This window comes from Bos indicus, chromosome 16, assembly GCF_029378745.1.
Source record: "Bos indicus isolate NIAB-ARS_2022 breed Sahiwal x Tharparkar chromosome 16, NIAB-ARS_B.indTharparkar_mat_pri_1.0, whole genome shotgun sequence".
Lineage (NCBI taxonomy): Eukaryota > Metazoa > Chordata > Mammalia > Artiodactyla > Bovidae > Bos > Bos indicus.
This window is the reverse complement of record NC_091775.1, coordinates 76,459,563-76,577,284: the sequence shown is the minus strand read 5'-3', so window position 1 is coordinate 76,577,284 and position 117,722 is coordinate 76,459,563. Positions and strand designations below refer to the sequence as shown.

The following is a 117,722-nucleotide window of genomic DNA, read 5'->3' as shown; positions in this document are numbered from 1 at the left end:
GGGAATTATTCATATTAGGATGGTAATTAGAATACCTGTTTATAATTCCTGTAAATCTGGTACTCCGTAACTTCCTCGAGTATCTTGGGGGTGCTGTGAAGTTCTGTGAAGAAAGCAATGTCTATGGATGATACATAAAGATTGCATATGAAATCTACACTCGCTGACTCACTCATGTTTGCTCACATGGCCCTAGTGGGAACGTGCACTGTGGTATGTTATGCTTATTGATGTGCTCTTTTGAGAGTTGACCATAAGCATCTCATAACGATTTTCTAAAACATGTATTCAGTTTTAGAAATAACAGGAAGTAACAGGAGAATTGTGAGGACAAGTTTATACAGGTGATAAACTATAGGGATTTTGTTTTAAATATCATAAATCAAAGTTCCTTGTGAGGTTTTCAGTCATTTTTTGTCAGTAAGCGAGTATCAAGAGCATCATTAGTGACATATACTGCTGATAAGATAGATCTAATTATGTGAATGTGAAAAAATTGGGGCAAATACAAAGTGACAAACTAAGAATACAAATTATGTAATATGACACTGTGTGGGTGGTGTTTTTTTAAGATTTGTGAACTTACTCTGGACACATAACTTCTATGATTTATTATTGATTAATTTCCAGGGTTTCCACTATGTAATACGGAGCCATAGTGCATATTCTTATGCATACATGCTAATGTACTTGTATAAATATATATTTAGGTTAACTCCCCAGAAATAGAATAGCACCATTTGGAAAGTATGTATATTTTCATTCTGAGAAGTAATTCATTGCGAGAAATAATTTTCTTCAAAAATGAAAATAATCAAAGTTAATTCTACAATTTTGTATTGGTAAGACTGGTAAATTGAATCAAAATTAATTTTTCCAGGTCCTCAAACAACTACAGCTCCAGAGTCAAGTCCTACAGATTCAGTGCCTCTTTATCTTGCCAACATTGTTTAGAACTTAATAAGATGATGGGTGAAAAGTAATGTCATGTACTAATTGTATATTGAAATTATCAGTGAAGCTGAAATTTTTTGGTTTGCAGTCATTTATATTGGTCTTTTGTTCACTTTTCTATGTGATTTCTGAAATATTTTTCATGTTGATTTAACAAAGCTCATTATAAGTTAAAATCCTTTTATCAGGAAGCAGAATTTTTCTCTAGTTTGTCATTATTAAAAGTCAGTTTTCTTTGAAGATTTTACACTATTAAAAATTGATTGCTTTCTATACCTTTTAACTATATTAGTATACTAATCTGAGGGGCTTCCCAGGTGGCTCCCAGCAGTGAAGAATCCACCTGCCACTGCAGGAGATGTGAATTCAATGCCTGGATCAGGAAGATCCCCTGGAAGAGGAAATGGCAACCCACGCCAGTATTCTTGCCTGGAAAATCCCATGGACAGAGGAACCTGGCGGGCTACGGTCCATAGGGTAGCAAAGAGCTATATACGACTGAGTGACTGAACATGCACACATACTAATGTGAATTTTTAAAAGTTCAGGTGTTACAAAAGCGTAAATAGTGAAAAGATTGGTTCTCTACTTCTTTCTCTCATCTAATTACTAAAGTTAATATCTTTGTAGTTTAGGGAGTCTTTTTAATCTGCTTCTACACATAAACATCCTTATTTGTGTAGGTTTACATATTTGGCTTTATTCTTATCCAAAAATGTAATCATGCTGTTCATATTTTTCTGAAACTTGCACTTTTTCCACTTAATGTCTTGAATTGGAGCTGCAGTTAGATTTATTCCCATCTTTTTATATGATTTTAATATGTACCATATTTCACCTGATTTTTCTATCACTGGCCATTTAAATGTACAGAATATTTATATTAATAGGAAGTTGGATGTGTTGATGTTTTCCCTAAAGGCCAGGAGTGTTGTGTTTTTCTTATAAAAGCTTCAGGTCTTCTCCGTGCTGAAATCATGTAAACGTTGCCATCATAGTGCTTTTGTGATTGCATCAAATCATTGATTCATCTCATTTCTTTAGGGTATCTGAAATGCGGTTGGGTTTCTCTTTACTCCACTTATTTATGTCCAGTATGAAGTAGCTCCATTTGTTGAGTAAGTCCTTCTCTTTCCAGCTTTTTTGAACTGTCAGTTTTTATCACACATTAAATTCATACATGATCTGATCTTTCTGTTCCCTTGAATTCTGCCCATTCCTGCCCCAACACCAAATCAACGCTTTGATTACAGAATGATGATATGTTTTAATATCTGGCAGAACACTTCCTTTTCAGATGCTCAGGCTACTCTCTGTGCTAATTCTTCTAGACCAACTTCTATTTTATTTAACTGACAATTTTAGCTAATTTAATTGTACATTTCAGTGGCATTAAGTATATTCACATTTTTGTGCAGCCATTACTACTATCTATCTCTAAAACCTTTAATCACCTCAAAATGAACATTATACCTGTGAAACAATAACTCTCCATTCTCCCTCCTCCCAGCCATGCTAACCACTACCTATTTTCTATGTTGATTAATTTGACTGTTCTACATACTGCATAGACTTGGATCACTTCTGGATTATTTCACTTAGCATACTGTTTTCAAGGTTCATCCACCTTGTAACATGTATAAGAACTTTATTTCACTTATGACTTGGTAATATTTCTTCATATATACCACAATTCCTTAATTCATTCATTTGTTGGAAGACCCTTTGACTATGCCAAAGCCTTTGACTGTGTGAATCACAACAAACTGTGGAAAATTCTTAAAGAGATGGGAATACCAGACCACCTGACCTGCCTCCTGAGAAATCTGTATGCAGGTCAAGAAGCAACATTTAGAACTGGACATGGAACAATAGACTGATTCCAAATCGGGAAAGGAGCACATCAAGACTGTATATTGTCACCCTGCTTATTTAACTTATATGCAGAGTACATCATGAGAAACGCTGGACTGGAAGAAGCACAAGCTAGAATCAAGATTGCCGGGAGACATATCAATAACCTCAGATATGCAGATGACACCACCCTTATGGCAGAAAGCAAAGAAGAACTAAAGAGCCTCTTGATGAAAGCGAAAGAGGAGAGTGAAAAAGTTGGCTTAAAATTCATCATTCAGAAAACTAAGATCATGGTACCTGGTCCCATCACTTCATGGCAAATAGATGGGGAGACAGTGGAAACAGTGACAGGCTTTATTTTTAGGGGGGTCCAAAATCGCTGCAGACAGTGACTGCAGCCATGAAATTAAAAGACGCTTGCTCCTTGGAAGAAAAGTCATGGCCAACCTAGATAGCATATTAAAAAGCAGAGACATTATTTTGCCAACAAAGGTCCATCTAGTCAAAGCTATGGTTTTTCCAGTAGTCATGTATGGATGTGAGAGTTGGATTATAAAGAAAGCGGAGTGCCGAAGAATTGATACTTTTGAACTGTGGTGTTGGGGAAGACTCTCGAGGGTCCCTTGGACAGCAAGGAGATCCAACCAGTCCCTCCTAAAGGAAATCAGTCCTGAATATTCATTGGAAGGACTGATGCTGAAGCAGAAACGCCAGTACATTGGCCACTTGATGTGAAGAACTGACTCATTGGAAAAGACCCTGATGCTGGGAAAGATTGAAAGTGGGAGAAGGGGACGACAGAGGATGAGCTGGTTGGATGGCATCACCAACTCAATGGATATAAGTTTGTGTAAGCTCTGGGAGTTGATGATGGACAGGGAGGCCTGGCGTGCTGCAGTCCATGGGGTTGCAAAGAGTTGGACACAACTGAGCGACTGAACTGAACTGAACTGAATATCTTCATATAAACCACAATTCCTTAATTCACTCATTTGTTTGAAAGACCCTTGGTTTGTTTCCACCTTTTGGCTATTCTGAATAACGCTACTCTGAACAGTGGCATTCAGCTATCTGAGTCCCTATTTTTAATTTTGGTGGTTACATGCTTAGGAATAGAATTGCTGTGTTATGTAATAGTATGTTGGGCTTCTCTGATGGCTTAGATGGTAAAGAGTCTGCCTGCAATGTAGGAGACCCAGGTTTGATCCCTGGGTCAGGAAGATCCCCTAAAGCACAGAATGGATACCCACTCCAGTATTCTTGCCTGGAGAATTCCATGGACAGAGGAGTCTTGTGGGCTACCATCCAGGGATGGCAAAAAGTCTGACATGACTGAGTAAATAACACTTTCACTTTTTCCTCATAGTATTACTATGTTTATTTTTTTGAGGAACAACCAGGGAATCTTCCAGAGAATCTTCCCCAGTGGCTACACAATGTTACCTTCCCTCCAGCGATGCACAAAAGTTTCAATTTCTCCACCTTTTTGCCAGCACTTGTCTTTATTTATTTCTTTTTTTTGGATAAAAGCCATACCAGTATATGTGAAGTACTAACTCATCATGGTTTTTCTTTGCGTTTCTACAATTATTAGTGATTGATCATCTTTTCATGTGCATATTATTGGTCTTTTGTATATGTTCTTTGGAGAAATATCTGTTCAAGTCCTCTGCCCATTTTTTAATGTAATTTTTTTCCATTTTTAAACGCTCAAAATATATGTTGAAGGTTAATCCCTGATCAGATATATAATGCAGTTCCCTCCCATTCCGTGGACTGCTCTCTCTCTGATGACAGTGTCCCTTCTTAAACATCAGTGTTTGGTTTTGATGAAACCCGGCATGTCTGTGCTTTTGGTGTCACATCCGCGAAATCCCTGCAGACCCCACACCCTGAAGCTGTCCTCCGTGTTCTCTTTAAGAGTTTCGTAATTTTAGCTCTTACGTTTATGGTTCATTTTTGTTCCTTTCTTTTTTTCCTCTCTTCACTTGTGGTGTAATGACTATCTTTAATGTTATGTTGGATTCCTTACTCTTTCTTGTGGGATATCTATTTTAGAGTTTTGTCCTTCTCATGAGGTCTATATGTAGCTATATATATATATACACATGATTATTTTAGGTTGCTCATCTCTATTTTGTACACATTCTAACAGCTCAGCACTTTTTCTCCATACCCCCACATTTAACGTTCATAGCATCATATTTTACCACTTGCTGTGTTTTCATCCTTTAGCTACTTCCTGTGGTTATAGATGTGCGCTACTAGGGTGGCCCGTGCTGACCACCTGGCTGCTGGAGCTGGGTCCTGGGGCAGCCGCTGTGGTCTCAGCAAGTGTCGGCCTACTGGTACGTGGGGCTATGGCCTGAGGGATCCGAAGGCTGGTGTCACCCTGCTGGCAGGCAAGGTCATTTTCTGACTTGGCTGATCGTAGTGTCCAGGGGGTCCTGGAGGTGGTGTTGGCCCACGGGTGGATGGGTCTGCCTTGGGGAGGCTGGTTGAGGGGCCCAGTGTTCCTGGAGCTGAAATCTGACTGCTGGGCTTGGGCCCGTGGGCTTCTCGGGCTGATGTTGGCCCACTGGTGAGCAGAGCTGGGTGCTGGGGGGTCTGGTTGTGGTGTATTGGGCCTTCTAGTGGACAGGGATAGGTCCAGGCACCTGGAGGATGAGGGGATTTAAGGCAGTCAGCCTGCTTGTGGGTCAGGCTCTGTCCCTGCTCCAATAACTGCTGGGCCTGGGGTGTCCCAGAACTTGTGCCCACCTGCTGGGGGGCAAGGTCATATCGTGGTGCTAATAAGCTAGAGGGAGGATTCCAAATTGCCACTCGCCAGCCCCAGACTCCTTTTGGGTATGCACTCCCACCAGTGGCTACTGCCAGAATCTCTGTCCGCAGAGTGAGTCCACGTTGTCCTCCGCCTCTCCAAGATGAGCAAGTCAGTCTGACCAAAACTCCTTTCAAACGACTGCTTCTGCACTGGGTCTCAAGAGTGTGTGACATTTTGTCCGTCCCCCTTAAGAGCAGATTTTTTCCTACAGCCCCTTGGATCTCCCAAAAATATGCCATGTTGGCTTTCAAAGCCCAGCATTCTAGGAGCTTGTCTCCTGCGGGGCCCCTGCGCTGGGGAATCTGATGTGAATCTCAGACCCTGCCTTCCTTGGGGAGGACTTGTGCGATTGTCATGATCCCCCTAGTTTGTGGGTCACCTGCCTGGTGTTATGGGTCTTGTGTGTGCCATGTCTCTGGTCTTCTTTCCTGTCTCATGTTGGTTCCTTCTTCATATCTCTGGTTGTAGAAGATCATTTATGCTAGTTTTCAGGTCATTCTCATCCACTGTTCTGCAAATAGTGGAGATGTTCATGTGCCCAAGGAAGGATGCAAACTCAGAGTCTTTCTACTCTACTGACTTAACAACTTCCCTAGGCCTTAAGTTTAGCTCCTGATCTTTTAAATTAATTTTTCTGTATGGTGTCAGGTAGGTGTCAAAATTCATTCTTTTGCATATGGATATCCAATTTTCCAAAAATCATTTGTTGAAAAGATTGTCCATTCCCCATTAAATGTTCTTAGAACCCTTATGAACAATCATTTGACCATATTAGTGAAAGTTTATTTCTGGTCTCTCTGCTCTTTTATTTTTTTTTAATAGAAATACAGTTGTTTTACAATATTCTATTATTTCCAAACATAGAGATTCAATATTTTTAAAGTTTAACTCCAGGTAAAGCTATTACAAAATAATAACTATATTTCCCTGTGGTGTACAGTATATCCTTATTGTAGCTTTTTAGTAAGTTTCAGAATTGGGAAGTGTGAGTCCTCTCAACTTTCCATTTCTTTATTAAGATTACTCCCTTCAGATTCCATATTAGGTTTAATTTGTCTATTTTGCAAAACACATTTTCAATATAGTCAAAGGGCTGCATTTAATCTGTGGATTGCTTTATGCGGTATTGACGTCTTAACAGCATTATCTTTCAATCCGTGAATGCAGGATGTCCTTTCATTTTCTTATGTCTTCTTCAATTTCTTTATGCAGTGCTTTGTGGTTTTCAGGGAGTAAGTCTTTCGCTTCGTTAGTTAATGTTTATTCCTAAGTACTTTATCCTCTTTGCTGCTACTGTGTGTGGAGTTGGTTTTTTAAATTTTCTCTTTAGACTGTTCATAGGTAGTGTATAGAAATGCAGCTGATCTTTGTTGATTTTGTAACCTCTGACTTTGTTGAATTAATTTATTAGTTCTATTTAATAGGTTCCTGTGTGTGTATGTGTGTGTGTGTGTGTGTGTTTTGGTGTGTGAACATGCATAATCTTTAGAGTTTTCCATTTAAAAGATTATATAATCTGGGACAGAGAGAGTTTTATTTCTTCTTTCTCAGTTTGGATGATTTTTAATTTTTTTCTCTTACCACTGCTCTCACTAGCCAAGTTATAAGTTAAAATATTTTGTTGTATTGATTGAAGTGACAAATGTGAACATCCAGTATGGCTCCTGACTTAAGGAAAATAAATTCAGTCCTTCACTATTGAGTATGATGTTATCTATGCTTTTTTTTAAAATAAGTGGCCTTTATTATGTTGAATTTTGTTCTATTGCAGATAAGCTCTTAAATGGTTTTAGGCCATTGTATGTCTTTTGTTTTTCAATCTTCTTGTGTGTTTTGATTGGAAGGAAAATTGCTTTATAATATTGTATTGGTTTCTGCCATAGTGAAGTTGCTCAGTTGTGTCCGACCCTTTGAGACCCCGTGGACTGTAGCCCACCAGGCTCCTCCGTTCATGGGATTTTCTAGGCAAGAAGACTAGAGTGGGTTGCTGTTTCCTTCTCCAGGGTATCTTCCAGACCCAGGGATTGAAGCCAGGTCTCCCTCTTTGCAGACAGATGCTTTACTGTCTGAACCACCAGGGAAGCCGTATAACAACATATATCAGCCATAATTATGCATGTATCACCTCCCTCCCCTCTCCCCATCCCACCCTCTAGGTGGGTGATCTAGGTGGGTGATCTAGGTGACTCTAGGTGATCACAGAGCAGCAGGCTGGGCTCCCTGTGCTATACGGCAGCTTCTCACCAGCTAGCTATTTTACACATGGTGGTGTTCTTACGGCTGTGCAATAGTATTTCCCCCTTCCTTCCACTCTCTCATTCCTTCCCCTACTGTGTCCACAAATCCATTCTCTATATATGCATCTCCATTCCTTCCCTGAAAATAGGCTCATCAATAACATTTTTATAGATTCCATAGATATGCATTAATATATGATATTTGCCTTTCTCTTGCTGACTTTCTTCACTCTGTGTAACAGGCTCTAGGTTCATCCACCTCACTGGAATCCATTCTTTTATGGCTGAGTAATATTCCATTGTATATATGTAATTTAAAAAAAAAACTAAACTGTATGTAATTTTTAAAAGACATTAAAAATATGTAATTTAAAACAAATGAAAACTAAAGGAATAATAAAGAACCACATTAGAACAATACAAAAAATATATATAGAGAGAGAGACCAGTAGTATGAAGAATGTCCTCCTGAGTCCTCCATTGTCCAATCTGCACAGTGAGCACCAGCCAATCTACCTATCCAGAAATTCCTCCAATATTTCTAGGAAGGTCTCTGGACCTGCTGTGGGCTCTGTGGGGTCAGCTCTGACTCAGATCTGGCCTCACTCCAGCTTGTACTTGCTCTCAAAGCCCACAATTGCCCCCAGAGTCCACAGCCTCGCTAATTACGGGGATCTTGTCAGCTGCACCTGCGGCTGCCGGGGTGAGTTCCCTTCCTTGCGCTTGCGCAGCCCCTGGCGCTCTGCTCTGCTTTGGCGCCTGCCTCTGTTTGTAGGCCTCCCTCCGGCGCCTGTTCCCCACCCAGACCAGAGCAGACTTATTAAGGTCCACTTGCTCAGTCGGCCTGGGGAGAGGAAGGGGTGTGGAGGCTACAGCTGGGGTGTGGAGGCTACAGCTGAGGGTGCCTGCTGCAGCCGAGGCCCGCGGGAAGTTGCTACAGTCTGAGGCGGGCCGTGTGGTCTCCCAGGAGGATTGGGCACGGGTCTGGTGTCCCTTGGCAAAGCCAAGCTGCACAGGCTCCAGGAAACTGTGCGTCATAACCTGGGCCTGTTCCTGGCTTGCTGACAGCTGCAACCTCTGAGACTGCCATTTTGTTCCCTGCCTCAGGCGCTCAGCCTTGGCTTTTTATGATACTACTTTTAAAGAGATGCATTGAGATAATGCATGTAGGGAAAGGGAAATTATCAGGGGTTTTGTACAAAGGCAACAAAAAAAATATCAAAACCCATAAATGTATAGGTCTTTAAGCTTTATTATTTTCTTTTTCTACCTTTTATTCTTATTTCCATTTTTTTTTTTCTTTTTCCAGCATATCCCAATCCAAGTGATGATTTACAGCCTGAAGGTTTTGAAGATTTAGGTATTATTTTGGTTATAAGTAGCCCTGCATTATGAAACTCCAGAGTTCTACATGGAACTATTGCAATAACTAGAGAAGAAATAACATATCACAAATTGGTGTTAATTGGCAATCATGTTATTTTAATAGTGTAGATCCCATGATAAATTTAAGTGGTGGTATGTAAAGTGGAAAGTGTTAGTTGCTCAGTTGTGTTTGAGTCTTTGCGACCTCAAGGACTGCAGCCCACGAGGCTCCTCTGTCCATGGGATTCTCCTGGCAAGAATACTGGAGTGGGTTGCCATTTCCTTCTCCTGTGTAGACTTGTAACTAACACGATTTTCAAGAAGTGCCCCTACTGAGGATTCCCAGTGGAGTGAGATAACTTTCTTAAATGCTTTGGTCACGTGCAGGTTAAAATATATAAAATGTAACTGGTTTATCATGTGATAGTGTTCTTTTATCCTGGAGATTTGTAGATAAATTTTCTTTCTGTTGGTATGTTGTATTCACAAGCCTTATGTACCATATTTTGGGATAGTTTTTCTATAACAGGCAGGGGTAGCACACTTCAGATTGTCTCCTGTAGTTCACACAATATGTGTTAAAGAACATGGTGAAGTATAGTGGTGAAGTTAGTTGGAATATAAAGATTTCTTGATAAGAAAAGATCTATTACTTTCCTTTGTATCAGAGTGAGGTAGTCAAGTTTATCTTTTCATCAAATGCACTTCAGGCTTGATACGTTTCCTTCTGAAAACTGTGGTCCAGTTGCCAGTCTGCCAGGTGAACCCAGGGCCTTTTTTTTTTTTTTTTTTTTTTTTTGGTGGCGGGGTAAAGCTGCTTGAGCTTTTCTTCTCTCAGATGTATTTGTGTATTTTTATTTTTGGTTGCACTGGGTCTTCACTGCTGCATGTAGACTTTCTTTAGTTGCAGCGAGCGGGCACTCCTCCGTTGCGGCATACAGGCTTCTCGTGGCGGTGGCCTCTCTCATTGCAGGGTGCAGGCTCTGGGCACACGGGCTTGGTAGCTGTGGCTCGCAGGTTGAGTAGTTGAGGTTCGTAGGCTCTAGAGCTCAGTAGGTGGCACCCGGGCTTAGCTGCCCTACAACATGTGGAATCTTCCCAGAGCAGGGGTCAAACCTGTGTCCCCTGCATTGGCAGGCGGATTCTTAGCCACTACACCACCAGGGGAGTCCTGGTGTCATCATAAGATGGTTACAGTTAACATTTATGAAATAAAAAGAGCAGAACTACGATGACATTTTATACTCTGAGTTAAAGGTAGAAGCAGAGGTCCTACTGACGAACATTTATAAAAACATGTTAGTATTATTTCTTGCCCTCTGGATCGTCAAAAATGCATGTTTACATTTTGGCACAAAATTTTCATCCACATGCCCTGATGTTTCATTAGCATTATTACACAAAATCTTCTTGTAATTAGGACTGTGTCTTAATCTGGGGACAGGGAAATAAGAAGGGTTGATGCTAAGTTAAAACATTGTTTGTGAAGACTGCAAATAGCATTTGTGTGATAAGAGTTATAGAGCTTTATTGTCATTTATTAAAAAATCACACTATTGGAATAGTGTGTTAAATTCTTAATAAAATCATAAGGACTAGATTGAATACCAAACTATAATAATAACATAAGCAGAAGATATTAAGAGGTGGCAAGAATACACAGAAGAACTGTACAAAAAAGATCTTCATGACCCAGATAATCATGATGGTGTGATCACTGACCTAGAGCCAGACATCCTGGAATGTGAAGTCAAGTGGGCCTTAGGAAGCATCACTACGAACAAAGCTAGTGGACGTGATGGGATTCCAGTTGAGCGACTTCAAATCCTGAAAGATTATGCTGTGAAAGTGCTGCACTCAATATGCCAGCAAATATGGAAAACTCAGCAGTGGCCACAGGACTGGAAAAGGTCAGTCTTCATTCCAATCCCAAAGAAAGGCAATGCCAAAGAATGCTCAAACTACCTCACAACTGCACTCATCTCACATGTTAGTAAAGTAACACTCAAAATTTTCCAAGCCAGGCTTCAGCAATGCATGAACCGTGAACTTCCAGATGTTCAAGCTGGTTTTAGAAAAGGCAGAAGAACCAGAGATCAAATTGCCAACATCCGCTGGATCATCGAAAAAGCAAGAGAGTTTCCAGAAAAATATCTATTTGTGCTTTATTGACTATGCCAAAGCCTTTGACTGTGTGGATCACAATAAACTATGGAAAATTCTTAAAGAGATGGGCATACCAGACGACCTGACCCGCCTCTTGAGAAACCTGTATGCAGGTCAGGAAGCAACAGTTAGAATTGGACATGGAACAACAGACTGGTTCCAAATAGCAAAAGGAGTACGTTAAGGCTGTATATTGTCGCCCTGCTTATGTAACTTATATGCAGAGTACATCATGAGAAATGCTGGGCTGGAAGAAGCACAAGCTGGAATCAAGATTGCTGGGAGAAATATCAATAACCTCAGATATGCAGATGACACCACCCTTATGGCAGAAAGTGAAGACGAGCTAAAAAGCCTCTTGATGAAAGTGAAAGAGGAGAGTGAAAAAGTTGGCTTAAAGCTCAACATTCAGAAAACTAAGATCATGGCATCTGGTCCCATCATTTCATGGGAAATAGATGGGGAAACAATGGAAACAGTGGCTGACTTTATTTTTCTGGCCTTTAAAATCACTGCAGATGGTGATTGCAGCCATGAAATTAAAAGACTTTTACTCCTTGGAAGGAAAGTTATGACCAACCTAGATAGCATATTCAAAAGCAAATACATTACTTTGCCAACAAAGGTCCATCTAGTCAAGGCTATGGTTTTTCCAGTGGTCATGTATGGATGTGAGAGTTGGACTACAAAGAAAGCTGAGCACCTAAGAATTGATGCTTTTAAACTGTGGTGTTGGAGAAGACTCTTGAGAGTCCCTTGGACTGCAAGGAGATCCAACCAGTCCATCCTAAAGGAGATTAGTCCTGGGTGTTCATTGGAGGGACTGATGTTGAAGCTGAAACTCCAATACTTTGGCCACCTGATTCGAAGAGCTGACGCATTTGAAAAGACCCTGATGCTGGGAAAGATTGAGGGTAATAGGAGAAGGGGACGACAGAGCATGAGATGGTTGGATAGCATCACCGACTCGATGGACATGGGTTTGGGTGGACTCCAGGAGTTGGTGATGGACAGGGAGGTCTGGCATGCTGCAGTTCATGGGGTCACAAAGAGTTGGACATGACTGAGCAACTGAACTGAAAATAGGATAATATATTTTAAAACAATTTTCTTCTAGTGAATTCTAATTGTTTCAGCTACCTTACTAAATAACCTGGTGTGGTCGCTACTGCACACTGTAAAAAGTAAGGTTCCTGTTAAGAATTTCATGAGATAGATCCTAACCCCGGAATATATTTTGAAGTGTTCTGTGGTCAAAATGACCTGGATGCACTAGCAGTCATGCTAAAACTAGATTGGTAATGTTTTTATTTGCTGTAATTATAGCTGATCTATGATCAGATCATTAAAATGCAGCAGCTGTTTGAAGACACGTGTGTGTTTAATTATCATCAATTTTTTTTATTTTCCCCAGATGTAGCACTCATTACAACAATTGTTCTTTCTATATGTAAGTATTCCAAACTTTGATACAACTTAAATCGAGATGTTACTGTGAAGTGCATTATCTTATTTAGTGTTTTTTCAGTTTCTTTAATTTTAATAGTGTGAAATTAAGTAAAGCAGTTTATGAAAAATAGCCTTTTATATAATATACTACTTTTTGTTGGTGATCGTATATTCTTTTATATTCTATATGTCCACCTACAAACAATCATACATGTTGTCTCAAGATGCATAGCCATATGAGTTTGCATCCCAAATATGCTTTGGGTAATTTTCTAAATTAACCAAGGACTGCTCTGACTTACTGTGAACTGTTTAAGTGATTCCAGGGAACTGGATTCAAATAGTAAAGAGACCAGACAGAATAAAAATGTATATGTTGTTAAATAAAATATCATTTTCTGACCATGGAAATCTAACCAACATTTTTTCCTTATGTTAGATTTTGAATGTTAAGCAATGATTTTTCAGTTATATGCTATGTGTTTCCTGGTTTCTTGTAGTTGGTGCTGTTGCAATAGTTACTGCCTGTCTGCACAGATTTTCCACACGGCCAGAGAGGGTACATTAAAGCATTTTTCTTTAATTTATTGGTCTTTCTCACTCTTGACATAATTTTATGCAGTTTTATTTATACTCTGTTTTATATGCCAACTTAAAAAAAAAAAAAAGTGCCTGCATGTGTATGCTGTTTGGGTTGCATTTCTTTACTAAAAATATTTTTAGCTGCTTTTAATGTCAATTCAAGAAAATAATCCGTGCTGGTCACTTTCGCTATTGTGATGTAAGAAAATTTTCTGTGGGACTAGAGGTTTAAGTGCTACAGCAAGTCATGAACTGTCATGGGGCCTTCCCTCCCCTAGATACACCCTACTGCTCTGATTGGACTAATATCCAAGATGAAATCTGAAACAGTTCACTGTGGACTTAAAAACTCTAGTCCCTGATATTTTTATGGTAAAAGTTTCATTTGCCTGTGTAACTTAGGTGGTTGTAAGAAGGTACGTAGCTGTCAAATTCAAATACCTTGTTTTATTTTTTTTCATTTAGAGTTGTAATTTATACAAGTTAAACTAAGGAATTAAAAGCAACACTATTTGATTCCCCTCGTATGTTCTTTTAATTTGCTGGGTTGTAAAGCTGATGGGGTTAAACTAAGTTGCTGAGTGGGATAAGATTTACACATCACATCATTAATATTATCTACTTATCTAAAAAAGTGAAGAAAAAGGAAGGGAACTTAGATTTTTTTCCAAGTACAAATGCATATATTCTAAGCAGAATAGGGTTTTTTAATTAAGCTTAGATTATAATGAAGTAATTTACAACTCAATGAAAGACCTAGAATAAATCATGAAGCATAGACTAAGATTATGATTTATGATTTTTAATGATTTCTTTCCCCCTTTAATGCTTTGGAAATAGTCTTTAAATCAAACTAATACTTTTAAGACTTTTGCAACTCATGGTTTATTTGTGATTTTAATATATAATTTTTATATTAATGGGTTTACTTGTGGTTTTAATATTGTATAATTTTTATATTGATGACTGGGCTTGGACTAAGTATAAAAATATCTTCTTCACTCATACAGAGCTCAAATTTTTTCAGTGTTGCCTGGTTATCTTTTTAAAATACCCACAGTGCCTTGATTTGGATCTTAAACCTTATATTTATCGAATACATGATGGGCATATTTGATTTCTCTGTCCGTGTATATTTTTAAAAATACACGAGCACAGCAGTCTGGATGCAAACTTCTGTGGATGATCTTTTTCCTTTTCTTGACTGTGCTATGCCCTCGTTGCAGCCCGAGGGCTTTCACTGCGCCCTGTGGGCTTTCTCTTGCTATTTGCAGGCCTGTCCTGTCGCAGAGCATGAGCCCTAGAGTGTTCAGGCTCAGCAGCTGTGGCCCACAGCTGCCCTGAGGCCTGTGGGATCGTAGTTCTCTAACCGGAGATCGACCCTTTATCCCCTGCAGTGGAAGTTGGATCCTCCATCACTGGGCCACCGGGGAAGTCCTAGGTGAAATATTTCTAAAGGTCCAAAAGCCTTGTGTAGAAATAACCTCTAAAGAAACAAAACAGAGTAGCTTTCTGCTCCTCGCTCTCTGTCTTTTTTTAAAACATCACTGCGCCAAAATACTTAAACGTTCTCCAACAAGTGTTAACCAAGCGCTCTCTCTCTGATGAGAGAGCTCTCTGTAACTCACTGTAACGCGTCTTTTAAGCCAAACCGTTATCTGAGCATCTTACCCCCAGGATGCAGTGCCAGTGACACTAGCTTTCTGAGACCCCGTTTCTAATGAGCCCCAGTGAGGCTGCTGCCGGGCCTGACGACGCCGAGAGAAACCAGCGTGCAGGCTGCTACTGACGTGCCCACGCTCTTTAGCTTTGAAAAATCACCAAGCTTACTGAGAAATGGCTCACCTGTTCAAGATGACAGGATTTTTGAAAGACTGCTCAGCTATGTGTGTGCTTTCCAAAAGAATGTGGGGGTAATAACGTAGCTTTAGTTTGCTTTCCTTTTAAAAAGATGAATATTTTTATTATGCTATTTGCACTGTTGAATGCCCACTTTCTCCCCAAAATTGCATTTGTTGTCCATTTAAATTATGACGAAAAATGGCCACAAGATTCAAGCGTTCTGCTGTAGCTTTCTGTTTCTTAGCTCTCATCTAAGAATAGAACAGGATCCCAGTTGGTCTGATGGGCTCCGTCTACACCCTTTTCCCTCCCGGGCTGCTTTCTTAACTAACGCTTCTAACACACTTTTCAGACTTAGGAATCACAACCTTTGCCATCTCTTTTGCCACTGCCTGAGTCCCATCATGCAAGTCCGGACTGTGGTTCCAAAAACAAGATACCCTTTGTTTATATAATGTTTTCACTTATTTGTAGTGATTTTTCTTTCATAAATGAATGATTTCGCTTACTCCAATTAAATCACCACAGGATAAATAAGAGTTTGCTGAGTTCATTAGAATTATTCCGAAATGTATGTATTTTATAAACTAGGACAAATTTTTTTTCCATTAAGGAGATTTATTATTTGTTTTAAATTAATTTATTTTATTGAAGTGTAGCTGGTTTGCAATGTTGTATTAATTTCTGCTGCCCAGAAAAGTGATTTGGTTATACATATAAATACATTCTTTTCATATTCTTTTCTGTTATGGTTTATTACAGGATATTGAATACAGTTCCCTGTGCTGTACAGTAGGATCCTACATATGATAGTTTGCATGTGCTAATACCAAACTCACAAGCTACCCCACCTCCATCCCCTTGCCCTTGGCAGCTACAAGTTTGTTCTCAGTGTCTTCCAATACACTGATCTTTGCTTTGTTTTCAGTCCCTTACTGAAAACAATGAAAAAAATGTATTGCATTTTTCAATACAATAAGTCATGTCCGACTCTTTGCGACCCCATGGACTACAGCATGTGAGGCTTCCCTGTCCATCACCAACTCCCGGAGCTTGCTCAAACTCATGTCCATCGAGTCGGTGATGCCATCCAACCATCTCATCCTCTGTCATCCCCTTCTCCTCCCGCCTTCAATCTTTGCCAGCATCAGGGGCTTTTCCAATGAGTCAGTTCTTTGCATGAGGTGGCCAAAGTATTGGAGCTTCAGTTTCAGCTTCAGTCCTTCCAATGAATATTTAGGACTGGTTGCCTTTAGGATGGACTGCTTGGATCTCCTTGTAGTCCAAGGGACTCTCAAGAGTCTTCTCCAACACCACAGTTCAAAAACATCAGCTCTTTGGCACTCAGCTTTCCTTATAGTCCAACTCTCACATCCATACATGACTACTGGAAAAACCATAGCTTTGACTAGATGGACCTTTGTTGGCAAAGTAATGTCTCTGCTTTTTAATATGCTGTCTATGTTGGTCATGACTTTTCTTCTAAGGAGCAAGTGTCTTTTAATTTTATGGCTGCAGTCACCATCTGCAGTGATTTTAGAGCCCCCCAAAATAAAGTCTCTCACTGTTTCCACTGTTTCTCCACCTAGTTGCCGTGAAGTGATGGGACCAGATGCCATGATCTTAGTTTTCTGAATGTTGAGTTTTAAGCCAACTTTTTCACTCTCCTCTTTCACTTTCATCATGAGGCTCTTTAGTTCTTCTTTGCTTTTTGCCATAAGGGTGCTGTCATCTACATATCTGAGGTTATTGATATTTCTCCCAGCAATCTTGATTCCAGCTTGCGCTTCATCCAGCCCAGCATTTCTCATGATGTACTCTGCATAGAGGTTAAATAAGCAGAGTGACAATAAACAGCCTAAACATACTCCTTTCCCAATTTAGAGCCAATCTGTTGTTCCATGTCCAGTTCTAACTGTTGCTTCTTGACCTGCATACAGATTTCTCAGGAGGCAGGTCAGGTGGTCTGGTATTCCCAGCTCTTGAAGAATTTTTCAGTTTGTTGTGATCCACACAGTCAAAGGCTTTGGCATAGTCAATAAAGCAGAAGTGAATGTTTTTCTGGAACTCTCTTGCTTTTTCGATGATTCAGTGGGTGTTGGCAATTTGAACTCTGGTTCCTCTGCCTTTTCTAAAACCAGCTTGAACATCTGGAAGTTCACAGTTCACGTACTGTTGAAGCCTGGCTTGGAGAATTTTGAGTGTTATTTTGCTAGCGTGTGAGATGAGTGCAATTGTGCGGTAGTTTGAACATTCTTTGGCATTTCCATTCTATGGGATTGGAATAAAAACTGACATTTTCTAGTCCTGTGGCCACTGCTGAGTTTTCCAAATTTTCTGCCATATTGAGTGCAGCACTTTCACAGCATTATCTTTTAGGATTTGAAATAGCTCAACTGGAATTGCATCACCTCCACTAGCTTTGTTTGTAGTGATACTACCTAAAGCCCACTTGACTCTGCATTCCAGAATGTCTGGCTCTAGGTGAGTGATCACCTCATCTTGGCTATCTGGGTCATGAAGATCTTTTTTGTATAGTTCTTCTGTGTATTCTTGCCACCTCTTCTTATTATCTGCTGCCTCTGTTAGGTCTATACCATTTCTGTCCTTTATCGAGCCCATCTTTGCATGAAATATTTCCTTGGTATCTCTAATTTTCTTGAAGAGATCTCTAGTCTTTCCCATTCTTCTGTTTTTCTCTACTTCTTTGCATTGATTGCTGAGGAAGGCTTTCTTATCTCTCCTTGCTATTCTTTGGAACTCTGCATTCAAAAGGGTATATCTTTCCTTTTCTCCTTTGCCTTTCATGTCTTTTCTCAACTATTTATAAGGCCTCTGCAGACAATCATTTTGCCTTTTTGCATTTCTTTTTCTTGGGGATGGTCTTGATCACTGCCTCCTGTACAAAGTCATGAACCTCCATCCATAGTTATTCAGGCACTCTGTCTGTTAGATCTGATGCCTTAAATCTATTTCTCACTTCCACTGTATAATTGTAAGGGATTTGATTTAGGTCATACCTGAATGGTCTTCTGGTTTTCCCTACTTTCTTCAATTTAGGTCTGAATTTGTCAATAAGGAGTTCGTGATCTGAGCCACAGTCAGCTCCCAGTCTTCTTTTTGCTGACTATACAGAGCTTCTCCATCTTTGGCTGTGACCAATATAATCAATCAGATTTCAGTATTGACCATCTGGTGATGCCCGTGTGTAGAGTCTTCTCTTGTGTTGTTGGAAGAGGGTGCTTGCTATAATCAGTGCATTCTCTTGGCAAAACTCTGTTTTTTTTTTTCCTTTGTCTTTATAGTAGATGAAACGACCACCTCTCTCAGTATTGAGGGAGTAGTTTCATGTAGGAAACAAACTATGTTCAACTCTTTCTTTCTCAGCTCCTCATTTTCTTTCAAATCTCTGTGCTTGGCCAAGCTACCCACTGTATTTTTAATAACTCCCAACAGTTAAGGATGTGCCAAGCCATGTCAGTGACCCAAAAGGCAGGATCTCAGCACCTAGATTCAGGCTGACTGGAAGACAGACTGTCAGGCATCAGCTTTTAACAGTGTGAAATACATGCAGTTTTTTGGGACCACAGGCATAACCTCCACTGATCACCAGAGCCAGCCAATCTGGAGGTGCCCCCTGAGTAACCATCACAGACGTTAGGGCTTCAGACAAATGTATAAACTCTTTTCTGGTCCATGGGGTCACAAAGGCTCAGACACTGAACTCAGACTGAGCGACTGAACAACAACATGATCCTGCCTAGTCAGATTCCCACCCCTTGAGCAGAACTCAGGATGACCAGTTTAAAAACCTTCACAGAAAAACCAAGCTCCTGAGCCTGTTGCCTCTTGCTGTGGCCAGGAGATGGTGTTTAAAAACTCTGTCTCCATGGATTACAGGCCTGTGACACTCACTAGGGTAGGTCCCACTGGCCTCCAGAACCAAGTGTTGAAGCGTCCCCTGGCAGCAGTCTGAAAAATCGGGGCACCAGATAGAGATATGAGATCCTTTCTGGGTGACACCAAATATTAAAGAAACAAACGTTAAAGAATAGGAACACAAGCTCCCCCCAGAGAAATGAGCCATGGATGAAGAGATGTTCCCAAGAAAGAAGCCACAAAAAGTAGTAGCACTAGACACATGGAAAAGTTCCCCTCCCGGAGACAGCAGTGATCTGGAGCACAGCAACAGGATGAGGATGCCACGCAGCAGTCTGTTCTCGGGGTGCTTGAGGCTCCAAACATCTGCTTAATTAGATGCCTCCCCCTTAGGCCTCGGCTGCAGTGTAAGAAGATGACCCTTTTCACTTTAAGTCTGGACACTATTGGCTGACTATGAGCTGGGCTCTGGGGTGGGGAGCTCTGAGTGGGAGCCCTTTAAGTGTGGCCTGTCATATCGCTGCCGTCTTGTGGGTCTTGGGAAGTGATCCTATTGGTTTTCAAAACCAGATAATTGGAGGCTCCTCTCTCAACTGTATGTCCACAAAGTGGGAATGCCCGATGTGGGGTCTGAAATCCCTGCTCTTCAGGGAGAAACTCAAGGTTCAAAGGTCCTCCTGGTTTTGGAACACCATACTGAGGTAGGGTTTATGGTAAGATGGTTTCCTGGGGTCTCCTACCCACTTCAATGTCCCCAGGTGACTTTGGGCAATGTGTCACTCAGCCAGGTCTTCACATGATTTAAGAGGAAATTGTTCATACGTAGCTATAGATTCAAGTGTGTCCGTGGGAGGATGTGAGTGCAAGACTTTCTATGCTTTCATTCTGAAATAGGACCTATTTTTAATTCATTTGTAATACCTTGCATATGGTTAAGATAGAGACTCAAATGTGTTCTGATGCCATGAGCACACACCAATTGGGCTGTGAATGGAGGCAGCTACAATTTGAGTCAAAATTTGCTCTACACAGGTGGTGCTAATGGTAAAAAACCCACCTGCCAATGCTGGAGATATAAGAGAGGCAGGTTTGATCCTGGGTCAGGAAGATTCCTTGGAGGAGGGGATGGCAACCCATTCCAGTATTCTTGCCTGGAGAATCCCATGCACAGTGGAACCTGGTGGGCTATGGTCCATAGGTTCACAAAGAGTCAGACACGACTGAAGTGACTTAGCACACATGCATGCTCTATACAATATATTCTCAAAGTGGATAGCTTTTTTTCTTTTATGGAGATTTTGTTCCTGATGGCTTCTCTTGCCTTCTTATGCTGAAATGACTGATTTAGCTGTGGAATGGGAAGGAAACAGGCTGAGATATACAGACCAAGCAGAGGCTTACAGTCTTGGAGGAGAAGCCAGGAGTAAAGATGAAGGGGGATGCAAGGCTGACATACAATAAGCTAGGTGAGGGGCCTGTTCAATGACACTTGGGCAAAGGTGTCCCCTGTTGAGGCCAGAAAGGGGAGCTTTCTAGAAAGTGTAAGAGTGGAACAACCCACCAGCACTCAGTTCTGTCCTGCATAGCCAGTCCTAGAGAACAAAGGACAATTCTGCTTGTAGTCTTTAGAATATTTTAGTAGAAAGCAACACAGACAAGGTGTTGGAAAATCGTTCATACTCACAGCTCTGCCCCATGGCGTTAGTTTGCTTATCAGTAAAACATGGGTATTCTCAAAGCAGATCTTTGAGATCCACATTCTGTAAGTCAGATCTTTAAGCTCCCTAGTAAGCACAGGGCTTCCCTGATAGCTCAGTTGGTAAAGAATCCACCCACAATGCGGGAGGCCTGGGTTCGATCCCTGGGTTGGGAAGATCCCCTGGAGAAGGGAAAGGGTACCCACTCCAGTATTCTGGCCTGGAGAATTCCATGGGCTGTTTAGTCCATGGTGTCGCAAAGAGTCGGACATGACTGAGCGCCTTTCACTTTGACTTTCAGTGCAGGATGCAGCAGAAACTATTCCGCATGGTTGACAGGCACTTTGCTGCTCTTTCCTCACTATGCCAACCACCTCCAGAAATCCTGTCTGGTCAGCACATCCCAAGACACAAGGCTGAATTTAGTCCTGGGCAGGAAGTATTTCACAGCTGTGAGCCTGGCTGTGGTGTCAGGGAGGATGCTTCTCTGCACTGTTCCTCCCAGTGAGAGTGGAACCGGGCAGCCCCCAGAGTACTGGTGCCCATATTCTCATCTGGTTTAAGGATCAGCCTGTCTCTCCCCCGTGTGGATGTCTCACTCCTGTGTTATTTTTCCCTAGTGAAAGCATGTGCTGACTTCCTGGACCCACTCCTTAATGGACACATGCTCTTTCCACTTCATTTCCAACTTAGCATAAAAGTATCCTTCTTTTGCGATGAGGGAATCTTAGAATGGAGGCCAGACCCTGTGATGAATAGTGACTCTCTTGGGTTCTGGGGTTAATCCACAAAGGGATGCTGACCTATGGAATAGAAGTACCCAGACTGACTGACTGACTACCCAGCAGTTTTGAAAGAAAGGGGGCACCACTATTAAGGACATAAAGAAAATGCCACATGTGATTCAACGTTGAATACAACCATAAATATAGACACTGAGTTTGAATTCATGGTTAGAACTTGAAGGAAATGGGGAGATAGTAGTTTGAAGGCAGGAGCATGTAATTTTCTGGGAAATCTGCTATATATATAGGACATATATTGGCCATATAGGACAAAAATTGTTTGAAATGTGATAAATCAGGCAAAGGTTGTTTCGGGAAAATAAAAACCAATCAAAAGTGGAATTTGTAATAGTGTATGGATAAGAACTAATTCAGTCACGTGTTGCATCAGCCACGTGTTGGATTGGGGGATTATAATGGCCAATGTCACTGTTTCAGGGAGTAGTATTAGTTTCTGGATCTAGTCCTCTTGGTAAAATTCAGTCTGTGGGAGCTAATGCCATTGGCCACTATGGTAGTTAAACAATTTCCAATGAATCTTTGATGTTTACAAAGTCTGCCACCCAATAATAATGAGCAGATTTCATAAGAACAACAGGATACAATAATAATCTGGGCATTTCAGCATGGCAGAGACCTCTGTGAGCCTCTTTCGGCCATTACAGCCATAGTGGTAAGAACAACGTTGGTTCATTTCTGGATGTTCTCTGCTTTGCTTCCCCAATCAGGAGCCATTCTTGCTCAGGACCCAGTAATAAAGATGACATGGATGTCAGAGGTCTGTCACTGACACACAGGTGAGGGTCTCGGGCACAGTGGAGAATCCAGTTGGAGTTCAGAAACTCCTGAAGTGACACTGGGATATGATGTCTGTTTGACTATTAAGTGTGCACATTCCGATTCTTTGTCTGTCACAGGACACCATGACACTTCAGCATAATTTGGCTTCTGAACTTCTGGCAGCTACTAAATTCAGGTCCCTAATGAACCGAGACTTCCAACTTGTTCTGAGCCTAAGAACCAAATGGTGTTTAGGCTGAAGTGAGAAAGCTGAGCATGTATCAGTGGAGAGATGGAGAGACGGGAATTTCTCCCCTGCTTGCTACCCTTTTTTCCTTAGGTTCCAATTAAAAGGCAGCTCTGCTAGTCATTGTGTTTTGGTTGGAATGAAAAGCCCTTGGAACAGCAGCATTCCTGTGTGTGAACAGCAGTGTTCCTATGAGTATAAAGAATAACCCTGCAGCCTGGGTATCTCGTTTTGGTTTTTTTCCACTTCGTGAAATCACCTGTTGCCCGGATCTATATTTAACTGAATTACTGGCAAAACACTTCTTTGTTGTAAGAATTTTTTAAAGATCTGGTATGTCTTATACATCATATGCTCATGTTACTAATATGGTAAGTCATTTGTTTCCTGCCAGTGTTGAATTTTGTAGAGAATATGTGGGGAGAAAGAAAACATAACTGTACATCAAACTTTAGTTACTTGCTTTTTTTAGTTTCACTGCGAAGGAGTAATCTCTCTTAAAATTTTTGTGTCCTTTTATCCCCTCACATATTTGAACTATTTATCCAGCCTCTCATTTAGTCCATAGTATTTATCAAGGAGGGCTTCCCTGGTGGCTCAGTTGGTAAAGAATCCGCCTACAATGCAGGACACTTGGGTTCAACCTCTGGGTTGGGAAGATCCCCTGGAGGAGGGCATGGCAACCCACTCCAGTATTCTTACCTGGAGAATCCCCATGGACGGAGGAGCCTGGCGGGCTGCAGTGCATGGGGTCACAGGGTCAGGCAGGACTAAGCGACTGAGCACATTGATCAAGGAAGGCTCTCCATGTGCCAGAACTGTCCATGTTGGGAGAGTGCTAAATAGGAGAGTCTTATCCCTCCTTTCATGGAGCTCATTTCTATCTGGGGAGAAAGAAAATAAATCAGTAAACAAGCTTAAAAATGAATATATAAAATGCCATGTTATGATAAAATATGATATGTTATAGGGAAAAGAAAACAGTTTATCATAAAATTAGTATGGTATAAGGAGTTGAGTCCCTTGGACTGCAAGGAGATCAAATCAGTCAATCATATGGAAAATCAGCCCTGGAAGGACTGATTCATTGGAAGGACTGATGCTGAAGCTGAAGCTCCAATACTTTGGCCATCTATATAAGAGGTGGCCAATAAGAGCCAACCCATTAGAAAAGGTCATGCTGCTGGGAAAGATTGAAGGCAAAAGGAGAAGAGAACAGCAGAGGATGCGATGGTTGGATGGCATCACCTACTCAATGGACATGAGTTTAAGCAAACTCCAGGATATAGTGAGGGACAGGGAAGCCTGGAGCGCTGCAGTCCATGAGGTTGCAAAGAGTCAGATACAACTTAGCAACTCAACAACAACAACAACAAGGAGGTGAGACAAATTGAAATGAAATAAGGTGCCCTCAATCCCCAAACCATACACTACAACAAAATATTCCAAAAATTCAGTCATTGAAAACAGGTAAAAGTGTTTTATATATCAATACATTACTGATTTATCCTGCGCTATTTACTAGAGCAAGGCAAGATTTAAAAAAAATTTTTTTTTCTTGATGATTTAAAAATGTTCATTTCATTTTGGTACTTGTTAAAATAGCTTGCTAGAAATCTATTTGGACATCTTATAGGATTATGGTGGAACTTTACAAGAACATTCAATGTGTATAAAACTCAGATATACAACAAACTCAACCTTCTAGAGACATAAAGCTGAATATAAATAAGTAATATAAATATATAAATATACAAGGGGGTATGTAGCCAAGATGATAGAGCAGGAAAAGCCTGAGCTCATCTCCTGCCACAGGAGAACAAACTTTACAACTATATCTAGAACAGCTGTGAATGAGAGACTGGAAAGCTAGTAGAAAATATCTTCTCCAACTGAAGTTCTAATGGAGTCAAAATAAGCTAGGAGGGGCAGAAACATGGGTATAGTGGGGTTAGTATACGGGTATAGTAAAAACCCATACACCCCCAGGGGGGCAACCCACATACAAGAGGATAATTGCAATTGCAGGGTTCTCTCCAAGGAGCAGGGGTTCTGAGCCCCCATCAGGTTCCACGGCCCAGGCATCCTACACCAGGAAGATGTGCCCCCAGAATGTTCGGCTTTAGAATTCAGAGAACTTCCATTTGGGAGACCCAAAGGGCTGTGAGAAATAGAAACTCCACTCTTCAAGGGCACACACAAAATCTTACACACTCTGGTAAGAAGCAATCGTTTAAAATGATCCTGCGTCGACCTGCCTGCTGAGTTTAGAGAGTCTCAGAGAGGCAGGATGCAACTGTAGCTCACCTTGGGAACACAGACCCTGGCGGCAGTCATTTGGGGGAGCTCATTCTATCATGAGGATGCTGGCAATGGAGCTCCTCCCTCTAGCTTATTAGCTTCTGGACCCAACCCCCCTCCCCAGCCTGTCAGCGCCAGTGATGGGATGCCTCAGGCCAAGCAGCAAGCAAAGCAGGGACACAGCCCCAACCGCCAGCAGGCTGGCTGCCTTAAGACCCCTTGAGCACTGAATCGCTCAGGTCATGGCCCTGTCCATCAGAGTGTCCACTCCCCACACGTCTGTGCACCAGAACAAGCCCTAACGCACCAGACACCCTGCAACCAGAGACTCTGAGAAGCAGCCTCACTCACCAGTGGGCCAGTACTGGCCCCAATACCAGCCTCACCCACCCGCGGAGCTGTGTGGGAGCTGTTGTTGTTTTTTAATCATTCGGTCATTTCCGACTGTGATCCCGTGAACTGAAGCACACCAGTCTTCTGTGTCCTTCACCACCTCCCGGAGTTTGAAATCACATGAGCAAGTCACAGACAGCAGTAACAATCACAGCTCAGTTTTTGTTCCGGCAAAATGTAAGTAATTACTAACGTGGTTAATGCAGTTATTTTATGATTTTGGTGATCAAACACAAAGAATTTGTAACTGACGTAATTACCATTTAGATAGTAAAAGCTCTTTAATAAATATAATTAAACCTATCCTGGAATTGCTCAAACTCATGTCCATTGAGTCACTGATACCAGCCAGCTGTCTCATCCTCTGTTGCCTCCTTCTCCACCTGCCCTCAATCTTTCCCAGCATCAAGGTCTTTTCCAATGAGTCAGTTCTTCGATCAGGTGGCCAAAGTATTGAAGCTTCATTTTCAGCATCAGTCCTTCCAGTGAATATTCAGGGTTGATTTCCTTTAGGAACACTAACAGTAAAGATAGTCATCCAATCACAGGGGAAGAGGATAAAAGAATAAAAAATATAAAATAGAACTTAAAAAAAAACCAAAATAATAAAATAGCAACAATTACATACCTATCAATGGTTACTTTATATGTAAATGGACTAAATAATTGAAACACATACACTGACTGAATAGACATAAAATAAGACCCATATATATATTCTGCCTACAGGAGATTCAGTTCTGGTCCAAAGACACACACACAGAGAGAAAGCAAGAGGGTAGAAAATGGTATTCCATGCAAATGAAAATCAAAATAAAGCCAGGGTAGCAATACTTGTATCAGTCAAAAGAGACTTTAACACAAGACTGTAAGAAGAAACAAAGAAAGCCATAAGATTAAGGGATCAATCCAAGTTGGAAATATAGCAATTGTAAATAAATATGTATATCAAATTGGCCACCTAAACACATAAAGCAAATATTAACAGATAAAAGAAGACATGGACAGCGATTAAATAATAATAGGGACTTAATACCCCACTTACATCAATGGACAGATCATCCACATCCACACATACGTGTGTACATATTCTATATATTATACATATAGAGAGAGAGACGGAGAGAGAATACTACTTAGCCAGGAAAAAATATGATATCGTGACGATTGCAATGACATGGGTGAGCCTCGGGGGTATTATACTAAGTGAAATAAGTCGGATGGAGAAAGATAAATACATATGATTTAGTCACACGTGGAATATTAAAAATAGCAAAATAAATAAACCAAGCAAAAAGAACAGGTAGACACAGAGACTGAGGAGCCGTTAGCAGAGGGGAAGAGTAGAGGGGAGAGTGAAATATGCAAAGGGATTAACTGTGTGATGAGAGATGGAAACTAAATTTTTGATGGTGGACATGCTTTAGGTGTGCAGAGCTAGGAATAAAATGTACACATGAAATTTATATAATGTTATATGTTACCTAAATTTACATTTTTTTCTTTAAAAAAATTGAGAAATCAAAAATGTACAAATAAAGTAATGACATAATGTCAGTGATTATTTTAAAAATAAATCCGATAGGGAAAAATGGAGTGTCTGGATAAAATATGATTATCCATATGTTGACACTTGTTGAATGGAGTGATGGGGACACTGGGTTCATTACCTTCTCTCTCTGCTTTGTATATGTTTGGAATTGAATTGGGAGCTAAAAAATAGAAAGCTACAGCCGAATGCTTTAACCTTGTGGCCATTTTTCATCATAATTTAAATGAACAACAAAGGCAGTTTTGGAGAGAAAGTGGGCATTCAACAGTGCAAATAACATAATAAAAACATTTACCTTTTTAAAAGGGAAGCAAACTAAAGCTAAGTTATTACCCCCACATTGTTTTTGGAAAGCCCACACACAGCTGAGCAGTCTTTCAAAAATCCAGTTATCTTGAACAGGTGAACCATTTCTCAATAAGCTTGGTGATTTTTCAAAGCTAAAGAGCATGGGCACGTCAGTAACAGTCTACACCCTGGTTTCTCTCAGTGTCGCCCAGGCCCAGCAGCAGCCTCTTTGGGGGACTCATTAGAAATGGGGTCTCAGAACGCTAATGCCACTGGCACAAGGAGTCACAGTGTGTGATATTCGTGACCTGTGTGTATTCTGAAAAGAGGCTCTTTTTATTTAGTTGCTCAACTCTAATGAACACTTTTTTGCTGATGAAAGGAGCTATGCAGAAAAGTCAGGTTACTCTTTCTCTTTTATACTCAGTGTCTCAGTTTATGCCACACTTTCTTGCACTCAACATAGAGACCACAGGGCATGTGTGTCGGTCAGTTCAGTCGCTCAGTGGTATCCGATCTTTGCGACCCCATGAATTGCAGCACACCAAGCCTCCCTGTCCATCACCAACTCCCGGAATTCACTCAAACTCATGTCCATTGAGTCGGTGATGCCATTCAGCCATCTCATCCTCTGTCGTCCCCTTCTCCTCCTGCCCCCAATCCCTCCCAGCATCAGAGTCTTTTCCAATGAGTCAACGCTTCGCATGAGGTGGCCAAAGTATTGGAGTTTCAGCTTTAGCATCAGTCCTTCCAATGAACACCCAGGACAGATCTCCTTTAGGATGGACTGGTTGGATCTCCTTGCAGTCCAAGGGACTCTCAAGAGTCTTCTCCAACACCACAGTTTAAAAGCATCAATTCTTAGGCACTCAGCTTTCTTCACAGTCCAACTCTCTCATCCATACATGGCCACTGGAAAAACCATAGCCTTCACTAGACGGACCTTTGTTGGCAAGGTAATGTCTCTGCTTTTTAATATGCTATCTAGGTTGGTCATAACTTTCCTTCCAAGGAGTAACTGTCTTTTAATTTCATGGCTGCAATCACCATCTGCAGTGACTTGGAGCCCCCCAAAAATAAAGTCAGCCACTGTTTCCACTGTTTCCCCATCTATTTCCCATGAAGTGATGGGACTTCACTTCATCTTCAAATAAGATGCCATGATCTTAGTTTTCTGAATGTTGAACTTTAATCCAACTTTTTCACTCTCCTCTTTCACTTTCCTCAACAGGCTTTTTAGTTCCTCTTCACTTTCTGCCATAAGGGTGGTGTCATCTGCATATCTGAGGTTATTGATATTTCTCCTGGCAATCTTGATTCCAGCTTGTGCTTCTTCCAGTCCAGCATTTCTCATGATGTACTCTGCATATAAGTTAAATAAGCAGGGTGACAATATACAGCCTTGATGCACTCCTTTTCCTATTTGGAACCAGTCTGTTGTTCCATGTCCAGTTCGAACTGTTGCTTCCTGACCTGCATATAGGTTTCTCAAGAGGAAGATCGGGTGGTCTGGTATTCCCATCTCTTGAAGAATTTTCCACAGTTTATTGTGATCCACACAGTCAAAGGCTTTGGCATAGTCAATAAAGCAGAAATAGATGTTTTTCTGGAACTCTCTTGCTTTTTTGATGATCCAGCGGATGTTGGCAATTTGACCTCTGGTTCCTCTGCCTTTTCTAAAACCAGCTTGAACATCTGGAAGTTCACAGTTCACGTACTGCTGAAGCCTGGCTTGGAGAATTTTGAGCATTACTTTACTAGCGTGTGACACGGGTGCAATTGTGCGGTAGTTTGAGCATTCTTTGGCATTGCCTTTCTTTGGGATTGGAATGAAAACTGACCTTTTCCAGTCCTGTGGCCACTGCTGAGTTTTCCAAATTTGCTGGCATATTGAGTGCAGCACTTCCACAGCATCATCTTTCAGGATTTGAAATAGCTCAACTGGAATTCTATCACCTCCACTAGCTTTGTTCATAGTGATGCTTTCTAAGGCCCACTTGACTTCACATTCCAGGATGTCTGGCTCTAATTATTAGCCTATTAATTCTAGATAATTCAGTTGTTGACCATGCTTTAATCTGAATAAAAATCTGTTATTTCAGTGTCCTTCCTTAACAAAGTACTACAAAGCTGAAAAACACCTCAAATTAAAATATTGATTGGGAAGGAGCCAATTCATGTCACCAGAGTGAAAGCTGAGACTCATAAAACGTTTTAAGTGACTTCACAGAAATGCGAACATGTACCCTCAAAGATGTTGAAGCTCTCCCAGCATGCAACGAAGCTCCCTCCTCTTACTCTGGATTCTGGTCACCCCTTCACCCTGTTCTCTTGTGCTGAAAGCATAGATTATCTAGTCAGGGAAAACTACTCTTAGGATTTATAAGTAGTTACAAAGACCAACCTAGACAGCATATTAAAAAGCAGAAACATTACTTTGCCAACAAAAGTCTATCTAGTCAAAGCTGTGGTTTTTCCAAGAGTCATGTATGGATGTGAGAGTTGGACTATAAAGAAAGCTGAGTGCCGAAGAATTGATGTTTTTGAACTGCTGTGTTGAAGAAGACTTGAGAGTCCCTTAGACTGCAAGGAGATCCAACCAGTCCATCCTAAAGGAAATCAGTCCTGAATATTCATTGGAAGGACTGATGCTGAAGCTGAAACTCCAATACTTTGGCCACCTGATGCAAAGAACTGACTCATTGTAAAAGACCCTGATGCTGGGAAAGATTGGGGGCAGAAGGAGAAGGGGATGACAGAGGAAGAGATGGTTGGGTGGCATTACTGATTCAATGGACATGAGTTTGAGCAAGCTCTGGGAGTTGGTGATGGACAGGGAGGCCTGGCGTGCTGCAGTTCATGGGGTAGCAAAGAGTCGGACACGACTGAGCGACTGAACTGAACTGAACTGAACAACGACTTAAAGAAAGATGTTACCCAGGATTTCTGTTTATATGTTTGTCATTTTTCTTGTGAAAGTGAAGTGAAAGTCAAAGTTGGTCAGTCACGTCTGACTCTTTGCGACCCCATGGACTATACAGCCCATGGAGTTCTCCAGGCCAGAATACTGGAGTGGGTAGCCTTTCCCTTCTCCAGGGGAATCTTCCCAACCCAGGGATTGAACCCAGGTATCCCACATTGTGGGCAGATTCTTTCCCAGCTGAGCCACAAGGGAGGCCCAGTCATTTTTCTTACTTATTGTCAAATATTTTAATTAATATTTTTAATATAGAAGGGTAATTGAGGAGAATTTGGAAAATGCATGAGGTGGGTGCCATGCCTTCTCCAAACTCATGAGGAAGACATGTAAAACTAGTCAGTTGTGTGTAATTATAGTACCTAGTGATAACCAGTTAATAAATATTTTAATTCTTTTTCTGATAATCTTTCTTCATATATTTCCTAATACACATACTTTTGTTAGTTATTTTTAAATAGGTATTATTCTTTTAAGATCAGAATATATTTCTCCAGATAGAGTAATGCATGCTGTGTCAATAATATGCTGTCACAATAATATGCTGTATCAATTCACACTTTCTCAAGGGGAAAAATGTAATTTCTAGAGACACATAATTTTTTTTAACTTCAGTTATCTATAGGGAATATTTTATATACTGCTGCTGCTGCTAAGTCGCTTCAGTCGTGTCCAACTCTGTGCAACCCCATAGATGGCAGCCCTATACTAACTATGGGTAAAATACTATTTTGCCTGACTTTGCTTGTATTATTGAGAGGTTCTGCTCTAGCCTTACATTTTCATCTGAAAAGCAGGGATTGGAACAATGGGTCTTGAAGTTATTCCTAGTGATAGCATTCTAATTTTTCTGTTTCATTTGCCTTTTTGTACAGTTATGTGTGAGTTGTAAGTTAAAGTCTATGATATTTAAATGTACTGTCTCCACCATTATAAGAAAGGAATTAAAGATTTTATCTTTGCAAGCCTACTTCTGGAATACGGTTTGTAACTTATTTACTGTGTGAAGCTTCCGAAAGCCAAGAGGAAACAAAGCAAGCGCGTGGTCCTTCTGAGCAAGGCCCTCCTCCCTGCGCCTGGCGGTTCCGGATCCGTGTAGGGTGTGGCTCCACAGTGACTCTCTTGAGGTCTGGCAGGCGCCTACCAGGTGCAAGCAGTGGTGGCGGGGCTCCCAGGACCGACATCAGAAAGGCGGCTTAACTATGCTTCGTTAAGCCATTCTCTTTCAGGTTTCTGCAAACGCCCAACGTGTAGAGAGGGGCAAGCCCCTTCTGAGAGCATTCACAGGTCCCTTCATGCTGCTGTGCCCACTTCTGAAAAGCAGAATGCAAATATACCCATTGAGGAGGCAAAGGATCATCTAACATCATTTAATTTAGTGAACATCCCCAGATACCTCCCTCTACTTACCACCATTCCTAAAGCCTGCAGGAGAGCTACTGCATCGTTCAAAACCTGGTCTACAAACAATCATGTTCTCCATTCTCTCCTCAGTTTTCTGTTGGCAGTTTGTTGGAGAGACCACTAGTGTGGTCTCTCCCCTACTTCACTCAAAGCCTAGACTCCTGAGTTCTGTTCCTCTCAGGACCTTAGGAAGTTCACAGTCAATACCCTCCCTTTGAACTCTGTCACTAAAATGATCTCAAGGCTAAGTGTTAAACAGTGAACAGATTCACGTCATAGGTCAGCTTGTCTTCCTGATTTAGAAACGTTTTCTGTGCAGACAGTTGTAGGTCATTCCTTTCAGAGACAAATGCTGCTTTGTTTTCAGTGCCTCGCCTTATTAAAATCAAAATTTCTCAGAATTCCCCAGAATTTGGTAAATGCAGGCAAGGGGAGGATCAACAGACACATGATAAATGCATTTGATGGCAACACTCATGTATTTCCTTAGTATCTAGTGGGCACTTTTATGCACTTAGTATAGATCTAGAACTGTCTCAGCACTGGGGCTAGAGCACGAAAACTACATCTTTGCCTCATGGAGCTTGTTCGAAAAATAAGGAACAAGGCCCAAAACCTTTCAAATGGAACCTCCGTTGGGTCAAAAATAATTTCAGAAATCAGTGTGAAGTCTTCAATTATACTTAGAATGAATTGATGGATCCTGGGTGCAGAAATTTCACTGTCATAAAGTTTCAGTAAACACAACCTTTGAATCTAATCTATCACCTGTAAATAGAAAACCATGCTAAATTAAAAAGAAACTTACTTTCAAGCCTAAAAATAAAAGAGAAGTTATTTCAGCTTTATGAGATACACTTTAGATGGAATATTGTGTACACATGGTTGCAGAGAACAATAAAAGGATTCCCTCTTCTCACAAAGTATTGCCAACACTGAGCCACAAAACATTTCCTTTATATCACTCTTTCACAACAGTAAGAATTAAAAGAAATGACAATGCCCCCTCATTATATTTTCTTTCATAAGTCTCCTTATATCTCATTTAGTTGTGTTATCATAGAAAGTCTCGATTTTTTAACCCAAGATACTAAGGTATGGTCTTCCTGGTGGTCCGTGGTTAAGAATCCACCTTCCAATGCAGGAGAGACAGGTTTGATCCCTGGTCTCGGGATCTAGATTCCCACGTGCCCATGGGGTAACTAAGCCCGTGCTTCACAACTACACCCCAGATTCTGCGTGCCACAATTAGAGAAACCCACAGGCCATAAAAACAAGACACCAAGATGTTTTTTTATCACACCCACACTCTGAGTTTTATATTCTCTTCCAAGAATTAAACAAACTGTGTTGTTCTGGGAGGAAGAAGAAATCCCATGGTTTGTGTATCCCAGAATATCTCTAGCATATTTCAGATATAAAATTGCTTAAATGTATATAAATGTATTGTAATTCCATCTGGTGCATTTGACTTTTACAGGGAGAATTTCCATTTCCTCACCATCTTCTCATTGCTTTATTCTGTGGGATGCAGGCTCTGTCCCCACCATTCTATGAACATTTGAAACGCCAATCACATGTAAATATTCTTTTTTCTTTACCTGATTAGAAATGGTAACATAGGGTCAATACAGAAAGCTGAAAAGCACAAAGAAAATGAAATACCCATAATCCTATCAACTACTAGTTAATTATGGAATATTTCCTGCTAATCCCTTTATGTGTATCAAGTAGTCCTTTTGTTTTAATAGAAGAAATGACAAAAGTTATGTAGTGATTTGGAGCCTTCTTTTTCCACCTAAAATATATCATAGTTTCTCACATTCATATTTTTTTACACGGCTGCACAGACTCCCATGCTGTAAACTACCTATCATAAAATCCTTAAGACTTCTGCTAGACACATAGGGTTAAAATTTTCCCAAAACTATAATCTTTGCTCATGGCTCTGATGATTTCTTTGGAATGAATTCTCAATGGGACTGCTGATTTAAAAGTCATGTCCATATTAAGACTTTTAACATACAAAAGTGTTATGTTAAAAACTAAAAGTTTGGGGGTACAGGTCCCCTCAACACATTTACTCACACTGGTTGACCTTTTTATTCTTTGCCAAGTAATGAGAAAATGGCAGCTCCTTTTGTTTGCTCCTTAATGCCAGCCATGTTACTTTCGTTTTTCTTCTACTAACCATACAGGTTTACTTACAACTTTACACATAAATCGTGTTCACTCTTAATTTTCCAGCATTGTTTGCAAGAGTGTTTCAACAGAAAAGTTTTCCCCTTTATCCATTCCACCTAACCAACTCCTACTCCTCCCAACTATAAGACATTCATTGCTTCCAAGAATTTGGCCCTTAATGCAGCTTTCTTTTTACCTTTTTCATGTATGTGTATTTCATCTTCCATAAAACATTTAGTCCCTCAATAGCAAAGCTTCCAACCCAACCCATTATGCTAAGAATCCGCCTGCAATGCGGGAGACCTGGATTTGATCCCTGGGTTGGGAAGATCCCCTGGAGAAGGGAAAGGCTACCCACTCCAGAATTCTGGCCTGGAGAATTCCATGGACTGTATAGTCTGCTGCTGCTGCTGCTAAGTCGCTTCAGTCGTGTCCGACTCTGTGCTACCCCATAGACGGCAGCCCACTAGGCTCCCCCGTCCCTGGGATTCTCCAGGCAAGAACACTGGAGTGGGTTGCCATTTCCTTTTCCAATGCAGGAAAGTGAAAAGTGAAAGGCAAGTCGCTCAGTCGTGTCCGACTCTTAGCGACCCCATGGACTGCAGCCTACCAGGCTCCTCCGTCCATGGGATTTTCCAGGCAAGAGTACTGGAGTGGGGTGCCATCGCCTTCTCCGACTGTATAGTCTACCGGGTCGCAAAGAGTCGGACACGACTGAGCGACTTTCACTCACTCACTCATGCTAACGACCAGGGGTTGTTTAACCATTTACTTTCCCAGAGATGCTCTCCTTGGAACACAGGGTAGAACAAATTGATTTTAGCAGGTGGGAAAGCGATGGACAAACCTTTCGTGATTTTGAAATCTATCCGGCCACGAGAGGCTTCAGTAGCAGAGGCTCAGCCACGGAAATCTCAAATATTGTCGTGAATGATGCCTGACTAATGGCAAAGGCCGAGCAAGGGCCCAGGTGTCCCGACAATATGGAGGGCCTCAGGTCCAAAAGGAGTCATGACGGTTGTCTGTCCCACATTTACCACTGCCTAAACTCTAGATTTCTATTTTCAGGTCGTTACGCTTGATTTTTCCGGAAAAGGGACAATGATGACCACGCCAGCCCTTGATTCCTTTCCACCCTTCTGCGTAGGGTGATTAACAGTCTTTTCAGCAAGAGGGTCCCGCCGAGTCGCTGCGGTTCTTCTTCAGGTCTGCAGGCAGAGGAACCAGAGACACGCCGTGTGCCGGCGGAGGCGCTCCGACGTCTCCGCGCCCATGGGGAACCGTCTTCCGCGCCGCGCATACAGGTAACCCTCTGCAGCGCCGCGCCCCGCCCCACCGGCGCAGGAACGGCTCCCCCAGGCGCGGGGACCGCCCCTCTAGGAGCAGGGACCGCCCCCCGCTCCAAGGCCCCGCCTTGCAGCCCGCCCATTGGACCCGCTAGACCCTCAGCCCGCCCCCGACACGGCCCAGCCACGCCCCTCCGCGTTACCGCTCTGGACACCTTGTGAGTCTGGGGATTGTTGCGTCTGACAACCGAGCTGATCTCCGCCCGGCTGGGCTCAGCTTTCCCGCTGGTCTCCCCGAAAGTGACAGAGGCTTTCGTATCGCGCAAGCCCCCTCCTGGTCGCCCCGAGAGTCCCCTTTTGCTGGTGCCTCGTAGGAATGCTTTTGGTGGTCCTCGTGCTCCTGCTGCCCTCCGTCTCCGGTAGGAGCCTGCAGAGTGTGCGCGAGGGTGGGGAACCGGAGCGGCTCGCGAGGCCGGCCGACTGGAACCGAGGGTGGGAGGAGACTTGCTTTTAGTCTCTCGGGAGAGTCGTGGGGCTGCGTCCACTCCGGGGCTATAAGGAATTGGAGTAAAAAGCGTGACCAGAGCGTCCGCGGGTCGTGCTGCGTCGAGATCTAGGGGAGTAGGGACCACATAGCGCTGGAAGAGAAGTCTTGCTTGCGGTGGGCACCCAGCGGTGCGGGGTGATGGGCAAAACTGAGGCCAGGCTGGTGTTCAGTCGCTAGTCGTATCTGACTCTTTGCAAACCCATGGACTGCAGCAAACCAGGCTTCCCTGTCCTTTACCATCTCCTGGAGTTCGCTCAGACTCACGTCCATTGAATCGGTGATGCCATTCAACCATCTCGTCCTCTGCCGTCCCCCTCTTCCTGCCTTCGATCTTTCCCATCACTGCCGTCCCCCTCTTCCTGCCTTCGATCTTTCCCATCATCGGGGTCTTTTCCAACGAGTCAGTTCTCATAAAGTGACCAAATGAACCACAGAACTGCTGATCTGGTGCTGGTGGTGCAGTTTGCTCGTGAGTCCCAGGCGCCGGGGGATGTAGTTAGGCTGCTGTTGTGCCTGTGGGGAGGGTTTGCCCTATATTCTCTGGCCAGCTTGATAACTTGGGAATAGGGGTGTTTGTGCCCCTGGGGCTTGGCTGGGCTAGGGGAGCCCACACAGTGTTCCCTAGTGTGTACTTTGTAGAAGTGGCCACCCAGATGTGCCAAGTATGGGCCCAGGAAGCTACTGCTTGCTTTGTGGGGGCTGGGAAGTTCATTTGGAGGTCAGGTAAGAACAGCCCCACCCCCCTCCCACCCACCCTCCCAGTCCCTCTTTGGTGGTGGAGGCTGTAACTCAGGATCCTGGAGGCAGCAGAAGTCACCATCCCTGTGCCCCACGTGGTGATGCCATTGACGCTGGCAGCAGCAAGGCACCAACATCCAAGAGGTATAAAAAGTAATAAGGTGGCCACTGGGCAAGACCTGTGAAAGAGGCAGTGGAGGGTGAAAAGTGCCCACTTGCAGATATTGCCAGAGGCAGCACAGAAGAGAGAAACCAAAGACTTGTGTTGTAGTGCCACCTGCTGGGAAAAAAATCTTTTAATTTCTGACAGGTTGAATCATTCTCTTCCTGCCTTATTGCACCTACTTACCCTCATACTTTTTATGCATGTTAAAGTTCCAAAGAAGTAAGTTAACCATGTATAGAGGTGAATTCTAACTAATCAAAATACTGTATGTGGTGTTTTATAAAAACATTAAGCCTTTTATACCCCAGACTACCTGCTGGGGGCCTACCTGCAAAGGAAGGCAAACAGACAGAAAGTAAGAAATAGTCATGAATTGTTTATGAAGACTTGGATTCAGTATCTTTTCTTTACAACTGATAATGCATCTTCCATCCAGTTTCATCTTCCCCACCGACCAGAACATGATTTTGTAGCACATTTTCCAAGTTTGATTAAAAAAAAGGTGTGCAGTGTTATAGAATGTAGATGTTCTTGCTTACAAGCATTGTACCAGCCTTCTAAAAAGTTCATTAAAGGAGCATGGACATTAATTTCAATAAACGTTTGTCTTTCATATTCATTTTAAAAGGTAGTCTATGTAGACAGTGAGAGAAGGGCAGGATGGTCAGGTTTCAATGAGATTTCACTTGATCAGAGACCAGTATTTTACTGAAGGTACTGCCTGGGGGAGGATCTGGTTTTGTGCACGAGTACCAGAGTAATGTTTAAATTTAGCAAGCAGGTAGAGAGTCTCTGCACAACTTTTGTAAGTGTACAGAAGGTGAACAGTTCTCTTGATACGTAGTAGAGACTGTTTCATCTTCCTGAAACTCATCTGGAAAACTAGGGAATTTTATGAATGCAGCCTGTCATATTATACAATGGCAAACATACAGCATTGCAACCCAATAATTATTATATTGTAAACTATCTAGAAAAAAACTTAGTCATAATACTATTTTTCTGAAACTAGAAATGTTTAGTTTGAAAATCCTCACAGGAGTACAGAATTCAGTATTCTGAGTGAGAGAAGAAATTTGGTAATTAAAAAGCGTGATATTGGACTCAATCATTACAGTGTTTAAACCTTGTATTCAACTGCTTGCTGAAGCATACATTCCAAACTTTATATTGTTGAAAGTGTGCCTTTCATGATGCTTGTTAATGGGAAGAAGTACTCGCTAGCTGAATGGATTAAACCATCCCATTGGCATTTCTTTTCTTTTCATATTAGAAATTCTTTCTTCATGATCTGGTTTTGAGATAGGTAGTGAAGTCAAGTACATAAACAAATGACACTTATATAATTAATTATGGACGTGCTATCAACTTGATTTCTCTCTTGGTTCCAGGAAACTCTGAATGATGTTATATATTTGTATCTATTAATAGGAATTATATTGCATTTCTAATCCAGTTTTTTCCTATTGCAAAATGACAATGTATGGCTCAGAATATTCAGTATATTTAATGTTATTAATAAAATTCAACGCTATACTGATCTTTTTGTTGTTCTTGTTCAGTCGCTAAGTCGTGTTCGACTCTTTGCAATCCCATGATCTGCAGCAAACCAAGCTTCCCTGTCCTTCACTCTCTCCCAGAGCTTGCTCAAATTTATGTCCATTGAGTCAGTAATGTTATCTAACCATCTCATTCTCTGCCCCCCTGTTCTCCTTTTGCCTTCAATCCTTCCCAGCGTCAGGGTCTTTTCCAATGAATTGGCTCTTCGCATCAGGTGGCCAAAGTTTTGGAGTTTCAGCTTCAGCACCAGTCCTTCCAGTGAATATTAGGATTGACTGGTTTGATCTCCTTTCTGTCCAAGGGACTTGCAAGAGTCTTCTCCAGCACCACAATTCCAAAGCATTAATTTTTTGGCACTCAGCCTTCTTTATGGTCCAATTCACATATCAGTACATGACTACTGGAAAAATCACAGCTTTGACTATACAGACCTTTATCAGCAAAGTGATGTCTTTACTTCTTAACATGTTGTCTAGGTTTGTCATAGCTTTCCTTCCAAGGAGCAAGCGTCTTTTGATTTCATGGCTGCAGTCACTGTCTGCAGTTATTTTGGAAATCACTGCAGAAAATAAAAGAAAATAAAAATAAAAGAAAATAAAAAATCTGTCACTGCTTCTACTTTTTCCACATCTGTTTGCCATGAAGTGATGGGACCTGATGTCATGATCTTGGCTTTTTGAATGCTGAGTTTCAAGCCAGCTTTTGCACTCTCCTCTTTCACCTTCAAGAGGCTCTTTAGTACTGATCTTTAAACACTGTTTTTAATAACTACATCCTTTTTTGTTTGTTTATTTGTTGCTTTTGTTTTGGGCAGTTGATTGAGGAGAATTCATATATTAAGACCAGAATACTGGAAATGTTGAAAACATTTTGCCAAAAGTGGATTTCAGCACGTGGTGTAGTGAAATGTTGGACAGAATGTCAAGAGAGGAACTTAGAATTTAGAAAATGATGAAAAAGGAGGATAACATTCACTTGTCTTGACTAGTCTTTCAATCTAAAGACCTAGACCCAAAGAATAAGAAAGAAAATTTCCCTCAGGGATCAAAATAGTCTATCTCCCACCTCCTTAGGTCCTATAACCTTATAGGAGAGGCCTCTGCATCCTTTTAGGACTTTAACCAATGTGTCTCCACCATATTTTACATTATTTTCTAACAGATTTATAAGATTTTCAAGAGCACAGATAATTAAAAGGAAGAGGACTTGCTGAAGTAGGAACAACACTGTTCTAGGGAAGAACCCCCCACAAAAAAAGGACAGAGGTAAAAAAAAAAAATTCTAAAAGCATAACAATATAACAGCCTTACTGTCCGGATGCATTGGATAAACAGCCCAAAGAGCCCCTGCAGGGGGCTTCTAAGGGAATGCACAATTCATTAATCAGTGAAAGAAGATTAAATTATTACTACTGGAACATCCAAGAAACCAATTCTTATTAAGGCTATTCAAAGTAATAAAATTTGATATTTCAAGGGTTTCCATTTATTTGCAAAATGCTCAATTCACTAATACAAAACACATAAAAGGAAGTCATAATTTTAAATATTTTAGCCAATATTTATTTTGATCTCTGATATCCACAAGGCTTATTTGATATTTACCTCTTGCCATAGCATGTCTCAAGCACCCAGTGTGTACAGAGTGTAACAAAAAGAAGGTATATGCTCTCTGCCCTCTAGGACCTTGCCTTCCGAGAGGAAACTGAGCCCAAAGGGATAGGTGATCATATGTTTGTCTTTCAAACTATGGAAGCAGAATCTGAGCAGAGTGCTATAGACTATGGAAGACCTCTTAGAGGAGAGGTGAATGTCAAAATAATGAGTTTAGAAAGAAGTGGGGAAGGACACATACCTATAAACATATTTTAAAACCAAAAACATTGATGCTATCTCTTCAATTTAGTGTTGAATGAAACTTTACCTTAATCCTCAACAAACCGAAAGCTCATAGATTATCATTTAAAATAAGAAGACACATCCTTTGTGACAATTATCACTTGGGTAAAAGCAATAATAGTCATTTAAAACCTTGCCAAGAATCTTTCTATTTATTCTGTACTACCTACCTGATCTGATGCCAGGCCACAGTCCCTGCCTGATGAAATAAACTACTTTATTTTCATGTTCTTATTCTCTTTATTCCTAGATGCCTGTGGTGATCCACCAAGGTTTGAAACTATGCGGCTCCGGGGTGCGCCTAAACCCAGGTATGGTCCTGGGGAACGTGTACAATATGACTGTCGCCTAGGTTTCAAGCCCATAATTCCTCTTCGTCCCAGATCTGCTGTTTGTGAGGATGACAATACATGGTCAGCTCTTGAGGAGGCCTGTACAAGTGAGTAAACTTTTTTTTATTATTGCTCTGCAGAGTTTCACACATTTTAGTGCACATATTCATCTACTGCAATAATGGTTTTCTCATGTGAATATAAGTTTTAGATGGCAATGCATTTTTTCAGGCTTAAAAAATCCCAAAAGAATAATCTTCTTGGCAATTGGTTACCTGGGTAGATACGAATCATGTTTCACCATATAATATGGAAAGAAAATAATAATTAAATAAAATAATAAGATCCCCATGGATTCAAACAAGAATTGTAGAATTTTGAATTTGATTTAAATCTATTTTTGAAATTGCTGTAAACCAACAAATTTGAATATTTTCTCTTAGGAAAATCATGTCCTAATCTGGGTGATCCAGTGAATGGTCAAGTTTACTTCGTCAATGGAAGTGTTCTGTTTGGTTCACAGGCTCACTTTGTTTGTAATCAGGGGTAAGTAAGATGCTACTTAAAGAAAATAAGGTTCAGTTCAGTTCAGTTCAGTCATTCAGTTGTGTCCGACTCTTTGCAACCCCATGAACTGCACTCGCCAGGCCTCCCTGTCCATCACCAACTCCTGGAGTTCACCCAAACCCATGTCCATCGAGTGGATGATGCCATCCAACCATTTCATCCTCTGTCGTCCCCTTCTCCTCCTGCCCTCAATCTTTCCCATCATCAGGGTCTTTTCAAATGAGTCAACTCTTCGCATCAGGTGGTGAAAGTACTGGAGTTTCAGCTTCAACATCAGTCCTTCCAATGAACACCCAGGACTGATCTCCTTTAGGATGGACTGGTTGGATCTCCTCACAGTCCAAGGAACTCTCAAGAGTCTTCTCCAACATCACAGTTCAAAAGCATCAATTCTTCTATGCTCAGCTTTCTTTATAGTCCAACTCTCACATCCATACATTTCTACTGGAAAAACCATAGCCTTGACTAGACAGACCTTTGTTGGCAAAGTAGTGTCTCTGCTTTTTAATATGCTGTCTAGGTTGGTCATAACTTTCCTTCCAAGGAGTAAGTGTCTTTTAATTTCATGGCTGCAATCACCATCTGCAGTGATTTTGGAGCCCAGAAAAATAAAGTCAGCCACTGTTTCCACTGTTTCCCCATCTATTTGCCATGAAGTGATGGGACCAGATGCCATGATCTTAGTTTTCTGAATGTTGAGCTTTAAGCCAACTTTTTCACTCTTCTCTTTCACTTTCATCAAGAGGCTTTTTAGTTCTTCTTCACTTTCTGCCATAAGGGTGGTATCATCTGCATACCTGAGGTTATTGATACTTCTCCCAGCAATTTTGATTCCAGCTTGTGGTTCTTCCAGCCCAGTGTTTCTCATGATGTACTCTGCATATAAGTTAAATAAGCAGGGTGACAATATACAGCCTTGACGTACTCCTTTTCCTATTTGGAACTAGTCTGTTGTTCCATGTCCGGTTCTAACTGTTGCTTCCTGACCTGCATACAGGTTTCTCAAGAGGCAGGTCAGGTAGGTTTTAATTGTGATCTCCTCAAATATTTTCTCATAATTTTCTTTTTCTCACTCTCTCCTGGGACCTCTGTAATTTGAATGTTGGTTTGCATAATGTTTTCCCAGAGGACTCTGAGACCGTCCTGTCTTATTTTCATTCTTCTTTATTCTCTGCTTCAGTTATTTCTCCATTCTATCTTCCTGCTCACTTACCGTCCTTTTGCCTCAGTTATTTTGCTCTTGGCTCCCTCTAGTGTACTCTGTTTCAGTTATTGCCTTGCTCATTGCTGATTGACAGTTCTTCATTTCTTCCAAGTCCGTATTGAACATTTCTTGTATCTTCTCTATCCATGCCTCCATCATATCTATCTATGCCTCCATTTTATTTCTGAGATTTGGGGTCATCTTTACTATCATTACTCTAAATGTTTTCAGGTAGACTGTGTGTTTTCTCTTCATTTGTTTGGTCTTGTGAGTTCTTACCAGACTCTTCCATGCGCTACATGTTTCTTTGTCTTTTTAGTTTGTTTCATTTACTGGGCTTGGGTCTACTTTTCACAGGCTGCAAGGATGTAGTTCCTCCTACTTGTGGTGTCTGTCTCCCACGGGTGGGGTTGCTTTCCTGGTAGGCAGTGCCAGTGCCTGTTCTGGTGGTTGGAGGTGGATCTTGTCTCTAAAGGGCAGTGCTATACTTCCAGTAGTGTATTTTGAGATGTCTGTGAACTTGGTATGGCTTTGAGCAGACTGTCTGCTAATAGGTAGGGTTCTATTCCTGTTTTGCTAATTGTTTGGCATGAAGTGTCCAGCACTGGAACTTGCTGGCCTTTGTGTCAGTCCAGGTCTTATGGTTGAGATGGAGGCCTTTTGGAGAGTTCTTGCCAATTAATATTCCATGAGGTTGTAAGTTCTCTGGTGGTCTAACATCATGGATCAGGTCTCCTATCTCAGAGTTTCAGGCCTAACCCCATTGCTGGAGCACCAAGATTCCACAAGCCATACAGCACAGAAGAGAAAGAGGAAAAAAAAAGACAGAAAAAAAGAAAAATTCAAACAAACAAATAATGGACAAAGGCCCAAGACAAATATTAAAAGCAGCACTTAACGTGTAATAACATACTATCAAACAAACTAAAAAAAAATTTTTAAAGAATGAAAATGTGAATAAAAACATGAAAAGAGCAATTAAACCATAAACAAACCCATAAATGAAAACAAAGAGTAGAAACTAGACTAGCAAAAATACAACATCAAAAACATGGGGAAAACGGTAAGATAATGAGAAAGTACTGTGAAAATGGGAAAAACATTTTAAAACATTTATTTAAAAGCAAAAAGCATTAAGTAAAGGAAAAATAAAAGCAGTAGTAAAGAACAATAAAACAATAGAAAAAAGAAGAAAGAGAAGATATTTAGAGAAAGATTGGTAGTAAGAATATTTTCCTGTCTGTGTCCATGTCACACAGAGAGCTCCAGCATGTCTTCCTACTCAGGAAGTTCTCCAAAAATTCTAGGAAGGCCTCTGGCACCTGCTGTGGGCCCTGTGGGGTCAACTCAGGTTCAGATCTGGTTTTACTCCAGCTTTTACTTGCTTACAAAGTCTACAGTTGCCCTCAAAGCCCACAGCCTTAAGCTAATTGTGGGGATTTAGTAGGCTGCTGCTGGGGCTACACAAGCGAATTCCCTTCCTCTGAGCCCCTGGTGCTCAGTTTTGGTTTTGGCCCTCTCTTTTTATAGACCGTCGTCTGGTGTGTGTTCCCCGCCCAGGCAATGGAGGCAAAAGCTGCGGCTTATTGGGGCTCACTTGCTAAGTCAGTCTGGGCAGAGGGAGCGATATGGCAGACACAGTTGGGATGTGCAAGGAAAACCTGTGGCAGCAGAGACCTGTAGGAAGTTCCTACAGCCTCAGGCAGGTCGTCTGCTCCCCCAGGGGAACTGGCCCCAGGTCGAGGGTCCCTTGGCAGCGCCAAGCCGCACAGGTACGGGCAGTGACTTTTGCCTGCTGACAGCTTGGTGGAGGCTGCAGTGGACGTCATGCCAACCTCTGGGGCAGGGGTCTGCCGTGGCACTCTGCCCCCCATCTCTGGCACATGCTTTGGTGGCAGCCAGCCTCCTTGTCCACCTCTGGGACAACAGACCGCAGCCCATCTCACCTCTGGCATTCACGGAGGCAGTGTCCTGCTGTCTGCAAGCGCACAGAGTTGGAAGGTCCCCACAGCAGTGATCTCTTAACCCTCTGGCTGGCACAGACTTTTCCCTGGAATCCCTCGTCTGTGCTGCACAGACTTTCATCACGGCCCTCAACCCCAGTCCTCTCCCTATGGCCCGATCTCCAAAGCCCAAGCCTCAACACCCAGCCACCATCTCACCACAGCAGGCACGCAAACAAATGTCTCAGACTGGGAAGTGCTGTCAGCACTGAGGTCTGTGGTGAATTCTTTCCACTTCTTTTTCCAAGCACTTGTTTGCAGGTGCTCCCTCTGAGGTTCTGAAGCTCACCCCTATCCCCGCCCATTAGGGGATTTCCTAGTGTGTGGAAACGTTCCCTCCTTCATGGCTCCTTCCCAGAGGCACAGGTCATGTCCTCATACCCTTGTCTCCTTTTTAAATTTCTTTTGCCCTACCCCGTTACATGAAAATTAGCTTGCCTTTTTGGAAGTCTGGGGTCTCTTCCAGCATTTCAGTATTCTATAGGAGTTGCTCCACATGCAGATTTATTTTGGTGTATTTGTGGGGAGGAAGATGGTCTCTATGTTTTACTTCTCAGCCATCGTGAAATCCCCCTCTTGTAGAACGATTGGTATAACTTCTCTTTTAAACATTTGGCAGAATTAAAGAGTTGAAAAGCATCAGATCCAGGACTTTTTTTTTTAATGGAAGATTTTTGGTTACTGATTCAATCTACTCACTTGTCATATTTAATTCAAATTTTGTAATTTTTTAATGAAGTCATGGTAGATACTGTGTTTACCTGGATTTGTTCATTGTGTCTAGGCTATCATTTGTTGGCATAAAATTATTCATAGAGGTCTCATATTTTTAATTCTGTAGAACTAAGTGATAATATCCCCATTTAATTTCTGATTTGGGTAATTTAGATTTTTCTTTTTTTCTTAGTCCATCTAGCTAAGGGTTTGTCAGTGTTTTTGCTCTTTTGGAAAACCAACTTTTGATTTCACTGACGTTCTCTTCTCTATTTTACTGCTTTAATCTTTATTATTTACTTCCTTCTGGTAGTTTTGGGTTATCTTCTTTCACTAATTCCTTAAGTTGTAACATTAGGTTTCTTACTTTAATTGAAGAATAATTTACCTACAAACTAAATTACTTCAGGTACATCACATGCTGCTGCTGCTAAGTCACTTTAGTCGTATCTGACTCTGTGAGACCCCATAGATGGCAGCCCACCAGGCTTCCCCGTCCCTGGGATTCTCCAGGCAAGAACACTGGAGTGGGTTGCGATTTCCTTCTCCAATGCATGAAAGTGAAAAGTGAAAGTGAAGTCGCTCAGTCGTGTCTGACTCTTTGCGACCCCATGGACTGCAGCCCACCAGGCTCCTCCATCCATGGGGTTTTCCAGGTAAGAGTACTGGAGTGGGGTGCCATCACCTTCTCCAAGTACATCACATAGGGATTGATATTTCTGTATGTTTAAAAGTGATTACCATGATGTCTAGTTATCATCTGTCAGCATACGAGGTTATTGCACAGTTATTACTAGTTTCCTACTTTCATCCTCATAACCTCTTTCTTTCATAACTGGAAATTTGTGCCTCCTAATCTCACTCACCTAATTCATTTCTCCCTCCACCCCCTCCCTCCGGCAACCACTTTTTTGTTCTCTGTGGCTGGAGTATGTTTGTGTTTTGTTGTTTCTCGTTTGCTTTGTGTTTAATTGCACTTATAGATGAAATCATGCAATATTAATGTTTCATTTTTTCACTTGGCATAATATTCTCTAGGCCCATCCCATGTTGTTGCTAATGGCAAGATTTCCCTGTTTTTATGGCTGAGCTATAGTCCATTGTGTTTGTTTATCCCTATGTTCTTAATCCCTTTAGTCTCCTGAAGGGCATATAGTTAGCTACTGTATCATCTCTACTTTACACAGCAATGAATGTAGGGCTGCTGGGAAAAGTTGAAGGCAAGACGAGAAGGGAGCGGCAGGGGATGAGAGGGTTGGATGGCATCACTGACTCAGTGGACATGAATTTGAGCAAACTCCAGGAGAGAGTAAAGAAGAGGGGAGCCTGACATGCTGCAGTCCATGCGGGTCGCAAAGAGTAGGACATGACTTAGCGATGGAACAACTTTTCAACTCCAGAATTTCCTTTTGGCTTCTTTCTAGTTTTTCTGTCTCCTGTTTGAGATTTCCATGTTTTACATGGCTTTTCTTGATTTTCTAGATTTCTTCCTTTAGTTTTTTAAGCATCATTAAGGCAGTCATTTTTTTCCATCAAATTTTATTGGGGGCTCAGGACCTTGGGGTTTTGGCAAGAGACCTCCCTGCTGGCAAAGAGGCACCAAGGTATGGGAATCATTTAATGTTCTTCTGGAGGCACAGGTTGTTGGTGTGGACACATTTCTTCTTGTGGCAGTTGGCAGCATTGAGATGGAAGTGAGCAAATACTTGTGAGAGATGGTTTACTAACAGTGTGTTTGGGGGCAAACTTGTGGAAGGAAGGCTTAGTGATGCCACCCCACAGGCAAAGTGCGAAGTGTGAGTTGACTCCTTTCTTGAATTTGTGGTCTGAGAGTGTGTGGTCAACCTTCAGCTATATGCCCCCAAAATTCAAAACTGTTAGGCAAACAGGACGTCTCCCTTTTCTTGGGTTTTAGCTTTGATATTCTCAATGGTGACATTGAACTTGACCCTGAGAGTGATGTTGTTACTTGCAGGGCGTTCATAAAGATCTGCAGCTCTATGTCTTCCACTTAGCCCCCTCATTGAAGAAAAACCAGACAGCAGAACTGGCATTAATTGATTTACCACTGCAAATGCCTTCATAAGACAGTTATTTTAAAGTCTTTGTCTAGTTCATCTGCCACCAGTTCTTTTTTTTTTAATTTTATTTTATTTTTAAACTTTACATAATTGTATTAGTTTTGCCAAATATCAAAATGATTCCACCACAGGTATACATGTGTTCCCCATCCTGAACCCTCCTCCCTCCTTCCTCCCCATACCATCCCTCTGGGTCGTCCCAGTGCACTAGCCCCAAGCATCAGTATCGTGCATCGAACCTGGACTGGCCACTCGTTTCTTACATGATATTTTACATGTTTCAATGCCATTCTCCCAAATCTTCCCACCCTCTCCCTCTCCCACAGAGTCCATAAGACTGTTCTATACATCAGTGTCTCTTTTGCTGTCTCGTACACAGGGTTATTGTTACCATCTTTCTAAATTCCATATATATGCGTTAGTATACTGTATTGGTGTTTTTCCTTCTGGCTTACTTCACTCTGTATAATAGGCTCCAGTTTCACCCACCTCATTAGAACTGATTCAAATGTATTCTTTTTAATGGCTAATACTCCATTGTGTATATGTACCATAGCTTTCTTATCCATTCATCTGCTGATGGACATCTAGGTTGCTTCCATGTCCTGGCTATTATAAACAGTGCTGCGATGAACACTGGGGTACATGTGTCTCTTTCCCTTCTGGTTTCCTCAGTGTGTATGCCCAGCAGTGGGATTGCTGGATCATAAGGCAGTTCTATTTCCAGTTTTTTAAGGAATCTCCACACTGTTCTCCAGAGTGGCTGGACTAGTTTGCATTCCCATCAACAGTATAAGAGGGTTCCCTTTTCTCCACATCCTCTCCAGCATTTATTGCTTGTAGACTTTTGGATCGCAGCCATTCTGACTGGTGTGAAATGGTACCTCATAGTGGTTTTGATTTGCATTTCTCTGATAATGAGTGATGTTGAGCATTTTTTCATGTGTTTGTTAGCCCTCTGTATGTCTTCTTTGGAGAAATGTCTATTTAGTTCTTTGGCCCATTTTTTGATTGGGTCATTTATTTTTCTGGAGTTGAGCTGTAGGAGTTGCTTGTATATTTTTGAGATTAGTTGTTTGTCAGTTGCTTCATTTGCTATTATTTTCTCCCATTCTGAAGGCTGTCTTTTCACCTTACTAATAGTTTCCTTTGATGTGCAGAAGCTTTTAAGGTTAATCAGGTCCCATTTGTTTATTTTTGCTTTTATTTCCAATATTCTGGGAGATGGGTCATAGAGGATCCTGCTGTGATGTATGTCAGAGAGTGTTTTGCCTATGTTCTCCTCTAGGAGTTTTATAGTTTCTGGTCTTACGTTTAGATCTTTAATCCATTTTGAGTTTATTTTTGTGTATGGTGTTAGAAAGTGTTCTAGTTTCATTCTTTTACAAGTGGTTGACCAGATTTCCCAGCACCACTTGTTAAAGAGATTGTCTTTAATCCATTGTATATTCTTGCCTCCTTTGTCAAAGATAAGGTGTCCATATGTGTGTGGATTTATCTCTGGGCTTTCTATTTTGTTCCATTGATCTATATTTTTGTCTTTGTGCCAGTATCATACTGTCTTGATAACTGTGGCTTTGTAGTAGAGCCTGAAGTCAGGTAGGTTGATTCCTCCAGTTCCATTCTTCTTTCTCAAGATCGCTTTGGCTATTTGAGGTTTTTTGTATTTCCATACAAATTGTGAAATTATTTGTTCTAGCTCTGTGAAGAATACTGTTGGTAGCTTGATAGGGATTGCATTGAATCTATAAATTGCTTTGGGTAGTATACTCATTTTCACTATATTGAGTCTTCCAATCCATGAACATGGTATATTTCTCCATCTATTAGTGTCCTCTTTGATTTCTTTCACCAGTGTTTTATAGTTTTCTATATATAGGTCTTTAGTTTCTTTAGGTAGATATATTCCTAAGTATTTTATTCTTTCCGTTGCAATGGTGAATGGAATTGTTTCTTTAATTTCTCTTTCTGTTTTCTCATTATTAGTGTATAGGAATGCAAGGGATTTCTGTGTGTTGATTTTATATCCTGCAACTTTACTATAGTCATTGATTATTTCTAGTAATTTTCTGGTGGAGTCTTTAGGGTTTTCTATGTAGAGGATCATGTCATCTGCAAACAGTGAGAGTTTTACTTCTTCTTTTCCAATTTGGATTCCTTTTATTTCTTTTTCTGCTCTGATTGCTGTGGCCAAGACTTCCAAAACTATGTTGAATAGTAATGGTGAAAGTGGGCACCCTTGTCTTGTTCCTGACTTTAGAGGAAATACTTTCAATTTTTCACCATTGAGGATAATGTTTGCTGTGGGTTTGTCATATATAGCTTTTATTATGTTGAGGTATGTTCCTTCTATTCCTGCTTTCTGGAGAGTTTTTATCATAAATGGATGTTGAATTTTGTCAAAGGCTTTCTCTGCATCTATTGAGATAATCATATGGTTTTTATTTTTCAATTTGTTAATGTGGTGTATTACATTGATTGATTTGCGGATATTGAAGAATCCTTACATCCCTGGGATAAAGCCCACTTGGTCATGGTGTATGATCTTTTTAATGTGTTGTTGGATTCTGATTGCTAGAATTTTGTTAAGGATTTTTGCATCTATGTTCATCAGTGATATTGGCCTGTAGTTTTCTTTTTTTGTGGGGTCTTTGTCAGGTTTTGGTATTAGGGTGATGGTGGCCTCATAGAATGAGTTTGGAAGTTTACCTTCCTCTGCAATTTTTTGGAAGAGTTTGAGCAGGATAGGTGTTAGCTCTTCTCCAAATTTTTGGTAGAATTCAGCTGTGAAGCCATCTGGACCTGGGCTTTTGTTTGCTGGAAGATTTTTGATTACAGTTTCAATTTCCATGCTTGTGATGGGTCTGTTAAGATTTTCTATTTCTTCCTGGTCCAGTTTTGGAAAGTTGTACTTTTCTAAGAATTTGTCCATTTCTTCCACGTTGTCCATTTTATTGGCATGTAATTGTTGATAGTAGTCTCTTATGATCCTTTGTATTTCTGTGTTGTCTGTTGTGATCTCTCCATTTTCGTTTCTAATTTTATTGATTTGATTTTTCTCCCTTTGTTTCTTGATGAGTCTGGCTAATGGTTTGTCAATTTTATTTATCCTTTCAAAGAACCAGCTTTTGGTTTTGTTGATTTTTGCTCTGGTCTCTTTTGTTTCTTTTGCATTTACTTCTGCTTTAATTTTTAAAATTTCTTTCCTTCTACTAACCCTGGGGTTCTTCATTTCTTCCTTTTCTAGTTGCTTTAGGTGTAGAGTTAGGTTATTTATTTGACTTTTTCTTGTTTCTTGAGGTGTGCCTGTATTGCTATGAACTTTCCCCTTAGGACTGCTTTCACCGTGTCCCACGGGTGGGTTGTTGTGTTTTCATTTTCATTTGTTTCTATGCAAATTTTGATTTCTTTTTTGATTTCTTCTGTGATTTGTTGGTTATTCAGCAGTGTGTTGTTCAGCCTCCATATGTTGGAATTTTTAATAGTTTTTCTCCTGTAATTGAGATCTAATCTTACTGCATTGTGGTCAGAAAAGATGCTTGGAATGATTTCTATTTTTTTGAATTTACCAAGGCTAGCTTTATGGCCCAGGATGTGATCTATCCTGGAGAAGGTTCCATGTGTGCTTGAGAAAAAGGTGAAATTCCTTGTTTTGGGATGAAATGTCCTATAGGTATCAATTAGGTCTAACTGGTCTATTGTATCGTTTAAAGTTTGTGTTTCCTTGTTAATTTTCTGTTTAGTTGATCTATCCATAGGTGTGAGTGGGGTATTAAAGTCTCCCACTATTATTGTGTTATTGTTAATTTCTCCTTTCATACTTGTTAGCATTTGTCTTACATACTGCAGTGCTCCCGTGTTGGGTGCATATATATTTATAATTGTTATATCTTCTTCTTGGATTGATCCTTTGATCATTATGTAGTGACCTTCTTTGTCTCTTTTCACAGCCTTTGTTTTAAAGTCTATTTTATCTGATATGAGTATTGCTACTCCTGCTTTCTTTTGGTCCCTATTTGCATGGAAAATCTTTTTCCAGCCCTTCACTTTCAGTCTGTATGTGTCCCCTGTTTTGAGGTGGGTCTCTTGTAGACAACATATGTAGGGGTCTTGTTTTTGTATCCATTCAGCCAGTCTTTGTCTTTTGGTTGGGGCATTCAACCCATTTACATTTAAGGCAATTACTGATAAGTATGTTCCCATTGCCATTTACTTTATTGTTTTGGGTTCGAGTTTATACACCGTTTTTGTGTTTCCTGTCTAGAGAATATCCTTTAGTATTTGTTGGAGAGCTGGTTTGGTGGTGCAGAATTCTCTCAGCTTTTGCTTGTCTGAAAAGCTTTTGATTTCTCCTTCATACTTGAATGAGATCCTTGCTGGGTACAATAATCTGGGCTGTAGGTTATTTTCTTTCATCATTTTAAGTATGTCTTGCCATTCCCTCCTGGCTTGAAGAGTTTCTATTGAAAGATCAGCTATTATCCTTATGGGAATTCCCTTGTGTGTTATTTGTTGTTTTTCCCTTGCTGCTTTTAATATTTGTTCTTTGTGTTTGATCTTTGTTAATTTGATTAATATGTGTCTTGGGGTGTTTCACCTTGGGTTTATCCTGTTTGGGACTCTCTGGGTTTCTTGGACTTGGGTGATTATTTCCTTCCCCATTTTAGGGAAGTTTTCAACTATTATCTCCTCAAGTATTTTCTCATGGTCTTTCTTTTTGTCTTCTTCTTCTGGAACCCCTATGATTCAAATGTTGTAGTGTTTAATATTGTTCTGGAGGTCTCTGAGATTGTCCTCATTTCTTTTAATTCGTTTTTCTTTTATCCTCTCTGATTCATTTATTTCTACCATTCTATCTTCTAATTCACTAATCCTATCTTCTGCCTCTGTTATTCTACTATTTGTTGCCTCCAGAGTGTTTTTAATTTCATTTATTGCATTATTCATTATATATTGATTCTTTTTTATTTCTTCTAGGTCCTTGTTAAACCTTTCTTGCATCTTCTCAATCCTTGTCTCCAGGCTATTTATCTGTGATTCCATTTTGATTTCAAGATTTTGGATCAATTTCACTATCATTATTCGGAATTCTTTATCAGGTAGATTCCCTATCTCTTCCTCTTTTGTTTGGTTTGGTGGGCATTTATCCTGTTCCTTTATCTGCTGGGTATTCCTCTGTCTCTTCATCTTGTTTAAATTGCTGAGTTTAGGGTGTCCTTTCTGTATTCTGGCAGTTTGTGGAGTTCTCTTTATTGTGGCGTTTCCTCGCTGTGTGTGGGTTTGTACAGGTGGCTTGTCAAGGTTTCCTGGTTAGGGAAGCTTGTGTCAGTGTTCTGGTGGGTGGAGCTGTATTTCTTCTCTCTGGAGTGCAATGAAATGTCCAGTAATGAGTTATGAGATGTCTATGGTTTTGGGGTGACTTTGGGCAGCCTGTATCTTGAAGCTCAGGGCTGTGCTCCTTTGTTGCTGGAGAATTTGCTTGGTGTGTCTTGCCCTGGAACTTGTTGGCCCTTGTGTGGTGCTTGGTTTCAGTGTAGGTATGGAGGCGTTTGATGAGCTCCTGTCAATTAATGTTCCTTGGAGTCAGGAGTTCCCTGGAGTCAGGGTTTGGACTTAAGCCTCCTGCTTCCAGTTATCGGTCTTATTTTTACAGTAGTTTCAAAACTTCTCCTTCTATACAGCACCATTGATAAAACATCTACGTTAAAGATGAAAAGTTTTTCTACTGTGAGGGTCACTCAGAGAGGTTCACAGCATTACATGGAGAAGAGAAGAGGGAGGAGGGAGTTAGAGGTGACCCAAATGAGATGAGATGGAATCAATAGTGGAGAGAGTGGGCTAGCCAGTAGTCACTTCCTTATGTGCACTCCACAACTGGACCATTCAGAGATGTTCACGGAGTTATACAGAGAAGAGAAGAAGGAGGAAGGTGACAGAGGTGGCCAGAAGGATAAAAGGAGGGATTGAAAAGGAGGGAGACAGATCCAGCCAGTAATCAGTTCCCTAAGTGTTCTCCACCATCTGGAACACACAGAAATTCACAGAGTTGGGTAGAGTAGAGAGGGGTTAGGGAGGAGACACAGGAGACCTGGTGGAGAAAAAGGAGTCCAAAGGGAGAGAGAGCAGTCAAGCCAGTAATCTTGCTCCCTAGTGAAAAATGGGTCCTGAAGATTGGGTTCTTAAAGGTACAAAATTGGTAACAAATACATAAAAGCAAAAATTAAAGATCTAGAGTAGAGTCTGGAATTCCAAAAATACGATGTTAAAGAAAAGAAGAAGGAAAAGAAAGAGAGAAAAAGCGAACAAACAAAAACAAACAAGGTCGCGAAAATTATAAAGAAAATACAGGTACAAATTTGATAACTAATACCAAAAAGCAAAAATTAAAAATCTAGAGTAGAGTTTGGAATTTCAAAAATACAATGTTAAAAAAAAAGAAGAAGAAAAATAAAGAGAGAAAACAAACAAACAAAAACAAACAATGTCGCAAAAATTATAAAGAAAATACAGGTACAAAATTGATATCAAATACCAAAAAGCATAAATTAAAAATCTAGAGTAGAGTTTGGAATTTCAGATATACAATGTTATATAAAAGGAGAAGAGAAAGAAACAGAGAAAAGAAAAAAAAAAGTCACAGAAATTATAAAAAGAACTATAGGTACAAAATTGATAACATATACCAAAAAGCTACAATTAAAAATCTAGAGTAGACTTTGGAATTTCAAAAATACAATGTTAAAGAAAAGAAGAAAAAAAAAAAAAAAAAAAACAAGGTCAAAAATTATAAAATATATATATATGAAGTTTGCTGAAGAAGAAAAAAATAGGGTCTTTTTTTTTTTTTTTCAAAGTAATATGTTATAAAAGTGAAAATTAAAAGAATAGAGGACTTAAAATTTTTTTTAAAAAAAATTAAAAAAAAAAAAGAAAGAATGATCGTAAAAATAGTAAAAATATATCTAGGACTTTCTTTGGTTTTGTTGTGAGTATTGCATGTTCAGTTCATTTTTGGCTAGTTCCTTGGTCTGACTTATATTTCTCAAGATCTATAGGCCCCTTCCTATGTAGTCTGTAGTAACCACAGGGTTTAATCTATTGCCTGTAGCTTCCAAGGTGTTTCCTTCTGTTATAACTTCTTCTGTTTGCTGGTCTCTTCAGTGTCTGGTTTCCGCCCTGACACAAAGGGCACAGTGGAGGACACTTTTTTTTTTTTTTTTTTAAGGCTTACTTGTTCAGTCGCTCTGTGGGGAGGGAGGGAGGGATGCTGCAAACAAATAACACTGGCGTGGGCTCGCAGTGCCTCAGCCACCCTGGGTCTGCCCCCGCTCACGGTGCGTGTAGCCTCCCTGCCCACACTGCTCGGGCTCTAGGTTGTTCCGCCGGGAACAATCCGAGGCCGGCCCAGGGCTGCATGCACCTCCCAGGTCCAAGCCGCTCAGGTTCAGGCACTCGGGTAGTCCTCAGAGGCGCAGACTCAGTTGGGCCTGCGTTTTGTGCTCTTCCCAGGTCCGAGCAGCTCAGGTGATGAGGTGTTTGGCGAGCGCCAATGCTGCGACTTATCGCCTCCCCGCCACTCGGTTATCTGGGTGTAAAACCGGTGCACCTTCTCAGGCAGATGTTGACCGTCCAGACCCGCAAGAAGTTTTAGTTAGCAAAGAAGCCTGCTTACAGTTTTATAGATAATGTCTGTCTGGGGCTGCGATTGCTCCCTTCCGGCTCTGGCTGCCTGTCACCGGAGGGGGAAGGTCTGCAGCCGGCTATCTCTGTTCAGTCCTTTGTTCCGTGTGCAGGCCTGGCGGTGTCTTAGGTTGGGGCTGGCTTTTCGCGTGGTAGATATCCCACAGTCTGGTTTGCTAGCCCAAATTATTTCGCTGAGATAGCGCTCAGGGTATTCAGGCCAGACTCCTACTCTAAGCGATGCAGCCCGCGCCGCGCCTCCCTGCCCAGCCCCCGCTTGCTAATGGCGTGTGCAGGCGTCTGCACTGCTTCTCCACTGGGGGAGTTACCTTGGGCTCGCAATCTGCGAGTTTTAATTGTTTATTTATTTTTTCTCCCTGTTATGTTGCCCTCTGTGCTTCCAAAGCTCGGCACAGATTCGGCAGTGAGAAGGTTTCCTGGTGTTTGGAAACTTCTCTGTTTTTAAGACTCCCTTTCCGGGACGGAACTCCATCCCTCCCTCTTTTGTCTCTTTTTTTGTCTTTTATATTTTTTCCTACCTCCTTTCGAAGAGTTGGGTTGCTTTTCTGGGTGCCTGATGTCCTCTGCCAGCATTCAGAAGTTGTTTTGTGGAATTTACTCAACGTTTAAATGCTCTTTTGATGAATTTGTGGGGGAGAAAGTGTTCTCCCCGTCCTACTCCTCCGCCATCTTGGCTCCTCTCTCCATCAGTTCTTTTTCAAAGACAATTTCTTTTTATTTATTTCTTCCTTTGAAAGGCTTGTACTCTTGTTTCTTTGTATGCATTGTGATTTTCTTACTGAACAAAAAACACTTGAATCTAATACTTTGGTAATTCTGAAAATTAGATTTCCCCTCTTACCTGGGGGTTGCTCTTTTGTGTTAATGTTTTTTGTATCTCTATGATGAATATCAGCCTGCTATATAAACTGAAGATTATCTAGGTCTTTCCTGAGCCTTTCCCTGGGCGTACACGATCACCTACTTATTTCCCCTACACATGCAGTTGCTTTTGAATGTCCTGATGTTGAATGTCTGGCTCCTGAAAGAGGAAAAAGCAAACAATGAAAGGGGGAACAAAGGCCACTAAATATTTAAGCCCCTTTAAGTTACTTCATCCAGGATAGGAGGGGCTTGCAAGAATGGGGCAAGGGGCGACAAAAATGGAAGTCCATCTCTTTGATTATCTGTGATCAGAAGCAGCAATTGGTGACAAGAACACAGAGCCTCATATTTGGAGGGCAGGGTCCTTTTTGCCCACTTTGGCTCCCACAAGCTACTTGTAAGCTGCTCTGGGAACACATGCAGAGAACCCTGCCACGCTGCTATGGTTGAGGATGGGTCACTCCCACTGTGCTAGACAAGAGTTGAGATTGACCAAAACAAGTCAATTTGCCTGCCTCCATCTTCACGGAAACTGTAAACTATCAACAGAAGGCAGAGTTCCAAAATAGTGACATCAGGCAGATTCTACCGGTGCAATTGTTATCAAGGTGGGGAGGCAGATTCCTGATACTTCTTAAATTGCTGTCCTCCCAGAAATACACATTGCAATCTAAAATCAATGAGTGAGCCTTGTGGAAAAAGTCAGCTGGAAGCAGATAGGGTATTTTTTAATGTGGTCAATTAAAAATAATGGAACATTCAGTGAATATTTATATAGAGAGGCTCTGCTAGATACTTTGAGGGATGCCAAAACTTTACTACATAGATTTTTCCCAAAGAAGTTGTATCCTTCTTGAGAAATACAGCATACACAAAGAGGAGTCAAAGCGTAGTAGTAAATGAGAAGAAGTATCAAATAGATAGAATCACTCACAATCATTACAGTGAACTTCCAGAAGGAAGAGAGTGTGTATTGTGAATTTAAATCATCACAGAAAATTTCATCAAGTAGGAGTATTCCTGAGCTACTCCTAAGAAGTCAAGTGACTGAGTTATGTCCGACTCTTTGCAACCCTATAAACAGTAGCCCGCTGGGATCCTTTGTCCATGGGCTTCTCTAGGCAAGAAAACTGGAGTGGGTTGCCATTTCCTACTCAAAGGGATCGTCCCAACCCAGGAATGGAACCTGGGTCTTCCGCATTGCAGGCAGATTCTTTACCCTTGAGCCACTAGGGAAGCCCATAATCCTAGGAAGGTGAAGACATACCTTGGAGATGTTGCAAGTTCAGTTCCAGACCACCGCAATAGAGCAAGTAAAATGAATTTTTCACATATGTTTACAACAACAGCAACAACATATACCATAGTCTACTGTGATTAGAATTATATCTGAAAAGTGTACATACATTAACTTTAAAATAACATATTGCCAAATCTAAGCCTGCAGTAAGTCATAGTAGTAACATTCAATAGCAGTGATCACAGATGACCACAACAAATATAATAACAGTAATAAAGTTTGAAATATGTGATATTTACCAAACTGTGCCAGGAGAAACAAACGGAGCAAACATTGTTGGGAAAATGGCACAAATGAATTTGCTCAATGCAGGGTTGCCACACACCTTCAGTTTGTTAAAATCTCAAAAAGTTAAGAGAAATAAAATAAGGTGCATGTGTATTCTGATCTAAAAAACTAGCAATAAGAGTTAAAACTTGCCTCGTACTCACTATGTGCCGGAGGCTATCTCATCCAATCCTCAGAACAATCACATGAGTTACGTCAGGGAAGCATTAGGGAAGCATTAAGAGATTTCTCAAGCTCAAGGCAGTCATGGAGCTGGAACTTGAATCCAGGCGGCAAGTTCTAGGGCCCTGATCTCTCTGCTCAGCCCTTACTGAGCAAAATGGTGTGAGCAAAGAGTAGAAGTCAGTGTGTAATACACTTGCCAGAGGGAGCAGAGGGGCTGCACTGACCAGCGTGACAGTAATTTACACATTTTCAGTTCAGCTCAGTTCAGTTGTTCAGTCGTGTCCGACTCTTTGTGACCCCATGAATCGCAGCACGCCAGGCCTCCCTGTTGTTGGGGATTTTCTCCCCAGGACTTGGAAGAAACGAACCTGAAAGAAGGACACTCAGACAGTCTCTTGCTCGGACTGACAAGTTTATTGCTGCAGTCAAGCCTTTTTATAGAAGTAGGAACAAAGAGCTTAGAGTATACAGCCAGCAGAGCGTGTACGGGGTTAACACCTAATCAGTAAAAATATTTCAAGGACGGCGCGCTCTAAGTGACCTGTGTGCTTATCCCATAGCCCGTTCTCTCAAGCAACATCCTTAATATTTATTATTAAATCTTGGCGCCGGGCATAACCAAAGGCAGGAGATGTTTTTCTGCCCGAGCACACCAAGCCGGGATATTTCTGGCCCTTCACCATTTTCCCAAGGACTTCCTCCAACTGGCTATTTTGTACTGGGCTTCCCAACATATCCTTCTTTTGTTTTTAATTTAAGCATGGAAGCTGCTAGTTGGACTCCATTGTGGGAGGCATGGAGTCTCGAGTAGAGACATCTATATCCTATAAGCAATGACAGAAAAAGCAGGGTGATTAATACATATATAAAAATGTTGCTTCCTGAAAACCAAGCTCTAGGATCTAGAGACGATAGGGTTTTGGTTAAAGTATCATAAAATTGAGTGCTGTACAATTCCTTAGGTACCTTAACTTGAAAATTAGCAACTTGTTGTTTCAACAAATTGATGTCTAAACTTGAGTTATCTGTGAGATCCTGCAAATGCGCTCTAACTTTATCCCAAGGATATTCAGTGCTATTATAGGGCATGTTAGTCAGACAAAAAGAAGTAAAATTCCAGTGACAACGTATACGTGTTTGGAAAGCCAGTTGCTGCACTTGATCTCCTGAGTGGATAACCGCAGTTTGTAACTCATTAATTCGTGTTTGTAATTGCTGATCTATTTGAGTTTGTCGAGTCCGAAGATCATGAGAGTCTTTGCGCCAAGCAGTGATAAAATCATGATTTTGTATATAATTATGTAAAGCCATACCGGACAAAGTTCCTACAGTCACAGTGGAGATAAGGCTTAAGATGCCTGTAACAATCCACCCAATGATGCGCTTAGATCACCTAAGTCCAGTTTTCAACAATACAGAAAGAAATACAGAATCAGTCCAAGTCTCAGTTAAGTTTACGGGAAGCCATAACTCAGATCTTTGTTTAACTAGTGCAATGCTAGCATTGTGATATGAAATGGTGTGATTAAGGCAGGTATACAATGCACATGCAGTACAATTGACAATTTTGGTCAATAAGTCAATATCAAAATGCCCTACAATAAACAAATATGGAAGGTGAACACATGATTGAATATGCTGCTGCTACTGCAGCTAAGTCACTTCAGTCGTGTCCAACTCTGTGCGACCCCATAGACGGCAGCCCACCAGGCTCCCCCGTCCCTGGGATTCTCCAGACAAGAACATTGGAGTGGGTTGCCATTTCCTTCTCCAATGCATGAAAGTGAAAAGTGAAAGTGAAGTCGCTCAGTCGTGTCCAACTCTAGCAACCCCATGGACTGCAGCCTACCAGGCTCCTCTGTCCATGGGATTCTCCAGGCAAGAGTACTGGAGTGGGGTGACATTGCCTTCTCCAATGATTGAATATAGCCAGTACTATTGTATAGGAAGGTATAATTAGAAGGACGAAACATACCCATAGTCCCATAAACACTAGCGAAGTGCTTTAAGGCTGCTGGAATTTTCCAAATGTGCCATTGCTTTGGCCCCACAATGGGGACGATAATCCTGGGCCGTGGGGGTGATAAGCCCCCATTATACCAATTCAGCAATATGTCCTTATCAGTCCAGAAACTTGTCTTAGATTTATGAAAGCCTCCAATGCTTGATCTATTAAACCAGGAGCAGTTATGATGTTCTTCTTGATCTTCAGAACAGTTTACAAACAACCCGTGAGGTCCCCAGTCAACAAATTTAAATGTATGATTAGTATGATTTTGCTGAATTATAGAAACTTTCCCAAATTGGCCTCGACAATCAGACCAATGTAACGGTTGTATCTCCTGTTTTCTTCTCCAAGATACAGTGTGACATGAAGGTTACTCTGGTTGAAAAAGCATGTTCGAATAGTTGGCTATCTGGCCTGGATAATGTCACTTGGAGCCATTAAGTAAGAAAGATGCCGTAGCAAACATTCCCAGACACAAAGCAGTCCCATTGTTGGCAGAGTATGCCCACCACTGTGGGAAGATAGTCATGCAAAGTGGGTGAGATCCGAAACAGATAGGCAAGGTTTTGAATTCCACGGAAATGTTGATTGGCTTTCCTGCATCTTCTTCATGGATTGGTCGCTTTATGGACCAGGGACTTGGAAAATGCATGCTATCATTGGTAAAGATCATAGGGGCTTTATCTACCCAATCCACTATGGAGAGAAGTGGTGGGTTGGGTATGTATGCCCAATAAGCATATTCTGCACTTACCCAGAGGAACAGGAAAGAACAGCTAACATTGCCAGAAACAGCTTATCTGGAGTCATAGGAGTTCCAGTACTCTTCAGTGTCTGCTCAGCCTGTCGAGTCATGTTTTTCACTTGAGCCCATGTCGGGTAAGGGTTCAGACGATGGCGTTTCCTCATTGGCTCCTCCAAGGTCATTGATGAGACCCTTCGTGTCACCTTCATCACTTGCCGAGGGAGTCTGGTCTTGGGGTCCTTCTCAGTAACGGACATGGTGAAGGGGAACCCAGATTTCCTCTCCATCTGTAACAACAAGACCATAACCCTTGTCTAGAAGTCGTAAGATTCCTGGCAGCCATTGATTAAACTGCTTATACCATATTGGTGTATTGATTTCTAATTTGCTGTTTTTGTCTTCTGCACGAGTGTCAGAATTATTAAAATTCAGGGAATAAAGAGTTAAAGATAATAGTAATTGAGGGTTCATGGGATAAGAAGTGTATCTCCTCTTCTATATTCCCCCTTACTGTTTTAATAAATGAGTTTTTAGGGTGCGGTGGGCTCTTTCAATAATGGTTTGACTCTGAGGATTATAGGGTATTCCTGTAACGTGTGTTATGTTCCATTCTGATAAAAATGAATGAAACGAATGCGAGGTGAATGTAGGTCCATTGTCTGTTTTCAAGACAGAAGGAATCCCCATAATGGGGAGGTGAGTAAGAGTGTGGAAATGGTGTGTTTACTGGATTCTGAAGAGACAGGTATTGCCCAGATAAAGCCTGAAAATGTATCAACTGAGACAAAAAGCAAAGAAAACTTTCCTAAGGAGCAGTGAGTGAAATCAGATTGCCAAAGGGAGTTAGGCTGTTGCCCCCGGGGATTAACTCCTGAAATCATAGTTCGTAAGCGCAGAGGGGCGCAGACATCACAGGTTTTAATAATATGCCACGCTTCAGTGAGAGGAATATGGTAGAGTGCAATCTGTTAGCATTGGTATGAAGATTAGCGTGTTCATCATTGGCAGACGTAAAAATGGGAGCTATGAGCCTGTCAACAGCATCATTTCCTGCAACCAGAGGGCCAGGTAAACCTGAATGAGCACGTATATGTGCAATAAAGAAAGGTTCCATACGTGAGCGAATTAAAGCTTGAGTCTGTGAAAAGAGAGTATATAGTTCTTCACCTAGGTTGTATAAAAAGGCGGTAACAAAATCAGGAAAAAGGGAAGCAAGGTATTTGGAATCAGTATATACGTTGAAGGATAATGGTTGAAGCGACAAAAGAGCATATAAAGCATACAATTTAATTCTTTGTATTGAAGAATAGGTAGTGGGTAATTTCTCTTTGATATCAGGGCCGACAATCCCTGCAATGCCTTTCTTGTTGCCATCAATGAAATAGGTGGGTGCATTGGAAATAGGTTGGGATGTAATGATATTAATTACAATGAATTTAGTACATTGTAGAAAGTCCCATAATTTTCCTTTCGGCAAATGAAATGAGGTAACATTTTGAAAATCACTTAATGCCATTTGCATGGTCAAGTTATACTGTAAGGTAATTTGCAATTCCTTTTTTGTCAAGGGAACATGTATTGCATATGGATCAAATCCAAAGTTTGTATATGGCTTCTTCCTGACACAATTAAGTGCCCTATTTTCTCAATATACCCATTCTACTGGGCTATGTTGAGCTATAATTGCAGTGGGCGAATGTTCAGTGGGGAATATATATAAAGAAACTGGTTGATCATAATCTAGCCGAGTTGAAAAAGATTGTTGAATGCGTTTCTCCATAAAGGCCAGTTCTTCTTTGGCCTCTTTTGTTAGCTGCCTAGGGCTATTAGGGTCAGGGGATCCCTCTAAAATTTTAAATAGATTTTGTAAGTCATAGGTGGGGATGCCAACAGATGGCCATAGCCAATTAATATTTCCTAGCAATTTTTGAAAATTATTCAGCATGCATAGAGATTGCACAGAAATTTGAGTTTTTTGAGGTTTGATTTTAGATTCTTCCATAACATGTCCTAAATAATTAAAGGGTGCTTTCCATTGAATTTTATCTGGCGCAACAAGCAGGCCATGATTTTGAAGAGTAGTAGTAACTTCATTGTAACTGTTGCAAACAGAGTTCAGATTTCATAGAAAGAAGTATATCATCCATGTAATGAATTATAAACGCAGTAGGACATTTATCTCTAATAGGTTGTAATAAAACAGATATGAGATATTGGCAAATGGTAGGAGAGTTCATCATTCCCTGAGGTAGCACCTTCCATTGAAATCTTTTAACAGGAGCCATGTGATTTATAGAAGGAACTGAAAAGGCAAAATGTTTTCTATATTTAGGGTGCAAAGGTATAGTAAAAAAGCAGTCTTGTAAGTCAATAATAACTATAGACCATCCTTTGGTACCATAGAAGGGGAGGGCAATCCGAGTTGTAAGGGCCCCATAGGTGACATGGTGTTACTAACATTTCTTAAATCTATTAACATTCACCATTTTCCTGACTTCTTTTTTATTATAAAAATAGGGGAGTTCCATGGGGAAAATGAAGATTCTATATGAGCTTTTTGTAATTGTTCATTTACTAATTGTGTAAGAGTTGCCAATTTTTCTTTAGTTAGGGGCCATTGAGGTGTCCATACTGGGGTATTAGATTCCCAATCGAGAGGCAGCGGTGTTAACTCAATGGCCCCCATTAAAAAGGTTCATTTAAAGAAACTGTGGCTTTCGTTTGCTCAAGAAAATCCTATCCCCATAAATTGATAGGGATATTAGTAATATATGGTTTAAGATAAGCTACAATTTGATCAGGGCCATACACTTGTAAATAGGATGCACTGACAAAAGTTTGTGTGGCATCAGCTTCACCCACTCCTAATAGTCTAGAAGGAGCCACAACCTTACCCCAATCAAGGGGCCATTCTGCAGCTCCAATGATTGAAATGTTACCTCCGGTATCTAACATGCCTGTGAAATTTTTTCCCTGTATGCGTAAAGTAAGTATGGGTTTCTGATGTTCCTTTAATAAGGTGGATAGTGCAGCAGTAAGGTTGGTACTGCCAAAGCCTCCCTGCTGAACTTTATCAGATGCCTTCATTGGTTTGACATATGGCAAAAGTAATAATTGTGCAAAACGTTCCCCTTTTTGTAAGTATACATTTCCCATTTTCACAACATTTACCATAACATGTATTTCCCCTTCATAATCTTCATCCATAACACCAGTCAATCCCATTAAACCTCTCATTGTGCAGCTACTATGTCCCAAAATCAGTCTCATTGTCCCGGGTGGAATTGGGCCATAATATCCAGTGGGAATTTTGTGGGGGTCATATAATTCTATTAGTTCCATATCATAAGGACTAGGTATATCAATGCAAGCACTCTTAGATGTAGCTGCTTGTAGCGTCATAACGCTAGGTCCTCCTTTTGTAGCGGGGCTAGAGGATGGCCCCTTTATCAGTTTCCCTGTTGTTTTTGTTGTGAACCGGGGTTCAAAGTGTTTCCATCCTTATCAAATTTAGAATGACATTCATTCAGCCAATGGAACCCCTTTTTACATCTTGGACATATTTTTGGGGGTCTCTTCTTATTAGAAGTAGTATTATTTTTTCCGGCCTGTGTATTGTTTTTAAATATGGCTGGGCTTCCCACAGTTAAAACATTTGGCATTAGCAGCTTTTTGTACATTAAAGGTTTCCAATGCTGCCAATTTTGTTCTATGGGACATAGATCTGATGTCCTTATATGCTTTCAAATATTCCATAAGAGAGCCAGTCTCTCGAATTGGTCTGAGCACGGATTGACATTCCTCATTAGCATTTTCAAAAGCAAGTTGTTTTAAAATAATATTTTATAAAGTCACATCCTTAATATATTTCTCAATTGCATCCTTTAATTTTCCTATAAATTGAGAATATTCCTCCTCATGTCCTTGAATAATCTTAACAAATGAACCATCAGAGTTAGTGCTATCAACCTTTGCTTACGCCCTGCAGGCAGTTTCTTTAATGAAATGTAACATCTGAGGGGTAATATTAGCTAATTGTGCAATCATATCGGCCATGGCTCTTGTTCCAGTGAGTATATCGTAGGTTAAATTTGTAGGGTTACCATGAGATTGCTGGTCAATCAGCATTTGTTGGGCCTCATCATTAACCCATATTTGCCATTGAAGTAATTGTTGAGGATTGAAAACCATCTTTGCTACTTGAAAAAAATCATATGGCATCCAATGGTCAGCCCATCCTCTGAGAAATTCTATACAGTAAGGAGAAGTAGGTCCATACAGAATACATGCTTTCTTAAAGCTAGACAACATGCCAAAATCTAGATTAGCCCAAGTATTTTGGCCTTGGGCAGGTTGATTAAATTGCACTGGGAAAGGGAAAGCGCAAGCAGGCATCTCCTGAGGAGGAGTGAAATGATTAGTATGAGCAAAGGTAGCAATTGCTGTTACAGGCAGAGCAGAAGGGGAAACCTCAGGTTTGGGCTGTCCGTTGAATGAAATGACCTCCGTTCTAAGTGGCTTCAGTTTTGACACATCCTGTATATATGTCTCAGTTGTTTGTCTAAGGATTGTGTCTGATTGAGCATAACATTCTTATATTTCAAAGCACCTTGCATATCTTGTTCCTTATGCTCATATTCATGTAAAGATTGAATAGTTTTTCACTTCCAAATTAACGTTATGCCCTTCAACTTGTTCTATGATAGCCCGTATGAGTGACCATGTAACCCTTGCTGATATGCTCGCAAAACATTATTTTTAACCCTTTTCTATATGTCTAGATTGTGTGTCCCCTCTTCTGGGAACCATGAATTGTTCCAGTAAAATATGATAGCAGTCGTTCAACTGATCTCTTGAAACATTAACACCGTTTTGTTTCAAAAAATGATGCATTATAGAAATGAAAGGAATTTCACTGCTATGTTGTCCCATCCTGCTTGCCTCTTTCTGCAGGGGCTCGTCGCTTTGTTCAGCCTTCCTCTCAAGTCCCTCTTCATGGCACCACTTGTTGGGGATTTTCTCCCTGGGACTTGGAAACGACGAACCTGAAAGGACACTCGGACAGTCTCTTGCACGGACTGACAAGTTTATTTCTGCAGTCAAGCCTTTTTATAAAAGCAGGAACATAGAGCTTAGAGTATACAGCCAGCAGAGCGCGTACGGGGTTAACACCTAATCAGTAAAAATATTTCCAGGACAGCACGCTCTAAGTGACCCATGTGCTTATCCCATAACCCGTTTTCTCAAGCAACATCCTTAATATTTATTATTAAATCTTGGCGCCGGGCATAACCAAAGGCAGGAGATGTTTTTCTGCCCGAGCACACCAAGCCGGGATATTTCTGGCCCTTCGCCATTTTCCCAAGGACTTCCCGCAACCGGCTATTTTGTACCGGGCTTCCCAACACCTGTCCATCACCAACTCCCGGAGTTCACTCAGACTCACGTCCATCGAGTCAGTGATGCCATCCAGCTATCTCATCCTCTGTCGTCCCCTTCTCCTCCTGCCCCCAATCCCTCCCAGCATCAGAGTCTTTTCCAACGAGTCAACTCTTCGCATGAGGTGGCCAAAGTACTGGAGTTTCAGCTTTAGCATTATTCCTTCCAAAGAAATCCCAGGGCTGATCTCCTTCAGAATGGACTGGTTGGATCTCCTTGCAGTCCAAGGGACTCTCAAGAGTCTTCTCCAACACCACAGTTGAAAAGCATCAGTTCTTTGGCGCTCAGCTTTCTTCACAGTTACACATTTTACTGTAGGCCAAAGTGGGTCCACATGCAGAAACTCTCTATTCAATTGAGTTTCAGATTTAGCATATCCATGATATTTTAAGAAATGTCTTCCTCAATTTACTATAGTGTAGAAAGACAACCCTATAAACATTTTTTTCATTTTTATCCACATTTTCTAATTGCTAAAGAACATAGTAACTTTTCTTTTCTCATTTAGTTTTTATCTGATTGGAGCAAGAATTCTATATTGTGAAATTTCTGAAAATAATGTGAACTGGAATGATGATTCCCCAATATGTGAAAGTAAGTACATCCTCTCTTTAGAATATAGAGCAGCATTTCTCCAACTTTTTGATGTGGTGAGTGTGAGTGAGTGAAAGGTGCTCAGTTGTGTCTGACTCTTTGCGACCCCAAGGACTATACAGTCGATGGGATTCTCCAGGCCAGAATACTGGAGTGGGGAGCCTTTTCCTTCTCCAAGGGATCTTCCCAACCCAGGGATTGAACCCAGGTCTACCGCATCGCTGGCAGATTCTTTACCAGTTGAACCTCAAGGGAAGCCCCTTTGATGCAGGGATCCCTTTATTCTTTTAAACTAAAGTAGACATCCAAGAGCTTTTCTTTATATGGGTTATGTCTATTGATATTAATATTATACTGGAATTAATTAAAGCTGAAAAAAATTTAAATAATTATTAATTCATTTTTAAGGAGAGTAATCTTAATACATGTAAATATATGCAACAAATTTTTATGAAAAATCAAAAGATTTTAAACCAAATAGAATTGTGGTACTGTTTTACCTTTTTCCATATTATTTAATTTTTTTCTAGATTCCACGCACACTTTTTAACTTTTTTAAGTTAATTTATTTTTGGTTATGCTGGGTCTTTGTTACTATGCACAGGTGTTCTCTAGTTACTGTGAGCAAGAGGCTACTCTTTTTTATTTTATTTAATTAATTAATTTATTTTTACACAAAAGTCATTTTGTATTGGAGTATAGTTGATTAACAATTTTGTGATAGTTTCAGTGAACAGTGAAGGAATCAGCTGTACATACACATGTATCTATTCTTCCCCAAAGCCCCCTCCCATCCAGGTTGGCACATAACATTGAGCAGAGTTCCATGTGCTATACAGTAGGTTTTTGTTGGTTATCCATTTTAAATATAGCAGTGTGTACATGAGCTTTTCAAAGTCCTCAACTATCCCTTCCCCTCGGCAACCATGAGTTCGTTTTCTAAGTCTGTGAGTCTCTTTCTGTTTTCTAAGTAAGTTCATTTGTATGATTTCTTTCTAGTTTTCACATACAAGGGATGTCATATGACGTTTCTCCTTCTCTGTCTGACTTATTTCACTCAAGATCACATTCTCTAGGTCCGTCTGTATTTTGCTGTGAATGGCCTAATTCATTGGCTGTATATATATACACACCACCTCTCCTTCATCCGTTCCTATGTCGATAAACATTTGGGTTGTCTCCATGTCTTGGCCACTGTAGACAGTGCTGCAATGGACACTGAGGGGCATGTATCTTTTCGAGCCATGTTTTTCTCTAGGTATATGCCCAATAGTGGGATTGCAGGGTCATACGGTAGCTCTATTTTTAGTTTTTTAAGGAGCCTCCATACCGTTCTCCATAGTGGCTGTACCAATTTACATTCCTACCAACAGTGCAGGAGGGTTTCCGTCTCTCCACACCCTCTCCAGCATTTGTTGTTTGTGGATTTTTTGGTGATAGCCATTCTGACCAGTGTGAGGTGGTATCTCATTGTCGTTTTGATTTGAATTTCTGTAGTGACCGGTGGTTTTGCATGTTTCCGTGTGAGGCTGATCTTCGTTTCGGTGCGCAGGCCTCTCCCTGCGGTGTGGAGCACAAGCTCTGGATGCAGGGCTTCAGTGGCTGCAGCGCAGGGCTCGTTAGCTGCGGGTTGCAGGCCCTGGAACCCTCCGGCTTCCATGGCTGTGGCCCACAAGCTTTAGCTTCCCACAGCATGTGGAGTCTTCTCAGACCAGGGATCAAACCTATGTCCTCTGCACTGACACATGGATTCCTATCCTCTGTACACCAAGGGAGTCTGCAAATTACTTTAATATCTGGCTTAAAGGAAGACATCTGGATTCAGCCTATTGCAAAATCACACAGTGTGCAATCACACAGTAACCTCTGAAAAATTTAACCATACTCTCAAAGAGATGAAACTGAAAAACGACAGTAATAGTCTTAATTATAGTAATAGTATTAATGTTAACAATCAATTTGTTAGTGGAGATATTTATAAATCATAAAGGATTTTCTTAGCACAGAGTTTTATTTTTAATCACAAGTACATTTTTGCATTAAATTGTCAGCCTCTTTTATGATGGTGAAAACAAAACTTAGAATGGCCTTGCAGATAAATATATGTATGTCATATTTCAGGAATAAGCTTCATTCTAAAAGTTAATTTCTAAATTAATCGTTTGAATTTGAAATAGTACATTTTGACATAGAGACTTTCTTCTAATTGGATATTGGATTCACAGCTAGCTTATATTAATCATATGTTATGAATTATTTGAAGGAAGTTCAGGACTTTGCTAATGCTGTCTATTTTATCTTTGCTTCATGTCCTTTTCCCCCCTTTAAAGAGATTTTGTGTTCCACACCTGGAAATATAAAAAATGGAAGATTTACCGTTTACAAGGATGAATATCAGTATAATGAGATAGTAATTTATATGTGTGATCCTTCAAATGGACCAGATGAATATTCTCTTGTTGGAGAGAGTACGCTTATTTGTGTTGATTATGACAGATGGAGCAGTGATCCTCCGGAGTGTAAAGGTAATAATATTTCCATTTATTTCCTCCTGAGTCTGCAAAGATCATGGAAGCACTTCATAAATAGTTTTACCTACAAGTAAACAAAACAGTCATAAAGTTACTCCTCTTGCTAAATTGACTTCTAATTTAATTTAATATTGGTCAAATCAAATTAAAAGATAATTCTAGTTGCAGAGTTCCCCACCAGTCACTCCACATGTCCTTGGCATTCCAATTTATACATCATGAGCTACTGTGTATATGCATGAGCTAGAACTTTTTGGTTTTTTGTTTGTTTGAAAGCATCAGAAAACTCAACACACCCTGGCTTAAGAAATAAGAAAATTTTATCTTGTATTACAAGATCTCTGAGAGTTCTGGCTACAGGAATATTAAAAGACTAACCCACTAAGTATCCATCACTATATGAATAGATAAAGAAGATGTGGTGTGATGTGGTGTGGTATAGTGTATGTGTGTAATGGAATATTCAGTTCAGTTCAGTCGCTCAGTCATGTCCAACTAACTCTTTGTGACCCCATGAATCGCAACACACCAGGCCTCCCTGTCCATCACCAACTCCTGGATTCTACTCAAACTCATGTCCATCGATTCGGTGATGCCATCCAACCATCCTCTGTCGTCCCCTTCTCTGCCTGCCCCCAATCCCTCCCAGCATCAGGGTCTTTTCCAATGAGTCAACTCTTCCCATGAGATAGCCAAAGTATTGGAGTTTCAGCTTTAGCATCAGTCCTTCCAATGAACACCCAGGACTGATCTCCTTTAGGATGGACTGCTTGGATCTCCTTGCAGTCCAAGGGACTCTCAAGAGTCTTCTCCAACACCACAGTTCAAAAGCATCAATTCTTTGGTGCTCAGCTTTCTTCACAGTCCAACTCTCACATCCATACATGACTACTGGAAAAACCGTAGCCTTGACTAGATGGACCTTTGTTGGCAAAGTAATGTCTCTGCTTTGAAATGTGTTATCTAGGTTGGTCATAACTTTCCTTCCAAGGAGTAAGCGTCTTTTAATTTCATGGCTGCAGTCACCATCTGCAGTGATTTTGGAGCCCCAAAAAATAATCTGACACTGTTTCCACTGTTTCCCCATCTATTTCCCATGAAGTGATGGGACCAGATGTCATGATCTTAGTTTTCTGAATGTTGGAAGTGAGAAATAGATTTAAGGGACTAGATCTGATAGACAAAGTACCTGATGAACTATGGACGGAGGTTCCTGACATTGTACAGGAAACAGGGATCAAGACCATCCCCATGGAAAAGAAATGCAAAAAAGCAAAATGGCTGTCTGGGGAGGCCTTACAAATAGCTGAGGAAAGAAAAGAAGCAAAAAGCAAAGGAGAAAAGGAAAGATATTCCCATCTGAATGCAGAGTTCCAAAGAATACCAAGAAGAGATAAGAAAGCCTTCCTCAGCAATCAATGCAAAGAAATAGAGGAAAACAACAGAATAGGAAAGACTAGAGATCACTTCAAGAAAATTAGAGATACCAAGGGAACATTTCATGCAAGGATAGGCACAATAAAGGACAGAAATGGTATGGACCTAACAGAAGCAGAAGATATTAAGAAGAGGTGGCAAGAATACACAGAAGAACTGTACAAAAAAAGATCTTCATGACCAAGATAGTCACGACGGTGTGATCACTCACCTAGAGCCAGACATCCTGGAATGTGAAGTCAAATGTGCCTTAGAAAGCATCACTATGAACAAAGCTAGTGAAGGTGATGGAATTCCAGTTGAGCTATTTCAAATCCTGCAAGATGATGCTGTGAAAGTGCTGCACTCAATATGCCAGCAAATCTGGAAAACTCAGCAGTGGCCACGGGACTGGAAAAGGTCAGTTTTCATTCCAATCCCAAAGAAAGGCAATGCCAAAGAAAGCTCAAACTACTGCACAATTGCACTCATTTCACATGCTAGTAAAGTAATGCTCAAAATTCTCCAAGCCAGGCTTCAGCAATACATGAACCATAAACTTCCAGATGTTCAAGCTGGTTTTAGAAAAGGCAGAGGAACCAGAGATCAAATTGCCAACATTCGCTGGATCATAGAAAAAGCAAGTTATATGTAAAATTCCCAAATATTTGAAAAGTATGCAAGACACTACTAAGGAACCTATGAGTCAAAGAAGCAGTCAAAAGGACAGCTAGAAAGTGTTTTGAATCAAATAAAAATTAGAACACAACAGATCAATATATCGAAAGGTGGGATACAGCAAAAGTATTGTTCAGAAAGATATTTTTAGTGTGAAATACTTATGTTAGAAAATTCTCAGATCAATCATCTAAGTTCTACCATAAGAAACTAAAAAAGAAGAACAAATTAAACCCAAAGCAAGAAAACACAAGGAAATAATAGTTAGAAATCCATGAAATTGAGAAGAGACACAAAACAGGGATAATCAAAGAAATCAGCCTGGTTCTTAGAGAAAATAGATGAAGTAGATAAACTTACAGACAGTCTGACAGGAAAAAAGATACAAATTACCAATAACAATAGTGAAAAGGAGAATATCACAAAATATCCTACAGACATTTGAAGAATAATAAGGAAGAAAACAAACCACTGTATGCCTATAAATTTGACAACTTAAACCTTCTCCCGAAGAGCACTATAAACCCTGTGTCCTCACTGGGGAATTCTACCAAACATTTAAGGAATAGATGGTAGCAGTTCTACACAAAGCCTTAAGAAAATATAAGAAGAGGGAATCCTCAACTCGTTTCATGAGGACAGCATTGCTCTGAGGCCAAAACCAGATTGTGTACAAGACAGCGATTTGACATTTACAAGATCAAAGCAAGTTGATCACCATGATGTGTCTATTGTGTATGTCATAACCTCATAGCTTATCTATCTGATAACCGGAAGTCTGTGCCTTTTAATCCACTTCTTTTATTTTGTGCATCCTCCCAACCACCTCCTCTCAGTTTATCACTTGTTCTCTGTACCCATGAACCTATTTCTGTTTTGTTTTGTTAGTCCATTTGTTTTATTTTGTAGATCCCACATATAAATGAAATCATGTGGTATTTGTCTTTCTCTGACTGACATTTTACTTTGCATAATATCCTCTAGGTGCATCCATGCTGTCCTGAATGGAAAGATTCCATTCCTTTTATGACTGTGTAATATTCCATTGTATACATACCACATCTTTTTCATCCATTACTACCCTCAGGCGGCTTCCATATCTTGTTGTTCAGTCACTACGTCGTGTCCGACTATTTGCAACCCCATGAACTCCAGCACACCAGGATTTCCTGTCCTTCACTATCTCCCAGAGCTTGCTCAAACTCATTTCCATTGAGTCGATGATGCCATCCAACCATTTCACCCTCTGTCGTCCCATTCTCCTCCTGCCTTCAGTCTTTCCCAGCATCAGGGTCTTTTTCAGTGAGTTGGCTCTTCGCATCAGGTGGCCAAAGTATTGGAGCTTCAGCTTCAGTGTCAGTCTTTCCAATGAATATTCAGAGTTGATTTCCTTTAGGATGGACTGGTTGGATCTCCTTGCAGTCCAAGGGACTCTCAAGAGTCTTCTCCAGCATCACAGTTCAAAAGCATCAATTCTTTGGCACTCAGCCTTCTTTATGGTCCAACTCTCACATCCATACATGACTACTGGAAAAATCATAGCTTTGACTAGAAGGACCTTTGTTGGCAAGGTAATGTATCTGCTTTTTAATACACTGTCTAGGTTTGCCATAACTTTTCTTCTAAGGAGCAAGCGTCTTAATTTCAGAGCTGCAACCACAGTCCACAGTAATTTTGGAGCCCAAAGGAAATAAAGTCTGTCACCGTTTCTGTTTTTTGCCATGAAGTGATGGGACTGGATGCCATGATCTTCTTGTTTTGAATGTTGAGTTTTAAGCCAGCTTTTTCACTCTCCTCTTTCACCTTTATCAAGAGGCTCTTTAGTTCCTCTTAGCTTTCTGCCATTAGGTGGTGTCATCTGCATATCTGAGGTTATTGATATTTCTCCTGGCAATCTTGATTCCATATTGAGCTTCATCCAACCTAGTATTTCACATGATGTAGTATGCATATACATTAAATGATCAGGGTAACAATATACAGCCTTGACGTTCTCCATTCCCAATTTTGAACCAGTTTATTGTTTCTTATCTGGTTCTGTTGCTTCTTGACCTCCATACAGGTTTCTCAGGAGACAGGTAAGGTGATCTGGTATTCCCATCTCCTTAAGAATTTTCCACAGTTTGTTGTGATCTACACAGTCAAAGGCTCTAGAGTAGTTGATGAAGCAGAAGTAGATGTTTTTCTGTACTTCTCTTGCTTTTTCTATGATCCAACGGATGTTGGCAATTTGATCTCTGGTTCCTCTTCCTTTTCTAAATCCAGCTTGTACATCTGGAAGTTCTTGGTTCATGTACTGTTGAAGTCTAACTAGGAGGATTTTGAGCATTACCTTGCTAGCTATTGTTAAAAAAAAAAAAATGCTGTAATGAAAAAAGTGCTGCACAAATCTTTCTGAATTAGTGTTTTGTTTTCTTTGGATTAATACCCAGAAGTAAAATTGCTGGATCATACGGTGGTTCTATTTTCCCCTAGGCTATGGCTCACTGTATTCATTTCTATACACTGTCTTTCGAAGAAGAAATTAACTGCTCTTAAAATGTTTATTGCAATTCACCTGTGAACCCACATAATCCTTATTCCGTTTGTGGGAGTTATTTGATTACTGATTCCATTTCATTACTAGTAGTCAGCATATTTACATTTTCTATTTCTTATGGACTTAGTATTGGGAGAGTGAATGTTTCTGAGAATTTATCCATTTATTCTAGGCTTTCCAACTTTGGATGTATAATTGTTCATAGTATTCTCTATGATCCTTTGTATTTTTGTGGTATTGGTTGTAACCTCTATTTTTTATTTCATTTACTTGTATCCTTTCTTTTGTTTCTTGATGAGTGTGGCTATATGTTTATCAATTTTATCTTTTCAATGAACCATCTCTTATCTTCATTGTTTTTTACTCAATTTCATTTATTTCCGCTCTGTTCTTTATTATTTTCTTCCTTGTACACATTTTGTGGGGATGGTTGTTCTTTTGTTGCTATGGGTGTAAGTTTAGTTGTTTACTTGAGACTTTTCTTGTTCCTGAGGTACACCTGTGTGGCTATAATCTTCTCTCTTAGACTGCTTTTCCTGTGTTGCACAGATTTGAAACACACCATTTTCATTTTCATTAATCTTAAAAATATTTTTATATTTTTTTGATCTCTTCAGTGAATGACTGACTGTTTAGTAACCTGTTTTTTGGTTTCCATGTGGCATTTTTTTCCAGTTTTCTTCTGCGGTTGATTTGTGATTGGAAAAGATATTTGATCATAGATTCAAATGTAAGACCTAAACTCTAAGACTTTATGGGAAGAGATAGAAAATATTTATGAGTAACCAAAGATTGCTTTGAAAACCTTAGAAGCATTATCCTTTAAAGAAAAATAAATAAACCAGACTTCTTAAAATCTCAGAACTGCTGCTCTCAAACACATTGGAGAAAGAAAAAAAAAAGCCATAGACTGGGATAAAATGTTTGCCAAGGACATTTCTTAATGGACTTCAAACTATGATAAATAAGGAACTCTTAAAACACAATATGAAAGAAGCAACCCAATTTACAAAAAAAAAGGGGGGAAACATATTTGAATGGAATTTTTTCACCCAAGAAGAAATGTGAATGCCAATGAAGTATATGAAATGTTGCTCAATATCATCAGTAATAACAGAAACTTAATTTAACACCATGATGAGAAACCACTAAAACCTATTAGAATGCCTGAAATTAAAAACGGTAACTAACAATTCCATGTTTTGGTACAGATATGATGTATTTGAAACTCCAATACATTACTGTTAAGAATGCAAAGTGGTATGACCATTTTGGAACACAATTTAGCAATATTTTATACAGTTAAGCATCCACTTAAGGGTTCAATCCCTGGGTCAGGAAGATCCGCTAGAGAAGGGCACGGCAACTCACTCCAGTATCCTTGCCTGGAGAATCCCGTAGACAGAGGTGCCTGGTGGGCTATGTTTCATAGGGTTGCAAAGAGTTGGACGTGACTGAGGGACTAACACTTCAAGGAATAACTCAGCAATCCAAGTCAAGTGCAAACATGTACAGATGGAAACCTCCATGAGAATGTTCATAGCATCCTTATCATAATCATCCCGCTCTGGAAACAAGCGAGAATTTCCTGTCAATTGGAACCTGCCAGGTTACAGTCTGTAGGGTCTCAGAGAGTCGGACAAGGCCACCTTCACTTTTTCACCTGCATCTATTGCAGATTTAATCTCATAAGATATTCTCTTGAAGTCACTGCCCAGTCCAGCGCTTTTTGGTTTTGCTTTGTTTCCAAGTTCTGCAAAACCTATTCGTAGATCCTGAAGTCAAGCTAGAGTGTCATGATCTGTAATTTACTTCTGGAGAAGCAGAAAGAGAAAGTGAAGTCGGTCAGTTGTGTCTGACTCTTTGCAACCCTGTGGACTGTATCTCTGTCCATGGGATTCTCCAGGCAAGAGTACTGGCATGGGTTGCCATTTCCTTCTCCAGGGGATCTTCCCAACCCAGAGATCGAACCCAGGTTTGCCGCATTGCGGGCAGCCGCTTTAACCTCTGAGCCACCAGGGAAGTCTGGAGAAGCAGAGTAGAGTGGGAAGTAGCAGAGCACACTGGTGTGAGGCTAAGTATTAACTTGAAACCTGATCTTGGGTCTGCGTGCTTGTATACTGCTTTACAACTTAAAAATTGTTTCCTGATCTCTTGACTGTAGTCCAGAATGTTTGGAAAACGCTGTCCTAATTACATTGGCCTTTGTATTTCTTGAACATCCCAATTCCTGTGTGTTTTTGCCATATGAAAACTTTTTTATTTTTTTCATAACTGGCTTCTTTTAAACTTTTAAATTTGAGCCCAACTATTACCTTCTCCAAAAGTCTTTACTATCTTTCTAAAAGAATAAGGTATGTAATTCGTCTCAGCATGAGCTGAAAAAAATCCTAGAGCTGAAGAATATCAAAAGTCACTTTTGAACTTACCCTGAATTTGTATCTGACAGTCAGACCTTTTCAAAACTTGTCAGCACTGGGGAAAAAAAAAATGTAGAGAAGTCAATAAACTATAATGATTGTCTGTTCCTAGTAGAAAAACATTATTAGATCCCTCTAAATCTGTTTCCCTGGAAGTTGAATGCACAAATAAAGTCTTTTTTTTTTTTTCTAATTAACACCCTGCCTTTCATTCCTTGCTTCTTTCTTCCCACTGGTAATTATTACTTTGCACTAGATTTTTGCTCCTATGTGAAGCAGATTTCCATTAATTTTGGAATTTCTCCACTTTTCAGTGGTCAAATGTGACTATCCAGTTGTTGAACATGGAATGATATTATCAGGATTTAGAAGAAAATTTTACTACAAAGCGCAAGTTGTATTTAAATGTAACCAGGGTTTTTACCTTCATGGCAGCAGCACAATTGTCTGTAATGCAAACAGTGTTTGGGAGCCCAAGTTACCAACGTGTACTAAAGGTACGAAGGTGTCTTTCTCCTTATTGGGTTTTTTTTTTTGTTTTGTTTTGTTTTGTTGACAATAAATTTCAATGATACAGAATAACAGAAAAGAAACACTTTTGGTGCTCATATCTGTCTTATAGCCATTTCCATGTTACATGCATGCCAACTAATTCACAAAGAAAGCTGCTGTTTTGATCTTTCTGTGCTTTTATAGGCTCTTAAAATGTGATGTATGTACATCACAGATGCATACATTTCTCTTGTTCAGCATCTTTACATGTAAAATGGATAGGAAAAATTTTCCAGTGTAAATTAAAGCAATTGCATTTTTACATAAATAAGTGTGTAAATGAACAGAAAGTGGTAAATTCCAAGTAATTCAATGAGTTTATATTTTTGTTTTCCAGTGCCAGTTGCTGTTCCTACTGAGCCTTCAACTACCCATGCTTCAGGTTTCATAAAGTCCTGCTCATATTTGTCAATATCCTTTAAATTCTTTGTGAATTTTCAAAATCTTTTAAATGTCTGGTGACTTACACTCGCTGTAATTTTTGGTCATAGAAGGAGGGAGAATGCATTCACAACCATTTTTGTACTTAGTCTAAAATTACTTACTAAACCAGACGTGTAAACTTAGGTAATGTGTATAAACTTGTGTACGTACACGCGTGATGATGGGGTGCCTCCCTCACTGTGTGATAGCAAAGTTACAATGGGATGCATTTAAAGCACTGAGCACAGCGCCTCGTGTCTAGAAAGCTCTTAAACAGAGCTCACCTGATGCCCAGTTTCACTGTAATTAGTATTAGTGTAGAGGAAGATCCACAGCTTCTGTTTTTTAACATGTATGTTTTCTGTATCATCAACATTGATCATTTATTCATTTTAAAAGTGACCTGTTGACACCTGTACAGAGTATCATCTGGGTCCAGGAATGTGTTTCATTTTCCTGCCAATAAGGAATTTGGTTCTTTTTAAATAGTGTAATTTTAACTGAGGAATTTCTGCTGTCTTCAGAACAAGACTGGTGTTTCTACTCCTCACCCCCAACATCCACCAACCCATGAAATTATTATTTTTCTCTTTACTTGGCTTTTTTGTGTGTGTGTGACAGCGGAAAATAAGTTTTATAACAACTGAAGGGCAGGAAAAGTCCCTACTTACTGAGATGAAATAGAGACTTCCTGGCAGCGACCACTGATCAGCTACTCTTCCTAAGACTTGAACGACTATTTTGATATTTCCTGACTTCAGGGCTGCTGTCTCTTCTCTTTGGTTGCGGCAGAAGCAAGAGACAAGGGAAAGAGTGGGAAGACAGCATTTTTATGATTTATTACTTGTTACCTTCTACATAATGCAAAGCTATAGTGAACATTCTTATGCGTACAATTTTATGTACTTGTATACATACATTTAGGTTAACTTCCCAGAAGTAGAATAACACAGTTTGGAAAATACATTTATTTTTCATTTTGAGAAATAATCTTTTAAAAAATGAAAAATCAAAATCAATTCTATATTTTGTACTGATGAGACTGATGAATTAAATTTATTTTTCCAGGTCCTCGTCCAAATACAACCACAGCGCCAAGCTCGACAGGTCCGGTACCTCTTTATCCTGTCTACATAGCTAGAGCTCAATAAGGTGACGGGTGGAAAATGATAGCCTGTGCTAATTTTGCATTTTTAATTATCAATGAAGCTGAATTTTTTAATCTACTTTCACTGATTTTTGGACCTCTGTTCATTTTTTCTGTGTGGTTTCAGAAGTATTTTCTTGTTAACTTATCAGAACTCATTGTAAGTTAAAGCCCTTTTAACATGAAGTGGAATTTTCTTTTAGGTTTTTTTGTCTTATTTTACTAGTCACTTGTATAAAATTGTAAGATTTTATACTATTGAATATAGATTGCTTTTTATGACTTTTAATTACAAAAGTAGTATCTAACATACATTTGTAAGATTTGTCCTTATTTATTGAAATGAAATGGAGGTTTTCTGGCAGGGACAGGAACTGATCAGCTACTCTTCCTAAGACTTGAGAGACTATTCTGATACGGTGGAAGGAATTGTCTTCCTGACTTCAGAGCTGCTGTCTCTATCTTCTTTTCTTTGGTTGCAGCGGAAGCAAGAACAAGAGAAAGAGTAGGAAGACAGGATTTTTATAATTTATTATTTGTTACCTTCTACATAATACACAGCTATATGGTGAACATTCTTATGCATACAGTTTTATGTACTTATATAAATGTATATTTAGGTTAACTTCCCAGAAGTAGAATAACAGAATTGGGAAAATACATTTATTTTTCATTTTGAGAAATAATTTTTTAAAAACTGAAAAACCAAAATCAATTCTATAATTTTGTACTGATGAGACTGATGAATTAAATTTATTTTTCCAGGTCCTCGTCCAAATACAACCACAGTGCCAAGCTCGACAGGTTGAGTACCTCTTTATCTTATCTACTTGCTGCTGCTGCTGCCAAGTCGCTTCAGTCGTGTCCGACTCTGTGCGACCCCATAGGCAGCAGCCCACCAGGCTCCCCCATCCCTGGGATTCTCCAGGCAAGAACACTAGAGTGGGTTGCCATTTCCTTTTCCAATGCATGAAAGTGAAAAGTGAAAGTGAAGTTGCTCAGTCGTATCTGACTCTTAGTGACGCCATGGACTAAAGCCTACCAGGCTCCTCTGTCCATGGGATATTCCAGGCAAGAGTACTGGAGTGGGGTGCCATCACCTATCTACATAATTAGAACTTAATAAGGCGATGGGTGAAAATGATATCCTGTGCTAATTTTGCTTTTTAAATTATCAATGAAGCTGAATTTTTTATCTACTTTCACTCATTCTTGCACCTCTGTTCATTTACCTGTGTGGTTTCAGAAGTAATTATCTTGTTGACTTATCAGAACTCATTATATGCATTAAAACCCTTTTAACATGAAGTGGAATTTTCTTCTAGTTTTTTTCTTTGCCTTATTTTTACTAATCACTTGTATAAAATTGTAAGATTTTATACTATTGAATATAGATTGCTTTTTATAACTTTTAATTACAAAAGTAGTATCTAACATACATTTGTAAGATTTGCCCTTATTTATTGAAATGAAATGGAGGTTTTCTGGCAGGGACAGGAACTGATCAGTTACTCTTGCCTAAGAATTGAGAGACTACTTTGATGTGGTGGAAGGAATTGTCTTCCTGACTTCAGGGCTGCTGTCTTTGGCGTCTCTTCGTTTCAGCAGAAGCAAGAGACAAGAACAGTAGGAACAGCATTAGCCTGGGCAGACCTCACTCAGGGTCCTAGTGTGGCTTGGCTCAGAAGTAACATCGTTTCTATAGGTTCCAGTTTCCCGTTGTTTAATGACTCGAAACAAATGTCACTTACTGCCTCTTGTTTGTTTTTTTCCTTCTGCCCTAACATTTTGAGGAAGTGAGAGGCATTATTCATGTTAACATGGTAACTGGAACATCATTTTATAATTCCTATAAACCTGGTACCCTCACTGAGTTGACTCATTGAGTACCTTGGCAAGTGCTGTGAAGTTTTGTGGGGAAAGAGATTTTTTTTTTTTGGTGGATGATATATAAAGATTGCGTATATTTACTCATTGACCCACCAATGTTTAATCACCTGTTCCTAATGGGAATAGGCACTGTGGTGACTATACTGATATGCTCTTTTGAAAGAGTTGACTGTAAGCATTTCCTAAAGCATTTATAAAACACTGATCCAGTTTAGTGTTTAAACGAAGACAGACTTGTGAGGGCAGGTTTATAAAGAAGATAAATTACAAAGACCTTTTTTAAAATATAAAAATCAAAATTCCTCATGAGAAGACATGAGTTAGAATTTTTATGATCAGAACATGAGTTTTTATCATCAGTTAGAAAAAGACTATGAAAAGGATCATTAGTGAAATGTAATGGCATAAAGTATATGTGACTGTGTGTGTGTGTGCTCAGTCGCCTCTGACTCTTTGTGACCCCGTTAACTGTAGCCTGCCAGGCTCTTCTCTCCATGGAATTTTCCAGGCAAGAATACCGAAGTGGATTGGCATTTCCTTCTCAAGGGCATCTTCCAGACCCAGGGACACCCGCATCTCTTTCGTCTCTTTCATTAGCAGATAGATTCTTTACCACTGTGCCACCTGGGAATTTTATGCCCTTCCAGGGACGTGTGATTATGTGATTATGTGTGTATGAAAAAATGTGGGCAAAATATGAGGTGAAAAAGAAACAATACAAAATCTATAGCATGATACTATGCGGATGGTATTTTTAAAACATTATGTATATATTCTGAATAGATGATCTTTGTGATTTATTATTTCTTAATTTCTAAGATTTCCATTATGTAATACAAAGCTATAGTAAACATTTGTATGTATACATTCTTATGTACTTATGTTAATATACATTTTGGTTAACTTTCCAGAAGTAGAATAGCATAGTTTGGAAAGGATGTATGTTTTTCATTCCGAGAACTCATTCATTTTGTGAAATAATCTTAAAGAGTGAAACATCAAAATTAAATCTATAATTTTGTATTGATGAAATGAGTGAATTAAATCCAATCAATTTTTCCAGGTCTTCATCCAGCTACAACTGCAACATCAAGTCATACAGGTTCAGTACCTCTTTATCTTACTAACATTGGTTAGAATTTAATGAGGTGATGAGTGAAAATGATGTAATATACTAATTTACATTTTTAAATTATCAGTAAAGCTGAATTTTTTATCTGCTGTCATGTATTTTGGTACTTTGTTCATTTTTCTATGAAGTTTCTGAAATCTTTTTTTGGTCAATTTATTATTTAAGCTCTTTTAACATGAAGTGGAATTTTCTTCTAGGTTTTTTCTTTGCCTTATTTTACTAGTCAGTTTTCTTTTAAGATTTTATTCTATTTCCTATAGATTGCTTTCTGCAGCTTTTAATTATATAAGTAGATACTAATAGGAAAAATGAAAGTTGAAAGTTAGACACATCATCGTGTCCACTCTGTGCAGCCCCATGGACTGTAGCCCACCAGGCTCATCCGTCTGTGGAATTCTCCAGGCAAGAGTACTGGAGTCGGTTGCCATTACCTTCTCCAGGGGATCTTCCCGACCCACGGATCAAATGTGGGTCTCCTGCATTCCAGGTGGATTCTTTACCATCTGAGCTAATTGCAAACGTTGCAAAAGCATACAGAGTAAAAGATTAGTTCTCCACCTCTTTCTCTGATCTTTTATCTAAGCTAATATCTTTAGAGTTTAGGGTGTCTTTTTAATCTATTTCTACACATCAGCATTCTTATTTCTATACATATTTTAGCATTTTTTTCTTTTTTATCCAAAAATGTCATTATGCTGTTCATATTTTTCTGAAATTTGCACTTTTTCCATTTGAACTGGAGCTGTAGTTAGATTTATTCCCATCTTTTTAAATGATGATTTTAACATGTACCATATTTCACTCAACTATTATCTCAGTGGTAATTTATGAGTGCAGAATTTTTACATTAATAGGAAGTTGGATGCATTGATGTTTTCCCTAATGACTATGAGTGTTGTGTCTCTCTTAAAAAAAGTTTCAGATCTTCTCCATGCTAAATTTTATAAATTTTCCACAATGTAACTGTGTGGTTGCATTAGATCACTGATTCATCTCACATTCTTTATGCCCTGGGAAATGAGATCGCGCTCCTCCTCATTCCACCGACCTTCATCCAGTTGTAGGGAATATGCTGTGCACAGGCGTGTACTATAATTAACAGGGCCTCTTTGAAAAATAAAAATGATTTTCTCATCACTCCCAGATGAAGGGCTGGGAGCAGTAAAAAGTACATTGTGGAAAGACATGTTGAAAACAAGATGTTGAAGTACTGATGAGAGAGATGGAAAACCATAGTGACTGTTCCCGTAACCAGAGCCTTGAGGGAGTTGCTGAGAAAGGGCGTCACTAGCTAAACAAAGTCATCAAAGGCCTGAAGGTTTGACACTGAGGACTGTGCATTGTTTATCTTTATCTGGGATCTGAGATTGTAAAGAACAGATATCTCTAGAGCATATCTGCAGAAGGAAGTAGAAGTTAAAAATAAAAGGCATGCGAGGATTAGGATCTGGGCTTTTGCCTGCGAAGGGCATCAGCCCCCTGATCCCCACTTTATGTCTGAGTCTTATTTTTCCTTATTCTTCTGCGGCACCACTCGCTCAGGTCAGTTTGTTGTTGGGCTGGTCCCGACACCAATAAGAAGCGCACCATTTGTTGAGTAAGTCATCTCCTTTCCAGCTGTGAAAATGCCAGTTTTTATCACACGTTAAATTCATGTGTGATCTGGTCTTTCTGTTCCCTTGAATTCTGCCCATTCCTGCCCCAGCACCAAATCGATGTTTTGATTACAGCACAATGATACGTTTAATATCTGGCAGTACATTTCCTTTTCAGATGCCCAGGCTACTCTCTGTGTTAATTTTTCTAGACAAACTTCTGTTTTATTTTACTGACATTTTTAACTAGTTTAATTGTACATTTCAGTGGCATTAAGTATATTCACATTTTTGTGCAGCCATTACTACCATCTATCTCCAAATGCTTTTCATCATCTCAAAATGAAACATTATACCTATGAAACAGTAACTCCCTTCTCCTTCCTCTAGCCCTGCTAAGCATTGCCTGTGTCTATGAGTTTCACTGTTCGAGGTGCCTCACAGAGTTGGAATCACTTCTGGTTTATTTCACTTCACATAATGTTTTCAAGGTTCATCCACCTTGTAACATGTATCAGAACTGTATTACTTTTGTAACTTAATAATATTCTATTATATAAACCACATTTCCTTAATTCTTTCATTTGTTGAAATCTTGGTTTGTTTCCGCCTGTTGGATATTCTGAATAACGCTGCTCTGAACATTGGCATTCAAGTATCTGAGTCCCTATTTTTAATTTGGTGGTTATGTACCTAGGAATAAATTGCTGGGTTATATAGTAGTCTTATGTTTATTTTTTTTGAGGAACAGCCATAAAGTCTTCCACAGCAGCTGACTATTTTATGTTCCCTCCAGTGATGCATAAAAGTTCTGATTTCTCCATCTTTTTGCCAGCACGTGTTATTTCCTGTTTTTTTTTATACAATCCATACAAGTATATGAGAAGCAGTATCTCACTGTGGTTTTCTTTCCATTTCTACAATTCTTAGTGATTGATTATCTCTTCATGTGCATATTGTTGGTCTTTTCTGTATCTTCTCTGGAGAAATGTCTGTTCAAGTCCTTTGCCCAATTTTGATTTGGATCTTTTTTCAATTTTTAAAAGCTCATAATAATATATGTTGAAGGTTAGTCCCTTATCAGATATATAATGCGGTTGTTCCCTCCCATTCTGTGGACTGCTCTCTCTCTGATGACAGTGTCCCTTTTTAAACATCAGTGTTTGGTTTTGATGAAACCCGGTGTGTCTGGGCTTTTGGTGTCACAACCGAGAAATCACTGCCAGACCCCACATCCTGAAGCTGTCCTCCGTGTTCTCTAAGAGTTTCGTAATTTTAGCTCTTAAGTTCGTGGTTCATTTTTGTTCCTTTCTTCTTTTCCTCTCTTCACTTGTGCTCTGATGACTATATTTAGTGTTATGTTGGGTTCCTTACTCTTTCCTATGGGAGTATTTATGATAGAGTTTTGTTTCATGATTCTCATGAGATTTAAAAATATCCAACATATGGTTATTTTAGTTGCTAAACTCTTAATTTCGAACTAATTCTAACAACGCTGAATTTTTACTCCATCCCATCACGTTTAATGTTTGTCCCATCATATTTTTGTTTTGCTCATCTTTTAACTATTTATGGCGGATATAGGTGATTTTACTGTAGCAGGGCTAGTACTGGCTGACTCGTTGGTAGAGCTGGGGAAACAGGCTGTTGGCCTCAGAGCAGGTGTCAGCCTTCTGGTCCATAGGGCTGTGGCCTGGAGGGTCCTGGTGAGCTGGTCATATCCTGACGTAGCTGACTATAGTGTCAGGGTGTCCTGGAGCTGTTGCTGTCCTGCTGCTGGATGGGGTCTGACCTTGGGGAAGCTGGCTGAGGGGCTGAGAGTTGCTGGAGCTGGTATCAGGCTGCAGGTGGTGGGGCTGCTGCCCATGGGGTTCCAGGACTCGTGCTGGCCCACTGCTGAGGAAAGCCAGGGACTAAGGTCTGACTGCAGCGTACTGGGTCAGGTCCTGGACCGTCTGGAGGGCAAGGATGGGTCCCGGAGGATACAAGATGACACTTCCCTGCTTGTGGGTGGTGTTGTGTTACCACCCCAATAACTGCTCAGTCTGCAGTTTTGAGACCATTGTGCCCACCTTCCTCGGGGGAAGGGTCATATCACAGTCTTGGTGCTAATAAGATAGAGTGAGAATTTCAAAATGATGCTTGTAAGCACCAGAGTCTTTGTGGTATGAGTTCCTAACAGTGGCTACTGCCAGCCTCTGGTCCCCAGAGTGAGTCCTCGCTGTCCTATGCCTCTCCAAGATCAGCAAGTAGATCTAAGCCGAGATCTTTGCAAGTTGCTGCTTTGGCCCTGGGTCTCAAGAGTATATGACATTTTATTTGCACCCTTCAGAGTGGAGTCTCTATTTCCTAAAACTCCCTGGACCTCCCAAAAGTATGCCATGCTGGCCTTCAAAGCCAACATTCTGGGGTGAGGGGTGCTTGTCCCGGTGCAGGACCCCCAGGCTGGGGAATCCCATGTGAAACTCAGACCCCTCCTTCTGTGGGGAGAGCTTCTGCAATTGTAATGGTCGCCAAGTTTGTGGGTCAGCTCCCCAGAGTCACAGTTACTGTTTATACTATGTCTCTGGTCCTCTTTCCTGTCTCACATTGGTTCCTTCTTTATATCTTTCGTTGTAAAGATCATTTATGCTAGTTTTCAGGTCATTTTCATTCATTTGTTGTTCAGTTGCTAAGTTGTGCCTGACTCTTTGCAGCCCCATGGACAGCAGGATGCGAGGCTTCCCAGTCCTTCACCGTCTCCTGGAGCTTGCTCAAATTCATGTCCGTTGAGTCGGTGGTGCTATCCAACTGTCTCATCCTCTGTTGCCCACTTCTCCTCCTGCCCTCGGTCTTTCCCAGCATCAGGGTCTTTCCCAATGAGTCAGCTCTTCACATCAGGTGGCCAGAGTATTGGACCTTCATCTTCAACATCAGTCCTTCCAGCAAATATTCAGGGTTTGTTTCCTTTAGGACTGACTGGTCTGCTCTCCTTGCAATCTAAGGGATGCTCAAGAGTCTTACCACAATTCAAAAGCATCAGCTCATAGGTGCTCAACCTTTTGGGGGCTTCTCTGTTGGCTCAGACTGTAAAGAATCTGCCTGCTGGAGACTAACACCTTCAACTTTCACTTCATGACCTTCTTTGTGGTCAACTCTCACATCCATACAGGACTACTGGCAAAGTTTTGACTATACAGACCTTTGTTGGCAAAGTGATATCTCTGCTTTTTAATATACTGCCTAGGTTTGTCATACCTTTCCTTCCAAGGAGCAAGCAGTTTTAATTTCATGGCTGCAAGCACTACCTGCACTGATTTTGGAGCCCAAGAAAATAAAATCTTCCACTGTTCTCCCATCTATTTGCCATGAAGAGATGAGACCAGATGCCTTGATCTTAGTTTTCTGAATGTTGAGTTTTAAACCAGCTTTTCCACTCTCCTCTTTCACACTTATCAAGAGGCTCTAGGCTCTTTAGTTCCTCTTCACTTTATGCCATTAGAGTCGTATATCTGCACATCTGAGGGTGTTGATATTTCTCCCAGAAATCTTGATTACAGCTTGTGATTCATCCAGCCAGACATTTCTCATGATGTACTCTGCAATAGAAATTAAATAAACAGTGTGATGAGTCTTTTTATTCTATTGCCTTCCTCTATTTCTTTGCATTGTTTACTTATGAAAACTTTCTTATCTTTCCTTGCTATTCTCTGAAACTCTGCATTCAGATGGGTGTATCTTTCCATTTCTCCTTTGTCTTTTGCTTCTCTTCTTTTCTCAACTATTTGTAAAGCCTCCTCAGACAATGACTTTGCCTTCTTGCATTTCTTTTGCTTTGGGATGATTTTGGTCACCACCTCCTGTGCAATGTTTGGAACCTCCTTCCATACCTCTTCAGAACTCTATATACCAGATCTAATCTCTTTAATAAAAAATGACAGGATGATCTCGGGTTCGTTTCCAAGGCAAACCATTCAACATCATGGTAATCCAAGTCTATGCCCCAACCACTAATGCTGAAGAAGCTGAACAACACCAAAAAAAAATTTTTTTAAAACACAGATTGGAATGCAAAAAATTCCTTGATTGGAATGCAAAAGTAGGAAGCCAAAAGATACCTAGAGTAAAAGGCAAGTTTAGCCTTGGAGTACAAAATGAAGCAAGGCAAAGGCTAACAGAGTTTTGTCAAGAGAACACACTGCTCATAGCAAACACCCTCTTCCAACAACGCAAGAGAGGATTCTACACATGGACATCACCAGGTGGTCAGTACTGAAATCAGGCTTCCCTGGTGGCACAGCTGGTAAAGAATCCGCCTGCAATGCGGGAGACCTGGGCTCGATCCCTGTGTCATGAAGATCCCCTGAGAAGGGAATGGCAACACACTCCAGTGTTCTTGACTGGAGAATCCCAAGGACAGAGGAGCCTGGTGGGCTGTAGTCCATGGGACTGCAGAGTCGGACACAACTGAGCAACTAGCACACATCCAGTTTCCCAAGATTCATTTTTAAAAGACTGTCCTTTCACCATCAAATTTCCTTAGTACCCTTGTGAGCTGTCATTTGACCGTAAAAGTGAAAGTTTATTTCTGGGGTCTCTGTTTTTTTTTTTTTTTTTTTTTTCAATTGAAATATAGCTATTTTACAGTATTATATTATTTTCAGGTGTACAACATAGTGATTTTTTTATTTTTAAAGCTCATACTCCATTTAAAGTTATTCCAAAATAATAGCCATATTTCCTTGTGCTGTACAATATATCTTGCTGTGTCTGGGCTCTGCATTCTGTTGTATTGGTCCGTGTGTTTTTCCTCTGTGATTATACAGTTTGTTTTGATTATTGTAGTTTTTTAAGTAAATTCTGAAATTAGAAAAAGTGAGTCTTTTCAACTTCGCATTTCCTTATCGGGAGATTTTCTTGTCTATTCTACTCCCTTGAGATTCCATATGAATTACAGGTTTAATTTGTCTCTTTATGAAAAACGCATTTTCAGTATGGTCAAAGGGTTGCATTTAATCTGTATATTGGTTTGTATGGTATTAACATGTTTAGAATATTGTCTTCCAATCCATGAATGCAGGATTTGCGTTCATATTTTTATGTCTTCTTCAATTTCTTTAAGCAATGCTTTGTAGTTCAGTGTGCAAGTCTTTCACCTCTTAGGTTACTTTTATCCCTCTTGTATTTTATCCTTCTTGATGCTACTTTATTGGGTTTTTTTTTAATTTTATTTTTGATTGTTGTAGCTCAGCTGGCAAAGAATCTGCCTGCAATGTAGGAGACCTGGGTTCGATCCCTTGGTTGGGAAGATACCCTGGAGAAGGGAAAAGCTACCCACTTCAGTATTCTGGCCTAGAGAATTCCATGGGCTGTGTAGTCCATGGGGTCGCAAAAAGTTGGGAACGACTAAGTGACTCACACTTTCACTTTTAGATTGTCCATTGGTAGTGTATAGAAATGCAACTGATTTTTATTTGTTGATTTTGTAGCTTCCAGCTTTGTTGAATTAATTTTTCTAATAGGTTTGTGTGTATTTGTGCATTTGTATGTATGTATAATCTTTAGAGTTTTCCACTTAAAAGATTATTTAATGTGGAACAAGATCATCTTATTTCTTCTTCCCCAGTTTGGATGCTTTTTATTGCTTTTTCTTGCCTAATTGCTCTGATTAGGCAAGAAAAAGAGATTAAAATATCATTTTATATTGATAGAAATGGCAAACGTGGGCATCCTGTATTGTGACTTAAGGAAAAAAAATCAATCTTTTACTACTGAGTATGGGTCTTCCCAGATGGCTCACAGGTAAAGAATGCAGGAGACACAGGTTTAATCCCTGGGTTGGGAAGATCCCCTGGAATAGGAAATGGCAACCCACTCCAGTATTCTTTCCTGGGAAATTCCATGAACAGAGGAGCCTGGCGGGCAACAGTCTGCGGAGTCTCAAAGAGTCAGACACGACTGAGTGAGCACAAAAGCACTATTGAGTACGTTGTTAGCTACAGGTTTTTCATAAATGGTCTTTATTGTGTTGAATTTCATTCTATTGCAGATAAACTTTTAAATGATATTTAAGCCATCTTACATCTTTTAATTTTAAGTGAAATCACATTAAATTCATAGCTAATTTTGGCATTATAGTAATGATAAATTTGCTTTCTGTACCACATAATATTATCCTAGGAAATGTTGATGGATAGGAAGAAGAATGCTTTGACATTGAACATAAATTTATGATTTTATAACACTAGCTTTAAAGAGAAGCATTAATATAATTCATGCAGGGGAAAATGAAATTAGGGATTTAATTTAGAAACAAATCAAACCCCTTAAATTTATAGATCTTTTAACCTTTATAATTTTCTTCTTCTACCTTTTTTCTTATACCAATTTTTTCTTCTTTTTTCAGCATATGTCTCTCCAACTGTTGACTTAGAGCCTGAATATTTTGAGGACTTCGGTATTATTTTGGTTATAAATAACCTTGCATTGTGAAACCCTAGTGTTCTACATGAAACTATTTCAATGATCTGTAATTAGAGAAGAAACATCGTGTCACATATTGGTGGTTATTGACATACATTATTATTTTAATAGTGCAAATCCCGTGACCAACGTAAGTAGCGTTATGTGTAGACATGTAGATAACACAGTTTTCAAGATGTGTCCCAATTTAGGATTTCCAATGGGATGATGTAACTTTCTTAAATGCTATGGTCATGTGTACATTAAAATGTATTGCTTGCCATTTGATAGAGTTATTTTGTGATGGAGATTTGTAGATAGATTTTCTTTCTGTTGCTATGTTGTATACACAAGCCTCATGGACAAGTGAAATACTTTTTCTACAACAGGCAGGAGTTGCCCACTATATCTTTTCTCACATAACTCACATAATTCTTAAACAATATATGTTTAAGAGCTTGGTGAATTATAGTGGTGACAGTTAAATGAAATATAAATATTTCTTGATAAGAAAATGAAGAGAAATAGCTATTATTTTTCTTTACGTTAGACTAGTTTAGTCAGGTTAATCTTTTTATAAACTGCAGTTGAGGCTTGTTACATTTTCCCCTCTGAAAACTGTGGCCAGACTGCCACTGCCACTCTGCAGGGCTGTCTTCAAAGGCTACTCTTGCTGCTGTTCAGTCACTCAGTCGTGTTTGACTTTTTGCAACCCCCTGGACTGCAGCACGCAGGCTTCCCTGTCCATCACCAACTCCCAGAGTTTGCTCAGACTCACGTCCATTGAGTCAGTGATGCTATCCAAGTGTCTCATCCTCTGTCGTCCCGTTCTCTTCCTGCCTTCAACCTTTCCCAGCTCCAGGGTCTTTTCCAAGGAGTTGGCTCTTTTCATCAGGTGGCCAAAGTATCAGAACTTCAGCTTCAGCATCAGTCCTTCCAATGTATAATCAGTGTTGGTTTCCTTTGGGATTGACTGGTTGGAACTCCTTGCTCTCTAAGGGACTCTCAAGAGTCTTCAACACCATAGTTTGAAGGCATCAAACTTAGGCACTCAGCCTTTTTTATTGTCCAGCTCTTACATCCATGCATGACTACTGGAAAAACCATAGCTTTGACTAGACGGACCTTGGTAGGCAAAGTAATGTCTCTGCTTTTTAATAAGCTGTCTACGTTTGTCATTGTTTTACTTCTAAAGAGCAAGCGTCTTTAACTTCATGGATGCGGTCACTGTCCACAGCAATTCTGGAGCCAAAGAAAAAAAAACCTGTCACTGTTTCCATTGTTTCCCCATCTATTTGCCATGAAGTGATTGGAACAGATGCCATGATCTTCATCCTCTGAATATTGAGTTTTAAGCCAGCTTTCTTCACTTTCCTCTTTCACCTTCATCAAAAGGCTGTTTAGTTCCCCTTAGCTTTCTGCCATAAGGATGGTGTCATCTGCATATCTTAGGTTATTGATATTTCTCCCCACAATCTTGATTCCAGCTTCTGCCTCATCCAGCCTGGCATTTCACATGATGTCCTCTGCATGTAAGTTACATAAGCAGGGTGACAAGATACAGCCTTGACGTACTGCTTTCCCAATTCTGAACCAGTCCATTGTTTCATGTCTGGTTCTAATCATTGCTTCTTGACCTGCATACAGATTTTGCAGGAGGCAGGTAAGGTGGTCTGGTGTTCCCATCTCTTGAAGAATTTTCCATGATTTGTTGTGATCCGCACAGTCAAAGGCTTGAGAGTAGTCAGTGAAGCAGAAGTAGATGATTTTTCCTATGCTTTTTCTATGATCTAATGGATGTTGGCAATTTGATCTCTGGTTCCTCTGCCTTTCTCTAAATCCAGCTTGTACATCTGGAAGTTCTCGGTTCACATACTGTTGAAACCTGACTTGAAGGATTGTGCGCATTACTTTGCTAGCATGTGAAATGAGGACAATTGTGTGGTAGTTTGAGCATTCTTTGGCATTGCCTTTCTTTGAGACTGGAATGAAAACTGACCTTTTCCAGTCTTGTGGCCGCTGTTGAGTTTTCCAAATTTGCTGGCATAGTGAGTGCAGCACTTTCACAGCATCTTGTAGGATTTGAAATAGCTTAACTGGAATTTCATCACCTCCACTAGCTTTGTTTGTAGTGATACTTCCTAAGGCCCACTTGACTCCAGGATGTCTGGCTCTAGGTGAGTGATCACACCGCTGCGGTTTTCCAGGTCATTAGCATCTTTTTTTGTATAGTTATTCTGTGTATTCTTGCCACCTCTTCATATCTTCTGTTTCAGATGCTAATACTTCATAATATTTATGGAATAAAAAGAGCAGGACCTAACATGACATTTTGTGGTCTGAGTTTTAGATAATACAAATAATGGTAGTTTAGAAGCAGAGGTGCTACTGATAGACATTTCTGAGAATTACCATTTGGTAATATATTTATTGTTCTCTGGATAGTTTTTAAAAAATGCATGTTTACATTTTGGTGTGTAATTTTTATCCATGTGCCCTGATGTTTCATCTGCATTATTAGAGAAAATCTCCTTATAATTAGGACTGTATCTTAATTCCAGGGACAGGGAAATAGAGGGGTGATGATAAGATAAAGCTATCATTTGTGAAGATGGCAAATAGCATATGTTTGATAGACTTATAGAACTTCATTATGGTTTATTAAACAATCACACTTTTGGGGGAAAAGTATGTAAAATTCCTAACAAAATCATAGGGAATAGACTTAATCAGATCATATCAGATCAGATCAGTCGCTCAGTTGTCTCCTACTGTTTGCGACCCAATGAATTGAAGCACACCAGGCCTCCCTGTCCGTCACCAACTCTCGGAGTTCACTGAGACTCACGTCCATCAAGTCAGTGATGCCATCCAGTCATCTCATCCTCTGTCATCCCCTTCTCCACTTGCCCCCAATCCCTCCCAGCATCAGAGTCTTTTCCAATGAGTCAACTCTTCGCATGAGGTGGCCAAAGGACTGGAGTTTCAGCTTTAGCATCATTCCTTCCAAAGAAATCCCAGGGCTGATCTCCTTCAGAATGGACTGGTTGGATCTCCTTGCAGTCCAAGGGACTCTCAAGAGTCTTCTCCAACACCACAGTTCAAAAGCATCAATTCTTCGGCACTCAGCCTTCTTCACAGTCCAACTCTCACATCCATACATGACCACAGGAAAAACCATAGCCTTGACTAGACGAACCTTTGTTGGCAAAGTAATGTCTCTGCTTTTGAATATGCTATCTAGGTTGGTCATAACTTTCCTTCCAAGGAGTAAGTGTCTTTTAATTTCATGGCTGCAGTCACCATCTGTAGTGATTTTGGAGCCCAGAAAAATAAAGTCTGACACTGTTTCCACTGTTTCCACTGTTTCCCCATCTATTTCCCATGAAGTGATGGGACTGGATACCATGATCTTCATTTTCTGAATGTTGAGCTTTAAGCCAACTTTTTCACTCTCCACTTTAACTTTCATAAAGAGGCTTTTAAGTTCCTCTTCACTTTCTGCCATACGGGTGGTGTCATCTGCATATCTGAGGTTATTGATATTTCTGAACTATAATTGGATAAAATGTTTTAAAACAATTTTCTTCTAATCTACTGAATTCTAATTGTTCCCGCTACCTTACTGAATAACCTAGGATGGTAGTTGCAGCACACAATGTTAAAATGTAAGGGTCCTGTTAAGAATTTCAAAAGGAATATATTTTGAAAAGTTCTGTGGTCAGAATGACATGGATGCACTTGCAGTCATGCTAAAACTAGATTGATAATTTTTTCTTCACTGTAATTATAGCGGATCTACACATTAAGATTCAACAGCTATTTGGAGACACCTACGTGCTCAATTATCATCAAAGTGTTTTTGTTTTTCCCAGATGCAGCAGTCATTGCTGTGATTATTTTTTCTGTACGTAAGTATTCCAAACTTTGATACCACTTAAATCAAGATATCACTCTGAAGAAGTGCATTAATTTTTTAGTGATTTTTCATTTCTTTAGTTTTAATATTGTGAAATTAAGTAAACCAGTTTAGGAAAACATAAACTTTCATGTAATATACTATCTTGTATGTATATATTCTTTTATATTGTATATGTCCACTTACTAACAAACCCTAAATAATATATGTTGTTTCAAGATGCATAGCCATATGAGTTTACACCCCAAATATGCTGTGGGTCATTTTTGAAATTAATCTAGGGCTTCTCTGACTTACTGTGAACTATGTAAGTGATTCCAGAGAATTGGATTCAGAAAGTGAAGAGACAAAACAGAATAAAAATGTGTATTTGCTTAAATAAAATATCATTTTATGACCATGGAAATCTAACCAACATTTATTTCTTCTGCTAGATTTTGAAACTTGGAAGTGATTTTTCAATTACATGTCCCTTGTTTCCTGGTTTTTTGTAGTTATTGCCGCTGGAATAGTTACTGCCTGCCTGTACAAATATTCCGCAGAGCGGACAGAGAGGGTACATTAAAGCATGTTTCTTTAATTTACTGGTCCTTCTCACTCTTGACATACTTCTGTGAAGTTTTGTTTGTACTGTATTTTCCATGCTGACTTAAAAAAAAAATGTGTGCATGTGTATGCCATTGGGGTAGAATTTCTTCACTAAAAATGTCTTTATCTGCTGTTAATATCAACTCAAGAAGAGTGACCATGCTGGTCACTTCAGCTATTTTAAGAAAAATTTCTGTGGGATTAGAGGTTTAAGTGCTGCAGCAAGTCATGGGTCTTCCCTCCCTAGATGTACCCTACTGTCTAGATTGGACAGATAGCCAAAATTAAATTTAAAATGGTTAGCTGTGGAGACTTGAAAACTGTAGTCGCTGAAATTGTTATGGTAAATGTTTCATTTGTCTGTATAGCTTAGGTAGTTTTAAGAAGCTCCTTAGGTGTTTAATTCAAATACCCTGTTTGATTTCTTTTCATTTAGAGTTGTTATTTATCCAGGCTAAACTGGGGGTTAAAAGCAACACTATTTGATTTCCCTCTTATGTTGTTTTAATTTACTAAGTAGCAGTAAAACTGATGGGGTTAAACTAAGTTGCTGGGTGGGTTAATGTTGGGGGCCAGAGTGAGGCACTCTGAGGAAGGAGGCTCGACATACGCAAAGGCGGGATCGAGCCTCAGGAGTCCCCCTGGAAATCCTTGAGCATCTACCCCCATAACCAGAGCCTGCCTACTTTACTACTTGTGCTCTCACCTACACCTCTGACTTTACGGGGGGCTGTCCCCCACCACCTCTTTCGGAGAAGGAGTTAACTTAGAGCTCCAGTTAATAAAATCTCCTGGGCGTGACAAGAGTGTTTTAACCTACAAACTCCTCTGAAGGTTCTCTAGCCTGCCTGACAGGCTTGTCCGGCCACATGTGATTGCTCACAGCCTCCCAACCGTGAGAGGCACAAGATGCTTTAAACCTTCTAAAAACAGGTTCCTTAGAAAAGTTAGAAAACCATTAGTATAAGTATGGTGGGCTGATTAGAAATTGTATTGGTGAAGGGTTTTTCATTTGTTGAGCCAATATTTGTTGCTAAGTCTCCACATCCCCTGCCCTTACACACATTAATGAATATATAGAAGAAGTATTAACCTTTGATATAAATCACATTAGACCTTAGGCTAAGTAAATTCTTTCCTTAACTAAAACCCACTATACCCTCACCCTATAGGAATGTAACTTTATTTGGGTGGCGTCTGTTTTAAGAATAATCACCCCTGGAGAAATAAGTGTCCTGGTTGACTGACCGCTGTCACAAGGAGAGGGTCATAAATTGTCAGCAGGCCCTCTGGCCAGAAGATGATGTAACACCCCTAAGACCTCTGTATACATTTGTATGAAGCACCTGACTTTGATAAAAATCAGGACTGCTGACCCCGCGTGACTCTTGCATAACATCTCAGTGTATAAAAGTAGACCATGGAAAATAAAGAATGGGGATCAGTTTCTCAAAATACTGGTCTCATGTTGCTCTCTCTGTTACACTCTGGCTGAGTCTCCATCTGGAGCGCGGAACCCACCAAGCTTACTAATTTTACCTGGGCTTCTAAGATCCGACTGGGGAGGCCTCAATGTCTCCTCTCCTTCGGGAGAACGGAAGGACGCCTGCGGCCTACGTAAGTGGTGCAAACTTCTTGTCTTGAAGTTTTATTGGTCTCCCGCGTAAACCAAGCTACTCAGCCTCTTTTCTCCACTGAATTTTCCTACTGAGCTATCCTCATTCTATTACTCTTTATATCTTTAATTAACATCTAACTGAAGCTATTGTATCCTGATCCTCACCGTCACGGTCCCCACTTCGAACTCCCTGGATCAGCCGGGGCTGGACCCCGGCAGGTTAAGATTTACAAGACATCTCATTAATATTGTATATCTTTTTATATCTAAATTTTAAAAAGGAAGGGGGACTTAGATTTTTTAAATATATATAAATGCATATCTTGTGAGGAGAATAGGGTTTTTTAATCAAGCTTAAATTGTAATGAAATAACTGACAACAAAAGACTTAGAATAAATCATGAAGCATAGACTAAGATAAGGTGTTTTGAAATTCATGATTTTTAGTAATTTCCCTTTATAATGCTTTGGAAATAGCTTTAAAATCAAACTAATAATTTTAAGGCTTTTTGCAACTCATAGTTTCAGTTCAGTTTAGTTCAGTCGCTCAGTTGTCTCCTACTCTTTGCGACCCCATGAATTGAAGCACACCAGGCCTCCCTGTCCATCACCAACTCTCGGAGTTCACTGAGACTCACGTCCATCAAGTCAGTGATGCCATCCAGTCATTTCATCCTCTGTCATCCCCTTCTCCTCCTGCCCCCAATCCCTCCCAGCATCAGAGTCTTTTCCAATGAGTCAACTCTTCACATGAGGTGGCCAAAGGACTGGAATTTCAGCTTTAGCATCATTCCTTCCAAAGAAATCCCAGGGCTGATCTCCTTCAGAATGGACTGGTTGGATCTCCTTGCAGTCCAAGGGACTCTCAAGAGTCTTCTCCAACACCACACTTCAAAAGCATCAATTCTTCAGCACTCAGCTTTCTTCACACTCCAACTCTCACATCCATACGTGACCACTGGAAAAACCATAGCTTTAACTAGACGGACCTTTGTTGGCAAAGTAATGTCTCTGCTTTTGAATATGCTATCTAGGTTGGTCATAACTTTCCTTCCAAGGAGTAAGCGTGTTTTAATTTCATGGCTGCAGTCACCATCTGTAGTGATTTTGGAGCCCAGAAAAATAAAGTCTGACACTGTTTCCGCTGTTTCCCCATCTATTTTCCATGAAGCGATGGGACCAGATGCCATGATCTTCATTTTCTGAATGTTGAGCTTTAAGCTAACTTTTTCACTCTCCTTTTTAACTTTCATTAAGGGGCTTTTTAGTTCCTCTTCACCTTCTGCCATAAGGGTGGTGTCATCTGCATATCTGAGGTTATTGATATTTCTCCCAGCAATCTTGATTCCAGCTTGTGCTTCTTCCAGCCCAGTGTTTCTCATGATGTATTCTGCATAGAAGTTAAATAAGCAGGGTGACAATGTACAGCCTTGACGAACTCCTAGTACTCCTAGTTTACTTGTGGTTTTAATATACACATTTTTATATTAATGAGTGAGCTTGGACTACATAATAAAAGTAACTTCTTCACTCATTTAGAGCTCAAATTTTTTTTTCAAATTTTTTAAATGTTGTTTCATAATCTTTTTTAAAATACCCAAAATGCCTTGATATGAATCTTAAGTCTTATATTAATGGAATGCATGATAGGCATATTTGATTTCTCTATCAGCAGTACTTTTAAATTATGTATACACAGAAGTCTAAGAGAAAGTTAAATTGATGATATATTTTTAAAGGATATTTTTAAAGGTCCAAAAGACTTGTTGTAGAAATAACCTCTAAAGAAGCAAAGCAAAATAGCTTTCTGCTCCTTACTCCTTCATTGTTTAAAACATCAGCAAAATGCTTAAAAGTTCTCAAGCATTAACCAAACTGTCTCTCACTGTAATGAGTTTTTTTAAAGCCAAGCAATTATATGAGCATCCTACCACCAATATCAGTAGCATTAGAGTTCTGAGATCCCATTTCTAAAGAGTTCCCCAGTGAGGCTGCTGCTGGGCCTGAACGACACTGAGAGAAACCAGGGTGTAGACTGTTACTGATGTGCCCACGCTCTTTAACTTTGAAGAAACATCACCAGGCTTACTGGAAAATGTTTCAGTGGTTCAAGGTAATTGTATTTTTTTTTTTTAAAGACTGCTCAGGACTTCCCTGGTGGCTTAGATGGTAAAGAATCTTCCTACAATGCAGGAGGCCCAGGTTCGATCCCTGGTTTGGGACGATCCCCTTGAGAAGGCAATGGCTACCCACTGCAGTATTCTTTCCTGGAGAATTCCATGGGCAGAGGAGCCCGTGGGCTACAGTCCACGGGGTCCCAAGAGTTGGACACAACTAAGGGACTAACCCACACAGGCAAACACACACACATCTTATTTTTAAGTCTTTGTAATTAACTCTTTGTTCAATTAACTCTTGCTACCTTTACTAGTCTCTCTTTATCTTTAATTTTCCCATTTTAATTGTAACATGGCTTGTTGTAGAACTGTTGGGACTCATCTTGCTTGGGACACTCTGTGCTTTGTATACCAGGATATGCTTCTTTCGATAGGTATGGGAAGTTTTTAGCCATAATTTCTTCAAATATATTTTCACTCCCCTTTTCTTTTTCCTCTTCTGCAATCCCTATTGTGCATAAATTGGCCACTTTATATTATCCTATAGGTCTTTTATATTGCTTTCATTTTGTTTTTCACTTGACTTTGTCTGCTCTTCTGATTGGGTGATTTTCATTTTTCCATCTTTCAGATCACTTATTCATTCTTCTGCATTATTCAATCTTCAATTTACTGGCTTTAGGTCAGTTTTTGTCCCAGGAAATGAGTTTTCTAATTTTTGTGGGCTCCTCTTGTCTGTCTGGGCTCCCTCTGACTCATTATCAGTTATTTCTGGTCAATTCTTTTGCTCTTTTAATTGGGAGTAGTTCCTCTGCTTCCTCATTTTGCTTAAATTCTCTTCCTCTATGAATTTGGTAGAAACAATTATCTACTGTGGCCCTGGAGGACTATTTTTACGTGGCCCCATCCCTGTCTAGCCTGCATGGGTTTAATATTTTTGGTGGAAGGGCTGTTTTTATTATGTATGACTGCTACCTCTTTCCTCAGTGTGTGCTGGCCATTCTCCTCTAGAAAGAGTGTGTGACTGGTATAGTGGTGGCCAGAGCCTCTGCTAGATACTGAGCAGGACCTTGTCCTTGTTCTGTGGTTGTTACAACTAGAAAGGGGGCAGGGTCTGCTCCTTAGTTGCTGGATCAGAAGGCCCCAGATATGTTTCCGCGCTGTGGTGTGAAGCAGGCGGGACTGGGAGCCCCCTGGGAGATGAGCCGCCCAGTACTCCTCCACTGGTTCTGCCCACAGGCGCGCACACTGTGGCGTCACCTGTCACCTGTTGTGCGGGCTCACCAAGTACTGCCCTCAGCCCCACGTCAGTCATGGGTATGATACCAGCAATCAGTCTTGTCATCCTTCAGGCACGGGTTTCACAAGACCATCAGTGCCGATCGCTAAGTGTCTATGCCCTGATATCAGGTATGAGTGCCACTTCTGTGCAAATGGATGCACATTGGGAGCTATGGAAGCAACCCAGACCCTGGCCTGGCCCTGTCTCTATGTGCCCACACCCACTGGAGGCTAAGGCTAGACCTTTCCCCGCTGTGAGAGCACCTGTTGTCCACTCGGAGGTTCCGTGGGTGCTCAGATTACAAAGCAGGTATCAGCGGCTTCAATCAGGGAATAGCACAGCCAAGGGGAGAGGGCTCAGATTTCAGCTCTGTTCTCAAAGAGCATCTTCTACGGATCAGCTCTGATTCCATCCCCCGCCTCTGCCTGAGGGCACCTCCCTGCTGCTTGCATTCTTGCAATCTCCCAGAGGTGGTCCAGAGTCCGCTGGGAGCTCGATGGGACAGAGGCTGCTCTGGCAGGCCTTTCCCTTCCCTGTGCTTGTGCTCATGAACAATGGGCTTTCGGGGGTGGCACCACACCCACTCTGAGCACACCAAAAGTCAGGCTGTTGTTTTCAGACCCTGCCCTCCATTCCAGTGACCCTTGACAGCGGCGCTTCACTTCTAGGGGGAGCCCAGGTTTCTTCCATATACACCTGCCGGTGGCCGCCATACTACACTCCAGGCCCTTCGGAACGCCTGCAGCCAGCCCTCGTCCTCTTCTGGGTCAATCCTCCATAGTCTCGGTGCCCTGGCCCCGCTTGCATCAGCGGATGCACGTCGCAGGCTGGGGAGCGCAGGGCGGCGGCACAGACCGTCAGCGCAGGTCTGCTTTGCCTGCGGAAAACTGAATGGCGCGCTCTCCGCTGACTCCTGGAAGCTCTCTTTCTGTCCCAGCCAGTGAAGGGACTTCACAGGGCGCAGGAACCTTCCTTCTTACGGCTCCCTCCGCCCGTGCATGCAGGCAACTTTCTGCCTCCTTTTTGTTTTGTTTTTTCATGCCACCCAGTTAGGTGGAGATCTTTTTTGTACTTTTAGGTATCTGAAATTTTCTGTCAGCATTTTAAGAGGCATTCTGTGAGGATTGTATCTGAGGAAGGAGGTGAGCTATAACTCCTATTTCACCATTTTGATTGGAGTCCCTTATTCGTTAAAACTTAAAATTATTTTAATGTTATATAAATAATGACTCATCCAGAAACTGTAGTTTTTAAGCTGTCTGCTTAAATGAGCTTTCCTAAAGTTTTTTGGAGTCAATAAATCCAATGCAGGCAGTGGGAGTGTAAGCTATGCAGCAAAAACTTGAAGGATCAAATTAATTGGAACTTTTTTCTAGTTGGCTATTCTTCTTGAGCAGTCAAAAAACTTTTCAAAAAAAATTTAAACAGAAACTAATAACAAGGATTTTTTTGATTAGTTGAGAGAGCGCATGTACAAAATTTAGATCCATTTCGGGAAAAGGAAAGGTTATATAATAAGCTGTATAGGTGGAAAAAACTGTGGCGCAGGAAGAAACTGTCTTCAACGCAAAAGATCCATCTCAAAATGTGTGGCGTCATAAAAATCGATTTCAGAGACAACATTACATGAAATTAATACTTGCTCTGTGTGTCCCTCAAAATCTAAGGTGTTAGAGGCCAGGACCATTTCTCCTCATCCCGTCTCATTTGGAGAAAATAAGAATTTACATTAGTCACTTGAGGCTAAGTGGTTTCATGGGCAAACAGATTGTACACAAACTTACAATCCATTTATCTGCTGAATGATCTATAAGACTTTGGAGGTAAAGTGGTTTCTTGCACCAAATTCCTGTTTCAGGCTCCTAATGAGAATCAGGAGAGCCATGATGTATAAACTTAATTGTCAGCTTACTTCCCTTCTCCTCCCTCATTGATTTCATCCCTTTTTTTATGCCACTCTTGCTTCCTTTCTGTGTGACGTCACTATTTCATTCAGCACTCTCCCCTTCTGTTCAGCACATACCTAACTGGTGAGAGCTACAGACAAGGAAATTTTATTTCCCTCTGAGAAGAGATGAGAGAAAGGTTTGCTTTTACCATTGAAAAGTATCTCTTTTCTGTTACATTTTTTTCAGAGATGTTCAATGAATATTTGGCTGTTGACACTAAGCTAATTTGGCAGTGGACATCCAAGGGATACCTGGTTTCCCGTTCCCTTTGCTAGATTATTGATGTTTTCTCCTACCTTCCCTGTTTTTGTGTAAAATAATGTGCACTCACACGTTTTGCTTTGACTTAGGAGACTTGTAGCTCAGTCAGTAAAGAATCTGTGGTGCCGGAGACCCGGGTTACATCCCAGGGTTGGGAAGATCCCCTGGAGAAGGAAATGGCAACCCACTCCAGCATCCTTGCCTGGAAAATCTCATGGACAGAGGAGCCTAGTGGGCTGCAGTGCATGGGGTCGCAAAGAGTCGGGCATGACTGAATGACTAACACTTACTTACTTATTAGAATAACTGTTGACTACGGAGTTAGCCATCAGACTAACTCCTCTACCTTCTAGGAGCTGGGAATCCAAAACATGGGGGAATTTTTTAGCCCAGTGAGAAATAATAACAGAATCTGTTCATTTTATATTCACTTTGGGGTTTTTTTAAAATAGAAATCACTATACATTTTACTTAATTTTGTAAAGAAATTCACTTTCAACTTGTAAATATTAATTCTGCAAAGGCATTCCTTGACCAGGATATTTTTATCATGTAATAAAATCCACCACCAACAAAAATCCATCGGTTTGGGAAAATCATGAAATGTATCGCCTTTAGATGTGTAACCCCCCTCTACTTTCTGTCTCTGAATGAAATGAATTAGAAGTTCTTTTGGGGGGACCAGAACGTGTGTCCACAGAGCCGGGAAGAGAGGAGGTGAATTTTACATAACCTGTGATGTGTGGTGCTACCTTAGGTTACAGTCACAACTTTGGGAGCAGATTCTACAAAGGCCGGTAAGGGGCAACTTCTTAGTAAGAGCACAGTGGTGTCTTTCATCACAGGGTAAAAGGTGAAGACAAAGAATCCCATCTAGAACGGCATGTGGGCCTAGCCAGCCCTATGTTTCCGTGCGGTTCTCTAAGAATTCCTTAGAGGCTAAAGCCAACCAGGAAAGAGTGTTCAGACAGCCCATGAGGTTCAAGTGTCTGTGAACACTTGGAGTAGACTTAAGGAATGCTGAAGGTAATTTAACATAACTGTAATTAGCTCACATTTTAATCATCTTCGTTGTTTTAATCAGGTTCTTTGTTATATCAAATGAGCTGTTTAAGTTTATATTAATACTTATTTATCTTTGTCAAGGGCTTCCCAAGTGGTGCTAGTTGTTAAAGAACCTTCCTGCCAATGCAGGAGAAGTAAGAGACTCGGATTCAATCCCTGGGCCAGGAAGATCCCCTGGAGGAGGGCACATGGCAACCCACTCCAGTGTTCTTGCCTAGAGAATCCCCATGGACAGAGGAGCCTGGTGGGCTACAGTCCATGGGGTTGCAAAGAGTTGGACATGAATGAAGCCGCTTAGCATGCACGCATGCATCCTTGCCAAACATTAGATTTCTATTTAAAATTCTACTTAAAGAGAAGCATTTCCTTATAACAGAAAAAAAAAAAAAAAGTATTGCTTCAAAAAATAGTCATCTTCAAGGATTCATTGAGAGGCCTAATTGTTGAATCGCTCTCCACAACAGTCCTGAGGACACGGCCATGTAACAAGTACCGCGCGTGGCAGCGCCGGCTCATAGTGAAGCCTCCCCTCCAGGGGAATAATGAAGTCTCCGGTGTTCACACGGTCAGCTCTTCATGAGGCAGGCACCCGAGGGTTCGCTGGGCGCGCACACTGTCAGTAACCGGCGCGTCCGCGTTCGGTTGTAGTCTGTCTGCTGTAGTCCGGTTCCGAAGCAGGAGTGGAACTGCGTTTCCCAGCTCCAGAGCTGGTGGTCCTGAGTGGCTGCTGCAAATGTCTAAACTGGCTCATCCTATGTAAAATGAGCTCGAGTTCACGGGGTTAAGTAAAATATATGAAAACTAATTTTCCTGCTTTTCATTTTTTTTTAAATGTGGCTTCTAGAAAATTCAAAATTACCTACGTAACTTGCATTATATTTCTTTGGACAATGCTGGAATTGAATAATAAATTTGAGAAAGCTGTCTGTTGTCACCAAAAAATGTGATGTGAGTTTTAGTTACTTAGGAGACCCTAACCAGAACACATGATTTCCTTCAAGTGAGGGGTAAGCAAGGCATTCCTGAAATTGAACACTCAGAATCATTACCTTTTTAAAGGTTCCCTCTCAGAGCAACATTTTAAATTGCAATGTTAGAAAAATGTGTGTTTTTAAAAGAATCCTTTGTTCAGTGACTTACTGAAAAATGCAGTTGTTTTTTAATTGTCCATTTGCTAACTGGACTGCTGGAATTTAATTTATGTACTTAATTCTGTTCATCTCTGATGCTGTGTTTTACCTTACCTTGTAGGGAAACAGAGTTTCGCACTCCATCCACCACTTATTAGAAAAATTTGACCACTCCTGTAGTACAGACACACTAAAAGGTTTCCATAAATCCATGTGTCCCTTTACCCTTTGATTCTTTTAAAATGTTAAGATCTGCAGTAAACTCATACAGATACTGTGAGAAACAGCATGGATTTTCCTCAAAAAATTAAAACAGAACCACTATATGATCCAGCGGTTCTATCTGGATATGTATTTGAAGGAGATGAAACCACCACATGGACGATGTAACTACACCTTTCTGTTTACTTCAGAATTATTTACAATAACAAAGACATGAAAACAACGGAAGTGTGCGCTGAGGGACGGCAAAGAAGCCGTGGTTTACACACAGGGTGCAATACGATCCGGCCGCGAGAAGTAAGGAAATCCTGCCCTTTGTGTCAACACAACGACCTTGAAGGAATTATGCTGAGTGAGTAAGTCACACAGAGAGAAACAAATCCTGTACGATCTCATAAGTATTCGAAATCCAGACATCCGCACTCACAGAAAAAGAAGCCAGATGTCTGGTTGCAAGAAGTGGGGACTGAGAGGTGGTGGGTGAGATGAGTGAAGGGGGTGAAAAGGTACAAAATTCCAGATATAAGATGAACAAGTACAAAGATACAATGTACGTGGCGGCGGTGGTGGTCTGGCCGCTAAGTTGTGTCCAACTCTTGCGACCCCACGGATTGCAGCCTGCAAGGCTCCTGAGTCCGTGGGATTTCCCAGGCAAGAGTACTGAAACGGGTTGCCATTTCCTCCTCCAGGGGATCTTCTCAACTCGGGGATTGAACCCAGGTCTCCTTCATTGCAGGCAGATTCTTCATGGCTGAGTCACCAGGGAAGCTCAGTGTATACAGCAGGGTAACTATAACTAGTAATGCTGTGTTGTATACAGTCCACACTCTGCATCCAATAGTTCTGCATCAGCATCCTTGGATACAGAGGGCCAGCAATGCCATGCTATATTATATGAGTCTGCAGGATTCAGATTTTTAATTGCAGGGGAAGTGGTTGGGGATCTGGAACCAATCCTCTTTGGATATCAAGGGGTGACTACCTTGGCAAGTTGCTAAGGAAGAAGGTCTTGAATGTTCTGATCACAATGAAAAGAATTTGGTAACCATGTGAGTTAATAGATGTTAAGAAAACTTACTGTGGCAATCATTTCACAAATGTCTCATTATCAGATCATGCTGAGCATCTTAAGCCTGTACAGCGTTACACAAGCAAACCTTGTTCACTTGTTCTCTGGTTTGCTGCCCTTTGCAGATATTGCATTTTTGTGTGTGTTCAAATGAAGGTTTGTGGCAACCCTGCATCCGGCAATTCTATCAGTGCCATTTTTCAAACAGCATTTGCTCATTGCAGGTCTCTGTATCACACTGTGGTAACTCTTTCAATAATTCAAGCTTTTAAAGCTATGATTCTGTCATGGTGATCTGTGCTCACTTACCTTGGATGTCACTGCTACAATTCACTGACGGCACAGGTGATGTTTAACATCTTTAGCAATAAGGTAATTTTTAGTTCAGCTATGTACATGGTTGTGTAGACACGCTGCTCCTGCACTCTTAATAGACCACAGGATAGTGTAAACAGAACTTCTACATCCACTGGAAAAAACGAACAATTCCTGTGACTCAGTTTATTGGGATAAATCACTTTAATGAGCCACTCTAGAATCAAACCCACGGATGTCTCCGAGGTATGCCTCTATATCAATTACGTCTCAGTGAAAACAGAAGGGAAAAAAGCAATCTACAGAAGTTATTCTCTGATTTCTTTCACGCTCATGAATGCAACTACCTCACAGTGCTAACATTTTACTTTGGGCTCTAATGTGCTCACCATCCTTCACATTTCTCTGGAACATGTAGGAATTTGGAGTTGAACACCTTGCCTGTTTTCACTTCAATAACACTTGTATTTATAGGGCAAGTCAAGACAGTCCCCAGTAGTATCTAGGTGAGAAAATGTGGTTTTTAAATAAAATCTCCAAACTTAGAGAAATATGCTTCAAAATGAAATAAATTAAATTTCATTTGTAAAGAAAGTGATTTTTAAATCATTTCAATGGCACCCCACTCCAGTACTCTTGCCTGGAAAATCCCATGGACAGAGGAGCCTGGTAAGCTGCAGTCCATGGGGTCGTGAAGAGTCGGAGACGACTGAGCGACTTCACTTTGACTTTTCACTTTCATGCACTGGAGAAGGAAATGGCAACCCACTCCAGTGTTCTTGCCTGGAGAATCCCAGGGACGGGGGAGCCTGGTGGGCTGCCGTCTATGGGGTCACACAGAGTCGGACACAACTGAAGTGACTTAGCAGCAGCATTCAAAGATTAAAGCCAACTCTTAATATTCATTGTTCAATCACCGCAAAATCCTTTTTATATATTGTTTATTTATAAAGCATTTACAAATATGTGGGCACTACTTTAGACCTTAGACAGTAAAAACACTGAATATTGGGAATTTGAACAAATTTGACTTTTTTAACTAAGAATATTACCAGAAAACACTCTTACAATTAATAGGTTGAAATATCATTTTAAGAAGTTTGTAACCTCATGTTGATTTAGAGAAGCTATGAAGTTTATGGCTGGCATTTGTTTTTCACCCCTTTTAAGAACAATGAGGCAGTCTAAGAAATCAAGAATCATTCAGAATCAGGCTTCTGTATGAGGTGAGGCTCCTCACCTCATCTGTAAAGGGCAGAGTAAAAATGAAGCCCTGTATTTCAGAAAAGCAAACTCAACTCCATGGATTAGCTGTAGATCATGCAAAGGGAAGGAAAGAGGAAACAGCTCAGGTGGCTCTGGACACTCAGGTGGGACAGACCCCAGCCCGCTTCTCTGTCCTCACACCAGTGGCCACAGAGGAGGGACTCTGCTCTAACTCAAATTATGTTTTCACAGGTTTTGTTGTACACCTTTGAAAAAAAATTTTTTTTTAAATTTTTTGATTGCACCTCAGCATGCAGAACTTCCCAGACTGGGATCAAACCCATGCCCCCTGAGGCGGAAGCATGGAAACCCAACCACTGGGCCACCAGGAAAGTCCTCAGACTTCACAGTTAGTAGCACAATTGGGCCAAAGAAACATGGCCTTGAGAAGGATGTGAGAGAGGAATCAAAAGTGCACCCGTGTAAATATTATTTTTACTCCCAAAGGACATGTTGATAAGGCTCTGTAAATGGTTCTTCCCTTGGTAATCCCAGTGAGGCACTTCAGGAGTATAAGCTTGAACAGAATAAATTCAGGAATTCTTAAAAAATTATACATTGACGTTTTACTGTCCCTACTTTCACATGCTTTTCAAGAATGTAGCTCTTTCTTAGAAACAAGGGGGTGGCCCTAAGTACTTAGACTTTAAAAGCCCTCAGGAGGTGTTTCTTCAACCAAAGAATTTTATGCTTACCAAAATAAATTTACTTTCATAGTAGTTTCCACTTAAAATTTAGTTGTTCCAATTTTATATATTTATAAGTGATTGAAATATATGTGCAAATATAAATTATTTTGTCTAGCAAATAATTTGTCAATTACTTAAATATATGGGGAAACCGTTGTTCTCTAGAAATGCTGTTTGAATGAGAGGGAAAGATGTATTTGAATTTAAACTTAAAACTGCAAGAGTGAATCCCCAGTGGACTGAGAAGTCTCATGTCTGTATTGCTTGTTTTTTGAGAACTGATTGGATCTTTAAAACTATTAAAAAATAAAATGTCATTTTGGAGAAGTTTCATTTGTGATAATGCGTTTAGTTCCAGTGTGTTTTATCTCACATGAGAGTGCGCCTCTAATCGGGCCCACCTTCTGGAAGCGTTCCCCTCCCACAGTCACCCCTTCTAGCCCTCCATTCTCAGAGCCTGAAGTCTGTCCAGGCTTCTCCCCTCCCAGCCTGCCTCGAGCCTCCCCTGCTCACGGCGTTCAGCCCTACCTTGTTACCCACAGCCAGAATACTGGAGTGAGTTGCCATGCACTCCTCCAGGGGATCTTCTCGAGCCAGGGATCGAGCCCAAGTCTCTTACGTCTCCTGCATTGGCAGGCAGGCTCTTTATCACTACTGCCACCTGAGAAGCCCTAAAGACCAGAGTCAGTGCTTATATGTATAAGAGAAAATTATTAAAGAAGTCAGAAAATGACCAAGACTCAAATTAAGATATTGATGTCTGGCTAATCAAAGGAAGCCATCTGTAGTTTAAGAAAAAAAAAAAAGAAGCAATCTTTCTAACACCAACACACGTGAAAATTAGGTTGGCTATAAAGAAAGAAAACATTTTGTCAAATTTTAATTTCCTATAAACTGAGACTACTGTATCTTTTTTAATTGTCATAAAATATACGGGGATAGCTTTTAATGTGATCATAAAAGTCTTCTGTAAGAATGCTGAAGAGACCTGAGGTAGGTAGGAAGTTGAATTTTGATTGATAAAGTACATTGTAGGATTTAAGAAAATAGGCAAGTTTGGCCCTGCATTCTAAAAGTTGTAATGCCTGACAGCATTTTATCCAAAAATTAACTTTTATGCCTATTTTTTAAAACGTGCATATTTGTATTAAAGAACAACATTTAACATAGTCTACAGACTTTCAGAAATGAGTCAAACGTGATAGTCACAGAAAGATGTAGCGGTTCTGTTTTTCTTCCTAAGCTGCATTGCTTTCATCATTTCCAGGCTGTTCTAGAAAATATCACCCTGGAATATAGTGGGCAGACTTTACAGAATCATAACACCGCTGCTTTCCTGTAGACCATGAGGGTATTTGACAAGCCCCTTGCTTAGTTGGGTTGGATGACATCACCAACTCGATGGACAGGAGTTTAACCAAGCTCCAGGAGTTGCTGATGGACAGGGAAGCCTGGCATGCTGCAGGCCATTGGGTCAAAAAGAGTAGGACATGACTGAGCGACTGAACTGAACTTGCTTAGTTGTTCAAACTTTGCATTATTTAGAGGTTTCAGTCACTGCTGTGATACCTAGAAGCCATTTTCAATTTTATTTTAATTAACTACCTCTTTTCTATTTACCTCTAAGAAATTAACTTCTTAAAAGAGACAAACTTCTTTCCCTTTCGGCTTATGTATGAGTTAAGTAGGATATAGGGGTCTGTGGTCAATAAACTATTTTCTTTCTCTCTGGTGTACATACCAGCAGAAGGTGACCAAATCCCTTTAAGAATGGATCACATTGAGAAAGTTACTCACCCTAATTTGTTATTTGCTAGCCCGAGAAAACCTGTATCAGATGATAAACGTGTGGTCAAACTTAGATAAGGAGGACCATGCCTGGCAAAGAATTTTCTATGTAAATGGAAAGCATGGTCACAAAAAAACAAACTCAAGATGTCTCCAAAAGATACATTCTGCTTAGCATTTTTTTTTTTTAGTAGAAACCACTTAGGAATGCCAATTTTAGGTAATGAGCCCAACGTCCAGATGAATAAAGAAAAATACTCCTCCAGGAGTGGCCCCTCAGTTAGAAGGAACAGGTTTCTCACACACTTTGCTTCTCATGACACAGCCATGAGCACTGTTTAAAATTAAGCTTTCATGGGAACACCAGAAACTACTTTTACGGAAAAGATGTTCCAAGTCATTGCAATTTTGCTTTCGTATTAACATCAATCATCCTCATTTGAGAACCCAAAGGCCAGCAACTTGCTGGCAGAATCCGTGAGTTACTTGTTTGATTTGGAATACACAGGCTGGAGCTAATGACACAGTAGGTGAATCAGAAGCTGTCTAGTTTGTTACCATTGACCCAAAGCTTTTACCCCCATAGATCTATTGTAGCTACCTCAGCAGAGAAGTGAAGAAAACAATCCAGGGTCTTAACTGTTCCCATCACATCCTGGGAACCAGAACCTGAATTTTCCAGTCAACAGCCCCACACAGCCCTGCAGCTACAGTGGGAGGTGCCCCCCAATTCCCAGGGAAGTTTTCCCAACAGATGCTTCACCCTCTTCATCCCACCCCACCAGGCAGGGCAGCCAGCTGGGGGGGAGACTGGCAGGAACTGGACCTCGAAAGGCTTCCCAGGTGGTTGAAGTGCCACCACGTATGGAGAACAGGTGTGAAGTCAAAGTCCTACAGGTAGGTCAGGGCTGGCCTTGCAGTTTCTGCTCAGAAAGTTCAATAAAGGGGACACAGCTCTCCAACCTGAAGACCCCCGCCAAGTGAAACCCCCTGTGAAGTCAAATCTGGCTCATCTCTGAGCACCTTTACAGAACTGATTCACTCTGTCTTCAAGGGTTGATAGAAAGGAAGAAAAAAAGTAGAGAACGCCTGCATCTCTCCTAACATCGCTGAATTCATTGGCGCACCTCCCTCTAGGGGCCACGTGAGTACAGGCTCCGTTAAGCAAACGTTTCTGCCTGAAGCCTGACTGCAAAGGCTCCCGGGCTGCTGCCCAGCAGGAAGCAAGGTTAGTTTCCCTTTCAAGCAATAGCGTCCTTCATTCCAGGCCTGCAACACTTCTCTCTTCTGTGATCTTTTTCTCATTTTATTTCTTGCCTCAGAGAATTTTATTCTTGTCTTAATGGACATTTTAAATATCTTTCTGATTTAACAGACTTCAAATTCTTTATGAAGAAGGTAAGATCTGCACATAAAATTAACTTTTTGGGGACCCCATTCTCATCACCATAGAATTATGAGTGGAAAATAAAAGATGGGAAACAAAGATATGATAAATTAAATGTACTAAAACATCTATTAATGTTTCAGGATGCATTTACAGATTCCTCTTAACAGAAAGGTAATTTAACAGCAAGAAATTTATAGAGTATGGCATCTGGTCCCATCACTTCATGGGAAATAGATCGGGAAACAGTGGAAACAGTGTCAGACTTTATTTTTCTGGGCTCCAAAATCACTGCAGATGGTGACTGCAGCCATGAAATTAAAAGACACTTACTCCTTGGAAGGAAAGTTATGACCAACCTAGATAGCATATTCAAAAGCAGAGACATTACCAACAAAGGTCCGTCTAGTCAAGGCTATGGTTTTTCCAGTGGTCATGTATGGATGTGAGAGTTGGACTGTGAAGAAAGCTGAGCGCTGAAGAATTGATGCTTTTGAACTGTGGTGTTGGAGAAGACTCTTGAGAGTCCCTTGGACAGCAAGGAGATCCAACCAGTCCATTCTAAAGGAGATCAGCCTTGGGTGTTCTTTGGAATGAATCATGCTAAAGCTGAAACTCCAGTCCTTCGGCCATCTCATGCGAAGAGTTGACTCATTGGAAAAGACTCTGATGCTGGGAGGGATTGGGGGTAGGAGGAGAAGGGGACGACAGAGGATGAGATGGTTGGATGGCACCACCGACTCGATGGATGTGAGTTTGAGTGAACTCCAGGAGTTGGTGGAGGCCTGGTGTGCTGCGATTCATGGGGTTGCAGAGTCCGACACGGCTGAGCGAGTGAACTGAACTGAACAGCATTACCATATTTCAGCAAACTGAGGACACTGGATACATTGTAATGATATGTTTTAAAAAATACATTAAATGCAACAATGTGCATAAAGTATTGTAGATGTAGTTAAGGAAGTCAGTAGGAAAAGGTGTAACCTCCCTCCCCCTCTCTCTGCCCATCCATCTTCCAGGAAGCCACAGGCTGCTGCTGACCAGACTTGGCACGAGACCTCGAGGCTGCTGCTTTTCCCCCTACATCATAATCGATTTCAAATGGTGCTAGACAAAAACAGACTCTGAACACCAGGAGAAATCGGTCAGCCTGTGTAAGAGATGGGTCCGGTGGTGCTCAGTGGGGTCCACACCTTGATGGTACAGGTGGCAAGTCTGATTTCACCTACTCAGCAACTGCAGCTGAATGTTCCACGGCGCGTAGGAGCAGGTGGACAGTGCTGGTGTGATGAGAGAGTCCTGCTGACTGCGATCACGTACCCAACCCAGTGCTGCCCAGTCACACACTGAAAGGCCCCACCAACAGGTTCCTGCTGGTGGCTGCTGCTACCTGTCCATAGGAAGACTATCACAAACCCTGGCTCTGCTCAAGCCTCTGAGTTTCTACTGAACACAGCCCCATCCCTGCACTGTCCCCCTTTCCCAACCGAACATGTTCAAGAATATACTTTTCTTCTCAAATTCTTCTTTTCTTGAACCAGCTCAGTTGGCAGGAGGAGGGGAGCTGGTCCCAGGGCAGCAGCTCCTCTGAAGGTGGCCTTTGGCTGTGCTGCAATTCTTACTCCTAAAACACTGATTTCAAATGGTGCTAGATACAAAGATGGAAAAATCTAAGCCACCATGTGAAACCAGCTTCCAGAAGAAGAGGATCTCACTGAAGAAAGGAGGGAGATGCGATCAGAAGACCCAGCCTTTGCCTGAGCAAAAGATGTCTTATTGCAGTAATACTTGTGACAGGACATAACATAAGGGTCCCTTCAAAAGGCACAGAGAAGAGTTACGAAGTGATGCTCAAAGGACATGAAAGTCAAAGCTGATAATTTACAATCGCAATTCACAAGTCATGAATTCTAGGCTAGTTTATTTAGTTCCACAACCAGTCCCTACATAATATATGACAAAATAAAATAGCCAAAGCTGTTATTAAACTGTGTTAATAGTTAAGTTAGCATTTCTCTGCTTTGTAAACTATCTCGCAGTGTGTAAAGCATTTTCTGATATTATTTCACTTCTTCAGGGAACAAACAGCCTATTTGCCTGGGAGGATCTAGCCACTACACACAGGCAAGTGTCATCTGAGCCAGGTGTGCAACTCTTCCAAGTGTCCTAGGCAGGAAAAGCACAGGCTCCTCCTCTGTAGCCACAGGTGAGTGTTCAGATCATTCAAATAAGACCCCGATAAGTGCCAATCTTATCTATCTCTAATGTGCCAGAAAAAATGTTAGTGTTCTGTAACTGCATTAAGTAGATGATCCTCCAATACAAGAATGGAGTTTTCTTTTGTCCTGTTTTCGAATTCTGCCTGTAAATAAGATTCCAAACAGTGTTCAAATGAGATTCTCCATTTCCTAATTGTACTGTCCTATGTGGTTGTTTGAAGCTGAGAAAATATGACTGTACTTCCTCTGATACCATAACCAAAAAAAAGAAGAGACGCAAAATTTTTATCAATTATTCAGGACTCTAGATAAAGTCTTATGCTTTTTCTGCCTCCTGGAAATAACATTACATGCTGTTCTAGGGACAAGAAGGAAATAAAATGCAAACATCAAGTTGTGCTCTTCAATTCTCACCACAGTCTGGCGAAGCAGGGATTATTCCCGTTTTTGCAGAAGAAACTGATCCTCACTGTAGTTCAAAAGCTTGTCCACAATCACATGACTAGTGAATTGTGTCGATCCCAGGTCTGACTCCAAAGTCTGTGCTCCTGCCCCCTGCCCACTGCTGCCTGCTTTGTAGTCTGACTATTGTCTAATTCTGTTCTTGAACTTAATTATGAGCAAGATTTAGGGTGGGGGACAGTCCTAGGCAACACTTCTGCAAGGAAGGGGGCTGTTACTGACTGGACAACACGTTAAACTTGGGTGGAGATGGGAGCGTGCCTGGTTCTGCAAGGGACTGGGTTCTTTGATACTTGCTCTGTTCTCCAGCACACTGGGGCCTCCGTGGTCTCCCCTGCAGGGCTGCGGGAGCGGGAAGATGCCGGGGATGAACTGCCCTGCAGCATCCGTGCTGGACGCCCGAGCACTTCTGATATCACCTCCAGACTCTGCACCCCATGGGAGGAGAGAACACTTCTTCCATCAGGGATGACTTTTACTGGGAGACGCAGTACAGTCTTTCTCAAAGTGTGCTCTCTATCTGCTTGATTCTAAGGTTGTACAGTGTTTGCTCAAAGGGGTCCATTCTGTGGAACAATCAGAAGCATACAGGCCACTCAGTACGTTACACTCCAGGCTGAATCTTAAATACAAAAGGGTTTTAAATTCTACACTTGGTCTTGAATTCTGCTTGTTTCATAAGAAAAGTGAAAGTGAAAGTTGCTCAGTCATGTCCAGCTCTTTGCGACCCCATGGACTGTGCAGTCCATAGAATTCTTCAGGCCAGGATACTAGAGTGGGTAGCCTTTCCCTTCTCCAGGGGATCTTCCCAAACCAGGAATTGAACCCAGGTCTCCTGCACTGTAGGCAGATTCTTTACCAGCTGAGCTACACGGGAAGAAAATCATGTGCAAAACCTCCAGAACTTTTCTGTGAAATGGTACAAATAAACACAGATGCCCAGCTCGAATTAGTAGCTTCGAATTAGTGCTTCAAATGAAGCACGAATTGGAAGCACTGTCTTTGGAATGGGAGTTCCAGAACACCAATGCCAACCTCTGATCCAGTCCTAGATATGGAAACCAGACTAATGGCATCTGTACTTCAAAAAGTAAGCAAGAGGACTTCTGGGTTGAGACAGTAGCTTGAGCATAAAGCATATGACCAAGGAATATAACATGAAGGAGCAGTCTATACCTGGATAATAAACTACAGGAGGGCACCAGGCTCCTGCTGAAGGCAGTACGTGAGAAACCTAGCAAGATGTTCACTGGATAAAAGGAGCAGCCTGCCAAATAAATGAAAGGAAGAATGCTGGTTAAACCAGGCAAGCATCTTTGAGGTCAGTGGGTACATAGCTGACTAGAGGCCCTGGAACAGGACTTGGGAGGGTAATCTTAAATGTTACAGCACCTCTGTGGAATATAAGTGTTAAAGCACACACAGAGTGGGGGCCTTCACAGAGTTCCTGCTACTAACGTTGCCCTGAGACCCGCAACCATGCTCAGAGCCATTACCTCAACTTAGAAAGAACAATTAAAGAATGCGTATTAATTTGCAGCTGTTGCAAATCAATTTCAGAGGTAAAACTATATCAAAACTTCCTGCAAAAATTAGTCACGGGTCTTATTCTATCCAAGTTATTGTACCTGTAATCAGGCGAGTTTAAACTAATATAAATCAATATTAGCCCCTTCTCACTTTTCCTGAGCCTGGGGGGTTGACGCATTATCTTATCACCAATCCCTTCCCACCTCCTATTGTGAATAAGCCTTTAGGCTTAGTAGCTCTAAGTTTGTTTGGGGCAAACAAAACATTACCAAACATAAAGGAAGATATAGCAATTGAAAATAAGAGAGACTAATCAAAAAAATCCGACATGGTACTTTTCTACAAATCAATGTACTAAAATACACAAGGGGACAAGTCCAAAACAGAATAGTAGAAACTGCTCATATTTTTGTAACACAAAATTCATGAAAAAATAGGAGCCATTTGCAAGATTTAATGACTTGACATCAAAAATTTTACACATGAATAAAACATGAGGAAGTCTAAAAAAGCAACAATAATCAGGAGATTGAATCCAGAAAGAGAAACACCAAAGAGATCATGAGAAAATAAGCTTAAATTCTCCATAATTACCTATGGTGCTGTGCTTAGCTGCTCAGCCATGTCCGACTCTTTGTGACCCTCTGCACTTGCCAGGCTCCTCGGTTCATGGAATTCTCCAGGGAAGAATACTGGAATGGGTAGCCTATCCCTTCTCCAGGGAATCTTCCGGATCCAGGAATCAAACTGGGTCTCCTGCCTTGGGGGCGGATTCTTTACCAGCTGAGCCACCAGGGAAGCCCCAACTAACTATGCACTGAATGTATGTGTAACTATAAATTACACATACATTCAGACACTTGAGCTCACGTGTGTGTACACACATCTAGATATGAGAAAATAAAAGAAAGCAGGAAGAGGTGAAGTATGAATTAACAAATAAGTATGATTAATTTCCCAGATCAAGAGGAGAAAGACTCCATTAGTTGACTCATTCAGTTCAGTTGCTCAGTTGTGTCCGACTCTTTGTGACCCCATGAATCATAGCACGCAAGGCCTCCCTGTCCATCACCAACTCCCGGAGTTCACCCAAACCCATGTCCATCAAGTGGATGATGCCATCCAACCATCTCATCCTCTGTCGTCCCCTTCTCCTCCTCCCCCCAATCCCTCCCAGAATCAGTCTTTTCCAATGAGTCAACTCTTCACATGAGGTGGCCACAGTATTGGAGTTTCAGCTTTAGCATCATTTCTGCCAAAGAAATACCAGGACTTATCTCCTTCAGAATGGACTGGTTGGATCCCCCAAGGGACTCTCAAGAGTCTTCTCCAACACCACAGTTCAAAAGCATCAATTCTTTGGCGCTCAGCCTTCTTCACAGTCCAACTCTCACATCCATACATGACCACAGGAAAACCCATAGCCTTGACTAGATGGACCTTTGTTGGCAAAGTAATGTCTCTGCTTTTGAATATGCTGTCTAGGTTGACTCATTAAGGCTAACTAAACACATGCCAGTTTAATGACAAGTGACCCTGCCCTACATGGAGAAAATTGATAAAATTCATATATTGGAAAAATACTGTAACTATCTGCTGCTGCTGCTAAGTCGCTTCAGTCATGTCCGATTCTGTGCGACCCCATAGACGGCAGCCCAACAGGCTCCCCCGTCCCTGGGATTCTCCAGGCAAGAACACTGGAGTGGGTTGCCATTTCCTTCTCCAATGCATGAAAGTGAAAGTGAAAGTGAAGTCGCTCAGTTGTGTCCGACTCCTAGCGACCCCATGGACTGCAGCCTACCAAGCTCTTCCGTCCATGGGACCCTCCAGGCAAGAGTACTAGACTGGGGTGCCATTGCCTTCTCCACTATAAATATCTAGGGATAAAATAAACAGAAAAAGAGAAAGTACATATCAGTATCAAATGTGTCTTTCATAACTAAACACCAGAAATTAGTGTTTTGAGAGAAAATGTGGCATAAAATTTCTGTACTCACCCAAGCTATCATGTATCTACAAGGCACAGATAAATAGTCTTACATAGGCAAGAACCCAAAACACACACCAATTATTAGTAGATAGTCTTCCCATGAAAAGAAAAACTCTCACACACCCAGGGGGAATTTTAAGGAAGAAATCAATAAAATAGTAATGAGGCACAGACTAGTTAAACAGTGTAACCAAATTTTTTTTTAAATATGGATCTGAAACTAGATTTAATGGTATGACAAATCTTAAAAGAGAACTCATGGGCAATGAAAACACAAATAATAAGCTTGATATAAAGTAGTAGATTTTGTCAATACAACTAGGAAGTTGAGGATGAAGTAACGGAAAAAAAAACTGTACTTAACTTATAATACATATGGAATAAGTAAAATAGGAAAAACCTATTTTGACATGATAAAGAGAAAATGATATTCAACACGAATATAAAATGGAAAAATGCAACTTTAAAAACACAAAGATAATCAAAACAGCAAAACCACTTGGTCCATGTAACAAAAGAGGAATGAGGAAATGAAGAATGGGGACGCTTTCTATATCTCTTGCTGAAAACAGCATCAGCAGACCAAGAGCAAAGTTGGTCTTGTACAGTGCTGAGTTCAGTCCTTGGGATTGTTAAATAAATAAAAAGGAAAGAACTCTACAAGCAAGATCAAACACAAAAACATATCAGGTATGAAAGTATACGCAAATGGCTTACATTTCCCTTTTGAAGGACTATACTTTCTAACTATACTAAATAAAAAACTTCAAACTACATGATATTTGAAGACACATTCCTAAACTAAAATGACATAGGAAAATTCCATGTGTATATGTGTAGACATATATTTGACCAAGGAAACACAGACATACACTGAAAACTATAAATTGTCATTGAAAGAAATGAAAAATATGGACATAAATATAAAAACATCCACATTCAGGGATTGGAAGGCAATATGCTTAAGAAGAAAACACTGCCTATATACAATATACAGCCTTGATGTACTCCTTTCCCAATTTTGAACTAGTCCATTTTCCATGTCTGGTTCTAACTATTGCTTCTTGACTTGTATACGGGTTTCTCAGGATACAGGTAAGGAGGTCTGGTAGATACCCATCTCCTTAAGAATTTTCCACAGTTTGTTGTGATCCAAATAGTCAAAGGCTTTAGCTTAGTCAGTGAAACAGAAGTAGATATTTTTCTGGAATTCCCTTGCTTTTTCTATGATCCAGTGGCTGGCAGCAATTTGGTCTCTGGTTCCTCTGCCTTTTCTAAATCCAGCAGCTTGGTTCATGTACTGCTGAAGCCTACCTTGAAGGATTTTGAGTATTATCTTGCTAACATATGAAATGAATGTAATTATATGGCAGTTTGAACATTCTTTGGCATTACACTACTTTGAGATTAGAAAGAAAACTGACTTTTTCCAGTCTTGTGGCCAGTACTGAGTTTTCCAAAATTGCTGGCATATTGAGTGCAGCACTTTAACAGCATCATCTTTTTAAGATTTGAAAATAGCTCATCTGGAATTTCATCACCTCCACTAGCTTTGTTCATAGTAATGCTTCCTAAGGCCCACTTGACTTCACACTCCAGTATGTCTGGCTCTAGATGAGTGATCACACCATCATTGTTATCCAAGTCCTTAAGACCTTTTTTGAATAGTTGTGATTTCTTGCCATTTCTTAATCTCTTTTGCCTCTGTTAAGTCCCTGCAGTTTCTGTCCTTTATTGTGCCCATCTTTGCATGAAATGTTTCCTTGGTATCTCCAATTTTCTTGAAGAGATCTCTAGTCTTTCCCATTCAATTGTTTTCCTCTGTTTCTTTGAAATCGTTTACTTAAGGCTTTCTTATCTATCCTTGCTATTCTGGAACTCTGCATTCAGTTGGATATGTCTTTCCTTTTCTCTTTTGCCTTTTGTTTCTCTTCTTTTCTCAGCCATTTGTAAGGCCTACTCAGATGACTACTTTGCCTTCTTGTATTTCTTTTTCTTTGCAATGGTTTTGGTCACTGCCTCCTATACAGTGTCATGAACCTCCGTCCATAGTTCATCAGGCACTGTATCAGATCTAATCCCTTGAATCTATTTGTCACTTCCACTGTATATTCATAAGGAATTTGATT

General features: G+C 40.6%; 1 protein-coding gene across 1 annotated transcript; it reads left to right on the top strand.

Moving 5' to 3' along the window:
* Positions 1-35,295: 35,295 nt before the first annotated feature.
* LOC109570212 (membrane cofactor protein-like) lies at positions 35,296-95,153 on the top strand. The gene is made up of 12 exons (XM_070768696.1): positions 35,296-35,468; positions 40,209-40,397; positions 40,734-40,836; positions 65,878-65,963; positions 68,294-68,488; positions 75,862-76,044; positions 76,437-76,481; positions 77,591-77,629; positions 78,435-78,473; positions 80,623-80,661; positions 88,672-88,722; positions 92,603-95,153. Exons 1-12 carry the CDS (start codon positions 35,426-35,428, stop codon positions 92,656-92,658), a joined length of 1,068 nt encoding a protein of 355 aa, XP_070624797.1. The 5' UTR covers positions 35,296-35,425; the 3' UTR covers positions 92,659-95,153.
* The last annotated feature ends 22,569 nt before the right edge of the window (positions 95,154-117,722 follow it).

Coding starts and splice junctions, on each gene's coding strand:
- LOC109570212 (XM_070768696.1), top strand. CDS start 35,426: ATGCTTTTGGTGGTCCTCGTGCTCCTGCTGCCCTCCGTCTCCG. Junction 65,964..68,293: donor TGATTCCCCAATATGTGAAA/GTAAGTACATCC, acceptor CCCCCTTTAAAG/AGATTTTGTGTTCCACACCT. Junction 78,474..80,622: donor CACAGTGCCAAGCTCGACAG/GTTGAGTACCTC, acceptor CAATTTTTCCAG/GTCTTCATCCAGCTACAACT.